Source organism: Podarcis melisellensis (assembly GCF_964234715.1).
Source record: "Podarcis melisellensis genome assembly, chromosome: 7".
NCBI lineage: Eukaryota > Metazoa > Chordata > Lepidosauria > Squamata > Lacertidae > Podarcis > Podarcis melisellensis.
This window is the reverse complement of record NC_138539.1, coordinates 36746082-36890260: the sequence shown is the minus strand read 5'-3', so window position 1 is coordinate 36890260 and position 144179 is coordinate 36746082. Positions and strand designations below refer to the sequence as shown.

Below are 144179 nucleotides of genomic sequence, written 5' to 3'. Positions count from 1 at the left end.
CCATGGAAATGGATGGGATGCCACAATTGTATGTAGCACTAGGACTTCACTTCAAGATCAAGGATGAGGAGATGAGTTTCCAGAGAGCTACATCAGCCACTATATTTTTATACAGCTGTCTGGACAAGGGTTAAATTCAAGGTGGCATGGATGCTTAGGGGTGTACAACACTGGCAAAGGATCTGAAAAAGAAATGATGGGATGAAGCTGGAAATAGATGTCTGAAATGGGTTATTTTACGTGTTACAGGGACCTGGAATATTTGTCAGTGATCCTTATTCTTTGTTAGAACAGACAAAGTAAATGCGTGAATTTAATTAAAGCTACAATCTGAAACCTATTTACCTAGGAATCGTGCATACTGTTACACTACACAAACATTCTCAAGGAACCACTGGGATTATATAAGTGCTTAGGGAAATTTTATCTACAAAAGTGGCTTGTAGAGATGGATAGTTCAGTAGGTAGAGCATAAGACTCTCAATTCTAGGGTTGTGGGTTCAACCCCCACGTTGGGCAAAAAATCCCGCATTGCAGGGGATTGAAATAGGGACCTTGTGGTCCCTTCCAACTCTAAGTTTCTATGATTATATGATTCTAAATGTGTGTTGAGACAAAAACAGGAAGTGACAGGAGAACACTAGGTATTGTTGGAGAGTATAATTGACAAGAACTGGGACTAGAAATGAGTTAATCTGTCCATTTCTGCATCTCCCAATTTTAATTTTTTTTTCTAATCTTGAATTCAGTTCTCTACATTTCCACATCAGTTTGAGGGTGTGTTTTTTCAAGAAAAAGAAAAAGAAAAGAAAGTCCTTGTGGAAATTCATCAGGATTTTAGTGCAAATTTTTCCTAACACACATTTTTGTATGCATTTTGTATATCTAATGCCCACTTTTTGCAAAGCAATTTCTCCTAATATAGTGCAGATTTACAACTCATTTTCACTAATATTCATTATAGTCATCCTTTACCAGAGCACGTGGGTTTTTGTACCACTACCTGGCTGGAGAACTCAATTGCACACTATCAGAGGTGAGTGAATTTCAAAAGGTAGCTGTGTTTTGGTTCAAATTGTTTGGAGAAGTTTGAATTAGGTAAGCTCTCCTTTAAATGAGAACAGAATCACATTTCTCCCTCATCCCTAGTAGCTACCACAATTCCATTCATAACTTCAGCCACCAACCATGCCAATTATGAATCAACTGGAGAATGTGGCTGTTGTGCATGTTGCCATCTAATATGTGGAACTAGCACATTCTCAGTAGCCCCTTCAAGCATTGAGAATCCATGAGTACCAAATGCCTGCACAAGGCTTCTGGTAGATATGTTCCTACTTTGCATGTGTAAATATTCTGCCCTGCAATTTTTCTGGAAACAGCTGCCCTACTTATATTCCCTGATCATCTAGCCTTATATGACAAGGTGAAATAAAGGAACTGGGAGTTGGCAAGATAGAGAGTTGATGGCCACATAATGTGTGCTTTGGCAGACATTCTTTCATGTGATACATTCTTTCACATAGATCTTGGTCTAATTATTACCCAGATTTGTCTAGGATTGTTGAATGAACATATTACATCATTTAGGATTAGCCATTTGAATCAGAAGCTAATCTATCTCTGATTTAAGTGTGTCAGATCTCATTTAATGACTGGATTGCAGAAAGAATACAGTATGTATTGAGGAAACCTTAGAAGTAGAATCTTCTCTTATTGATCTAGAAGCAGATTAATTTTCTGCTGATTCTGCTGCTTCCTTCTCAATTAGGGATAATGGAGGATGAAAGAGACTGTGATGAGAAAGGAAGATAATCTCATCCCATTATCAATTCCCTTGGATATCAGAGTCTCTAAAAACCTTCACCAATGCTCTGCCATGTAGGTAGTGGAGGAAAAGAAGAAGGAACACAAGTGCATCATGACAGCATAAAATGGAGCAATAAAGGAGTCTCTATACAATTACCTGAGAGTTGAGTAATTTATAATTGTGCCCAGGTGAGACGAACAAAATGGATGAGGGCTGATAGTGCAGTGGGTGACAACCAGAGACCCACTCCAGCTAGGAAGCAGGTAGATAGGCTGGCTGCTGTGACTAGTAAGAAGTACAGCATGGGACAGCCTTTCCTAACCTGACAAACAAAAACACTCATCCCTGGAACTGGCCCCGCCAGTGCATTCACACTGCACCAACCTCCCCACCACCTAAACCTCTCCACCCCAAGAAGCAAAAGCAGCCCAGCTGTCAGGAAGTTAGCACAGCTGCTCTGCCCCACTCAGGGAGCTGCTTTTCATAACTTCTGAAAAAGCCAACATGAGCACATACTGAATGTATATGCTGTGTGTATCACCAGGGTCCACATACACATACAGAAACTTCCAGAAGTTGTGCCAGTCCAAACACATGGAGAAGGGAGGAGCTAACGGACACGATCCATTTCCTCCAACAGTATACCCAGTTGTACATCCTAACATTTACATCAAGAAGTGCACATTAACAATGAAGGGTGCAAAAGCACAGATACGATCAAAGCAGCAAGGCCTCCTATTTGGTAATGTTTGAATACAGCAAGGATGCTTAGACTGCAGGAAACTGACACAAGCAACTGCACAGGACTGTAACCTAAGTCACTCTTTCTCTATCTGAAGAAACCAGAGCACCTAACAACTTTAATAATGAATAAGATACAAATCTCTTAGGTTAAAAAGAAAAAGAGCTGCGTCTTAAATTTTGTAGCTTTCAGTCAAAACGAACGTTGCTTAGCAACCACTGTACATGATCCACCTGACTGACCTCATTAAAAGACCTGGGCCAGAGCTGAAGCATGGCAGCATTTGACTGAAAGCAGAAGAGGCTTGGCCAGGAGATAGCAGGAAGGGTGTTCAGCACCACACCAGCAGCTGGGCGCCTGGTGACATCTCCATGCTTAGAGGAAATGACCCATATGCTGCAGAGGCAAACGAACAATCACATTGTCAAGAAAGTTCTGGAACTGCCAGCAATGTTCACCACCACTTCAAAAGTCGGCGAAAACCATCCAGCTTTCAAGCAGCAACTTCATCAGTAAAAACAGTTTTAGCATTTTCTAACAATAGGCATTCTTTTGAAGGGAAGTCCTAATTCTGACAGCTGGTATTTAGGTTTAATTTATTTCTTACAGTTTAAAAAGAACATTATACATGGACAGGATTAATTTCTTTCTTTTTGTTTTATTGCAATCTGTATCTAAATACCCATGGAGTTGAACCCTTCAAGGAGCGTCTGGTCTGCTGCTTGTGTTTACTGAGGAAGAATGGGAGAGGGCAAGAAGCTTGTATCATGCTATTTCAGACCATGGAGCATGGCCTTTTTGGAAAGGAAGCACTCTGTGGTTGTGCTGACCACCCATTACTGCTTGAATGGGGACCTGTGCTCCTCTGAATGTTTTTAGACTCCTACTCCCATCAGTCCCAGCCAGCAGAGCCATGGGAACTGGAGGAGAGCAACAGCTGGGGATGCACAGGTTTCCCATTCCTGCATCACTGCAACAGGTTCTCAGTGTAAAAACAAACTCAGAAGAATACACAGCTTAGTACAGGGTTCAGGGATCTGTGGCTTTCCATGTGGTTTTGGACTGCAACTCTCATCATCCCTGGGAGTTCACATCCATGGCTTTTTAGACCAAAAATTCTAATAGTTTTAACAAATAAATACAAAATAAATGTGTCCTCTGACATTTAACTGATTTCCCCAAGACTATCAGGGTTTTCCCCACCCTGTCTCCTCTCAGTTTCTCCATAACCCAAAAGAGGTAGTTTAATTGGTTCTCTAGACTTACACTTGTATAGTACAGATAAAAATCATATCGTGTAAAAGCTGTGAAAGAGGATGTTTTTTCATCTCCCCCAACTCAAATAAATACCAGCTGAACCAATTTCCTGTACATTTGGAGATAAAGAATTCTCCCTTAGTTAGAAGAACGTGTGTTTAGAAATTGCAGAAGCTTCAGTTCAGTGTGTTGTTATAAGGGCTATTTATAATTGAAAATATACTCTGCAAAAAATGGATAGATCATGGAAGAAAAGATTAATATGGAAAAGACAGAGGGAAAGAATGAAACAAGGACAATTAGGAAGGGTTTTAAATTTCATTTTTTTCCACTGTATTTTCCACTGGTCCCATCACCTCCTGCCAAATAGAAGGGGATTTCTTGGGTTCCATGATCACTGCAGATGGTGACAGCAGCCACAAAATTAAAAGATGCCTGCTTCTTGGGAGAAAAGTGATGACAAACCTAGACAGCATCTTAAAAAGCAGAGACATCACCTTGCCAACAAAGGTCCATATAGTAAAAGCTATGGTTTTCCCAGTAGTGATGTATGGAAGTGAGAACTGGACCATAAAGAAGGCTGATTGCCAAAGAATTCATGCTTTTGAATTATGGTGCTGGAGGAGACTCTTGAGAGTCCCATGGACTGCAAGAAGATCAAACCTATCCATTCTTAACGAAATCAGCCCTGAGTGCTCACTGGAAGGACAGATCCTGAAGCTGAGGCTCCAATGGCCACCTCATGAGAAGAGAAGACTCCCTGGAAAAGACTCTTCTCTCGAAGTGATTGCACAAGGCAGTGGTAGTTTAGGATAAGAACTTTTTGTCTCCTTTCCAGGTTGATGAGCCCCATCTGCCCTTCACTTCCCTCTATAGCAGGTTCAGAAACCACCTTCTTGATTGTTGGACCCACTATTGGTTTCACCCTCTCAATCCACCGGAGCCTGCATGCAGGAGAAATCCCTAACTCACCAAGGGTTTGAGACTCATCAGCCACTGTCATCTGGTTTAGCCAGCCAGTCAAAGCCATTCCTGAGCTGTGCCTGCTGTCACATGGTGACAGCTTCTAGGAGCCACAGGTGATAGGTGAGTGCAGGGTGGGGACCAAAGGTGTACAAATTACCCCAGAAGGAGCATGATGTGTCCTTCACCAGAGGGACTACCCCTCCCCCAACTTACCATAAGCCCTTTTTACCTACTTCCACCAAGAAAAACAAAAGAGCATTTGCACCAATCTTGGGAAAATATCTCTAAGTGCACTGTTTGTCCACAGTACTACCCTTCCATTTGGCTCTCATAAACATGAGACGTGGTTTATTTCAGCCAAATCCTACTAGTGCCCTTTTAAAATCTGTTAAACAAAACCAGGTGGTCTTCAAAGGACAGGAAAAGTAATTGTAGAAGTTCAGGACCCTCTCTAAGTGTCAGCATCCTTGTAAAATGCAGCTGAACATTACATCACATCTATTTTGTAAACATCACAGCACTGGATAAAGGCAACTCTCCAGCGAGCTTGGCAGCCTGCTCTACCTTTCATTTTGTTTAATAGGCCCCGTTGTCTGGTTATGTCCATTTTCCTTCACTGTTCCTTCAAAATGGATTACAGCACAATAAACGTCAGATTGTCAAATGGACTTCTCTGGCCTCAGCTGGTGCCAAATCGCAAGCCATTCAATGCCCCGAAAGAGGGATACTGAGGTAGAAAAGCAAAATTAATTCCTTACAAAAAACATTCTTCTTTCCCTAAAAGACAGGAAGGAAACATGACCCAATGGCCAACTTCTCCCTTTGCCTTCAGTACTCTAAAATGTCTATGCCAGCTACACCCCCAACTCAGCTTGGCTTGCCTTCATATGGTTAGTTGTACAAATAAGAAATCCTGGACAGATTGTGATCAGATTGAGTTACAGCTGGGCACCATCTGAACACTTACCTAGAGATGAAATGGTGGCTCGTTGGCTGACATTAAAACAAGCTTGAAGTTCATGACACACAACACTGTGGTCCCAAAGCACACATTGCTACCACCATAGGCAAAGGCATTTTAAAATTTCTCTGGTGAGTGATATGAGCTTTCGTTTTCCCTTGGTCTCATTCCTCAGCATTCTTGCCTGTCTGTTGAGTTCAGCTGAAATAAAACTGAATTCTAAATTTCCTTAAAAATATCAGTAAGTATATCCTATTAGGGAACAAAAGGTGACAGAAAACTCTCTCTACAAACAAATATTAATGCAAAAGCCCCCAAGAAACCATTCTTTGTATTGAGGCAATTTTTCTACTGCAGCTTTCAAGTGATTTACTCTTATTTTATAATTGTTATAATTGTTTTAAGTTACCCTTGTTGGTCACCTTAAGTTCAACTGAAGAAGGTTGGAGTGTAAACTTTTTTTAATAAATTAAATTGATAAACTAAGAGCAATTTGGTCCAAATGTTTGTAAACTCTAACTATGGAGTTTTGAGGCGGAGGAGGAGGAGCAATACCCTACCATCTGACTGGGTTGCCCCAGCCACTCTTTGTGCCTTCCAATGTATATAAAAGCATAATAAAACATTACACATTAAAAAGCTTTTCTATACATAGGGTTGCCATATTTCAAACAGTGAAAATCCGGACAGAAAAGTTGTTGTCTTCTAAAGGTTATATAGCAGAAGTGGTGCAAGAGCCAGTGTGAAGCTGACTGAATATCAGAGTGTATAATTGTTTCTATCATATGGCAATAAAGGCAGGAAAAAATATCTGTATTGCTGCCTCCATTGCATGCTCAAGAAGCTACTCAGCAGAGCTCTTTTGTGTGGTAAAGAAGGTGCTGTCCCCTGCCCCAGGTAATGGGGTGTTAGAATCATCCAAGGCCTGCTACAAGTCTGCTAGGTACTCTGAGAACAAAATCACTTGACCTCATATGATACTTGAAAGTCTGCAAAAAATAAGCCTTCTGCATATTTTATTCTAACTGCAATAATGTGATCAGCACGGTTCTTTTCTATTGTTTGTCTTGCTTGTACGTTGTTGTTTTTGAAAACTCAATAAACACAAGCAGTCTGCAAATAAATTCTGAACCAAATCTAAGGGGTTATTTGTCCTCAGTTTTCAGAAGTAAAATGTCTGATTCCCAAAAGATCAACATGTTCATATGCACACATACCAAAAGTAAATTATAAAAGCAAAATTATGAGACCTTTAGCACTGTAGGCTATCCAAAGGATTTTAAAGCACAAGTAGCAAAACTTTTAAACTGGTGCTGCCAAATATTTTGTGAACTTTATACAAATGTCTGGTTGTATCCACTGAAAGTTATCCTGTCATAAAAGATCATAGAAAGTTACTGTGATTTTAAAATGGTCTTCTTTGATGATGTTTTCTTATGAATAATGCACTCCTGTGAGGCAGTCAAATTTATATATAACTATGTCCTAAGACCAAAGAAATTTTTAGCTTTTCTGACGTTAGTTTTATATAAATCTGATTGATGGTGGGGGAAAAGAAAAATGCACCATGAAACAGAAACAAGAAAAGGTCAGCATGCAGTAACACTTCCAGAATTGTATAAATTCAGTGTACACTAGTTGCAAAATGAATAAGTTAAGCCACTTGATTTGAATGTGTCTACTCTGAGTTGATCATCACCTCCTGGCAAATAGAAGGGGAAGAAATGGAGGCAGTGAGAGATTTTATTTTCTTGTCAGACACGACTAAATGACTAAACAACACCACCACTCTGAGTTGAACCAATCCAATGGGTAGACAGAGCCTCATGTCTTTAGTGTAGTCAGGAACCATGTTATCATTGCATTGCCTTCTCCTTCTATCAGAGCCAAGAAAACTCCTCCTTCTCTGCTATCATTTCTGGTTTAATATTCCTTCTAGGTCCACTGTGGTGTATGGGTTGTACTCAATACTATGCAAGAAGAGTGCAACTGAACCAACAGATATTTCTCTTCCCCTCCTCTTCCCTGCAACCCCATCTATTCCCTAAAAAATCTCTCTAGATAGTTGAGGGGACCTAGGAGGCATTGTGAGATGTGCCTTACAGGGCTTCAGCGAGGATGAGGAATTATCCAGTGTTGGCAGAGGGTCTTGCACGAGCAGAGCAGAGGATGAGAGCATTTTATCTGCCACCCAGAGTAGAATGGATAAATGGAAGCTTGGAGCCAGATTCAACGAACTGTTCCTGCTAGCAGAAGCCCATGTAAGGACTTTTGCTTTGAGGGGGGGTTCCTCCCTCTTCTTCCCCGTCATGTTATACCCCCCCCCCCATTGGCTCAAAGGAAGAAAGGAAGGAATTTAAAAGAAGGAAGCTAAGGTAATGTCACTGCTATGAGTGGACCCCCCCAAAAAAACAGTTAAAGAATTTCTCCGCTTCCTATGGAAATTCCCCAAATTTCTTTGCCAACAAAGAAGAATTTTGAGAAGCCATTTCTACACAGCTCTATGCGTTATGTTGCCGCTCTTCTTCTTCTTCTTCTTCTTCTTCTTCTTCTTCTTCTTCTTCTTCTTCTTCTTCTTCTTCTTCTTCCATTAGTTGGCTGTGCAGTGAAGATGCAGAGAATCAGTCTCTGATTCACTCTTCTAACCCATCTCAGCGAGTATCATTTTCTTAAAAGAAACAAGACACCAGTGTAGGCAGCAATGACAGCACGACTGTGCCGGCAGAAGATCGGCAATGTTTTGCTTCAACTCTATCCCTGCCCCTTCCTGTCCCTGTCCACTTTCACTACTGAACATGGAACAAACATTTGAAAAGGTTATGGGCGACCCAGGCATTTGTTCTCTTTCCAGGCAGCACGACATTTAAGAGACTCCGGATGTTTGTTGCCACGGTGAATCTGAGAATCTTCTAATTGTCTTCTAGAATAGATGGTGGCAGGATATTAATGTAAGAATTATTAAGACTGGTGATGGAAGTAGTCGGAGCAAGGTCAAAAGTGAACATAGAAAGATCTTAAGAAAATGGGATTCCTCTAGAAGTCACTTTGATTTGTCAGCCTTGCCTCCCACTTTGAATGTGTGGGAATGAATCACCTGTAATAACTGTAAGTGAAATTAATTTTAAAAGGTGATCTTCAGATGTTCTTTTGTTTATTTTATCTCATCCCTGAGTTGTGAGGACAGAAGAGAAACCTGAGGAAGGAAAACGAGAGGAAATTTATGCAGACAGTTTTGTTTTTCTTTTCAAAAAAGTGAAAAATGCATTTTGATTTATACCGCTCTTGAATTCTAATGAATAGCTTCCTGAGAACACATCTGTGCTATGATACTTTCCAGCTGCAGTGAGATTCAGAAGGGAGGTAAAAAGAGAAAGAGTGTTTGTGCATAGCCTTCAGCCAGGTTTCCCTGATAGTTCTTTTTAAACTCTCTAAGCAATGAAGGTCAGTTCCCACATTATTTGTTGACATAGCAAAACCTTCATGCAATGACTTACCACATTATTTTCACATGGTGAGGTATTCTTGAGAATAGCCTCCATGTGTGTGGGGGGGGGGAGGGGATACCACACCAAAGAAAAATACTTAAGAAACCTTTTTTCAAAACACCTCACCATGAAAAAATACAACAGTGTTTCTGCATGAGGCCTTCAAAAGTCACAAGATACAATATAATCTCATGTAAATGGCATTGTGGGCATCTAAAACTAGTATGAGCTATCCACATCCAAATAAATCTGGACTCAACAGACTGTCAAATAATGACACTTCTGCATGTTAAATGTGTTAGTATACACTTTTTAAAGTAGAAAATAAAAATAATTTATCCAAAACGCATGTCTTCAATAGCATTGTGTCACAACTGACATTTGAACATTTCCCTTAAAGTGAATCCACATGTTTGCTCACTTCCACATTTTGTGTTGTGAACTATTCCCCTCACAAAGCTACGCTTCCCAGAGTGGTTTATCAATCATCCCTTCTTTCCATGAAACTCTGGGGATTGTATTTAGTTGAGATTCCTGCATTGCAGAGGGATGGACTAGATGACCCTCCTGTCCCTTCCAGTTCTATGATTCTATGACTCACCTGATCACTGCAGTGTACTGATGCAGCCACAACATCAAGGACTGCTGACCTTCCTTAAGTGGAGCTTGGGCCTTGCACTAGCACCCCTCCTGTGCCTGACAGTTCTGTGGCATGTATTGTGAGAGAAACAATCATAACTTGAGTCCTTTGAAACCTAAATGCAAGATGATGAGCATTGCTCTACCCTTGTGAAGTTATTGGCCTCATTTGCTTCATTTTTATGGCTTATAGAAACTAAAGTCCTTCTTTCAATCCAGCCCACTGTAAGACACTGTAAGAGGCAGGACTTTGTTAAAATACTATGATCCTTGTTCTCAACACAGAATAGTCCAGAGTAGTCCAGAGATAATAGCAATAGCAATAACTTATTATTTATATGCCACCCATCTGGCTAGATTTCCCCAGCCACTATGGGCAGCTTCTAACAGACTATTAAAAGCACGATAAAACATAAAACATTAAAAATTTCCCTAAACAGAGCTGCCTTCAGCTGTCTTCTAAAAGTCAGTTGTTTATTTCCTTGACATCTGATGGGAGGGCCTTCCACAGGGTGGGCACCACAACTGAGAAGGCCCTCTGCCTGGTTCCCTGTAACTTCACATCTCGCAGTGAGGGAACCATCAGAAGGCCCTTGGCGCTGGACCTCAGTGACTGGGCTGAATGATGAGGGTGGAGACACTCCTTCAGGCATACTGGGCCAAGGCCATTTAGGGCTTTAATGGTCAGCACCAACACTTTTGAATTGTGCTCCGAAACGTAAAAAATTGTTCTAATGTTGCTTGGACTACTTTTTTTTTTAGATGATGGATTGTCAGAGTTAGAAAGCTTACAAAATGTTTAAATGCTACGAATCCAATACACTGCACCATCATGTTGCTTACTAGATTAGAAGTTAATATTTAAACCCACTTTTCTATCAAAATAATACTGAAAGCAGATTGTAATGAAAACAGCAGAAATAACAAGACACTACCAACATGACTTCTCTTTTTCTCCCCCTCTTTTTCCAGCACTTTCTGAGATTCTGACTAGGATTGCCCAAAGGATAACTCAAGAATTACTTCCTTTGGTGGCAGCTGTCTTCTTCTGTAAGATAACAGTGGTAAACACAATCTTCCAGGTTATTTCTTTTTAGAAGTCTCTATAGGCAACACACCTGCACCAGTAAAATGAAGGGAGGCTCTCCAAGAACTCATATTCTGATCCCTTGCACTTCTCCCATTCATGTCAATGGAAGTTGTGCAGGGTAGTTTCTTGTTGCATTGTGCTCTTAATCTCAAATGAGCAGAAGGTTGATTTGCAATAGATCAGCAAGTATTTCTGATTCCCAGTTGTTAAATAAAAACAGCAACAAAATGACTGCTTCCCTGGTATTGAATGTTTATGTCATTGAACGTTTTAGCCTAAGGTATACTGCTAGAATTAAAGTAGGATAACCAGCAGTGGGTTTTTCTATGGAAAGACTATGAGCTCTGTTCATTCTAGAACTCAAAACAAATTCCTGGACTAAGAATTCTTTAATTCTATGTGCATACCTTTTGTGCCAGGCTGCGGTTGGTGGATCTTGGGGGTCCTGACAGCAAACATAGCAGATCTCGCAAGCCTGACATCTGCCCACCCACTCCTGCCCTAAAGAGAAAGCATTTCTCGACTCTGAGATGGCTGGTTGTTTTCAGAAGAGCTGACGCACAGGAACGAACTGATTCCTCATCTTGACGTTCTTCTGAACAGTCATGAGGCATAATTATGTATGTCGTCAGGAAAAAGTAATAATTCCCTGCCCACAACGTATTTTCCTTTCCTAAACAAAAGGGAAAGAAAACATCTGACTCACAATGAAAGAGTCCATGCAGCAGGATTATGCTTCTCTAACTAGTCAGCAGCCCACTCTTGCCTGGAGGAACATACTGAAAGCTATCGCTACAGGGCAAGAAACTTTGCTGAACCCTTGGCATGCCTCCCCTTTGAAATGACAAGAGAAATCCTGTTATTGGTAAAACAATAAAGCAAGGCTTGTTGGAATAACCCATTACTATTCTTTAATTCAGGCCACTTCAGTAAGAAAATGACTGCTCTGTCTGTTTTTGGTTTTTGGAAATCAATCCTTCTTTGTTCCACCCTGTCTCTGAGGTTTTTCGGATTAACTCCCAAATAAATTAACAGGCCTCGGCTGAATGGACCCTAGAGAAATAACAACCTTGATACTCCCTCTGCATATCTGGCAGGGACAATGATTTCTGCAGCTTCCATGACGTGTTTCAGATTTCCAAACTCTGCATGAGCAATAGTAAGCTCTTTAAGTAAGAGTTCACTTCTTCAAATGCTACTGCACGCTTCCTAAGTGTTATGAAATGTACTTACAGGAAGCTCTCACCCTGCTAGTGGTGCAAGGATTATGGGTCCATCAAACAGAATGACTCAAGAATTTTGGCACAATGTTGCTGTTTGTTTGTTTGTTTTAAGGAAGCCTTCAAAATTACAAGGAAGATTTGAAGGGAAAATAAGTGTCTGTTTATTTTTATTGGCATTTCTGTTCTGCTGCAGTTTGCCTTCTGCCAAAATTGACTTTATTCATCTCAATGTCCTCTGTGGCAAAATTATGCAACTTGTGTCATTTATGTAATTAATTATATAAATTACATAAATTATGCTGTCATTGTGTTATTCCACCTCATGGGGAAGTATGATCAATTATGCATGGTTTGAAGGTTGAAAGCAACAAAAACAGTGGATGCCAACCATATTTATTGGATTGATTTCTGTTCTGGTCATGGGTTGAAGAAACCAACACAGGCAATTTTTGATCCTGTTTCTGTTTCTGTCACTATGGGGCATTCTTTTTGCTTTGCCAATTTGACACATTATAGTGAAAATGCTTCTAATCATGACAAGCATCTTCGTGGATCCAGAAGTGGGAAAGTGAATCTGTCTCTATTTTCAATATACGCATAGAACAGATGAAATTCATCCATCTAAATTTAAGATTATTTGCCCACAATTAGCAGGCCAATAAATAAGACATTTCAGATACACCATACTTACTGCAAGTCAAGCTATAGGTAGGCATAGTACTTACCTAGGTATACCTCAACCACTGTTGCTTTGTACAAAATGTTGTTGCTCCTCATATAGCCATCTTTTCCTGATCCACTTGAAAGCAAAGCTAGTATATCTTAGATGGGAACTCTTGCAAACTGCAATTCTTTCACCCTTTGCTAGCACAGGACAGACTTCACATTACTGAAAACAAAGTCCCAGGCAATTGTCTTTCATGGAGGCCAAAGACTCTGGGAGCCAAGGATGGATCACAGGTATGTTTGCCCTGAAAGCCAATTTCATTCTAATAAAAATCTCTAGGACACTGTCAGCACATACCTTGTCCCAGTTCCCTTCTGCTTTGGAATCTCAGTTAAGTTTTGTGGAATCAGGCTATTTCCAGAATGTATGGAATGTGACCTTAATACTTTGAGCAGCAAGCTGGATGTTCATAAGACACAGCATTCATCATATCTGCCTTGCCGGTGGCAGAATTTATTTATTTTTAATCTAGAATTACACAGTAATTCTACACAACAAAAGAACAGGAAATGGTTATTGGACTTTTGCACAGTCTCTTTCTGTGTGTATAATATATACAGTGTGAATCTGGCTTCCTGTTTCGTGTGTGTGTGTCTGTGTGTGTGTTTGGTGGGGATAATGGCAGGGTCTCCCGAAGTGTGGGGGGGCTGATGATACAACAGCCCTGCTGCTTATTCCCAAATGCAAGTCTACTTCAAGTAATCCTAAGAGAACTCTTGAGGAAAGGGCAAATAGGATATGTTGAGTCTTAATGCTGTCACATTGTAAAAGCTTGTATGGGGAAGTTGAGTCATTCAGTTTGTCTGCTTTCCAAACCCCAGACCAAGGAAGCAGATCTTCTTCCAAGACATAGGCAACATGGGGAATAGCTCAGCTCCACTGTCCCTTGATGTATTTGTAGAAACAGCTATACAAAGCCCCAATAAGAGCCTCTAAGGGGGTTGACAATGATTAAAAAACACCCGACCCTGGCACGATACCAGTTGATAACAGTCAAACCACAATGAAAACAAGCTTTGAGCTAGAAGGTGTCCTGACAGAGGGGATGGGCCTGAGGACTGCACTCCCCATGAGCCTGCAATTCCCAAATCAAGAGATCCCCATGGGCTTCAAAGAATCTATAGATATTTCTGTCTCAAGGTCAATGCATTTTCCAGGCAGTCAAAGGATATTTTACCTAGAAAAGCACAATACTTCCTTCACATTGTGTACCCATTGCCATTGCGGTACGAAATGCGGTTGCCTGAATGTCACCTATTCTGTAATTAGTGTCCTGTGACAGAATCTCTCCCCTTCAACAATATTACATTAGTAGCTCAAGCATACTGATCTATTTTTAATCCATTTTAAATTATGGGGTTTTTTGTTTTGTTTTTAGACTTTGTCCAGTACAATCCTATGCTTGTTTACCCAGAAGTGTTCCACAGTGTTCACCGAGACATATAGTGTAATGCGATGCTTGTTTATTTTGAAGTCCCTCTGAACTTTTCTCCTGGGTAAATGGGGATAGGATTGCAGTCTTAATTGTTTGGAAACTGTGTGATGTCATGCCATTTTAAAAGCTTTTATGAAAGTTTTTTAGTGCATGCAAGGGAGGTTGGATAGTTTGGATTGTGCTGCCCATTTCATACATGCCACTATTTATTTTTTTTAAGTGGCAAAGATTTGCAAAGTGATCCCACCACCCTCCGCACCCTAATTAAAAATATATATGGGGAGATAGGATAATGCACTGTTTCTAACATATCATCGCTGAAACATTGTTGTGGGGTGTTATACCATAATTATAATGCTGTTTGAGAATATTTTTAGTGATGCTGCAATTAATTGCCCCCCCCCCATTTAAATATCCTGCCTTTCCTTCAAGGAGATAGACATGGTTCTTCCCTAGTTTATCCTCACAGCAACCTTGTGAGGAGGGTTACATTGAGATATAGTGACTGGCCCAATGGCAGGGTGGGGATTCCATCTCTGTCTCTGAGCTTGGGCTCAGGTGGAGGCAGTAGGGCTGCTATGAGGCCTAACAGTCCTTGCTTGGCCTCACTGCTGCTTAACCCCATCTGTTCCTCTTCCCTTCAGGGCTGGAGAGTTGCTGCCAGGCAGAGGAGACACGACTTGACTAGATGCACATAAAGTTTGAGCGGGTATAAACCAGCTTCCTGTGTTTCTATTACAGAGGCATGGATGACCAGGGTACGGCATTTTCACATTTTTCATTCGTAAGTCCAATCCATCCCATTTCTGCATTTAAAATACATCCCCCCTCCCACCTCAAAATACACATCTTAAAAGACATTTGTACTGTATATGTTTTTGACCCAAGAAAGATGTTGGAACATTCCGGAGGTTTGATGTACAATTGTTGTAAACTACTTTGCTTGTATCAGTATTCATTAAAAAAAAATCTATCAATGTTGGTTCATATCAGACTACAAAGAGAATATCCACTCACCTGGAGCTCTGGGTGGGCAGTCCTTGCCATGACTGTGGTGGGTCTGGGGAGGCCGCCATTTTCAGTGCCGCTGGAGCAGTCAGCTGGAGCCAACCACATCTGGCAGCATCAGACAACCAGGTACAGGTAGGATGTGCCCGCAAGACCAATATCAGAATACACAAAGAATGAATTCCTCCAACATCCCTATTCCTAAAGAGAACACAATTCACTCAAATTCAGTAAATTCTGTTAGTTACTTTAAACAATATACTATACAATGGCTCCAGAATAACCAAATCTGCACACACTGATAAAGATTCAAAGAACTAAATTTTCAGATGTAATTATTTTATTCCTAACATCCAGATCAGTCATTTGTTTCAACCATATGCTAGCAGGTGACGTTCGAGGTTATTGTGTTAATTTACAAGGTCTTAAGAACTTGGGTCCAGGATTCCTCAAGGACCACATGATTCCTCAATTCGCTGCCCAAAATAACTGAGGTCTTTCGGGGAATCACTGTTAATCATCTCCTTTGGCTTAGATGCATGGTTTGTATCCTCCAGCATCTAGTACTATGAGCCCCATTTTATGGAAATCCCTTCCAGTTGAGGTTAGATAGGCCTTCTTCCTGCTGAATGTGTGGCACCTACTGAGGACTTTTCATTTCCAGCAGGCATTGAATTCTAATTTTATAGTTTTTTCTGATTTTTATCTTTATTGAACTGGTTACTTGTTCAATACAAAATAGATAAAATAAAATAAATAATAACATATTTTCTTCTTGAACAGGAATTTAGAGCTCAGTAATATTAATAGACAATTTTTCCATGTGAATTTGTTTTCTCTTTTTTATTGTGTCTTCTGCAAAGTATTCTGGGTTTAGTCCTAGCAATGTGGAGTCTTTCTTTGAATGCCCTGTTTTTTAATTGGACACTGCCTTTCTTGTCCAATCCAATAATCCAGCAGAGAGATGGAAGGAGATGAATGCAATCACTTTCTGGACATGTTTTTCACAGAAAAGATTTTCAGGACTGTCTTTCTAGGTCAGTAATTCACAAGACATTTCATAAAAACTCAGTTTCTTTTCCCCTCTTGGCCCATTGGTGATAAATGAAAGAAAGACTGCTTTCAGAAACTTCTCAAATCCCATTACTAGAAACTAAGATCGTCAGAGACTAGCTTTCCTGGGTATCTTTCATGTTTGAGAGTTTGCAGTCAGAGCAGTCTTTTATGTTACAGAAAGAAAAAAACACCCTGGAATGTCCAGGAACACCTCTAAAAGTATTCATTTAGAACATAGCATCTGCTAGCAGTACTGCAAAAATAAGAACATTAAAAAGAACCTGCTTGATCAGACCAAAGGCTCCTCTAGTCCAGCACAGCATAGATGACACCCTTGCACCACCAGCTTGCAGAGGTACTGTAGGTTAGATGGCGCCCTTATATGTGGAGGTAGTAGAGTTTTAGTCACCACATCCTGATTGCCAGGAATCCCAGTTCAAGACACACACATCCTTATGGATCCATGCCCTCATTGGCTTAGCTTCTTACTTTGTATTATGGGAAGGAAGGTATTTATTTTCTGGCAGATTTATTGATTTGTTTTATAATTCTCTTATACTGATACTATCATGTCTATCATGAAGCCTAACTCGGTGGATGTATTTTCATTTTGTTGATGGTGCTCTCCTAGAGTTGATAGTTAGTGAATCTGTCTGTTGTGGTTTGGGCTTGGTTTAAATCAGTTATCTTGACTATTTTTTCTTATTGCCATGGGGCCACTGTAGACTTGGGCTGAATAGAAATAAGGATAACAGAAGAAAATAAAGGAGCCTGCCCTTTCCACTGAGGGCAAGGCTATCACTAATATGATTCCAGGCTTGATGCTATTTCTAGTGTCAAGGACAGGGGTTAACAAATAGGTTTATAGGGGACCAAAGGAGACCCTCTCATTAGGGGATGGGTGGTGTAAATGAGTAACTAGGAAGGCCAGGTTTGACCAGGGGAAGGGGTGTTTTAGCTTGACATGTTCCACCTATTCAACCCAGTATGGCGAGTATGTGAACAAATAGAACACAAATAGAGCACAAATGATATCTTTCATGCCATTAAATAAAGTTAGTCTTCAAAAGTCCAATGTGGAGTGGGTATTTTCTCATCTTTCTGTTCATTTCCATTGGACTTGAAGCTCACGGAGAAAGGAGGCAGAGTCCAGTTAAGAAGTCAGACAAACACAAAGACCAAAGTATATTTTGAAAATGTATTGTCCGTGTTTATTTAGTACATCTGAAATGGCAATGTTGTCCCCTTACCACCAGCTACCCATGGCTCACTCTGGGACAATCTGTTAAGAAGAAAGTGTAGAAGACCCTTAACTGCTATAATCAAACCTGCATGACTGTATCATTTACTTTGTATATGCATGGAAAGATTCTTGTGGGGTGGGAGTGAGATGGGTATTGTTTGTTGTATGTTTTTCATTAAATTGAAAAAGAAATTTTAAGAAAAAAATAAGTCAGATGAGAACAGCACCTTGGACAGCTCTAGGAGGGTCTCTGCTCAGCAACTTTCTTCCCCCCTAAGACAGCTACAGGGGGGGAACCTAGGTCTGCAGGGACCTAGAGCCATCTGAAACTGTCTAGACATGCAGTGTAGGACGCTCCACCTCTCTGGAGGAACTGCCTAAGAGGCTAAAAAGCCCTCACCTTATTTTGCAATCTGGAGCTTCTGCATGGCTGGGGATATAGTGGGGATATTATCCTATGGGTCAGAGGATAGTGGAAGGCTGTGTTTTCAGGCCAGGGGGTGTGACGGGGTGTGCTGGGTGGGTTGGGTCACCAAGTGTTTTCTTTTTCTTTTTCCCTGCCAGCAAACGGTTAATGAAATTCAGCTTCTGATTGGCTGGGGTTCCAGGAGAGGGAGTTGAAAAGGAGAGGTTGGGAGACATGTTGGGAGAGGAGAGAGAGTTGGTTCTGGGTAGAAACATCCACTCTGAGGAGTGTAACAAAAGCTACAGAAAGGAGTCTCTGAGCTTAGTGTGAAGGACAGTGTGTGGTGTCCAGTGAGAGTAATAGGCCAGGAATTAACTGGGAGACTGAGGCTGAGCCAGGAGAAGTAGAAGCTGGAAAGATACAGTCTACTTAGGTCTCATTCCAGTTAGAAGGGGAGAGATTCTGCTACAAAAAGAGAAGACTCCCAAACCAGTTAAGAGGGGTGTGGTGATCCCTTGGGTCTGTTACTTGGAGGACCTCAGGAGTAAGGTTGTCAAAGGGGTGTGTAACTGTAAGAAAATACCACCTTGTTAAGAATCAAAGTATTAAGCGGCAACAGCTGTACAACAACTGAGAAAGAACTGAGATGAAATAACTGGAAATAAGCTGAGCATTTATCCTTTAGTCTATAAACCTGTAACATCTACCTGAAGCCAAGTAACTTAACATAAGCAACTGAAATTTAAAAGAAACTGTGCTTGATTAGAAGTCCATAACAACAGTTAGATTTAGTATAAATATTATTAGGTGAACGGTTACCTGAAATAACATTATAACCTGAAGTGTCCTTTGTTTAATACAATCTTTCTTGTTTATTTGATCAAATCCTACCTGAGACTCCAAATCATTAAGTTTTCCCTCACACAAGTCCCCCACTAGATAATCTGGGGTAATTTGTAGAAATTCACGTAATTGGTATACTGTGCGGTGGTGGCACTATATTTAAATGAGGGCCGGCCCAACGGCACCAGGGTGAAAAAGTGCTGTCGCGCCGTCACAGGGGGCACCAAATGCGGTCCCTATAGTTCTGCACCCAAGGAAATAGCCTGAAAAGCATCCCCTTTAGAGTCCACCACACGCTAGTCTCCAGATCATGGGCCATGACAATTTCTGCATTCTGATTTAATTCAGCACATAGCACTTAATGAATCAATACTTCTTACTTTTTAAAAAAAGTTTATAAGATTTTAGCAAGTTTCATGTGGAATTTTAAGAATGCAACCTTGAAGAATGTACTGGTGGCAAGGAAGACCTCTCTCTCCACCAATACATGGCCTAGGCCTAAAGTTTTAAAAAAAATTGTGCTGGGATTGGTTGATTTAAATGAGAATATCTGGCTCCTGCACTTTCGCCTTATTCCTTCATGCTTCATCTGTCCAATTATCAAATCCTTTGCTGTACTGAGAGATTTCTGGTGTGCTAAGGGATTAACTGAACCCCCAAATATAGAATGTGCACTGCTCTGCATCTTGTAAATTACAATAACATGCACACCAGCCAGTTTTATCAAACACACAATGATACACTCTTACAAACTAGATAAAGGAGAGCTCCCAAAGATCACCAGAAAAGGTATGGCACTATGGATAGATAATACAGCAAAACGCATATGTAAACACTTGACGCATCAGTAGGTACCAAAATTTTCTTACCATTGCAATATGAGCTGGAAAAACCCATCAGGTAAAATGGCTTCCCATTTACTCTGCATAGCCTGGCAACATTAAGTTTTCTCTCTGTGACTGCAGAGGCAGATTATGGGGAGTGCAACCAGCTTGCCCATACTGGGTGCTGAGAGGCACCAGAACAATGATGTAGAACAGAAGGTGAGAGGTGGGGGACTCTGAATTTGGGCGTTGCACAGGGTGTTGCTGAAATTTGAAAGTCCACCACTGCATATTGTTGCTTCAGGCATAAACAGTAGTACTCAGAAGTTCAGAACCTTTAATCAATATCTGCAGAACCAAAGCAATTGACTATATTTTCTTTCTCTGGTACGATCATATTGAAATATCAGTAGCTTTCAAGGACAAGGCCCAAATGACACCCATAACAAATGCCTTCCCCACCTCTCATACTGGAGAACTTGGAACACATAATGCCTCTTTTTTTTAGGATTCAGTTTATTGGCACACAACCAGCAATTACCACCTCCAAGAACCAGTATAGCACCTCAACTGTCTCTCCTGAATGGATACAGGTTAACTGTACTGTCTTCAAAGTTGACATCTTGGGGTTGACTGCATATATTTTGCCTAGGATATTCCTGCATGCCAATTTTTTTTTGGATTCATCCCTACTTCCCAGGCCATTCAGGAAAAAGTGGAAGGAATAACTCATTGGTACCTCAAACACCAGGGGAACTGTGACATCTAGAACAAATACCATCCTGGCCTTTCATAATTCAACACTGTCAGCCTGCAATATGGATTCTCCATCTTAAAGATGAATTGCACCTTAGATTGCTCATGGCAGTTGTGTTTGTAGGCATGAAGCCAATGCACAATGGGTCCATTAAAAATGATGGGGGGGGGATAAATGAAGCTCATTTGAACTAGCTTTATAGACAGATCATTGAAATTTTCTAACCACACAGGATGCACAATTTCAAATTTTTCATTTAAGAACATCACTTTAGAATTAGCACACACATCTTAACTACTTTCATGATGGGTTTCATTTCAGCCCCTTCCTCAAGTAGGAAAAACCACAACATAAAATCACTATTTTATTGATGTTTTTATTGCTGTATTTTTGTAAGTCATTTGGAGACCTTTGCTGTGTAGAAAATAACTAGTAAGTTCAAATAATAATCATTCATAAAGGAAGGAGTGCATTTAAAAAAAGGAACACAGACTGAAAGTATTGCTTCTCCCTACTAAAAGTTTTTTTTTGTTTTGTTTTGTTATGTATTTTGACTAGTAGTGTCAGAGCACACAATAGATCCATTCTTCATTCTGTGAAACCTTCAGTTGTATTTAAAAAGCTGAACCATCAAAACCCATTATCCTCATGAATAAAATCAAATTGGAAATCAGTGCAATACTTATAGAACCAAAATGCCGCTTTCCCTTCCACATTATTCCAAAATATGATAGACATATTGCTTGCTGAAGAGCTTTATTTTAAACTAAATAATAAATAGTAGTAGTAATAATATTAATAAATAAGTGGCATGTGGCATTTATTCCTTCTTGAAAGTAGTTGCATGAGTGATAGGAAGTAACAAGTTTTTCCTTGGAATATATAGCAAGAAGTTGCTTGGCTGAAGAGGAAATAAATAAAAAGGAGACAATATTCACTTTTCATTCTAAGAAAAATACTAAAATACGGTTAAAACACTTAATTTTAAAAAATCTTTGCTGAGGATCATTTGGATGAACTGGAACTCTGATTTGAATGTGACCCCAAATTAGTTTGTTTTGTAAGTGGTCAAATGTGAACTGGAATTATTTTGGACATGTTCTACTAGAACTATTTCCTTTTTAAAATGATCTTTCCACCCTCTGGGGTGGCACCCCTTCCCTATCCCATGTACAGAAGCCAACTGGCCTGACAGTTACATCTTACCTTGGCCATGGTGATGGGATCTGATCCTGCACCAAATCTAAAGCAGTGGGACAGATTGGGGGGCATAACAGTCTGTGTGTCAACAGAAGGGAATGAACCGGGGCTCAGGAAGTACAGCTGCTGCTCTCCAGTATCTGTTGCCTCACTCTGCCTAATAGTATGACTGGCCCTGACTTTCAAGTTTTCAGTCAAGGGTGCTTGCATTTACAAGCACTCTGATCAAATGCTTGCAACACCCATAATCACAGCTGACATAGTTTTTTTTTAAAAAAAAAATAACGTTTAAAGCAGCTGCTACTAATTATATCCAAAAAGATTACAGAGCCAACCAGCACCAGCTACCAATTACTGGCAAAACACCCGGCAGCAAAAGTGTGGCTTTCTCATTCTCCTGAACTCATAAAGGAGTACCGCCAGGTGAACTTCTTTCAGAAGGCACCCCAAAAATGTAGATCAAAGTATCTTGGCCCACACGTCTGCAAAGCTTACTTTTAAGCTGGAATCAGGGCCTCATCTATGGAGACTGGTTAATGGCTGTTGCTGCTTTGACACAGGAATTTGGGCATAAGGTAACAAAGTGCACATGCAAATCCTAGCATAGCTAGGCCTAGCACTGGGAACTCAGTATCTGTAGAAAAGGGGTTACCTATAATTTATTTATTTTATTTGCAGATTTTTCTATGTCATCAATATTAAGCAAAAATACCAAAGTGCATAAAACAGCATAAAATCAACAAAATTAGTCACAAATCAGTAGATCAGCTTAGGACATTCAACATAGCTGGCTTATCCATCAGGGAAACCCTGGGTGAACAAATGAGTTCAAAAATTCAAAAGAAGAAGTTATAAAAATTGCGTAGTTTATCCCAACAAAGTTACATAAAGAAATATGGAAATTTATTCCCTCTCTCCTCTCTTCTTCACTCCAATTAGTAGGTTATGCTCATTATGCGATTATAGCTCTAGGTATAAACCTTGTGTAAGGATGAAGGTATGGCTTGGGGAGTCAGCACAAGAGATCAGTGTTAATAGTACCTGGCAGAATTTCTCTCGAGATGCTCAAAGCTTCAGGTCAAAGAATAAGTACCATATGCTGCACAGCTGGCAAATGCAGAAGGGTTTTAGTCATTTTAAATGGATGACGCCATTTCTGGGCATGAAAAGAATAATTTGCTTACTATGCTAGCATTGATACGTTGGCAGAATGTTTACGACTGTATCTGCTACTGCACCAGTTCCAGTGTGAGACTGAATGCATATTTAGTATGAGGTGTGGACAGAGGGAATGCACAATAAAATTCTAATCTGTTCTAATGGAAGCAAAGTAGCACATCGCGACTACACTATAATGTGAGAGTGGATGTTTCCATTTGTCTCCAGGAGACAGAGAGAACAGGAGGGAGAGTGGGAGGGGACAGGGAGGTCAGTGTGGTGCAAACACATTGACAGAGGTGCCAGATTGGCTCTGTTGATGTGTTTGTGTTGTGCTGCCTCCCGTCTCCTGGTAAGCAGCAGTGTCTCACCTGCTGTGGAGCTGGGGTTGTGACTCTGCTGCATCCCATTAACTGCTTTTGGGAAGTAGGGAAGTGACTGCTTCAGAAGCAACATGGATGGAGCACCCCTCTAAAAATGACTGATGGGTTGAAGGGATCATTGAGTGAGAGTCAAGAAAAGGCACCCCAGGGTGGGAGATTGAGGTGTAGACTGCTTCCAGTGGGGAGGGCAACCCCTGACGTGACTGGAAGAGAAAAAATGTGATACTGTGGAGAAGACTGTAGTTACCAGTATTGACATCAATTGTGGAAATGGTAGTGGTTGAGCTGCTAAATCCTGTATAAGCCTGTGTGTGTGTGTGTGTGTGTGTGTGTGTGTGTGTGTGTGTGTAAAATGATTAAACAGCGTAAAATGCTGTTGCTACTGAGGAAGGGAAAGGCAGAGGGTAAATTATAATGTGTGCTTTTATTTCTGTTATTAGTTGATTATTTGGGATTTATTTTATTGTTCCACTATTAGCTGATGGTTATATTTTTATTGCCTCACTTATTAGTTGAATTGCTGTTGGATTATTAAGTGCTATACACTGAAATCTCAGCTGTCACTTGAGACAGAGTACAATTTTGTGGTTTCAGTTATGTGTTATTTTGTATAATTGTTTATCTATTGGATGTTAGATGCTTTATGCTCCAGATAGGAGAAAAAGTGAGATGTAAGGATCTTCCATGAACGAATAAACAAATCATAACATCTCACCTGTCTTGCCAAAAGGCATAATCACCTATACTACACTGATATTAAATTAATGTATTAAGAAGTAAACAAAACACAATAAAAATGTCAATATTGCTGTTTCAGATCAAAACCAAAGTAAGTAAACATTGTACTCCAAGCATTGTATTTCAGCCCTGCTATGCCCCATTCTATTCCCTGCAACCCCCCATTCTGCCTTCTACCAGGTCCCAAAGCACCCACGTGTTGCCAATCATGTGTCATTTGGATGCGCCTAAAATGATTGCCACCAGTTTTCCCTACAAGTCACTCATTTGCAATGGTAATCCTATACTTAGAATTATGAGGCTTGTAGGTGCATTTAGAATGGCACTCTCAGCACTGTTAGTCCTTTTGTGGCATCTGAATATAGACTGCATTTTTAATCAAGACTTATATTGGCTTATATCTTGATCAGGTTCCTAAATTAAATGGGCTTAGATTTTCAAATGTTTCATGCCAGGCAGAGGAACCTTGGCAATGTTTTCCTCCTGAACAAGGGCCCCCCCCCTGATTTATAGCAGGAAAAACAATTCTCAAAGTCGTTTAAAAAAAGAGGAAATTACAGACTGAGAGCAAGGACACTGATCCTGCATGTTACAGAACATAAAAAAGGCTGAGAAAACACAATTAGGAATGGGCAAATAGTAAAATGATACCATGGGCCTTTCTTAAACTTGAGCCACAGGGTAAAAGGCCAAGAGCAAATGGTTTTGAAAACAACTGGCTGGAGAAGGGGGGGAGTGTAAACAGGGGAAGAGACTTTTTTCTTCACTTTTTATTTTGAGGCTGTAAACTGTTCCTTCCTTTTACTTTGAGGAGATTTATCCTTCTAAAAAGCTATATATGTTATGTATGAAATATGCTGGCTTAAATGTAATTATGCAAAGGATTTAAGAAATGCTAGATTCATAGAGTCATATTGCAATAGGAGACCAGAGGGGCAAATGAGCCTAGCCCCCCTTGCCAGACAGGAGACGCCATCGAACACTTCTGATATATAGTTGTCAGGCATTTGTTTAAAAGACCCTCAAATGAAGGAGATCTTTCAATGATGATTAACTCAAGATCCTTGAAGATAAAAATGTAAGATTAACCATTTGTTTTAGAAGGCAATAGGGCAAGGAGGGCAAGAGGTGAGCTGGTAATTAAGATTCCATGTAAGATATATTATTACTTATTTGTCATTTATATATAGCTCTTTGTCTCCCTTATAAGGACAGGAGGATATGGGTGTATCTTTTTGTGATTAGTTATAGCAATCAGCCAATAGGAAATCCAACCAGGCTGATTGAACAGAGGCAGCCCAAGGAGGAGCAAAGGGGGCTGGATTAAGGGAATATAAGTGCTGGCCAGAATGGCAGGAGGCCAGGCCAGAGCTTGGTAACCATATACCACTGTGCCTCTCATTTATTTGTCTGACAAATAAATTATTATTTTAATTTCTCTGTTGCTGCGTTGAATATTTCATTCCAGCTAAGCGTTAACCACAAGCAGGGTGCTACATTTTATGGTGCCTGCGACTCGGATAAGTGGTCTGCTGGAACGCAGCCCCTTCGCCCTATTGGACAGGGTACAAGAGAGAGGATCTCTAAACTGCTTCCCAGCGCGCACTGGTAAATTTTTCCAGGGGGAACGCAGAAGTCTCGTCTGTCTGATACCCTGCTCACTGGCGGCGACGGACCGGGGGAAACAGGCAACCAGCTAAGGGTAAGTGCACTAAGGGGTTTTGGCCCTCCAATTAATTGGGAGGAAGAGAAGTCCTGATCAAACTTCTGCGTCTCAGTAAAGGGGAACTGAGTACGCTAGGTGGCTGGGTACATCAGATGGTGATCTGGTGTAGGGAAAAGGGAAGATTGGGAGGTAGAGTGTGGTTGAAGTATCTAGCACATTGCATGTGTGAGAAAGTACAATGTGTAGCTGACCTAAGTGTGGAGTGAGTACTACTTCGTTTCCCAGTAAGGCGTGTGTGTGAGTGACTGAGTGGATACTTCACAGGGCCATACAATGGGAGTTGGGGGTTCAAAGGGGGAAATACACCTCTTGAATGTATGTTAAATAATTTTAAGAAAGCCTTCTCAGGGGCATATGGAGTCAAAATGACGCCAGAGCGCTTGAGAACGTTATGTGAATTAGGGTAGCCAAAACAAAGTACTGGATGGCCATCCCAGGGAACCTTTGATATAAATTTAGTAAGCAAACTTTGGTCTAACATCACCAAAGAAACTGGAGGGTGCCCAGAACAATTTTCATATATAGATTCCTGGCTGAGCACATTAAATAAAAAAATCCTCCATGGATAAGGGAATGCAAAGTCCAACGATGCAAATTATTGGCTGTAAAAGCCGAAGCTAGGAAAGGAATCTTGCCAAATAAACTTAAACCCATTTTTGAGGGACCAGAGGAAGAGGTGCTTCCACCTCCCCCCTATGCTCCACATCGAAGGGAGCCTAATTCAAACCCTCCACCAGTTGTAACCCCAAGGCAAGAAAGTGGAACGAATAATGGGGGTGGAGTCACAGAGCTTGATTCCTTGATAGATTATGATAAATATCTTCAGGAGGCATTGGAGTCCTATAATGAAGCCCAAGCAGAAGTGGTTATTCCACCTGTGAGTCCCAGTAGAACTCCATCTACAGTCTCTTTTAGTGGAACAACTGATTGCCTACCCCAAACCCCTGTACATCCAAGTCCTAGAGAATTATTACAGAAGTTACAGGGAGACCTTAATCGGTCAGCAAGCAATACAGCCAGGCGTATAAAGCTGCTAAAAGAACGCCTTGGGACAAATACCATCCCCTATGATTTGAGGCCCCTAGAGCAAAGTGAAGAAAAAGGTCACGTAGTAGCCCCTCTTAGAAGAGTATTTGATGCACTTGAGGAGCCTGTGCTGGTTAATGGGCAACCTGGACCACGGCCACCTCGAACTTCGACCCTGCAATGTATTCCATTCACAACTACAGATCTGATGAATTGGAAAACACCCCATCTTTCGCAGAAAAACCTCAGGCTATGATGGACTTGGTGACCTTAATAGTAATAGTCCTATTTGGACAGATTGTCGCCAGCTCCTGAATACTCTTTTCACCACTGAGGAAAGGAGAGACATAATTGAAAAGGCACAGATATATTTGCGTGAGCAGGCCAGAGTGGGAAATATTTATAATATTGACCATCATCTCCAGGACAACTTTCCCTTGGAAGATCCTAATTGGGATCCAAACAATGCAATTCACCTGGCCAGGCTTACTACCTACCGCCAGACGCTTGTGCAAGGCATCTGCAGGGCATGCCAGAAGCCCACTAATATGTCTAAAGCAGGGGTGTCAAACTCAAATTCATCGGGGGCCGCATCAACAGTTTGGTCACCCTCAAAGGGCCGGTTGTATCTGTAGGACTATGTGTCCACTCTTTATTTGTATGGTGCATGTATGGGGACATATTTATACTACTGCTGGCATTATATCACTCCGTTTCTCCTCTCTTCTACAATGGGAATAACCATGGCCTACCTCCTAGGATTGTTGTGAGATCACATTAAGTGTGTGCAGTCGGGTACTGCTGCTGCAAGGCTGAAAACAAGAAACCAGCTCCCTAAAATACAAGCTGGCAATAGCCCATTATGTGGGTCAGAGGCGGCTCTGGTGCAAGTTCAGCTTTTCTGCGGAGCTCAGAGAGGCATTTGCCACCCTAACCCACCACGCTCCGTTGGCCCCAGTGTCTGTTGCGTGTGCCCCCGGGGGGGGGGATGATTGCCACGAGGCTTCCGGCAGGTGCTTCACCCAGGAGGGAGAGGGCCCAGCCTGCCTCCATCTCTTACGGCCCTGCACCCCAGGGACCAGGCCGGGCTGTGCCAAGCCTGCAAAGGAAAAGCACAGGCTGCTTTAATATCCCCATGTGCTTGCTGACCCATAACACTGTTTCGTGTTCGGTGCGCACCCACAAAAAGACTTAAGTTGTCACCTTTTGAGCTCCTGTATGGGAGGCCGCCCTCCTTTGTTCAGGATATTCCAACTGACCTCAAACAAATAGGAGACCATGTGACACAGGGACAAGTGCAATCTCTCCCGTGTTTTTGTCTCTCTCCCGTGTTTGTTTGTTTTTTTATCTTAACAGGTGGGCCCTCAAGCACACGCCGTGCAGCATTGCCAAGCCGATTCATCAGCTCCAGGCTGGCATAGCATATGGGTGAAAGAGTGGAAACGTGATCCACTTGCACCTAAGTGGCGTGGACCTTACACCGTCCTGCTCTCTATTCTAACAGCGGTGAAGGTAGCTGAGGTGACCCCCTGGATTCATCACTCTCGTTTGAAGAAGTCCGGAGGCAGTTGGACGTGCAAAGGTGACCCCTCTAATCCTTTAAAACTGACTCTCTCCAAAAACCCCTGTATCTAGCCCTACCGGGAACGGGTTAGGTCACGGGCAACATTAGACGACCGGCCTGCTGCAGCCACAACCTGGAAGCTGGCTGACCTGCGCACGCCTGGAGCTTGAGGAGCGTCTAAACCAGCAATTGTGAACGGGAAGATTCTCTTATACAATTGATTGACTGCCCCCTTGTGGAACAATTATCAGAGATATTACACATTGGGGATCCTTGGGATATATGTTTTGGTCTTGGTGGTTCCCCATTTCTGTCACTGGGGGAATTATATTGGGACTAATAATTATTTGCTATCACAATAAGGTAATCTTTTGTGGAAGGAATGCATATGCTAGACATCAACATGATTTTATTATTAATCCTGATCCCTTGGGAAAGGGAAGGGTCCTTGAATCTGACCAAATTTGCTAAATATGGATTCAGCCATGACCACAATATGTGGGTAGGTTTAGCTGAAATGGTAGCCAATGTTGCAAATAGGACCAATTGCCTTGTTTGCTCTCTTGGGCCAGATGATTCAGAGGGAGGTATGCCCTTATTACCAATACCATTAAGTGCCATTGGTATGGTAAGCGAAATGCCACACCAAACAGAAGTACAGAATTTCCCCGGTTGGAACTCAACTAAACCAATACGAGTTATACCTGTGCAAGGGGAAATCTGTGTGCATAAATCATCAGATGCAGCTGATCCTACCATGATAGGCTCTTCTCATTGCCACTATACTTGGGATTATATTAAGAATAGTCAAACCTGGGCAAACGGTACTACGTATCGAACTCGGAATACCTTGCCCTGTGCACCTCCTTTTATTCATGCATGGAAAGTGGTGTGGAACATAACTGTGACAGAAAAAGGCAATCTAACATACTGCACTGTGAACTCTCTACCTCTTTTGATATTTTCGCCTTCTGTACTCCACGTACCAAAAACCTCAGACCCGATGGTTGTGGTGGATATGTGGAGAATGGGCATACAAGAAACTCCCTTCCAAATGGAGTGGGACTTGTTTCCTGGGATGGGTATTACCACCAATGTGGATTATGCCCACTAGTTCAGCTAAGCGAACACGAAGGAATGCTGATATTTCTCGTATAGCAGGAGGAAGTACCCAAAGTTGGAGCGGTACTGATGATTGGCCGCCAGAGCGCATTATAGCCTATTATGATCCTGCCTCCTGGAATCCTGGTGAGCTCATACAAGGGGCACGGGATCCTATTTATAATCTAAACAGAATAATTCGATTGCAAGCAGTAGTGGAACTTGTAACCAATGCAACGGCCCAGAGTTTGAGACTTATTGCATAACAGTTGGATGAAAGTAGAGCCGCCATTTTGCAGCTGAAAATGGGAATGGATTATGTACTTGCCAGGCAGGGAGGCCTATGTGGAGTCTTGAACTTGACAGGGAATGCCTGTTGCTTTAACATTTCTGATAATGGTGAGGCAATCCGTGTGTTGGCTACAAAGATGGAGAATATAGCACATGTCCAAGTACAAACATGGGAAGGATGGGATATGGGATGGCTCACCAATTGGTTACCTAATGTTGCGGGACTCAAAGGGATATTATTGTCTTGCTTGTTTTTCTTGACGGTAGTAATAATGGTTTTATGTATGGTGCCATGTATCATCTCATGTTTTAGAAGTACAATTAGCAAGATGATTTCGAATGAAACTCTACCTCATATCATGGCCCTATACAGAGCTTTACCTCAGGAATATGATGAAGATCAAGCTATCAAGGACGCTTGGTAAGCAAGGTCCTTGAGCTTGAAAGGGGGGAATGTGGCATCTGAATATAGACTGCATTTTTAATCAAGACTTATATTGGCTTATATCTTGATCAGGTTCCTAAATTAAATGGGCTTAGATTTTCAAATGTTTCATGCCAGGCAGAGGAACCTTGGCAATGTTTTCCTCCTGAACAAGGGCCCCCCCCCTGATTTATAGCAGGAAAAACAATTCTCAAAGTCGTTTAAAAAAAGAGGAAATTACAGACTGAGAGCAAGGACACTGATCCTGCATGTTACAGAACATAAAAAAGGCTGAGAAAACACAATTAGGAATGGGCAAATAGTAAAATGATACCATGGGCCTTTCTTAAACTTGAGCCACAGGGTAAAAGGCCAAGAGCAAATGGTTTTGAAAACAACTGGCTGGAGAAGGGGGGGAGTGTAAACAGGGGAAGAGACTTTTTTCTTCACTTTTTATTTTGAGGCTGTAAACTGTTCCTTCCTTTTACTTTGAGGAGATTTATCCTTCTAAAAAGCTATATATGTTATGTATGAAATATGCTGGCTTAAATGTAATTATGCAAAGGATTTAAGAAATGCTAGATTCATAGAGTCATATTGCAATAGGAGACCAGAGGGGCAAATGAGCCTAGCCCCCCTTGCCAGACAGGAGACGCCATCGAACACTTCTGATATATAGTTGTCAGGCATTTGTTTAAAAGACCCTCAAATGAAGGAGATCTTTCAATGATGATTAACTCAAGATCCTTGAAGATAAAAATGTAAGATTAACCATTTGTTTTAGAAGGCAATAGGGCAAGGAGGGCAAGAGGTGAGCTGGTAATTAAGATTCCATGTAAGATATATTATTACTTATTTGTCATTTATATATAGCTCTTTGTCTCCCTTATAAGGACAGGAGGATATGGGTGTATCTTTTTGTGATTAGTTATAGCAATCAGCCAATAGGAAATCCAACCAGGCTGATTGAACAGAGGCAGCCCAAGGAGGAGCAAAGGGGGCTGGATTAAGGGAATATAAGTGCTGGCCAGAATGGCAGGAGGCCAGGCCAGAGCTTGGTAACCATATACCACTGTGCCTCTCATTTATTTGTCTGACAAATAAATTATTATTTTAATTTCTCTGTTGCTGCGTTGAATATTTCATTCCAGCTAAGCGTTAACCACAAGCAGGGTGCTACACTTTTCCTTTCTTGCAAATTGTGTACTATATTTCTGCACATTAGGCAATCTAGCTCCACCTTGTAGGATGTTCAACAATTTTTCTGTTTGATTGTATGCTGTTCATATTTCATATTCAGTAAACCAACCCTGTGTGATAATGTTGTGGCCACAGTGTCATGAGACAAAGATTCCTGAGAGCAGTAGAAGCAGTAAGGCCAACAAAATCATTCAAGCCTAAGCCTGCTAACTGTTAACAGCAAACTGCTAAATCACTGTGACTCATTCTCCCAATAAAAGTAGCCAGTCTCGCTATGGGCCTCCATCAGAGAGCTGTATGGATTGTGTATGGAGTAGTCTGTGGAATGGTGCTGTTGTTGCTGCTGCTGTGTAAAGCTAAGGCAGACAGAGTGGCTCCAGGACTCTAGTAAATCACTAACTAAGACTGTGCCTCTGTGAAGAGGCAGGTAGCAGCTATGAGCACTCTGTGTATGCGCTTTAACTATCCTGTTTATGAACAAGTTTATTTTCTTCAGTAAAGTTTTAATTTGTTTATGAAGAAGACTCTGCATGATTAATTTACTGCTGTGTGACACACTGAAAAGAAATCATTTAGAAGAAAATTATGCCCAGAAGTAACACTCAGTGCACACCTATGTATCCTGTGTATTCTGATTACACAAAGATCTGCATTTTTACATTTATTTATTTTTTAATAAAAGCTTTGCTTGCGAGGCTTCAAATTAAAATTGGGTAACTGAATGAACATAGTACTGTTTGGAATGCAGCTGTATCTCTGTGAAGATAATTTTGCACTAGTCTTCCAGCTCTTTCTTGTAATAAGTGTTGTTGTTTTTCCTTTGTAAATATGGTCTCCAGTTGAGTGGCTTTGCAAAATAAAGACAGATGGCAGTGGATTATCTCTAACACTTCTTTTGCAGCAATGCAGTCATTACAGATCTTTCTAATGCGCTCACTACTGCCTTGTCCAACAGAATTTTTTATAACTCAATCACCAGCATTTAGGGAGTAGCAAACTCTATGCAAATTGTGATTTATGAGTTTTCAAAATGGCAAGGACACCACACGCTTTCCCGCAGAAGTTAGGCTCCTACACTGGTTCCAATGCATATGTAGCCCTCTCCAGGCATCATCTAAATGTGTTAACTGAACATGCAAGGGGGGTAGTTGGGAGGAGCATGCTAGCTCCAGGCCCACATCATTATTCTCATTGCCCTTCACAAGTTGGAGGGCAACAGTCTGAAGTCAGGAGACCCCTGAACTTATGTAGCTAACCAGCACTTTTTAGAACTTTGCCAGGGAAAATGATAATAGTGGGTGCCACACTCATCTCTGCTAACCTCCTTGTGTGCTTAGTTAATACATTTAGAGAACACCTGGAGAGTGCTTAAAGGATATGTTGTTGTTGTTGTTGTTATCAGTTTTATTATTTATACCCTGCTCATCTGGCTGGGTTTCCCCAGCCACTCTGGGTGGCTCCCAACAAAATATTTAAAAGACGATAAAACATCAAACATTAGTCATTGTTGGGCTTTCACTGTTTGACGGAAATTTAGTTGTTGTTTTTTTCCCTAGCTTTTGGTGACTACAGTTAGACTGTGTTTGAACCTTGAGCATCTTTGGTTTTATAGCAATTGTTTTGCATGCATGGTTTTATTATTGCTATTTTAATTGTGTTCTGTGAGTTGTAATGATGTGGTTTATCTTTTTTTTATGTAAACCACTCTGTGGACATTGGGTGATTAGAATCAATATACTAGGAAAGAGGGCACAGGGGCCTCCAACTTCTTTTACTTCATTTGGTGATCTTACCCTAAAGTTGTTTTATTTTTGCTGAAAAGAGTTTCAGGAAATCAAACACATAACTAAGAAGAAAATTTTGCCTGACCCTAAGTCCACTCTCCATTCTCTTTTTGATCCCGTCTTTGAAACGTTGTTCTATAAAGACTTAGCGATATACAGTATCTTATTGTAGCAACTGGTCTGACAATTGCTAAGCACTGGAGAACTGTGGTCGGAGACTTGTTGGAATGAACTACCTAAATATGGACCTGGGCATTAATGGGAAACTTGACTCATGAGAAATGAACATTCAACTGACAAGTTCTATACCAAGCTCTTTCAAGTTTGATGACATATGCTACAGCAAAAGATCATGTATTGCATCCACCGGGGATGCATAGACACATGTGGGAAAGCATTTTGGGATGGGATGGATTACATAATGCTCACTGGTGCAACCAAGGAGAGGGTGAAGAGGGAGAGTTGGGGATTTGTTTTTCCTTTTCTTGTTCTGCACCTATAAAACTAATATTATTAAATAAATAATATTTGCAAGTGCCTGGCGTGCTCTGGTCCATGGGGTCATGAAGAGTTGGACACGACTAAACAACAACAATTTGCAAATGGATGCATGCCCAAAGTGATCTGAAGCCACCCCCATTCTTACTCTCCTCCCTCCTTGTTTCATGCATTTCACCTCCTCCCCAGCCTGGGTTGCTTCCAGTATCAGAACAGTGTTGGGGAGAACGTCCCTTTAATACAGAGTTGCATTTCTCATTCCTCTGTTTCTTCATGGATCTTTTGAACTGTCAGTGTTGGCACATTTCTCCCTATTGCATGCCACTTCTGCTGCCAGGATTCAGTCTTCATAATTGGATATTCTGCTTTCCCTGATTTGAACCTCTTGCTTATTGATTTGATTAATTGCATTTCTATGCCACTTTCCATTCAAAATAAGCCGAAGGGGCCTGCAAGCAATAAACAACAACAACAAACAAAAAACACCATAGTTACAGCATAGCTTATATAATTAGCAGGTCATTAATAAGACAACTATAAATAATTCTAACCTATTTTAAAAATACAGCAACTAAAGAGTGAGCTAAGCATTATTATACTCACCACTACTACCAAGAATAGTCCAATAATTATTCTCTCCACTCACTTCATAAAACTACATGGCCAGCATACAAGAGGACTATGATCCAACAGAAATGCCTACAAAGAGATCTGTAGTGTAACAAGCATCCAAATCATATAGATGTGTGGGCGTGGGCAGCAGCCCTACTCCCAGTCAAGCTGCTGTCCTTTAAACTCAAGCTCTCATCTACACCTCTTCCTCTGGGACTTCACTCTCACTGAAATGAATCATCTTCCAGGCCCCACAAACAGTAGCAATATAAAACAACCAACAAAGTTGGTGATATTCCACAAATGCAATTCTGGTTCTAAATGCAGCATAAGGAGTCTCTATAGTATATTATATTTTAAAATGGGGTTTCAGAGTTTTTAGGGGTTTTTGAATGTTTTATGTAGATTTTCAATTTCATTGTTCTGTATGGGACAATGACAATAAAGATATTGTATATTGATATTCTTATGTGGCCTCGTTGTCCAACAGTTATAGGATAGCTCTATCTAGCTATTTAGAAAATGTCCCAATTGCTTTAGAATCTCAAAGTGATGTACAGAAAATCAAAATCAAATACAATAAACCAGTGTTTCAAGGCATAATACTAAGTAGAGATCTTGTAGCATATGAAAGAACCTCAAAGCCATGGACAAAATATAGATCGAATATGGAATAAACAAAAGCTCAAGTTGATATAGAATATGAAAATCAAAGATAGTATGTATAAAAGAATCTGAAAACTACATGTAAAGTGTTGGTCAAAATACAATACCAAAAAATCAAATAATATACCAAGCAGAACTCAAAGACAATAAATAAATACATCTCAAAACAGAATACAAAAGAAAAATCAAATAGAGTACGAAATATGAATAATCAAATAAACCATTTTTAAACCAGTAATGATTGGAAAATCCTAAACACTCTGTCAAGCAAAGACAGCTGACCAGATAACAACTTATACAGCCTTGGAATTAAAGTAAAGATAAATCAATAATGTCGTCTCCTTGCCTCATCCCCAAAGGCAGCTCTGTGTCGATAAAATTCTTGCCCCAAACATCAGTGAGCAACTTTATCTCACCAATATTCCAGCTGCTCAGGCTCTTTCCCTGAGCTATAAACTCCCACTCCCAACCACCCATCAGACCAACTACTATAACCTTCGTACCTTCCAAAACAAACAGAAAACTGAGCAGGGAAGAAGAGAAGAAAGGAAGAGGAAACTGTGGGAACCCAAAATAGAAAGGGGAAGGAAAGAGAAAGAGAAGGTTAAAATAATAATAATAATCTACTACTGAGAGTTAGGAACTTAGGAAGCGGCCTTATACCAGGTCAGACCATTAGTCCAACTAGCTCAGTACTGTTGGCAGCTCACCAGGATTTCAGAGAGGAGTCTCTCCCAACCCTAACTGGACATGTTAGGGATTGAACCAGGAAACTTCTGCTTGCAAGGCAGACACTCTGCCACTGAGCTATGACCCTTCAAACAGCAGCACCCTTTAAATAAGTCTATGGGCCAGGTCTTTCACATTACACACAGCTGGTTTCAGTTCTCTCCCTCCAAGATCAACCAAGAGAAAGAAATAGCCCAGGTCAGCAGGGTAGCTAAGGAATAGGCAGGCAGATGGATTTAACAGCTTATCTACCATTCCCAAACTCCTACCCCAGTAAAGCACTGAATTCCAGTCAGAATTCTTATCTTCCTAAGACTCTCATGGTCATGATGGCTCTGCTCCAACCGTACATCTTCTTATAATCTATACTAAGTAAGTTAAGGGTAGCCAAATAAAATCTAATACTAAATAATGAGTTGTAGTCCAACAACATCTGGAGGTCACCATGTTAGCAACCAAAGTTGCAGACCTTGTCCTGTTTAAATATTGTTATATTATGTTCCCCTACTGTAGCAATCCCCTCCCTTTGCAAATCATCCTGGAATGCCATACAGAAAGATTTAACACATCTGTTGATAACTAGCATGGAATCTTGAGGAAACACGTCTCATAGAATACTAGTATAGCACATCAGAACTTCATTTTGCCACACATCTAGCTATATGAAATGCTCAGGCGAGAGCTCATTCTCAGAATAACCTCCAAATGTCAGCTCCATCCGTCACCCAACACCTGTGGCTGCATCATCGCCATCATCCTATGCCAATGAGTTAAGTTCCATTTTCACATGCAAGTTTGTCACTTCAGGAGATGTGTCAGTGTATTTATCACACTGCGTAGGCAGAGGGTAACCTTGGCATCCCTCTTTTCAATCACATTCAAAGCCTTGTGAATATTTGCCTGAATCAGTGTGATGGATTCAAAAAGCCGAGTCCTGCTTGTGTGCAGAATGGCATTTCATTTCTATGACGGCAAGTTTCCATTACTGTTATTATATCTGATCCAAGTTGTTTATTAATTCCTGTTGTCTACCCCAAGGTCAGACTCCAATGGCTCTTTTAAACTGATTTCTTTCCCATTCTCTTCAAGTGGCACTAGGTCACAAAAGATGGCTACACATTTGTGCAAAAATTATTATTCACTGTTAATTATAAAAGTGAAGGAGAGTTATCTTTTGCTGTTCTTTTTTTGTGGTTAGATAACCTGCCTCCTTCCAGATATCTGAAGCTGCAGTTTATAATGTGCCAGTCACAAAATACACAAGCATGGTGCCATATATTAAATGGTGACATGATCAAAGTGTATAGAGTTATATATAGTTTAGAGAAAATGGACATGGGATGCTTCTAGACTGTTGCTATTTACTAGTGAGAGTCAATCACAAACCAGCAGGTTGCACAATTATACTTGATTGGAAGGTCTTGTGTAACAGACCTGCTTCTTCAAAGTATTGAACGTTTGGCAAGAAGGAAAGTGACAGGGAACTGCACTGGAAAGGGTGGGCAACACTTGCTTGGATACAACATTATCTAACCTTTCCACTACAGTGGGACCTCAGGTTACATACGCTTCAGGTTACATATGCTTCAGGTTACAGACTCTGCTAACCAAGAAATAGTGCTTCAGGTTAAGAACTTTGCTTCAGGTTGAGAACAGAAATCATGCTCCGGCGGCACAGCAACAGCAGGAGGCCCCATTAGCTAAAGTGGTGCTTCAGGTTAAGAACAGCTTCAGGTTAAGTACGGCCCTCCGGAACGAATTAAGTACTTAACCCGAAGTACCACTGTAACTGGGGAATGGAGGAGAAATTTGATTCATTTAACACTGTTGAACCCACACTTTCCAAAACAACATATGAACCGGAATACACATTGTGACGCAGTTCTCCAACCAATGTTTACAAAGATGCATATATTGTGGGGAAGTATGCATAAAAATAATTATATTCATGAAAGGAACATACAAATATGCATTATATTAGGGGGACTTACACACATTTCTGAAAACTGCATATAAAGTGTGTTTACTAGGAAAAATTTGCACTAAAATGGTAATGAATTTTAATGAGGATTTTTGTTGCAAATTGCTGTAAGATGTGGAGAACTTAATTTGATTTGTAAAAATGAGAAACAAGAGAGAACCTAAACTGGCAGATCCTTTCAACCCTACTCTCAGCAAATCAGAATGTATATTAATTTAACAGACAACATGCATATGAAATGGATGCCTATATGAAAAGTAGCTAGGGCAGTGAGGTCCTAAGACTACTATAAATGCCATTGGGTATTTTTCTTTCCAGACTTGAAGTATAAAAAAACTCAACTTTCACTGTCCATCCATTAATCCCCATACTACAGGAATATAGTTTAAAAGTACATGAAAATCTGTAAATATCAAGGATTTCACCAATACAAAAGTGCTGTAACAAATTAAGACCAAAGGGTAGATATCACTGGAGAAGCTGACGTCATAAGAGGCATTCTCAGCATTACATCTTCCACATCTGTATTATAAATGCTTTCCTATGCAAATGTTGTAGTATGCTCAAAAGACTGCATTTTCCTGCACCAATCTCAGTTTGACGTCTAAAGAAACATTTTGTATAGACTCTATACCAATTTTCCATTGTTTACATTGTATAATACCTTCTAATTCCCTGCTCCACACTTCTCCGCAGAGAGCCAGTGTGGTGTAGTGGTTAAGAGCGGTAGACTCGTAATCTGGGGAACCGGGTTCATGTCTCCGCTCCTCCACGTGCAGCTGCTGGGTGACCTTATAAACTTCTACCTTACCAAAATCCATTTAACATGGCTTAAACATGGGTTTAGTTTTCTGTAAGTACCAAACAGTTTAAAGGTAAAGGTACCCCTGACCATTAGGTCCAGTTGCGGATGACTCTGGGGTTGTGTGCTCATCTCGCTCTATAGGCCGAGGGAGCCAGGGTTGTCTGCAGACAGCTTCCGAGTCATGTGGCCAGCATGACTAAGCCGATTCTGGCAAACCAGAACAGCGCACAGAAACATTGTTTACCTTCCCGCCAGAGTGGTACCTATTTATCTACTTGCACTTGACATGCTTTCAAACTGCTAGGTGGGCAGGAGCAGCGACCGAGCAACGGGAGCTCACGCCTTCGCAGCGATTTGAACTGCCCACCTTCCGATTGGCAAATCTCAGTCTGAGCCTCTCAGCTGGTATAATGTATATATTCCACATTCTAACCATTTCTCCCAAGACTACTTCTCTGTCTTCAGATCTGCATTACCCCATATGTGTTAATTTAATGTGAGCATATGGATTAAATTGTAACTGACAGGCCAATAAATAACATGTCTCTCTAGCTACTAAAATAGGACAATTTTTGAAACTATTTATGGAATAGGAACTTGTCTAGTTTGCCATGGAGTTCAGTTTCTTCAGAAAATGTCCATATTTTAAAATCTGTACATAATCAAATGTGCATGTGTGTACAGCTAGCACACTGCCAAAATAAGTGAAGTCTTAGTGTGATAATAATATGAGTATGGAATCTTAGGCTGAAGGGTGGGTAATAAAATATTACAACAACAACAACAACAACAATTCCTTTTGTGCAGCTTTTTATTAATATACACATGTGCACTTATGCATTAACAAAAATATGGATGCAATCATATAATAATTGCACTGAGAGTGCAGCTTTTTGGCAGTGCTTTAGAAACACACACACACATTTGGTAATACAGAGTGGGGTGGAGAAGAGTCACAAATGAATTGAAGGAATCGATAGCCGTGCATTCACAGTGCTCTGAGCAAAGCTAAAAAATAAAAATCAATCAAATCATGGTGGATTCAAATTCATCAGTTCTACTTCAGAAACAAGACCAAGTAATTTTGACCTGTACAATCCTGGGGAAAATTTGAATGAGGAGAAAGTGGTGAGCTGTTGGAAGATGCCAGCAGGAGCTGCTTCATGCAGGCAGGTTTCCATATAGTGCAGTGTTGCTAACTGAGGTCCATTTGTTGGCAGCTACCACGCTGCATGTTAAACCATATGATATGGACCCTATGTGTACAGAATGCATATGCTAGGATAAAATTTGCATCAAATGCATATCATAGTGAAAATAAGATATAAAAATGAATTTGAAAAATGTGTGTATTAGGTAGAATTGCATACAGAAATATTGGGGAATTTTGCACTAAAATGCTGGTGAGTTTTCATAAGTTAAAGCAAACTGATGTTGAAATGTGGACAACTGAAGACTTGAAAAATGAGAAGCTGCAATTGATGGATTCGCCCATCCCTACTGAATGTGTAATGTAGTTGTTCTCACAAATGAATCCCATTGTGTTCAAGGGGACTTAGTTTATGGCAAGTGAGTGTAAATTTGCTGCTTAGCACACAAGACTGCAATATTTTGCCCACTTATGAGTCTCCTTAAATTCAGTTGGACTGAATTCTAAGTAGTATAGAATTGTGCCACATTGCTATGTTTAAAGTCCAAATCTGGAGCAAAAACAGGCAGGCCAGATAAATATAACAGCTTGGAGTAAAAAACAAACCAAAACCAAAACTGTGCAACTAGGTAAGCTATGTCTTAGGGGAATTTGGTCTCATGTGTCTCAAACAGCTTCTCCTTGTGCCACACGACAAGCCTTTTTTAAATAAATAGATACATACATACATACATACATACACACATAAATAAATAAATAAATAAATAAATAAATAAATAAATAAATAAATAAATAAAAGACTATAAAATCTAAAAAAGGAAACAAGTCACAACATAGCACTGGTCCTGCTAAATCCACTGGGTGCACCAAAAGTGGCACTTCCCCCCTCTTCTTTTAATTGACCTTTTTTGGGTTTTGGACAGAGCAGTGATTTAATGAGCTTGCAGCAGACTTAAGTATAGCAGCAGCAGTTCTAACCTCAATTTCACACATGCTGCCCAACTGCTTCATGGCTGACTGCAAAATTTGGCCTCAAACCAACAGGTCAAATTAAACATGCTTTAACTAAACATTTTATCAAGGCTGTGCTATGTAATCTAATTTTCTATTGCTGCTTTGCGTATAACTGTGTAAACCAATGCCACAGAGCTTTCGTTCAAATGGGTCCGCTGTGGTTCTCTCCTAGAACGTCTTAAATAAACAGGAAATAGATGTAGCCTATTAATTCACACTGTATTAACTCCAATTTCTGATGAAATTACATGTTATGTTACATCATTTAAATTATGAAAAGCTGCATTATATTTAGAGTGGTTGTGGCCACAGATCACAAAGGAAGTGAAGATTGCAAACCTTCATTGTGTGCGAAGGTTTATATTAAGTGTTAATGTATGAGGAGGACAATTTTAAGGCTTAGGAAGACCAGAATCAAATGTGGCTTCCTTGGGGGCATGGTTCCCAGTGCCCACTCAGAGTTAAGAAGAATATGTAGGAGGACTGGCTGTGGCAAGGTGATTATCTATTAATTCTCTTTGTGGAATGGGACCAACTTTCCGTCCCTCCTCAAACTAGCCTTCTGGAAAAAAAGAGCTCAGGGGCAAAGGCTCTAGTTACTGAATATGTGTGTGTCCATGGACATGTTTGTCTGAATGTGTATGGACATTCTCTGAATTAGCAAGTACAGTGTGTGTGTGTGTGTGTGTGTGTGTGTAAAACAGAGGGAGTTTGTGCTGGCCAATTTCAGACCCTCTAAGTGTCCCCAAGTTCTGGATTTTGATTTGATCAAGATCGTCCCAGGTTTTGATTTGATCCTGAAATGTCCCGTTTTTCCTTAGGACATCCCTATTTTCATCAGATAAATGGTGGAGGGTACAGAGTTATGCGACCCCTGAGCCAAGCAGATAATTTACTATACTAGCTTTAGAAGACATCTAAAGACAGATGCTTAATGTTTTATTATGTTTTTTATATATGTTGAAAGCCACCCATAGTGGTTGGGGCAACCCAGTTAGATGTGCGGGGTATAAATAAAAAAATGGTGATGGTGATGGTGGTGATGAAATAGAACGTACCTATTTTCATTAGAGAAATGTTGCAGTGTATGCAATTTTGCCATACTCACCACAGACATGCAGCCCTTAGTGCAGGGGTGGGGAACCTCAGGCCTGCAGGCCAAATGTGTCCTTCCAGGCCTTTCTGGCCCTTGGGACTTTCTCCAGGCCACACCACCTCCTCAGGCCATACCTTCTCCCCTCAGGCCACACCTCTGACCAGCTGTGCTTCATACCATCTTGGAATATTTTTGGTTTTTTTCTGGCTGGAATGTACCCTTGACCTCTGATGCTTCACAGTTGCCTGAATAGAGGATAAAGGGGGTGGTGAATGTGTGTTAGGGACAATTGTACAAAAGTAAAATTTAAATTCATTGTTCCACTCACTTTAGCCTCTGAACTCATCCACAAGTGGCATGTGCCCTATACAGGGCTGCCTAGAAGGTCATATGGCCAAACAAAAAAGGGTTTGGCCACGTCTGCATCTAGCATTTGGTTTTGTGTCAATTTCTTCCATTTGTATTTCTGCTTTTGTAGGTGGGTATTAATTTAGGCATTGGAACATGAGGGGAAAACCTCCTGATACAAGGCTACCTTCAGATGTCTTCTAAAAGTTGTGTAATTCTTTATCTCCTTGACAACTGAAGGGAGTATGTTCCACAGGGAGGGCGCCACTACTGAGAAGGCTCTCTGCCTGGTTCCCTGTAACTTCACTTCTTTCAGTGAGTGAACTAGCAGAAGACCTTCAGAGGAGGAGGACCTCAGTATATCCCACCTTTCTGCCAAGGAGCTCAAGCTGCTATACAAGGACACTGTCTCCAATTCTTCACAACAATCCTGTAGGTTAGGCTGAGAGAAACTATGACTATCTCTGGGTGGGTTTCATGGCATCCAGTGAGTTTCAGGGCTACACTGGGATTTTAACTCTGATCTCCCAGCCTTAGTGTAACACTGCAGCCACTACACGGTACTGACTCTCTGCAGTCCATACCTATCTTATGAACAGATAGGAACTTCTTTGTCCAAGACTTCAACTGGCTTGATCCAGGTTACGCTGGTTTAGATCTTACACAGAGTCCAATTTCAGGGCTGCCTTCACCTGTCACAAGGTAGATCAATACTTTCTTGCAAATGGAATAAAAAAATTCTTTCAGTGATTTACCTTCTTTCAGTAATTAAGCCAATAATTTTGATCCATTCTATAAACACACACACTGCAAAATGTTACTTTTAAGTAGCCAGTTAATGATTTAGCAATGCACGTAATGAATTTCCTGTTGAGATCATTATTTCTCCCCAAATAGTGGAAAGCATTTACACTAATTCACTTCAAAGTTTATAATAAAAATAATGGAATTCCTGTTGAGGTTATGTCTTCCAGAATATAGGAAAGCATTTATACTAATTCACTTAAATGTTCTCCCCACATCTGCTTTGGAAGCTGGTTTTAATGGCATTCCATATGCAAATTGCATGCATTTGGGGAAGGGCTGTAGCTCAGCAGAAAAATAACTTCTACAGTACTTTGCATGCAGAAGGTTATTGGCTCAGTCTCCAGCATCTCCAGGTAAGGCTTGGAATTGTTTCTGTCTGAAATCCTGGAAACCTACTTCCAGTCAGTGCATGGCAATTGTGAGCTAGATGGGCCAATGGTCTTCCTCAGTATAGGGCAGGGGCCTATGTGTTACTCTTGTGTGATTTTTAGAGAGACAGTATAGCCCAGCAGATGTACCCACTGAGGCTAGTTCAGTCAGCAGAGCACGAGACTCTTAAACTTAGGGTCATGGGTTCGAGCCCCACGTTGGGCAAAAGATTCCTGCATGGCAGGGGGTTGGACTAGATGACCGTTAGCACCCCTTCCAGTTCTGCCATTCTATGACTGTATGGTTCTAAGTGGTTCCCAGAAAGTGGTATATGGACTTCCGGGTCATGGAAACAGAACTTTACAAAACTATTGTAAATACTGATCTGTTGCAAATTTATGTTCCAAGCTATAAAGATGCACAAGCAGCTTTTCCAGGGTCGTTACTGGTTTTAATTTTGTCCTAATCTAGCTTAATTTTTTCATTATGAAAAATATATTGACTTTCTTCTACTTTTCAGCTTTTTCATTGTATGGAATGAAATACTTGGGGGGGTACACACTGTGAAGTGTTGTGGACTATAAATGTGACTCACTGTTGTGTGTTTCAGTGCTTTCCCACAGAACCTGTCAAGATGGGGCAGAACTTTCTTGATGCAAATCATAAACAGGCCAGAAACAATGAGTGGCATCTGTGAATGGGTGCTTTGCTTTTTAAAGGACATTTTATAGAGTTCTAACTCGGCTTCTTATTGCAAATGCACAACTGACACATTCTCACAATGCTGCTTAGGAGGTGCCGTTCAGGAAGGTCCAGCATCAGCATGTATCAGCCTTGTGTGGCAACAGCTAGAGAAGGCCATTGCCCACATGCACTGCACCTAGACTTCCCAGAGCATCTGTATAGCCACTGGGGGAACTAGAATAGTCAAGGAAATAAACTTTTGGTCTGATCCAGCAGGGTACTTCTTATATACTGATCCACATGCTTAACTGTGCCATTAAACCATAATCACAATCAAGCAGTCAGTATCCCATAGCCATTGCTCAAGGGACATTTGCAGAGACACTAATGAGCATACAGAACTTTGTGCAAACAAGAGTTTCTTCATTTACTTCAGGGTTGGGGAGTACAGTGGTACCTCGGGTTACAGGTTGCACACTCCACTAAGTCAGAAATAGTGCTTCAGGTTAAGAAGTTTGCTTCAGGATAAGAACAGAAATCGGGCTCCGGCAGCACGGTGGCAGCAGGAGGCCCCATTAGCTAAAGTGGTGCTTCAGATTAAGAACAGTTTCAGGTTAAGAACAGACCTCCGGAATGAATTAAGTACTTAACCCGAGGTACCACTGTATGTGCATTTGTGTTTGGTGTTTGGTATGTGCATTACAACTCAGTAGAGAGGATGAATTTAACAATCTCGTTCAAACCCTGCTGACCTTATGACCACACCACATTATTTGGGGGATTACTCAGAGTTAGCATGTAAACTTAGTCACAAGTCTTCCCAGGAAAGAGACCATGCATAAATTAAGCTATGCAGTCTCCTCTTAACCGGGGTTTACTTCTTTTGCTGCAGCACAAAGGAAGCCCACATGAGACCCTATCAAAACTGTGTGATTTAGAATTTGCACAGACAGTGGCTCTTTATATGCTCACTTTAACACTAATCGATACATTCTCTCTTTAGTTTTGAATTAAGCCGTGAACCCCACAGTAGAAATAAGTACATTATGAACTGTAAGGAAACAGAATCCTTCATCTACTATTTTAAAATACAGTACTGAATGCATAAATATTTGCCGCATTCATATACATTTCCGTTTTGGAAGTTGGAGTGGTGGTGGTTCTGGGGTAAAACATTATAAAATGCTTACAAAATGGTAAATGAAGAGAGGTCAGGTTGATTTGATTTTTTTTACCCTAATAATTTCCAGCTGGTGTATCCATGCAGTTAAATGGTTGATGAGTTCCTGAATTATATGACAATGTATGTATACTTGGAAGCACTTGTTTCAATGTTATGTATCCTTACTCAAATACATCTCACCTAAGTCAGTGGGTTTTGCATTCAAGGAAACAAACAATTGAATGGGTTGTGCATTGCTTAAAAAGAATATGCACACCTTTTGTGAATGAAAGGTTTGTCCATTATTTATTTACTAGGAGAAGTGTAAGATGATGGCATAAAATAAATTTTTTGAAAAATATCAGTTGAAAATAGCACCAGTTAAGAATTAAATATATATTTTTCTGCAAATAAGACACATTCACTAGGGAAAGTTTATTAGTAATAACAATCTTGATTGCCTGAGAGCTTTTGTGGAAACAAAAGGCTATTACATTTGGCATCATGAAAAATTCAACATGTTTTAATTTTCTTTTAATGTTCCAAATGTACTAAGCATTTCCCACAAATTAGAAAGCTAGATGATATTTATATCTATGCTGTGGAGCATGATGTCTATGCAAAAATAACCCCCACTGCGTTCACTGGGTCTTATTTCCAGGTAAATGTGTAATTCCACCTTGTTCATGTTTTAGTGAAGTAGACTGTATGCCCAAAATGAAACATGTCCTAGTGTTTTCCTGTATCAAGCTCATAAACATTGCTTTAAGTGCCTTTACGGTATCAGTGCTAGTTGAACTTGCCATTATTTAACATCTTTGCACCAGAAAATACATAAATCAACTGATCTACTGTCAGCACGGTCCATTATAGGTTCATTTCTGAACTATCTAACAGCAAAGGGCTGCACTGGGGATCCAGAAGAGGCTCACAACCTGTCCTGGCTCAGGCTGGACAAAGGACGATTACCATTTTCTGCCAAAAATGTAATATACCACCAGTCAGTATGGTGATACATAAGCAAGGCAAAGTTCAAAGGTGCAGCAGGTTCAAGGCATGGCTACACAGGCTGTTCTGTTGATCCAACAGTTGACATGCCCCCTGGCTTGCTGTTATATTATTATTTATAACAACAACAACATTTATATTTTGTACCCCACCTATCTGAATGGGTTGCCCCAGCCACTTGGGCAAGCATTAAAAACTTCCCTATAGTAGAGTGCTGCCTTCAGGTGTCTTCTAAAAGTTGTGTAGTTATTTACTTCCTTTACAACTGATGGAGGGTATTCCATAGGGAGGGTGCAACTGCCAAGAAGGCCCTTTGTCTGATTCCCTGTGACTTCAGTTCTCACAGTGAGGGAACTGCCAGAAGGCCCTCAGATCTGGACCTCAGAGGGGCAGGCATGGTTTTACTGCAGGACTTGCTACTGTAGTGATAACCTTAAAACTCTGTATCATCCCCTTCAATCAGGTCATTGCAAAACACATGGAATAGCATCCTCAAATACATCTAGATTTCTTCTTTCCACTCTGATGTACATGTGCTTGTTCCTTTTGTTTGGGGAGCTTTTCAGACAATTGCTTACTCAACTTATGGCAGTGATTCCAAGTCTTCATTTCTATGCCTGTCTTGCAAAGGTGTCCTATGAGGTCAGCAGCTTTTAATAATGACAAAAGCCACAATCCCATGCACGCTGAAAGGTTTGCTATAGGCTCTTCCAGGCAAGGATATGTCAGTATAATGTGGAAGGAATTCTTTTCTTAAAAAATGAGAGAGCAATATTCTAAAAAAAATCTTCAAGGCTTGCATTAAGACAAGCTAATCTTAGCCATTTTCTTTAGAATGCATTATTTATTCATTCAGATCATTTTTACCTGCACTGTTAAGCCAAAGAGACTCTCGGAGGAGCTTACATATAACCCATAGAAACAAAAACAGTCTCTGCCTACGGGCAGATACAAAACAAAAGGAAGAAAGTATAGTGAGTGAAGAGGAGAGCAAACAGAAGGAGGCACCAATTATTAAAGGTAAAAGCTCTTATAATAGCTAGAGTGGGAAAAGTTGAGGGATGGAGCTGGCCTTTCACCAGAGCTGATGGAGTGAGCCTGCTTCCCAATTTTCCTATGGCTACAACAGTAGACATTCCTCTATAGAAGAGATGTCAGATCTAAACATCCTTTGATTGTTAAGTCTTTTCTTATTTGTGTGGTGTAGTGGTTAAGAGCAGTGGACTCGTAATCGGGGGAACCGGGCTCGCGTCTCCGCTCCTCCACATGCAGCTGCTGGGTGACCTTGGGCCAGTCACACTTCTTTGAACTCTCTCAGCCCCACTCACCTCACAGAGTGTTTGTTGTGGGGGAGGAAGGGAAAGGAGAATGTTAGCCGCTTTGAGACTCCTTAAAGGGAGTGAAAGGTGGGATATTAAATCCAAACTACTCCTCCTCCTCCTCTTCTTCTTCTTTTTCTAATACTACTATTACTACTACTACTACTGGTTTTAGGTAGTTTCATTACACTAAAATGAGCAAATTCTGTTCCATCAAGTGAGACTTAATAACAAAGGGAAAATACAAATATTAAAATTCATGCTGCTAAAATATATTCATCTAATCAGGAGCTTTCACTGATGAATATATTATAAATTAAAGAGATTTCTGTTTTGCAGATTTTAAGAAGTGATCTCAGAAGTACAGTGAATTGCCACCAAGATTATCTCATTGGCTTATTAGCAGCTTACATTTCAAGTAGTGCCTGAAGTTATGGGTTCTAATATGAATGCTTTTCTTCAACCTGTGCTATGAAATAGTTTGAAATATGAAAACCAGTGAACTGTCAATTCACTCTTCGTGACCCCATTGACCAGAGCACGCCAGGCACTCCTGTCTTCCACTGCCTCCCGCAGTTTGGTCAAACTCATTTTATATGCCTGTTGTCTTTGTCCATGGAGTTTTTCTTGGCAGGGATACTGGAGTGGCTTGCCGGTTCCTGCTCCAGGTGGATCATGTTTGGTCAAAACTCTCCACTATGACCTGTCCATCTTAGATGCCCTGCTCGGCACAGTTCATAGCTTCTCTGAGTTATTCAAGCGCCTTCGCCATGGCAAGGCAATGATCCATGAAGGGGATTATCAGATGGCAAAAGTGTTGCTAGAATATACTAAGGGAACTGATGTTTGGATTTAATGGTTATGACAGCTAAAAGCATAACTACTTATAGCCAACTTTATCGTGAATGGATCCCATTTGCACTACAGTGCAGAAATGGACAGCTTTTACCTCTGAGGGAATGTAGTAACAAGAACAAGGCATTCCAAGCCCCCCTTCTCTGTCTCCTTCCAGAAGAAAACACTAACTCAATAGGTACTGTCCCCCTGTAAAAGTGTATAATATTGAGTTTGCATTTTTAAAAATGGGCAGAGTTGGAGTTTCATGGCTCAGCAGGAAGTAATGTGCAGGAGATGCAATACAGAATAATTTCCTAAATATCTAAACTCCCCATTATACTTTCACAGGTAGACAGTACCTATTTAGTGTTTTCTTCTGGAAATAGACAGAAACCTAGCTAATACATGCCATGCACTGTATAGAGGATGCACTCAATTTTCATGAGTCTCTATCCTTTTGGATCTGTTCTTGGGATAGGGGCCTTAGGTCAATCCCTTTTCCTCCAGCTCCTCTCACTTTGTCATCCATGCCACAACCCAGTTGGGTGAGCCTCTGCTGGCCAGCAGTAGGGCACTGTGCTTTTCACCTGTTCTAGCTGTCCTACCTGCGTCAGCATACACAACTTGGGAGAAGCCAAGTTAGGACCAGAAATGGAAAGAGCAATAAAATCAACAGACAACAACAAGCATGCCATTAGACTATCTTCCATAGTCAGCCCCACATTCATCTCAAAGGGACATGTGGAGGAGAGTTAGCCAATCCCACCACCCTAATCTGGAAGCAATTCACTAGATTTGTTTTTCTGCTGGAATGGAAGCATGGTTTTGGTACCAAAGCAGGTTATGGATTCATCATGGGCTCTTGAATCCACCTATAGATTCTAAAACTGTTTGGCTCCCGAAGCTTGTAAATCTATTATAATACAGAAATCCAGTGACTAAATCCTGCAAGATAAATCATACATTAAAAATGGAGTAAAAGTTTATATATATAGTAAGGCTAAGCCACAGCATTTAAATTTTATAGTGTTTATCCTAATCTCGAGGTCCTGAGATTTGCAAAATGAAACATGATAAGATGTGGCAAGAAGCACAGCCACATTGTGTCATAGTGTGTATTTGAACAAAACAGTGAAGATTTATCATAGAGTTAGGAGGATTAGCAATAAAGCTTTGCCATGTTCTTCAAAATCAGTCATATTAACAGCAGCTTTGCGAGACATCTGTGCAGTACGCTGTAGATGAAATCCAAATAAATACACATAAAGAAAGCGATTATCACTTCTATAAGAATCCCAACCTAATGCTTTATACCCACAACAGCCCTAATTAGATAATTAATGGTCTCATTTTATGGACAGGAAAATGAGGCTTAGCCAGTGACTTGTCTAGACCAGCTTTCCCCCTCCCCTACTGGTTCTGCAGGCTAGGGATGATGGGAGTTATAGTCCAACAACATCTGGAGAGAGGACCCAAGGTTGGGAAAGTCTAGAGAGCCATAGAAGCAGACTAGAAAATGAACAGAGTGTCCCTACTCCACACAGAGCTCCTTCACTACAAACATATCTATAGGTGCCACCTGCGGAACGCTGAACAGCATAGGGTGGGATGGTCAAGGCTTCCCTTTATGGGAAGATGGTTTGGCTTCCTACAGGATAACTTGCATGAGGGAGTTGTTCTGAGGTGGTTTGGCCTTTAGCAGCAGGCACAGGTTATACTTTCCTGCACTTCCGCTTGGTTTGGTGCAAGCTGCCCTTGCTATATTTTAATCAATATAAGCTTTAAACATATTCCTATGTCAAGTCTTCATTCCAGGTGCACCAACAAGCCCCCTTCCCTAAAAAAAGGGGAGGAACGCAGCAAAATGGTTTCTGCTCTTTCTCAATATAATCTTATTTCATGTGATATGGGGGGGGGAATTAAAAGTGCAACACTTCTACCTTCAAAACAATAAGACTGCTGCATGCAGCCAAGGTTTTCATTGAGCTGGGAAGACTTCCGAGGAACTATATTTTTATTATTACGCTTAATTGTCACTTGTCACCCAAAGGGTCTTCCAGCAATTCTCATTTTAAAAATATACACATATATATATAGAACTATGTGCTATACATAGAAAGGATGGGAATAATGTAACACATTAATATTCTATACAACATAGTGGAAAATCAAAAACAATTTAGGTAGATTGACCTTTGCTGCAGCCTGATAGACTAATTTGTATCCCCTTCCATCCAAAGCCCCAACCATGACTTGAAGCACTGACTACACTACAGGACTGTCATAACTGACACCTTCAACCATGGTCTCCCATCCTGAAATAGCAGGCTAAGAGATTGCATTTTTACTGGAATTGCATTGGCAGGGCCTTTTCATACATTTTTTTTTATAAGGAGGGGGCGGAACCAAAATGAAGCATGGTAGTAACGAGTCAGTATATACAGTGGTACCTCTGGTTAAGAACTTAATTCGTTCTGGAGGTCCGTTCTTAACCTGAAACTGTTCTTAACCTGAAGCACCACTTTAGCTAATGGGGCATCCCGCTGCTGCCGTGCCGCCAGAACACGATTTCTGTTCTCATCCTGAAGCAAAGTTCTTAACCCGAGGTACTATTTCTGAGTTAGCGGAGTCTGTAACCTGAAGCATCTGTAACCTGAAGCATCTGTAACCCGAGGTACCACTGTAATTATGATGGGACTTAGGTTGCAATCCTACTTCCATTTACCAGGGAGTAAGTCCTATTAAATTCAATAGTGTCTGCTTGCAAGAAGACCTGTTTTAAGACTGCAGTCTATGTACACTGTAAGTATATCTGACCCCAATTACATATGCCTTGCAGGGAAACATTTGGCCATTGGCTCATTATTTACAAATCACGGATACCATCCATCCATAGTGTGTGTGAAGAATTCCGTTTCCTAGCGCCAGCTTTAAACTGACAGTATACTACACTGAGTTTCAAATTGGCATCCTAGCCTCTGTTTTCTGAGAGGGGGGGGGGAGAAGTTTAAGTAACACCAGGCCAAACTAAGAACTGGTTCAGGCCACACAAAACCAGTGTGAGAAAACACCCTCTTTCTCAAGCTTTAATCCTATACTCTTTTTTTTTTTAACCTGAGAGTAAACTTTAACTGAACCGATGTTACTTCGGAGGAAAAGCGCAGAGGCTTTTAGGCTGCTAGTTCTCAGGGGAGGGCGAGGGCTTGCGCGCAAATCACTTTGCGCAGCTTCGCACATGCTGCTAAAACAACAAAGCCGAATGCGGAAGAATAGATCGTCACAGTTCTCGCAATCCAAATTATGACTGGTTTAAAGGGGGGAAGGGGGGGACCTTTCCCTGGCTTACTATTCATTTATTTGGACGCCTGCATTGGCTGGCTGCCTTCTCTCTCTTCCTCCCCTCACACGTCTTGGTCCAAACCCAGAGCATTGCCTTTAAAAAGAAAGAAAAGGGAGGGGATGGCGAGAGCGCCGCTTTCTCGGCAGCGTCTGCTCCGTTACACGGAGGGGGCCGATTCAAGCCTATTGTGTGCGGGCAGCAGCATCCCCCGCCCCGCCCCCTTCCCCATTTCAGCCTGGACCAAACCATCCCGAAGTCGAGGGGGCCCCAGAGGCAGCGGGGAAAGGAGCATGCCAGCCCCTTGGCCCAGCCGCGCTCTCCCCAGAGCTCAAGGCCGGAGCTCGAACCGGGGCTTCTGGCTGCTTTTTGGCTAGACCCTGCGAGGCCGCCCATGGAGAAAAGGCAGCCCCGGAGCAAGGCAGCTTCTATCCCTCGACTCCCCCTCCGCGTTGGCGAGGCAGTGGGAAGGACGGAGCTCGGCGCCGCCGCCGCAGCCAGCGGCTCTAGCTGTGGCAGCAGCAGCAGCAGCAGCTCGGTCGTGGGAGAGTTTCATTCAGCGCGTGGAGGGAGCCCCGCGCGCGCCGGCAGGACGCCTTAGCGGGCTGCGCTGCTCCCGCGCCCCCTCAGCGGTTCGCCGCCTCGTCTCCCCTTTCCACGGGAGCTGGCGTCGCCTGGCGCGGGGCTTGGTATCTCTGAGGAGAGGCGCGGCAGGTAAGGGTGCTTCTGAGAGAAACGGAGAGGGAATCCGGGCGCCTCGGGACCGGTGGCGGCGGCGGAAGAATACCGGAGGGGTGTGTGGAGAAGGGTGGCTGGCTGGCTGTCTGTCGCGCTCGTTGTCTGGCGCAGCTACAGCTCCGTCTCGTCTGCCCTCCCCAACCCCCTCACATCTCGGCTGCTCTGACTGGAGCGCCTGTGCCTTGTTTTGTTGCAATGGCTATAAGCACAGGCAAGCAAGCCAGCAAGCAACGCTGCTGCCCGTTGAAATAGCAGCAGCTGAGACCTTTGGGAAAGGGGGGGGGGGCTTGCTTGCTTTGTGCATGCGCCAACCACCTGGACTGAGCCCCCCCCCAAAAGGGCATTGTTCTTCCAGTCTATCGGAGATATTTGGGTTAGAAGCAGGAAGTGGGGGCAGGTTTTGGGGGGAGGTTGCTCGTGTAAACCGGGTTTGTACTGCAGAGAGGAGGGTGGGTTATCTGCGTGTGCGTAGAGAGAGGCAGGCTTGTTGCCTTGCAGATCTCCAGAGATGGAAGTAATTCCAGGAGAATAGCAAAAGGTTGGATACCCAGAGCTGCCAAGAGGATTCTGTTGACTCTGCCTGGGAAGCGGAAGAGCTGTTGGTTGCTGAGATCCAGGTGCAGCAGCTTCTGGTTCCAAAGTCTTGCTAGTATCGCTGTTGCATCCCGAGGCTGGGATCACGTGCATACTTACTGGGGATGCCTGAACTTGGGCTGAAGACAGCCAAAGTTGGGGGGGAGCTGCTTTGAACGAACATCCTCCCCGCCCCAAATAATTGCTACAGTTTGCTTGAGAGCACCAGCACCACACTTGTGATGATCAGTCTCTCTTCACCTTAGGTGAGATTATTTTTGAGTAAGCATGCACAGGAATAGGCTGTATGGCTCCTGAGAATATGTATGTTGTGAATAGTTTGCTTTTGGCATTGTGCATGGCAATCCTCAGAAGCCATACTCATTGGAGTTTACTCCCTGGTAAGTATTTTTAGGGTTTCAGCTTTAATGTCATTCTCTCTCTCTCTCTCTCTCTCTCTCTCTCTCTCTCATAGTTCAGCAGTGTTTTTGGTTGCAGTCCTAGGAACATTTACTTGGGGCGTAAGTGGAACTAAGCACAGTGGGACTTGCTTCCAAGTAAACATCCATAGGGCTGCATTATTGGAGGACAACTGTGTTTTCACATTTGAGGTGCACCTGTTGGGTGGGAACTGGAGTTACAGTTGCAACTGAATAAATTGTGTTAAGGCAGTATCCTAGACTTCTAGTAATGGCACGGATCCAGAGGAGGACTTTTCACACAGGCTTTCCTTACCTAAAACATCCATGATACTTGCCTGCCAAACTTCTTTCATCAGTGTCATTTCATTTTAGTGCAGGTCCTTGTAATGGCAATATTATGATCTCAGTCTCATCCATAGATGTGGTATAGTGGCTAGGAGTATAAGTTGTGATGTGGGAAGATTCTACTTAAAATCTCATCTAAATTGGGGGGGGGGACTTTCTCCCTCCCCTTTTAGAATCATGTAATTGTAGAGTTGGAAGGGACTCTAAGGGTCACCTAGTTCATAGGCAGGTGGCCCGTATGGGGCTCAAACTCATGACCTTGGCATTATCAACACCATTCTCTAACCACCTGAGCTAACTGAGCCCATTTGTAGTGTGAGGATAAGAATACAGTAATGGCCTACTGCATAGGGCTGTTATAGTAACTTTTAAGAAAACATGAAATATTCAACCAGTTAGACAACAGGTTATGTACTAGAACTGCTTAGATATGAATGGGCCTCATGAAGAGGCTATGTAAAATTCTTGCTTGTGGTGGCATTCTATACAGTAGGCTTAAAGCTATTTACTCCATGCCACCTCCCCAGTCATAGTTTTAAAACCCTTCTAGGGAATCCTGGTTCTTTTTGGAGAACTTATCAGTGCATTCTTTAGTGAGAAGACCTATGATGTTAGACAAAGTTCATTACATTTAGTCCTCCATTATTGATCTTTCTTTCCTGAACAGTTTTGCCAGAAGATGTTGGGTGCATTTAAGGCACGCTTATGGGTGCACATAGGATAACAGTGGAGCTCAAAATGTATGGCCAGTGCCTGATGATTGCAGTGCATGATCTCCTACAACAGAGATGGGGAACCTGTGTCTGTCCAAATATTGCTGAACTACAACTCCCATCATTCCTGACCATTGGTCATAACTGACTAGAACTGATGGAAGTTTTAGGTCAGCAGTATTTGGAGGGTCACAGGTTCCTCAACCTTGCCCTACAGTATACAAGGACTTTTTGGTCATGTGCTAATGTTCTGTAGCAAGTATGTAGTTGTATGTATTCCTGGCAGATAAGTTGATGCAGAAGAGGTTTCCTGAAGACAGAGAGTTCTAAAACCACTGGTATAAGAGACTCTTCATGGCCATTCCACGTGCAGCCTTGTTTGTAGAGCATCTCTTGCCCTCTGCAAAAGCATTTTTCATCGCTATCCTCGTGGGCTGCAATATTTGAATGGACCTTTTAGTAGCTTTGTGAAAATGGAAGCAAAAAATTTTTACATTCAAAAAAAAATCTCACTGGTATCAAGAGAAATTGCATTAATAAGCATTTGACTTCAGGATATGTTATGAACAGCAAACTCAGTGGAAAAACTATTGAGCCAGTGCAAATATAAATCCAGGTTAGTTCTTCCTTACATCAAGAATTTGTCTTGGGCCTGTTGTATGTCTGAAATACTTTTTTTGATTTAATTCATTGAGCAATTTTGCTTCACTTAAATGGTCCTGAGTAAGCTGCTCCTTACAGGATCATTGAAAAGCTGTTAATAAAATTTAAAACTATAACAACACTGGCCTAGAAAGATTACATATTTATGACTTGATCTTGGGGTTGTCCAATGTGCTTTAATTCTTTTATGATGAATGAATAAACACAAGGTTCCTTCCTCTAACCCAGACCTCTGTCCTGTTCCAAATCTGGTACACATCTGTCACAACACTACATTAAATTAGGCTCCTGTGAGGGTAACGTTTTTAAATAAAAGGTTGGTAACTGGTCAGATTTCAAAGGGATGCTCTTTCTTTTCAGAGAGGTGAACCTAGTGCGGCAAAAATGCTAAAAAGATACATAGAGACTATACTTCCTTATATATTCTCTAGCTCTTTAGAGGTTATTTTGTTAGTCAGTCAACTGAGCACTGGTTTCACAGTAGTCAGATATATGTCATGTATCCTTTTAATGGAAATGGCGATGTACCTTTTTTATCTCAATCATGATGTCTCCTGATAGGAAATACAAGGAGCTCCTTGCTGCACCCTGCCACAGTCAGCTTCAGGAATGCCAGGGTCCTAAGTCTTAACCATTTGTAAAACGATCAGACAATTGTGATGGAGGTAGCAAATAATGAAATGGGGGCGGGGAAATCTCTTGGTTGCTACAACAATGTGATGTGAAATTCCAGCGGATCAATCAAGGCAGCTTGCTCCTTCATGATAGTGGAAAGGGTGGAGCCTTCCTTATGGATCAGCCATAGTGGTAGAAATTATTGTGTTGCTGCTAGTGCGGAATGGAATTGGTCAGCTTGCAGAATCAACTTTCCAAGAGCCAGAAATCAGTTTCAAGCCTTCCATTGTCGTAAGACTGATATCCGCATATCTCAGTTTTAAGTTGTGAAGAATGCCTGATTAAGACTTGTGTCAGTGAGCAGGAGTATACAAGAGGAGGGTGGGGGATACTGATGAGAAAGGTGATGACACTGAAGCATCTGAGTTGGATAATATGAAGCAAAAATGCTTGTGTTGGCCTGATGTCTTAGTGTAACCTTCACCACATTTAAAATCTGGCTTTTGCTGTGCATTCAACATGTGTGTTTCATATGTACTCTGTATTTTATTTGTTTAACTTCATTTTTAAAAATATCTCTTTGGGCTCTTCCTGAGATTCCATGATGAAAACTAAGAACTCTTTATTCTCTTCAGTATTATGTACCTTTGTATTTACAGAACATTCTTGGTAATTTCCCTTAAAATAGTTAACCATTTTATTTCATCATGTCATAATAACAGTTGATGGACTTGGTTCTGTTTTGTAAGTGATGTCAGTGTCTCATGCGCACTTCTCTTAAGTTGATGATTTAAATACTTGTCTACTCTTTGATAATATTTGACTGGTCAATTGAGCAATATTCCTTTACCAATGAGTTGCCTGAAATCTTGTATTTCATTTCATAATGTTAATGTTCTCAGAAGCATGATAATGATTTGCCCTATGTTGAGGTGGAGAAGTAATTGATAAATCATAGTGTTGATTATAAGATACAGCCATTACAATTTCATTTCAAGTAAAACTGTATTATTACCAGAGCAGACAGGTAACCCATTATTTTGTAGCTGGTCAAATGGAATCAAATATCTGTAAAAGCCTATTGAAAGAGAGATGTATTTCAGCTGACACGGAAAAGTAAACTGTTGATGCTTGGAGAGCATTCCATAGTTGGGCTGCCGCTACAGAGAAAACTGTATCCTGTTCACTACACAATGTTACTTATGTGGTAATGGGATTGAGAAGCCACCCCGCTTAAGCTTCTTTGGCAAAAAAGCAGGAGAAAAGTGCAGTAAAATAAATAAATGTATAGATTGCAAGACAACAAGTTGCAGTCATATATATATATATATATATATATATATATCCATTTATGTTTTTAGAGCATTGTGATGTATTCAAGATCCCAGATTAAGAAAGTCTGTGCTGAGGTGTTTGCCATGCAGTGTCAGTACTCCAAGATCATGGCAGCAAAGGATTTTCTTCAGTCTTGAATCGTCAAACTTCAAAAAATCATGTAAAACCTTTAGGATGACTTTCGTGGAACAAGGTTGATTTTCACTCTCATATCTGAATGCTGGCTTTTGTACTTCTATGCAGATTCAGAAGTAAGCTTTGCATAGATGAGTAGAACATGAGATTAGGACTCTATGGAAATACTTGATGTGAAAATTAATGACCATGGTTATTGCTTTGAATCTAACCTTCAAAACCCCTATTTGCAACTCAGCTGGATGGGCAAATTCATTTTGCATTAGTTTCTGTTGGTTTCTTTGTTACACAGATCTCTTCTTGTTGTTTTCTGGGCTAGTTTTGCTCTCTAGAGTAGCAACTCCCAAACTGTGTTCCACAGGCAACTACAGTGGTACCCCTGGTTAAGAACTTAATTCATTCTGGAGGTCCGTTCTTAACCTGAAACTGTTCTTAACCTGAGGTACCACTTTAGCTAATGGGGCCTCCTGCTGCGGCCGCCGCACAATTTCTGTTCTCATCCTGAAGCAAAGTTCTTAACCCGAGGTACTATTTCTGGGTTAGTGGAGTCTGTAACCTGAAGTGTCTGTGACCTGAAGCGTCTGTAACCTGAGGTACCACTGTAGTTGTCCACAAGCTTCATTTAGGTCGTCCACAGCATATCTGTGAAGAACAGTTACAATTTGAATTCCATAAAATTTGATGGCATTCAAATTCTGTTACAATAAAATGCATTACAGTGGTACCTCGGTTTAACAACAGCCCTGTTTATGAACTATTCCGGTTTAAGAACGCCGCAAAACTGGAAATAGTATCCTGGTTTGCGAACTTTACCTCAGTCTAAGAACGGAAGCCGAACAGTGGAAGGGCACCGGCGGCAGGAGGCCTCATTAGGGAAAGCACGTCTCGGTTTAAGAACAGTTTCAGTTTAAGAACAGACTTCCGGAATAGATTAAGTTCGTAAACTGAGGTACCACTGTATAAGAAAATAAGAAGCAATAAAAATACAACTAAAGATCATATAGCATCTAGCAAAGTGCATTACAGTTGCTACAACAGGCAGAAAACAAGGTTCTGCCAGGAACCTTAGCTCTTTTCAAGTGGTTCATGGCGAAAGGAAGTTTGGGAACCACTGCTCTGCAGGAGCCAACTAAAGCATGCCTGGTTTCTTCTGGCTACAGCCCATTATGTAGAAAGGATTTTCCATGTGGACATCTATGCAGCTTTGTGGTCTGTTCTGTCAACGGAAATAATGTACATTCAGTTAGAAGGAAATATAATAAGCACGCAACGTATGCACATTTAACTTGTGCACATTCCGCTTTATCTGCTTGGCAAAAGACAAACAAATAAGGGGTGGAAAGGTGTCAGTGTCTGGGGGGAAAAGACTTTGGCAATCCCACCTGCCATTGAACCCATGACCAATTTTGGCTTTAGGCATGGTCCCCAGAACTATAGTGAATGTTGAGAAATCTGTGTAGTTACAAATAATGCCCCGCCCTTATCAATATTCATATTGTATTTCCATTGGTATTCCAGGTGACAACAGTTGCATACTTTCATCTGTATAGACACACTTGTGTTTACTCTTGATGCTGCATGACATTTTGATCCTAAACAGTCTTACCTCTTGTTTGCTTACAATCAAATCAACTGTGTGAGATATTAAAGATTTATATTGCAGCAAAATTAAGCATTTGTAAAAGCCTCAAAGTAATACTGATTTAAGGTAGTCTTTTAATGTCTATTCATGGCTGTTTATAGCCATAAGACTGCAAATCTATTGTTGCCTCCTTTTATTTAATTTAATTATAAGACAAGTAGATACCATTTCTTTCTCTTCCTGCCCACAGCAAAACTATACTACTACAACAGAACTGTCTTTGTTTTTATGAATCTATGAAATTGTGTAACTCCAAGAGCAATCCTTCCTTTCAGGAAGAGACTGTTCCGTTTAGGTCAAAAGTGACAAAATTAATAACTGGTGACACAGCATTTGCTAACTCTGTAATCCCACTGTTAGTAAAATAAAATACACCCCCCCTCAAGTTCCATGAATTAAAACATAAGCTTCGTAGAAATGAGATAAAACAAAGCTCCCCCTCCTCACTTTTAATCAATGTAAAATTTAGCATGAAATTGGAGAAGATAAAAGGCTTACGTTTAAGGAGTCACCCCTTTGAGTTTAGAAGTATAGCTGAACTGCTAGCTTGACAACTTTCTACATTTTCCCTCACCGTAATGTGGTTTGGCGCTACATAATGGAAATGTTATTTATATATGCCTGGTTGCAGCCTTGCAAGTGCAAATAGTAAAGAAATCCATTTGATCCATGCCTTGCACTTGCCATATTTTTCTGTGTATAACATGCCCCCATGTATAAGATGCCCCCTATTTTGGGGGACTAAAATTAAAGAAAATGGGGGAAGATTGCCGAAAATCACTCACCCAACTGACGAATGCTAACAATCGCGACACCTGCCAAATTGCCAAAGCCAATCCAAAGCAGCCCTTGCCGCATCCGCTAATAACCCACCCATTTGACAAAGCAGCAGCCAATCCAAAGCAACCCTTGCAGCAGACTCCATTCACCCACCCAATCGCAAGGTCCTGCTTGCGGCTGCAACCAATCACCTGTTGTCGTCCCCCCTCTGCACTACCCATGTATAAGATCCCCCCAATTTAAAACTTTATTTTTGGGTGAAAAATCCTTTGTCTTATACACGGAAAAGTATAGTATATTGAGCAAATTTTAAAAGTGGGCATGCCATTGGGTTGCAACCCTGCGCCTTGTTCCACTTGCAAGAAATCCTGCTGATTATTTTTTTTTTAATGGCCACCTCCTACCATGATACTCACTGCTTGAACTGATGACAAGCTGCTGGCAATATGGAGAGAGGCAGTCATGTGAGGAGCACCATTGTGTACAGATGTGTTTGCAGCTGCTTGATAAATATCACTGGGCACCGAGTTCTTAGTATACTGAGAAGAATGTTCATGTATGTATATTTGTAGTAATAAAAAAAGTGCCATTAATTTAGCGTGGTTCCTTCATCCCTTTGATGTCCGTGTTTTTGGCATGTGTTTTTAGGAAAGAGACTTGTTCGATGAATCATAAAGGATTTCCTATCACTAATATGGTAATTTACAAGACCAGATAGGATATTTATTTGTCTGGAGCCAATGAATGTTCCTTACTCTCTTTTCACCCCGCTCCAAAAAAAAAAAGATTGTCTAATTCTGACTTCTTTTATTTTTCATTGAGAAACCAGTGAAACCAAATCCTTAATATATGGGACTGGTGTTTAAGGCTGCAGTCCTACAAACACATTGCGAGTTATATAATTGAACTAGTTTTTAAGATATTTTCATTGTTTTATTGTTTGTTTGCTTCCTTGGGCTCCTTTAGGAGGGAGGACAGGGTATAAACTTAATAACTAAATAAACTAGTGGCTTTACTTTTGAGTAAGTTGCATAGAATCAATTGCTGTGCTAGCTAAATATTTTTCTGCTATGGAAATGCATCTGGGTTTGTTTTTATCTCTTGGAATTTAGTGTACTCTTACTAGTCTTTTGGTAGCTCTGATTAGGATGGTTTCAGTTTTATGTCATTATGAAGCTAATATGTTACTTCCTTAGAGTAAAAACTACTTTAGTTTGGGAGATCTATGGATTCCCAAGGACAATGAGTTGGATAACTTCCATGTGCTGCCTTACCTGCCACACCCTCTGGGCTCGTGGAGCCTTCCCACAGAGTCCCTTTGACATGCAATCTATTACAAATTATCCATGAACTACAGTAATTCTTTTATAATACTTATCCTAGTGACTGGAATAGCAAAATTTGTTAACTGTGCAGAGAAGGACTTGCTGGTTAATATCTATTAATTTTAACATGCTTTTGTGCGAAAAGAGTTTGCTCTATCAAATGAACCTTAGAAACATCTTACAATCCATCAATATATCATATAAAAGGTAAAGGTAAAGGTACCCCTGCCCGTACGGGCCAGTCTTGACAGACTCTGGGGTTGTGCGCCCATCTCACTTAAGAGGCCAGGGGCCAGCGCTGTCCGGAGACACTTCCGGGTCACGTGGCCAGCGTGACATCGCTGCTCTGGCGAGCCAGAGCTGCACACGGAAACGCCGTTTACCTTTCCGCTAGTAAGCAGTCCCTATTTATCTACTTGCACCCGGGGGTGCTTTCGAACTGCTAGGTTGGCAGGCGCTGGGACCGAGCAACGGGAGCGCACCCCGCCGCGGGGATTCGAACCGCCGACCTTTCGATCGGCAAGCCCTAGGTGCTGAGGCTTTAACCCACAGCGCCACCCGCGTCCCTTAATATATCATATATACCTGCCTAAATGATAAGTGACAGTCTCTGAACATTACTGTTCTCTGCACCCCCAGGGCCCCGCACAAGCAAGCTGTAGTTGTAGTGGTAGAGCACATGCAAAGCAGAAAGTCCCAGGTTGAGTCCCATTATCTAAAAATCTCCAGATAGTCCTTGCTTCCAAGTCCATGTAAATGCTGAGCTAAATACACCAGTAATGTCACTTAGCCTAAGGCAGCTTCCTAAACTATGGGAGGTAATTGCAAAAAGGGGAAAAAAGGAGGGGGATATAAGAACGCAAGTATGTGAGGACATGCTAAAGTAAAGTATCAACTATATTTGTGTAGTTTTGCTGCTGCTCAACGTGCTGTGTGTTATGTGTTTGCTCTTTTCATTTAACCCCATTCTCTTTTCCAATAATCTGATAACTCCGGTACAAACTTTCTACCAGTGGGTTTCCATAAGAAGTGAGGTGGGTGGCAGCCTGGGTTCTCATGGCTGAGCAACTGGGTGAATATTTTGCCATGGACTCACTTTTCCAGCTTTAAACATGAAACTTATCAAACCAGTTCAATTAAAATGTAATCCTCATAAGGGGAAAAGGAACCGCATAGACATAACTCGTTCCAGATGTGCTTACCAATAGGCTCTTTCTTTCTCTGGCTTGGGATTTAGCCAGGTTCATCCGCTCTGTGCCGGTTTTTGGTCAGTTCCTGGGAAATCGGGAAGAGCAGCTATTGTGGGAAAAGGCAAATGCTGATAAAATTTTGTATTTGCGAAGTGTCAGGAAAGTGGACAACAGAGATGAGAAGCATTAATGAAAGTCTCTTATAGTAGCTATGACAGGATAGCACTCCAAATTGCTATATTGTGTTCTTGTGTTAAGATACTGTATCTTCACTGCTAGGGTCGGGAACCTTGGGTCCAGAGGCCAAATGGGCCTTTCTCTCTGGCCTTGGAACTCTCCTCAGGCAACACCTACTCACCAACTCTGCTTCCCACCCTTGTTGAGTGCTCTTGTCTGGTTGGAATGTGTCCTAGAACTGCAATAACAACTCTTTCTTATCTGGATAGAAAATAGAGGTGGATGTGTGTAGAAATTAGCCTACTGTCACTAAATGTTTCTTCCCTTGTTCCAGCCACCTTTTTCCTTTGGTCCCACCCACCACTTGCATATGGGGGCTTGGAAACAGCTTCCCCACTTTTGCTTTACTTGGAGGTCTTGGAAGTGTTGGTCCAGCTGTAGTATTGTTCAACTGGCAAAGGGAACAGAGATAGAGTTGGGAGGGCTGAAGCTGATTTTCAGTTTTGGAGCCTTAGATTGTGTGCCTAGATAGCTCAGTTGGCTAGAGCATGGTGCTGATGACACCAAGGTTTCAAGTTCAATCCCCATATGGGACAGCTGCATTACAGAAGGTTGGGATAGATGATCCCCAGGCTTCTTTCCAACTCTATAATTCTATGATACTAGTGAAATACCGGTACTTTTAATTGTGTGCTTCCCTCGTAAGTATACAGTGTGTGTGTGTGACATTAATGTTTGCACTCTCTTGTGAGTTGTATTTTTAAAACCATAATTCTAAATAGTGATGCTCAGGGTTCAACAATGTTGCTCACCCCAGGGGCTGAGTATGCTCAAAGCTTTCTCTGAAACTTGGAGCCGCAGAGGTGAAAGAATAAAGCCTGTTGCCTCCCCAACCTCAAATTTCCACTGAAGCTTGTGATTTGTTTTGGTCCTACACTTGCCTAGTGTGTTCTATGTCCCCTGGATTGAGGACTCCTAGCTCAGAGTCTGCATTAGGTAGAACGTGAGTTTTCATGCTGTGTTTCAGAGGTGTGTCATGAGGAAAGGGGTTAAGGTAGTGTGGTCATAGCAACAACTAATTATTGGTTCAAGCATCTAGAGAAAAAGCTGCCTTCAGGTCAGTTCTAGTAGCTTGACGTATTGGAGTGTTCTCAGCAAGCCTTAGGAGACAACTTTTTTGTTGGATCGTTCTTCCTGGCTTGTAGTGTTATTCCATGCATACTGATGGTGCCTAATACATATTTCTATCACATTGTAGTGTAGTTTGGGTTGATACTCCCAAGTATTATTGTTATTATGGAGAGTACAGATGCTGCAACAGAATCTCAGATGCAACAGCTGTTCAGAATCTCTCCAGCTGTTGTCCATGCAGCACAATATTGCCTTGCAATTTTACATGCTTATTATTTATTTATTTATTGAATTTAGTTATTGGATATAGTTTTGTTGCAATCTGTGAGAGTTCACTTGATAATAAGGAGTTAACATATAAAGAATCAATGCCCATTTCCCCCAAAAAGCAGCTCACTTTCATCACCTGGCTGACTATGGACTTTGCGTGCACAGCGTCTCAATTTAGGTTCCAATCCACATAATAAGTTCAGGAGGAAATTGTTGTTGATTAATCATACAGCCAAATGTATATGGTTCTGTATACTAAAAAAGGAAATTAGGAACTTTGGATACACTGTTAATTCAAAAGTGCATTCCAGTATAGATCTGTTTCTCTGATGCTGATGAATTTGGCTTTCAAAATATGTTTCAGAATAACATATTAGGATTTATTATATGATCATTTAAGGTTTTTTGAGGGAGAGCCACAGGTTCAACATCTCCCTTAGAAGGCCTTTTCAATTTAGATTCTATTACTTTGGGGTGGTTTTTTAAAAAAACCCTGAATTTTTGTGTTAGCTTTGTTTCTGGGTTTGTTTGTTTTTTAATCATTATAAAAATAAATGAGATTATGAGAATGCAAACTATTTTTGATAGCCTAACATTTAATCTGTTGCACAGATAATATATATTAATATCAAAGCTGTTATAAATAAAACAAAAATCCAGCAAGCATCTCTCTTGGAAGTTAAATCTAGATATACTACTGTGCTGGGGATGCCTACATGTAAACATTTAATTAAACAGTAAGAGAACGAAGAAATCAAATAAGTTTGAAAATAAATCTTTAACCCTAGTCCAAATAAACCGGATTTTGACCCAAAGTACAAGCACTCTTTCAATTATATGCAATCCAGCAGAGTGTAGATATTCTTTTAGTTTTACTTGTTCATATCTGTCTAATATAATTCAGTATGTGGTATAATATGTTGCTTTTTCTTCTTTTTAAAATGCAGTCTCTTTCCTTCTTGTAGCTAGGGAAAAAAATCTAGGTCAAAGAGATGCTGTCTTATTAATAACTTAGGGCTCCGTTCAACAGAAATTATCTTCAGTGGCTTCCTAGCTTCTCTGTTCCATATCCATTGTTCTGAGACCCTTGCTTCTGACCTTTTCCTCCTCTACAGCCTTCTAAGTTTCATACAGCCAAAGGTTGTGTGACTGTGCGTGCTTATGATTGATTTCTTTGGATTTTTTTCAGCTTTTGTTTCTGCATTTACATTGCTGTTCCTCCAACAGAAATACTTGCTAGAATGACTCAGTGGCTAAACATATTTTACTCAGAAGCAAGTCCTTTTCATTTAAGTGAGAATAAGGTCTACTTCACACGCACATTACTATATGTTGGCACTGTGACTATTCCACTGTGGGGTGCCACGGGGTACCATTCTGTCTCTGAAGTGGTTTAACAGTGCTTAGGGGATTTGGCGTACTGTATCATCAAGATGCAAGTGACACACAGCTCTGTCACAACTGAATAATGTGCAGATGTGCAAGTTCTGAGCCCAGTGCCTGGATACATTGGTGGTCTGCATGAGGGCCACAAGCTGAAGCTGAATGCTGACAAAGCTGAGACCCTGGCTGTGAGTGGTGGTCCCCAGTTCTGGGAGTTAGTCTCCCTGTTTTGGACTGAGGTGGCTCTCCCAATTAGGGAGCAGGTGTGTGCCCTGGGGGAACTCACCTTTAACACTGGAGCCCCAAGTGCCTGGCTAGGAACATTTTTTACAGCTTCATTTGGTGTGCCATCTACTTTTGTATCTGGACAAGGATAGGTTGGCAACAGTGATCCATGCACAGGTAACCTCATGATTAGACTACTGCAGTGTGCTCTCTGTGGCACTGCCCTTGACATTGGTCTAGAATTGTATGGTTGGAAGGGAACCTGAGGGTCATCTTGTCCAATGCCCCGTAATGCAGGAATCCTGCCCACAACCATCCCTGGGTGGGCTTGAACCATTAACCTTGTTAACAGCCATATGCACCAACCCTTTATGCCACAAGGCTTCTGCAGCGGTGCAAAATGCAGTGGTAATGCTGCTAGCTGGAGCAACCTACTATTGCTGAAAGAGCAGCAATGGCTGCCAGTTTGCTACCAGGTCAGGTTTAAGGTTTTGTTGTCTTACAAAGCCTTAAGCAGTTTGGAACCTGAAGGAATGTGTTCACCCATATAGACTGGCTATTGAGATAGTAGGATATGGCCCGTTCGGTTGTTCACAACATGCAGAAGAGCATTTGGCAGGAATCAGGGTGAGGGCTTTTTTACCCCTCTTGTGGCACCTGGTTCCATGGAAATAAGATGGACACCAATTCTGTTGAGTTTTTGGCACCTCCTGAAAACACAACAGAATTGCTGTCCATCTTATTTCCATGGACCAGGTGCCACAAGAGGGGGGGGAACCCTCACCCTGATTCCTGCCAAATGCTCTTCTGCATGTTGTGAACAACTGAACGGGCCATATCCTTTGATGGATCACTGGTGCAAGGCATTAACTGGTAATGATGAATTTAGTGTGTTTGTTTATTGTGATTTTACTTTGTTTTCCTGTATTGTGTTGCTAAGTTGTATTTTACTGTTGTAAACTACTTTGGGATTTGTATGAAGGCTGGTATAAAATATATATTAAATAAATTGTTCTCATGTTCTCACTCTATATATGTCCTTACAGCTGTAGCTTTCCAAATTAGCTGCTAGTTCAGAATGGGAGGCATGTGTTTGAAGGGTACTATATTTCCCAGTAATAATGCCTAGGGTTGGAACCCTGAACTTCTTGTTGGGAAGTATACTTTATCTATTGTTTTTGGTCAGCATTTAGGAAGGCTGTCCCAGGAGAAGTTTTCTGCAATGATGAGGGTTAATATGTTGAGATTATTTCTGGATGAGGGGAAGGTTTTAGAGAAAACTCATAAAAGCCCATCACTACATCTTAGATGGAGGGAAATCCTTATACATTTAACTAATATTTTGTAAGAGGTCAAGGGGCATTTGCAGAAATTGGCTACACAAAAAAGTTGCATCTTTTCATGATGTAAATGCTTGAGTTTGCATGAGCCTGAGATGTGAAAGGAAGAAGTTCATCTAGAGGAATTACTCCCGGCACATCTACTTCCAAGGTGAACCAAAATCTTACTAGGTGGCTCACCTGCAGCATCAATTGTTGGTACCCAGACAGTAATACAAGGTTCTCCACAGGAGGACCATCATCATAATAGGGGAAGGCCTGTTTTCCAGGTCTAAGAAAGCTCTCTTCTGTGATTGTATCTGGGGCAAGAGGTGCCTTTCACTCACAACCCAATATGGCTTCTTGCTTCTACAAGTAGATGACCATATAAGGAGTTAAATGCAAAACTCGTATATCAACATTTATTAGATTGTTTAGATTATGTACAATAAGTTAAATGAAAACAGCTTTAAAATGTAACAATGAAAAAAATTCATACTGAAAGTCAAACCAGCACTAAATAACAAAACAATGTCAAACACAATTCATTTTATACACCAGAAATCTAAAATTAAATTGAAATGTAAAAAAGGCCCACCCACATCAAACAGCATAGACAATACTAAATTAAGAAATGATACTGGTATTTGGCCCACTGTGTGAACTACTGCAGTTAATTTTGCCCCAAAATTCATCCCCCTTTGAAATGAGGTCTTCTTGTATTAATGTCTTTTCCTGGTTTTGATTTGTAGCATTGCCTTGTTGAGTTGCAAACTCTCTCATAGTGACTAGTTGGACTGCAGGCTTTAATATGATGTTCTTTTAAGTTGCTAAATAAATAATCAGTTTGGAGGTGCTAAGTACAAAGAATTGGTGCACTGTTATAACATTCAGTATTTTGTTTACTAAAACAGCTGAGCCCACACCTTGTTAATAAATCATTTCCAAAAATAAAACATTTGTTGCATTTTATGATAGAGTCAAACTTAAAAGAGGTGTGTGAATTTTGAGGGAAAGCAGGTTAATAAGCAGAGGCAGAACGTGTACTTTCTAAATCGTGTTTGCATGTTAAAACAACTAAAGGTGCAATCTAACAGGGAGGGAAGAAACAAAGGTGGATGAACGGCCTAATCCAGGGGTCAGCAAACGTTTTCAGCAGGGGACCGATCCACTGTCCCCTCAGACCTTGGGGGGCGGACTATATTCTTGGGGGGGGGATGAACAAATTCCTATGCCCCACAAATAACCCAGAGATGCATTTTAAATAAAAGGACACATTCTACTCATGTAAAAACACGCTGATTCCCGGACCGTCCGCGGGCCAGATTTAGAAGGCGATTGGGCCGGATCCTGGGCCTTAGTTTGCCTACCCATGGCCTAATCCAATGCCCTGTTGGGCTTGTGCCATCAGAGGAAAGTGTGGGTGGAGTAGTGTGTCAGGGAATGGGAGGTGTCTCCCAGAATGACCATGGAGAACCACCTGATGTATCCTCCTTGTTGAAGAAGAACCAATAATTGACTTTCCCACATCCTTACAGAAGGGACTTGCAACATGGTATATTTCTCTGCAATGGTGGACTTTTCTCTCTGCCACCAGGGAGGGAGATTTGACACATCCAATGGCCCCTGGAATAGGGGGCCCTCTCCCCCAGTACTGTAGGGTTGTTAACTTTCAAAGTTAACACATTTATTTATTAGACATGGTGCATCTGTATGACCTGAATATAATCTTACCTAGTCACCCAAATTCTGTCTCTTCCTGTATGTTGGATTGACCCCCCCCCCAGCTCCCCTGCTTGCACCTGTAAATGCCTGCCTTGCCTTACTGCAGGAAGTATTTCTAAATAGTTATGGACAATTCTGTTTCTGCTTCCATCCACTTTCAAGTGTGTTCTATCCCTTTTCTGCATTAATCGGCGAATTTTGAAAACCAAGCGGGATTAAAATTTCCATTTAAATATGTTTTTAAATAGGCATTTCCAAATGCATTTTCTATCAAAATAAGGATTTTAGAATATGTAGTTTGATTCTGCACCCCCCCCCAAAAAAATCACTATGTCACAGTGTGAATTCCAGTGGATGGCTTCATTCCAACCTGTGCATTAATCTAGGAGATGCAGAATAATTCAGTTTGTATTGGAAACTGTAAAAAACTCCACATTCCCCCGGTATCCTCATCTATTGCTAATAAACTGGTGTTTGCCAGAGTGTCAGGTCCCTGGCATTGGTATCAAATGCCATTTTCTTTCCGTTTGTTTGCTTGTTTAAAAAAACACCTTTGCTTGTTGCCTACAGAACCTATTTAGATGTATCTGAAATAACAGAATTCTTTTCCATGAACATCATTTTTGCTTGCATGAGTGTCCTTTAAATTATGCATTTCCCTGGACATAAGCTGAATATCTTGAACGTCCTTAAAGTCACTAGCATATCAGAGGCATTACCATAAAACAAAAAATAAATACATTTTCTGTCATTCTGTTTATTCTAGCTTCTGATTTCACCACATCTTCTGCATAAAGCATGGAAAGCACTGGGATCAAAAGGGAAAATTAGGGCACCAAGAAACCTAAAATCTAACTTACTTATGAATATTGCATTGTGTGTCCTTCTCTAACCCACACAAAAAGAACTAATATCTCTGTCTTTTATCCAATTGCATATTTTTTGCAGTGCTGTAGAACATAGATGTGGGCAGGGAGGGAAATGAAGAAACCCTTTGTTTAAAATATCATTTTAATTAGCAGCTAGTTGCAGCAAGCCTTTAAAAAGTTGAGAAAACTGTCTCCTTGCCTAGGACTGTGTTCCATTTAAAATATTTTTGGATGACTTCATATGTTTCAAAACTTTGGTTTCTACTCCCTCCCTCATTTGGCATACTGTTTGAATTCTCATATTGCATACATTTCTTTCCAGAGTTCTCAGTTGTATTTCTGTGTGTTTGAATGGTCATACATTGCTGTCTTAATTCAGTTCTATTTTGTTACATTTGGGGATTTTCATGGAGTTTTGCACTATGTCTCGCCATGGTCTCAGATATCCATGGGAAGTCTACAAAGTGTCTTGGATATCCTTGCTTTTCCAAGCAATTCTTCCAGTGTTCTGCCCTCCCTCTGAAAGAGCAGTTGCACAAACTGATGCACATTTATAGTGGCAGTCGAGATGTATTTATCTTAGCTGGTTTGGGATGGGGATTTGCATTTGAATGTTCATCCCTGCTGCAATCCTTTGTCCATTTTACTCTGTACCAAAGGGTTTTGTTCAGTTAACTTTTACTCAGAGTAGACCCATTGAGATTAATGTCCATGACTTATTTAGGCCTAGTCATTTCAATTGGTCTGCTCTGAGTAAAGGTTAGTTGACTACCACCCAAGACTTTGCACATCCAACAGCCAACTCTTCCCTCTCAGACAAGAAAATAAATTGGATAGAACTGGTCATAAATTTCAGTCACCATCAGAACAACAAATATTTGCATTGGAAATAGAACATCACCAGTTACTTACCATGATAGTCCATTTATGGCTAGGGAAGGAGAAATTAAAGGCTTTGGTGTTAGACGCCTCTCTAAAGACGTGTAAAATGTTATTAAATAGTTAATAATAATATTTTCATTAAAAGTAATCAGGGTAGTGAGTTTCACTGGAGCCTAGGTCTATAAGGGAACTTGTGTTCTTTATTTTCATTCACAGCTTCTGCTATGAATACTAATACTCCCCCCCTCCTTTGCTTATGATGGAACTCTTTCATTTGTACTGGTTAATAGTGTGCACCACATGAGTACTGTCTGTGTTCACACATCGCCCCTCTACTTTCTCAATGCTTCTCTTTGCCACATTTGTATTGTTGTTGTTGTTGTTTAGTCGTTTAGTCGTGTCCGACTCTTCGTGACCCCATGGACCAGAGAACGCCAGGCACCTCTGTCCTCTACTGCCTCCCGCAGTTTGGTCAAACTCATGCTGGTAGCCTCGAAAACACTATCCAACCATCTCGTCCTCTGTCGCCCCCTTCTCCTTGTGCCCTCCATCTTTCCCAACATCAGGGTCTTCTCCAGGGAGTCTTCTCTTCTCATGAGGTGGCCAAAGTACTGGAGCCTCAGCTTCACAATCTGTCCTTCCAGTGAGCACTCAGGGTTGATTTCCTTCAGTATGGAGAGGTTTGATCTTCTTGCAGTCCATGGGACTCTCAAGAGTCTCCTCCAGCACCATAATTCAAAAGCATCAATTCTTCGGCGATCAGCCTTCTTTATGGTCCAGCTCTCACTTCCATACATCACTACTGGGAAAACCATAGCTTTAACTATACGAACCTTTGTTGGCAAGGTGATGTCTCTACTTCTCAAGATGCTGTCTAGGCCTGTCATTGCCCTTCTCCCAAGAAGCAGGCGTCTTTTAATTTCGTGGCTGCTGTCACCATCTGCAGTGATCATTGAGCCCAAGAAAGTAAAATCTCTCACTACCTCCATTTCTTCCCCTTCTATTTGCCAGGAGGTGATGGGACCAGTGGCCATGATCTTCGTTTTTTTGATGTTGAGCTTCAGACCATATTTTGCGCTCTCCTCTTTCACCCTCATTAAAAGGTTCTTTAATTCCTCCTCACTTTCTGCCATCAAGGTTGTGTCATCTGCATATCTGAGGTTGTTGATATTTCTTCCGGCAATCTTAATTCCGGCTAGGGATTCATCCAGCCCAGCCTTTCGCATGATGAATTCTGCATATAAGTTAAATAAGCATGGAGACAAAATACAGCCTTGTCGTACTCCTTTCCCAATTTTGAACCAATCAGTTGTTCCATATCCAGTTCTAACTGTAGCTTCTTGTCCCACATAGAGATTTCTCAGGAGACAGATGAGGTGATCTGGCACTCCCATTTCTTTAAGAACTTGCCATAGTTTGCCGTGGTCGACACAGTCAAAGGCTTTTGCATAGTCAATGAAGCAGAAGTAGATGTCTTTCTGGAACTCTCTAGCTTTCTCCATAATCCAGCGCATGTTTGCAATTTGGTCTCTGGTTCCTCTGCCTCTTCTAAATCCAGCTTGCACTTCTGGGAGTTCTCGGTCCACATACTGCTTGAGCCTTCCTTGTAGAATTTTAAGCATAACCTTGCCAGCGTGTGAAATGAGTGCAATTGTACGGTAGTTGGAGCATTCTTTGGCACTGCCCTTCTTTGGGATTGGGATGTAGACTGATCTTCTCCAATCTTCTGGCCACTGCTGAGTTTTCCAAACTTGCTGGCATATTGAGTGTAGCACCTTAACAGCATCATCTTTTAAAATTTTAAATAGTTCAGCTGGAATACCGTCACTTCCACTGGCCTTGTTATTTGCAGTGCTTTCTAAGGCCCATTTGACTTCACTCTCCAGGATGTCTGGCTCAAGGTCAGCAACCACACTACCTGGGGTATACGGGACATCCATTTCTTTCTGGTATAATTCCTCTGTGTATTCTTGCCACCTCTTCTTGATGTCTTCTGCTTCTGTTAGGTCCTTTCCACTTTTGTCCTTTATTATGGAAATCTTTGTACGAAATGTTCCTTTCATATCTCCAATTTTCTTGAACAGATTTGTATAGTAGCACCAAATAGCTTCCTTGGAGTTTCTGTGTTATATGGAAGAATGATGGGAAAACTTTCTCCATCTGCTGTTTCAGAACTTCTCGTATAAAATCTGTTTCCTATTAAGTGAAACTGTAGAAGACACAAGCTTTCCAAGAGGGCTGGATGTCAAATGCACTCTCATAAGTAAGAGGTACAAAAATACTAAACATAGAATAATGGCTACAAGGTGACTAAACATGTGATGTGTACTTCTTTTGTATACATGTCATTTCCTTCTGTTCTAATATTTCAAGGTTGTCAGAAGGCTACTGAAGGGTGATAGGGGTGAGCTGAAATGCCAAAGCAATTGGGCTGATATTCTTGGTGTGCTGATATAACAACTTGTAGCTGTTTAGTTTCAGTATAACATGGATAGGGATGTGCTTTCATTCAGTAATCCAGTATGGAATGGTGGATTGACATATTTATTTGGCTGTATGGTTGTCCATCCATAGTATATTGCTTTAAATGGGATGTGCATTGGAATGTGCATTCCCCCATTCATGTTCTGCAATTCGTCACTCTTAACTAAGTGAAACTAGAGCTTTCTCAGGGCAAAAGCCTTGCTACACCATGCTGCCATGCAATGAAACTGAGCCTCAGCAACATGAACACATTCCTTCCTCTCCAAATAAGCCCTAAAATGGTGTCGAAGCAGCAGTAATTGAGGACTACAACTTGCAGCAAAAAATAAAACTTTTCCAAGAGGGTTGTTGTTTTTCTTTCTGCATCTCTTGAAAGCCCACTTTGTCCCTTGGAAATGCTTGAGTGAACATTTTGACACAGAATTTCTTTTCAGCAGAAAGCTACAGAAAGGTGAACTCAAAAAGCTAGGTGCCCATCAGGATTTCTGTTGCATTAGGGGAATAATAGTGCTGAATAATGAAGGCAGAGGGCAAGGTACCAATAATTAAATCCCACTGTACTGCAGCCCATTTTCATTTTGGGGTTTGTCACAAACTTCTTGGCTTCCAGAATGAGGATATGGCAGTCCGCACAAAGAGACCATGGTGTTGTGGTTTCCACTTTGGAGGGGGGGAAAAGGATTGGGCATTGGATATTCTAGGAGATGCTTGTTCTAACTCTGAGTATATATTTTGCTTGATTTAGTGAGCATCTATTCAATCCTGCTCATATATGCCAACACGAAAAATATTGCAGGCACACAGATTCATGGAAACTATGAGATGTTGAATGACAAAGGACTTTCAGTTGCGCAACAGAACTTCACCACTTCCCCCATGTGTACTCCTGAAATATGCTCTGGGTTTTCCCCTGACTCCCCAGAACAGATTTGAGGAGAGTGCAGGGCATGCATACAGAGAGGAGAAGGGAAGTTGCACTACACAAGCAAAAATCATTGTGCTGGCAGAAACAGTTGGATATTGTCCAGGGTCTGCACCATACATAAACATAGATTTCTCATTAGTGTAAGGTTGGATCATGTTCAGACATTTATTTGAAAGTGTGTAGGGAGAGGGGAGCAAGATTGTGTGTGCTGACTCTATACCTGCCCTACATGTATTCAGTGTGATATCAGAAAGATATTTGTATTGCATGCCTATGCAAACTCTCTGCACTTAGGCTCTGTCTTTGCAATCAGATCTCGTAAATAAGTAGCAGTTGAATATTAAGTGGTAAAGAAAGACAGTAGTACCTTGGTTGTCGAATGTAATCCGTTCCGGAAGACAGTTCGACTTCCAAAACATTCAACAACCAAGGCACGGGGGGGGGGGGAGTTTGAAGAAAACGCAGAAGCCGTTCGACTTCTGAGGAACATTTGAAAATGGAAGCAATTACTTCTGGGTGTTTGGTGTTTAGGTTCTAAAATGTTCAGCTTCCGAGATGCTCGAAAACCGAGGTACAGTGGTACCTCAGGTTAAGAATTTAATTCGTTCTGGAGGTCCGTTCTTAACCTGAAACTGTTCTTAATCTGAGGTAGCACTTTAGGCTAATGGAGCCTCCCACTGCTGCCGTGCCGCCGGAGCACAATTTCTGTTCTCGTCCTGAAGCAAAGTTCTTAAACTGAGGTACCATTTCTGGGTTAGCAGAGTCTGTAACCTGAAGTGTCTGTAACCTGAAGCGTATGTAACCCGAAGTACCACTGTACTTGAAATAAACTGTACGAGTAATGACTCTTGTGTTGGTGTACATTAAAAGCTTATATATAAGATGTCATAAGGTATTTTAATTTTAAAATATTTCATAGGGGCTCCTCAGGCCTTAGCCTTGTTGTAGTCCAGCAATGCTTAGGGGCCCACAGGTTCCCCAGCACTGTGCTGAAGAGGTCTATTAAGGCACATGTTATGGACAAACTATAAACAGATGTGATACATAATTCATTTTATGTAGTATGGGTGACTTGAGTCGCTGTGGAACATGTTGCATAGTTTGTCTTCTGCATTTTTCATTTCTGAATTTTATCATTGATTTTATGCAGGTGGCTTGATGTGGGAGTGGCAAAAGTGTTTGTTTGGTGTCTTAATGCCACTGTGGAACTTGTTTGATTCTATTTAGTTCCTTAAACAGAAATGCACTTCTCAGATTATATGGAGTGCGATAACTTTTTAAGGTTTCCTGTTGCAACCTCATTTGGGCTTCTGTTATTCCTGTAAAGTGTGTGTGTGTGTGTGTGTGTGTGTGTGTGTGTGTTTAAAAATAGTGACTCAGCCTGCCTGTCTCCTTGAATTGAGAGTATGCTTTTTACAGACTGATTCTCTTTGTCATAATGTCCACTGGCAAAGATCTTCTGTTTCCAATTAGATGCAAGACCAGGATCTCCCACACCTTTTCTGTTTTGTCAAATCACTTCTCTTGTTCCAAGAATAGAACTATCTTTCCTAGTTCAGTTGCAGAGCAGAAGGTGCTCTTATGGAAGAGACTGTCATGCTTCAACTGAATAGTTACAGAACCCTGTAGCTGTCTAGTCAGTTAAAATTGGCATAATTCTTTCTCTTTCATTAGTATCTTAATTCTGTTTATAGTGTTAAAGTGCTATATCAGTAGCTTCTGTATGTTCCTGTTAAGTATCAAAATTGGCATTGCTTATCATCTTTAAGACTGAGCAATGGATTAAAACATCTTTTCGTAGATTTGAATACATGTAGTGGCTCTTCAGGGAATGTTAGTCAACCCAGCTTCATAAATTTGTCCCAAACTAACCTTGGCTTGTTTTGAGAACATAGTACTGTATACTTTCACAGGCACTGGAATGTAATCAACAAGAGTAAAGAGAGGTCAGGCGATGTCAGATGAGCAAACTGTATCTAATATAAACAGAACTGATATCCTAAAATGACAAGATTAGGGCAATAGGCTCAACAGTTGTGGATTATTGAATTTCCAGACTGAAACATGGGGCAGATTAGCATACTCAGAATAAATCAGAGTTTTTGTGTTAGAAGCAAAAAAGAAGAGACTGTAACATTTAATAGGCATGTAAAGAGGATCTTGCAGAGTTCTGTGGTATCAATTTGATTTACCTCTGGCAGGACTCAAGGTGGCATACAGATAAACATAAGAACTGCTAAAATTCAACCTAAAAGTATGGATCTGCACATTCTTGCTGAAAAATATGTATGTTTGTATGTGTGGAAGATCTCGCCCTGATAATCCCAGGTAGAAAAGGTCCATATATATTCTGAGCCCAGGATTGCAGCGTACCTGGCATAGCCAAACAGGCTTTAGTCTGCCCTGTGCTGCATAGATTCCCAGGATAGTGACACACATAGTATGTTTGGGGAGTGTTCGTTTGTGGTAGTATGTGGCTTACCCACACTTTATTTTAGGGAGCAGTGAGCCTAATCTGAAACCCAGAGAGACACAGCGTGCCCTGGATGTGACAGATCTGGCAGTTCTCACATCATTGTACATAGTGCAGTACATTTTGTCGTTTTGTTTGCTGAAATTCTAAAATACCAGTATTGTATTGAGAATAACGCTAACCATCTTCAGCTTTAGACAGAGTTCAAAGTGGTTTGCAAACCACAGTTAACACTAACTCTTATGAGTTTGAGTTTAAACATATTTTCTGCAAATAACTTTTTAAATTGCGGGTGTGGGTGTGTGTTTCATACAGAGATGGCACCTGGAAGGGACAGAACAGCACCCATGTGTTTATTTCACCCAGGGTCTTAACAGGAGATCAGAAAATGTTACATCTGCCTTGGGCCTCATAAGGAAGATCTCACTTTTTAGGTGTAGTAGTAGTTGTTGTAATTGTAGTGGTTGTTGTTGTGTGTTATTGCTGAAGCATGCACTAGATTATCATTTGTCTTCAGTTTGAAATGCCAGGTCTTCAGAGGTTATATGGGAGTAAAAGGACAAGTGAATTGCTCTGCTTACTTTCACTTGCACATTTATATTGTACCTTTCCTCCAAGGAGCTCAGGGTGGCATTCTTCCCCTCCTCATTTAATCCCCACAACTATGTTGAGAGTAGATTAGGTTAGGAATAGGTTGGGTTAAGAGACCGTGACTGGTCCAAGGTGACCCAGTAAACTTTGTGGTTCAGTGGGGATTTAAACCCTTCTCTCCCAGGTTCTAGTCCAGCACTCTAACCACCATGGCACATTGATTCTTGAAATTACTTCACAAGGAGAGTTCAAATTCTTCACTATAAACAACTCCATATTCTGAGAATGAGTCCCAATCATCCCTCACCACTGGTCCTGGCTAGGGATGATGGAAGTAGTCGTCTAAAAACAGCTGCAGACCCAAGTTTGAGAAACTCTGATTTATGCCCTCTCTACTGACAATGACCATCAACCAGAGTGGCCAAAGTAGTTTTGGTTCCATATCTGAGCCTGAAATCAGATTGAAATGGGTTTAGATAATCCACTTCTTCCAAGCATGTTTGCAGGTGGGCTGTGAGTATTGAAGTAAGGTGCATGCTCTCTTTCAAGTGTGCAGAGAAGTTTCTAACGCCATTTATCTTTATGTAAGTGGTGAGATGCTGTTGCTTATTCTGTTTTAGCTGAACAGAATATTGTATGGCCTGTAAGCACTTATCATTGTGAATGTGACTTGGTTTTCTGACAGTCTGTAGAGGTGCAATCCTTAGGGCTAGAGCTGTTCGTTTAAAAGAGAGCTTAGTTTTGACTGCAAATATTACCAAACCACAATTTTGAAAAAAGCTATTCTAGCTTGAAATTGCTGTGGTTCATGTATCTTAGTAACTTCCCTCACGCAGCAGCTGCATTCTGCATTTTGTGGTAAAGGCACATATCCATCAATAGCTCCTTTCTCTTGGCACAAGGCTGTAGGAAGTTGTCAATAGCTTATTCAGCACTTGTTCCCTTGCTTGTGAAAAGAGATACTTTAGTAGTTCTTGAGACAAACAACTTGATTGCATTTTTAGCTAAATATTATCTGCTTGTATACAAGACAGTTGTTGATGCGTCTGCTTTACACTTCCATTTAATCAGTTGGACTTAAAGGGATATAATACTGGGTAGGTTGTTCTTTCTATTGAATAGGTATCATTCTTCTGGATATTTATTTATTTAGCATTATAGTCCCGTCCGTCCCCCCTTCTTTTGAAAATGATAACCCAGTTACCCTGATAAACTAGGTCTTCGTGTCTGATATTTGTATGATATTATAAAAATGAATCAATATATGTTTATTCAGCCCACTTAAAAAAAAGCCTATTCACAGTGAGTTGTGAATTTTTAGAAACTAAATTAAATAATCAGCATCAGTGTCCTTAGTCTTCCACTCAGAGGTAATATTTACTATTGAAAATCAGTCCAAAGAATTTCCTAACACCTCAAGTTGTAATCATTAATTTGTAAGGCATTTAACATATATTTTCTTGTCAATGCAAGTTGTTTTGACAGCTACTTTGACAAGTGCTTGGATGAATGTTATGCCTTTACAAAAATGTGGCTTCCGAGACTGTGGACCCACCAACCTGACTATCTTCTGCTGTTACTTGCTCTAGGGGCTGCAAAAAATATCCTGAAAGTGCTTGTAGAGGAGTTTGGCCTTGGAGAGCTACTAACACCCCCCCAAAAAAAAAAAAAATTCAAATCTGAAACAACACCTTACATCAAGGTCCAGACGAGCATAACAAAAAATCTGAAAACACACTAGCTGGTGAGATACTTTTTATACATTTCTTCTGACAAAATGATTGGTAGAGTGCAGCATTCAGTTCTTTCCTTGGTATGGAATTTCTGTGTACCATCTCTTTGCTTGCTTCAGCTATCTTAATTTTTCATCCTAATATGGTATGGGTTTATTTACCTTGGAAGGACTTTCAAAATATGTGGAGAATCTTGGCTGATTAAACTGCATTCAGCTCATAGGACCAGTTAAAGGTGAAGGCTGGAAGGAACAGGACTGGTTTTGTGTGATTTTTTTTTCTGCTCCTCCTCCCAGACTTTAGTACTTATATGGGGGGAGCGGAGTTCATCATTCCCTTGAAGTAGCGTTTTTCACGTTGGGGTTTCCTGAAGCTTACTAATTTTCCCCAAGAACAGAAAGCTACTGCAAAAGTTGATTCTCATTGCCTTAAAGTTTATTACAGCCAAAGGCTTCAAGCTGGCTTTATAGTTCTCTGAAATACAGTGGTACCTCTGGTTACAAACTTAATTCATTCCAGAGGTTTGTTCTTAACCTGAAACCATTCTTAACCTGAGGTACCACTTTAGCTAATGGGGTCTCCCACTGCCACTGTGCCACCGGCGCTATTTCAGTTCTCATCCTGAGGTAAAGTTCTTAACCCCAGGTACTACTTCCAGGTTAGCGGAGTCTGTAACCCGAAGTATTTGTAACCTGAGGTGTTTGTAACCCGAGGTACCACTGTAGTGAAATAGGCAGTAAAAGCAACTGCTCTGTGCATTTGTGTATCGTTTCTGCTTTGTCTTGAGAATGTAGAAAACGTGGATGGGAACCTGTCTACCTGTGTGCTTTCACAGCTTTTAATGCTCAACTCATCCTTCGTCGTGAAGTCATTCACTCTGGTGTAACCTAACTGGGAGCTCTTGGTGGTAGAAGAGTCTTAAACAGCTGTTCAGTTCATTCAGCTACATATTGGTCCACTGACTGACTTGGTCTACCAGCAACATACAGAGAGGAAGCGCTTGTATCAAAGCCAATTTTGTAACACTTTGGCTTGCAGCCTGACACATTTATTTGACTGGCACTAGGAACAATTGGAGTGACCCACAGTAACACAGTTCATCAAAGTTAAATGCAGGCTATTTTAAAAGGCTGTTGCCAACTTAGCACTTAGAAAATGAATAATTGAATAAATAAGTTTCACTCTTCTGAATAGAGCTCTTTCAAAAGAAGCGTCATCAATTAAAAATATCCTTTGAATAGCGAAAGGCAGCTTTGTGCTTAGCTGTTCTTAAAACTGTGGGGTGTTTATCATTCAGACAGTAGGTAATCAGGGCTACTGAGAAATGTGAGTAATATTAGACACTTCTCTTGATCAAAAGAATAAAAAGCAGCTTTGGAAGTGTGCTGAAGGCCTTCATCATCTTTTCCCAGTGTTCTTTAGTTTTTACCCTGCCAGCCGTCTTTAGAAGTTTGCATTGAGATTTTGTTGGTTTCTGCTAAACACTCTTGAACAAGGCACAAGAAAAGGTGCGAACCATCAGCAGATTGGTGGAGCTATTTTAATAACTGCATCACTGGAAGGGCATAGCAGAAACAATGTCCACAATACATGATTACACTAAGTAAATTTCCTCTGGCACCAGGAAGCTGGAGGAATGTTACCTTGGATTCTCTTTTTAATTGTACTGATATCTAAATAGAGCCTAAAATAAAATAAGAATGGAATGATTTTGTCAAACTTGGTAGAAAATGGAAAGTACGTTTTCCTTATGAAAAATTAAAATTATGTAATATCCAACACAATTTGCATCTCAACTCAGAAATTAATTCCATTGATTTCAGTGAACTAAACTCTTTAGTCAATGTACTTAAGATGGTGCTTTAGGCTGCTATGAGAGTAGAAAATTTAATGGCAGCTCAATGTGAGACAGAGCCTTTTCTGTAGCAGCACCCATGTTGTGGAATTCCCTGCTAGGAAGTGGTGAGACAAGCCATGTCCATGATTGTATTTAGGGAGGCAGTGAATATATACTTATTCTCTTTGGTTCTTAATACATGGTTGAAGATTTAGCTTTATTTTTTGTTGATTAAGTAGCAAAAATTAAAACTAAATCTCAGTGCTAGTCAACACATTTTGGAAGTTAGGTTTTGTTTTTCTAGATATATTGGTTTGCAGGGCTGAAAAACAATATAAATGTGTGTGTGTGTATGGGGAATAGTAGGAGATACAGGATGGAGCACTTGTCTTGGACACCCTTGTTCTTTGCAGTACATTGGTGTGTTGCTTCTCCTTCCCCTAAAATGTGGGTGGAATGAAGGTACTAATAGGAAATATTTGAAATACTACCATTGCAATATGTTCAAGGAAAATGGAAGGTTCTCTTTAAAGTTGTCAAGGTGATGTTTGTCCTACTTTATTTCTCCTCACTGAAGCAAGTTTAACTGTTGCAGATTGTATGAATAATTGAACAAGGATACCTCACTCGTTACCCAAAGTAATATTCTGCTCACTTGCTGCTCAGAGCTGTGCTTCACTCTTTATTATGGCACAGAGCTTCTTAGATGTTTGTGATGTTTCATTCCCCAGTGTGAGTGCTGACTTTTGCTTCAATTCCCTCCATGATTTAAATAAAACGTTCAGAAATCAACATTAGTATTGAAACAAACATCTGCCTGCCCCCCTTTCCTCCCTCCTCCGAAAAAAATAATCACAGACCTAGAAGAGATGTTTCCTCACAAGTCTGGATTTGCTGTCTTTATGGATATTAAACATGAGGGGTTTGCCACATAGTATTTTGTAAGGGGAGACTCCAAAAGAAATGAAAACAGAGCTCTGTGTATCTGTTTTGCTGTTTCTAGCGGAAGACATTTAATTTGCCTTCTAAAGCCAACCTCGAAAATGATGCAATTCAGCTGAAGTAGATTTATGGTGCCTTTTCCTCTGGAAATCAATACAGCTTGGAGGGGCTGTCATGGGAACTGGCTGACTGAGATGCAGCTGTGTTCAAATATAAACTTCTGTACCGCAAACCCAAAGTAATGACTCTTGGTTTTTGTTTTTTAGTCAGCACTTTAGCTCTGAGACATTATGGGGTAAGCTTTAATTGACTGCTTTGTTTCCATTAGGAAGTTATTGAAACTTTGCTATAGCAAATTCAGCAAGTTGATGTGATGTTCTAAAAGCCATTGCTATTCTTACTTGCCCTTGTGTATTTTGTGGTTTGTAAGGACCTGGAAATGTGTTGTGGGGCAAGGTAGCATTTGTATACTGCAAGAGATGGAACCACTTCTCTCTCTAGTTTTATAAGCTTTGTAGTTGTTTGGCCTGTAAACAAGGGCTCAGAGCAATTTCTTCTTACTGATTGTAGGGACCAGCCTTCTTCATACTGAGTACATCAGCGACATGTTTGCTGATGTCATCAGCAAGTTCTATTTTATGCTGCTGGAAACTGGATTTTTCAAATCATATTTGTCGCAATACTGCGATCTTTCAATTTTTAAAATATAATTGATAGTACCATTGCCTTTAGAAGCTCAGGGTGATGATGATGATTTGGGAGAGGGGATTCTCTTCCCTGAGTTGCACTTGGCACCTTCATCATATGCTGAAGAAATACCTTTTTACTCTGACCTCTGACACTTGGAATGAGTCCTTTTAGGGCTTGTCCTATTTTTGTGACCATAATTTGTTTGAAACTATTTTTCTTTTGTTTTAAAATTATGTGACCCACCCTGGGACCTTAGGGTAAAGAGCATATAATAAATCAAATATATTGTTATGGTTGCTATTATTAACAGCAACAATGGTGATGTTTACACCACAGATAAGATACAAATTCCATCTAGACTTAAAGGGATAACCAGCAGCAACCACCTTCACTCCTCATTTCACAGATGCTCCAAAGCCAGTCATAGAAAGAGCCATCCAAGAAATGTCGTCTTAAGACAGGTTTAGTCAGCTATTGTTGGACTACAACTCTCATCAGCTCCAGCCAGTATGGGTTTGTTGGTATTTGGAGTTCAGCAACATCTGGAGAGCACCATGTTAGCTATCCCTGAGAAAACTGAAGAGCTGGAACACAATTTGTACAGGCCTGGGAAAGCATCCATGACATAAGAAAGTGCATCAGCTTTAGTATACCAAAAAGTACAACAATAACCTGAAGCAAATCTTCTTTTGAAAACAGTGTTTCTCAGAACTTGGCAAGCCTGCTTTTTCCCTATTTGAATGGAATATAGAAGTATACCATGTCATGGACTGCCGTTAAAATCAATATTCTGTTTTGATTTAAAACTTATAAAATGTTGGGTTGTAGCCGAAGGTTCTGTTCCTCCCAAAAGAAGGAGTCGTCCTCCCATGGAAGAATGGGCTCTTTGGATCCAGCCCATTAAAAGCTGGATTTGGGTACGTAATAAACAGGGAATTGGCCACATCATGTCATAATATTGTATTTGGAACAACAAGCTGGATATAATTGCTTCAGAATCAGATCTCATAATTTAAAAGCTTAAAATCTGATTTAAACATATGGTATTAAAGGAGAAAAAAACTTTATAAAAATGAAATCTGAATTCAGTACCAACCACCATCTACATTTAGGGTGTGGTATTCTGTTGCTTTCTCACTCTTCTTATAAAGAAAAACAACAATGCAGTTTTAAAGTCGAGAAATGCCCAGCAGTTTGCTGGTTTTGGGGAGGAAGCAGCATCATGGGCAATTTTATGTAATGCTGAAAGATTTGCAGAATTTTTTCTGATGTGAAAATAACAAGCTTAGTATTTGTGACCTAGATTACTATTTCTTTGTTGCAGTTATGAGCGAATGTACTTATGAGTGGGTGTGTGTTTGTTTGTTTGTTTTGTTTTTAAAGCAGCTCATTGGCAAATGTAGCCACAGGCTGCAAAGGGTTCAGTCAAGAAATCAATGCTCTTTTTCCATCTGACTGCCTTGAAGACTATGTAAATTAAATGTACTTAACCATAAAACCTGTCTACATTGCTAGAGGTACAGTTGGCAGTTACAAACTACCACCAACTCCATTTTGGGAAATGGATCGATTTATATATTTGAAAACAGTCATAGCTAGGGTTCCTTGGAATTTCTCATAGTGACTTTCTAATAAATATGTAACTTGAACTAATAAGTTTTTATTCCTTATGACATAAATCAGAGGGCCAATTATCTTCCCATTTTGCATCTTTGTTAGGCTGGCATTCTAAAGTATGAGAGCAAATACCTTAACATGCATATGACCATATTTATCATAAATTTAAATAGCAAGAAAAATGCTCCGGGTTTCAGCTACTTAGATTTCCAGATGATTGAGGACTTGACTGAAAGGCACATAAGGGCTGCTTTCCAGAACTGTATGGAGTGCATTTCAATAATGATGGTGATGTTATTATTATGTGCATGAGTTTGAAAAGAACTAAATAGGTTGCATTGTTTAAATGGGCTAATTGGATTTAAGGGAAATAGGATGAACTGAGATGTTTACTGCTTATAATAAAATACTTAAACCAGTACATTTTGTTTGCTCAGTCCCAGTTTGTATTCAGGTAGCTCCAGATTGCTAGCCTGCTGCATGTTCCTCCAAATAGTTTCAGACAATTCACATGTCTAAAGGTACCATGCTGCGACTGTACTGATTTGCAAGAATGGATGGAGCATATTTTAAACTATTGCAGGTAGCAGGATATGACTATCCTCCATATTGCCCAGGAACTTGTATGATAGTCTGGAGCAATTGCCACTGTGCGGTGAAATTCAGCATGCATATGAGCGTAACATTGCCCCAAAAGTCTTTCATTGTCCAACACACTTTCAAAAAGGGAAACTTGTTAAACATGAAGAAAAAAGGTAAAATGAAGTAGAATTAAGGGTTTGGGTATGGAGAGATTAACTTAGTCGGTGGACTGCAGCTGAGAAATAAATCTGACACATGCCTATTACTGGTAGCCACAGCTACTGCGGCAGGCGAGGCTGGTTTTGTTCCATTGGCATAATCCCAGAGAGACCCAAAGGGAACCCTTGTCTGAGTAGCTCTACCAGGTTGTGTTTCTTTGTAGTGTGTGGCAAAAGAGACAAAACATGCAAGTGAATTCCATGGCCTTCTAACAAGTATATTCTAACCGTATATATGAGTGTCTTATGAGAAAGGAAGGAGATTATTTGAAAGTGGCATTCTGTTCCCTTACCTTCACTACAGGCTTATGGGAGTGCTGCTCTTGCTTCTACTTCCTGGAAGCTTTCACCCCTCTATTTATTGTGATGTAGGTGTGTCAGAACCAAGAGCTCATTCTGCACTAGGAATACTCATCCTAGCTTGACTTCCTATGGCAAAGCAATCCAAATATGTGCCTGAGGTAGAAATTGCAAAAGTTGCTGAAGAGAGCGCTAAGAAGATTCCAAAATGCCCTTGTGGCATATGTTTAGATATCTTAGAAAGGGGTCAGGATGCTATTTAACATAAGGGATAAAATTCAGAAGTAGTTCTCTCTTAATGCAAAGTAGCGTTCTGAAATCCAGAAGAGCTTAATGGTTACTGTTCTAGTTGTGCAGCACTGATATTCTAAATAAAGCAGGGGAGGCTGGTTCCTTGGGTAACTGGGGTACTTACTGATGATGACCAACCTCTGTCATTTTCAGTCAATCTGCAGTCTTCCAAGCAATTGTGGGTGGCCCTGCATGTCATTGTCTCTGGCACCGCCTGCTCCTCTCCTCCTTGCCTTCCACCCTAGCAGTCCCAATGAACAGCCACCACCACAGCACATAATATAACTTCAGCAGTTAATCCCACTTGTTTATTTTTTGTTTGCAAGCAAGCCCTTAATATCTCGTCCACGTTTCTTATGCAGCTTCCTGCTTGCCTGAGAGATAGAAGGGGACTGCAAATGCTCTTCTCAGTTTTTTTTTAGGAAGTGAAACTCTCTTAGGCTGCAATCCTATGGATGTTTAGTTGGGAGTCAGCTTTGCTGAACTTATTGGCTCTTACCTCTGAGTACGGTAAATCTTTGTAGGAACAGTCAGGGAATCTTAAATTCTGGAAGAGTAATTGTATTAATCTGTGCTAGAAAAAGGAACAAAAGCTTGCAGCACCTTAGTTTTAAGATATTACTAGCCATTTTTTAGTCTAGAAAAATACAATAAGAGTTTTCATTAATTTATAGAATGGGGAATAAATTTATGAATGGAAACTAGATATGTTGGCTGTGTTTTCATTACTGGCATTTTCTCAAGGCAATCAAGATGCACATTTTTGCTCTCCTTTCATTTTAAACTTGTTAAAGTTTTCTGCAAAATGTGAACGTGGGCAGTGAGACATTCCATCCTTTTACATTCCAATTAAATTCCTAGCCATGCTCGGTTTGGGAGATTTGTTTATTGAATTTGAATGTTTGAGCAGCATGTCAGCCTTGCATGTTAAATTTTCTTCTTCTTCACCAGTAAAATAATTTGCAGATATGTCAATAACACTTTTTATCAACTAATTTGGATTAATGTTGGAAAAGCTTTAATTATGTTGGTTATTGCACAGGAATTGCAAGCTTAATTTTGCTGCCATGGTATGTCTGATGCAACAGAAAGATAAAAGTCATAATCCAATACAGAAGGAAAGTACCTCATAACTTGCATTATTAATAATAAGAAATCAGGGGGGGGAAATATGCAGTACAGTCCCACAGATGTCTTTTGACAAGTATACTCATTTGAGTTTAGTGGAATTTACTCCCACGGTAAGTGTCCATAGGTGTTAAACTTGACATGAATTTCAGGTTGACATGAATTTAGCACACATAACATCTGGATGTTAAATTCATGGCTAGTTATTAAATAAATCTGGGCCATTATGCTAAAACCTCAGAGCGGGATAAAGGGTCTTTCCTCAATTCATATAATGTGCAAAGACGGATGTACATGTTGATGGCAAGATACTAGAGTTTGACAAATAGTGGCTTGTCAGTGAATGACCTGTAATTTAACTTTACTCAATTTATTGCCATATTCAAGGAATTCAGAAATGTTTTTGTGTAAAAACAAAAGTCCACAAAGGCCTGTTTTCACCCTAACAATTACTGGTGGTTTCCACTGATTATGTATACAAAAAGATTTGTTGGGAAGGGCTTGATCATGTTTCATTTACAGAAGGAAAGACAAGCCTAAATAGCATAGATTTTGTGAATCTCCAGATGAAGCATCTTCATAATTTGAGAATCATTAGAGAATGTGGGTGTCAAATAAAATACAGTTATGGACCTAACAAGTTCAATCTGGTTTTTGTTCTTTTTTTAAGTGTGCTTAAGTAGTACTGGAGTAAATTGGGACAGATATGGTTGATGTCTATGTTTCATTCAGTGAGTTTAAGCACATGCATTTTTAGCAAAGTTTAAAAATACTTTGCAACATATAATATATAGCTGCATAAACAGTTTAAAGTTTTTATTCCTGGGTTGAATTAGTGTATTCATTATTTAGATGGTAATTTTTACTACCGACCAGATTGGGTCAAAGAGAAGGAAAGAAAATGAGAACTGGGAGGCTAGCTTCAAGCCCTGCCTCTAGCATTGATTTGTTTTGTTGGCTTTCCCTTAATTGTAGGTTGTTGAAATAAGCATTATTACTTTGCCCTGTTTTAGCTATTTGACCACCCTAAATCAGGATTCCATAAATTTTATCTTGGCTAGTCATTATTTGTGCTCGCCATCATAGCCACTGCCCACTTTACTCTATAGGTTGCTTGGCATATGCAATTACTGTAGAGGATGGGGCAGATAATTCATCTCATTTCACATTGTTGTAATGGGGTGTGACTTGTCTTGTCATGCTCCCCAAATCAAGTAACCTAAACCCCAGCCACATACCTGCCTTCCAGGCTAACTACCCCACTCCTTTCTCACTACATGACACTACCTGAATGGAAGCGGGAACAAGCCTGGTGTGGAGGCCTAGATCCACTGCCAACTTTCCTAGTTCTCCTGGCTGCTGAGACTTGATATTGTTGCACATCTTACACTTGTTCCTCTCAATATGCCATCAAGAAAATGATTAGTGGGCATCCTCTGCCGATCCTAATATCCTGTACATACCTGCTGCACACAAAATAAGGTTCTTTGCATGCAACAAAAAACTTGGAAGATGACAGAGCTGGTCTGTTGTGCCCAACACAGAATGCTTCTTTTTTCCAGAGGTCCCTGCCAAGTGCAGATAATGCATGGAAAGGAATCTTTGTACTGGGCAGGGATGCTCACTGATAGAGAAGAACATTTGCTTCTGGGGAACTAGTGAGGGTATGTAGACCCCTGAATTGTTTTTGGAAACACAGATATAGAGTCACAATTCAGCAAAATACTCAAGCATATTCTTTACAAGTTTCAGCAGCTCCACTATAACTTTGCTTTGAGAAGCCATGTATGTGCCAAACGTTTATATGCATCCTCATTACACTAGCACAATAAACCAGAATTGGAATTACTCATCCTTCTCTACTGCCAGTCTGTGATATGTCAAGGAAAATGATCGTATTTCATACAAATGCAACAATTTTGCATATAAAAAATTAAACACTATATTGTAGCATAACCTATGAAGGAAACTGGCTTTGAAATTGATGAATGCTGCTTCGTGGTTTCAGATCTCATGAGGGAGTATTGAAATAAGCTGAATGTGTGAATTTGATTTTTTGCAATTAAAGAAATAGCACATGTACACACACACTCATACACATACAATTAGACATTCCTAGAATACCTGCCTTGGGGGGGGGTGTTTTATTTTCTTGATCATGTGCCGTTTTTCATAGTACTGTGCTAGCAAACTGCTATAATTAGATTAACAGCCTGCTAAACAGCAGTGACAGTATCCAAGTCTCAGAGAGCATGTGCTAGATTCTGCATGCGCCTTTCTCCGATTGGCTGCTGGCGTTTGCTGCTTGCCAATTTGATAGGTTTCCACAGTAATCTTTATGCTGCATTAGAGACATAGATACAGAGGTACAGTGTTCATGCAACGGTGGAGGAAGTCTGCCTCTTCTGTGTAGAATAAAAGAAAAGCCTACAGACGATAGAGGCATTGCTCTTTGTTATAAACCCATCAGCATTTAACAACTGCTGGCTGCAAGCAGAGGTCAGTGAAGGAGTTTCAGTTAATGGTAATTACTTTCAGGTCTTTATCTCCCCCCCCATAAAACACATCCATGCATGAAATGAATACAGTTAATCATGTCATCTGTTTAATTTGATCTTGCTTTCATTAATATTGTGTGTACTCCAGCGAGATGGTCATCACATTATAAAACACATCATTATACTAAGAATTTAGCAGAGAAGTATAATGTGTACTGCATGAAGAAATAGCTCTCATATGAAATCTGGAGCGTGGCATGTACCTTTTTTGTTATTCTAAGAGCAGTGTTGGTGTTTATTTGAAGGGGGTGGCTGAACATTTGAATTAGAGCATATATGATTTTGCCTTTCATGGAGACGGAAATATTTCTAAGCAACGAGCAGGTAACAGGGAATAATGTCAGGATGTATGCTTTAATGTGATTGGTGCAATAACTGCCTGCCGATTTATGCATAGGGAAAGGAATTCGGATTAATATGCCCCATTGTCTGTCTGTCACCTTACGTTGTTTGGGTGAATTCTTTGTTTGATCCTTTGAATTTTTTAAGCAGCCTTTCAAAAACAGCCACTATAGTGCAGTGAATCCATCTCTGCACACTCATTGTTCCCAAAGGCCAAACAGTGAGATCAAGCTTGTGTGTGTGTGTGTTTAGGGACCTTGCCCTGAATGTAGTTAAAGAGGTATATATTGCTGCAGTGATATATCTGACAAGCTTGGGTGGGTTTTTTGGTTTTTGTTTTTTTGGTGGGACGGGGGGGGGGGGCTGTTCAGGAAAAAAACATTTCCGAAATTTGATTCATCTTGTATTGTCCTGTTTTTTCATTTGGGATTTGTGTGGTGACCGATCCAAAGTTATTCAAAACTATGCTGATTGCGAGGGTTTATTAAAAGAGGAGCCAAAGAAAGCTCTATCTCCATGTAGTCTCAGAGTGCGCTGTGACTTACTGTGTTCAAATCCCATTCAAATGCATGGGACCTTGCACATGATGGCGATGGTTTCAGTGGGTTTCTGCAGGAGAGGTTCTTTGAGGATGTTCCCTTGGTTTGTTTTGACTGCTGATAGCCCATAAATGTGCATTAGGTCACCAGTTGTCCAGCTGGCACTTCGCCACCATGCGTCTGGGTAACAGGAGATTTGCCTCAAGTGAGCACAAGCTATGGACTTTCACTACTTTGCTTTCACTTCTTATCTCTCCCACTAATCTCTGGCTCCCTCCCCCCCCCCTCAGTGAAGTTTTGCACTGCATTGCAAAGCAAAACTAGGTGAGTCATAGCTATCGGTCTTTTGCCCATAAAAGCAGGGTTTTTTTGTCATTTGTTGTCAGCTTTGTGCATTTTACATTTGAACACAGAGAGGATGGAAAGCAAACACAAGAAAGTAGTCGTTCATCAAATATTTTACTGAGTTTAACCTTCAGCCTAGATTGTTTTAATATGGTGCATAATGTTGATAGTTTGTTTTGTTCTATTTGTAGAACAAGAGTTAAAGTAGTGGTTATCACTGACATCCCAAATTTGGTTCATCACACTTTTGAATCTGAGCCCAGCTATGAACTGGTTGGTGGCTTTTGGCAACCCTCTCAACCTCAACCTTCCTCTCCCAGCTTTAAAATATTAATAATACTCATCATATTACAGGATTAAATTGATAATATATGCAAAGAACTTTGAACATGAATGTGGGGGTGGAACTGTAGATTTTTATTTTTATTTAATTTACTTGTTTATAGCCTTAAAGAAACTTCAGTACCAGTGTTTTCTGAACTCTGTATTCCCAGAAATTATAGAATAGCCCTTTTGCATAGCAACACTTAAGTCTAGGACAGTGATGAATAGAGAGAGTGGGTGTGCACATACAACCTGTGTGTTACTGTCTGCTAGCCCCTCTCTGTGCTATATTGCCAATTATAATTGTCCTGTGTTTTCTTTTTCAAAAGAGACCTACTGCCTCCTGTAATTATCTATGTGGGTGGAAAATAAAATGTTGCAGTCTTTTTATGGCATGGCACGATGCTGCCAGTGCCTTGCAGATGTTGACAGCAGCTCATGTGACAGTTCTAGACAGTTTTAATTCAAAATGAGAAGTACCTTTCTTTTCTGTGCCAGCAACTACCGGTATATAGGACAAGCTCTAGTTTTCTGAAAACATGGATGTAACTCCTTAATTTGTGGCAGGTTTTATATACATCTCTTAATAACCATTTCATGCATGTGGTATCTTCCATACTGAAAGCTGTTTCTGACACAGTAACCCTGTCAGCCTTTCCCAACCTGGTGCCCTCCAGAAGATATTATTGGACTACACTTCCCATCGGTTTCAGACAGTATGGGAAATGGTCATAAAATGATGGGCGGTGTAATCCAACAATATCTGGAAGACATCAGGTTGGAGAAAACTGATCTAGTCCCTTATCAGTACTGTGCTAGCAAGATGACATGAAAGCTTGTGGTTTCTAACAATGTTAAATAATGGAAGGAAGAAGGTGTTCCTACAATACATCCTCATTTTGTTGTGATAATAGAATTGTAGAGTTTGAAGTTTGCATTCATTGTAGATCCCACGGAATGCTTTCTTCCAATGGATTGTGCCAACAATCTGCCCTCAGATGTTTGGGACCACTCTTAAGAGACTGCATGTTTCTATCTTAACCAGGTTCCTCGGAAACTTCTTGGTGAGATAACCGATGAATAGTTAAATACCAAACAAAAGAACAGTTTCATGATTAATGTAGCAGTATAGTTTTATAAAAGGAAGAACTCTGGATTCTGGCCAACCAACACTACCACAAAAATAAACAACCACATAACATATTAGGAGAATGTCAGATATAGCTGTGTTCATAGATTACGTGGACTCTTGGTCCTAGACTCTCTGCTTTATCACAGTATTTTAAAAGTTCACAAATCATGGTCACTCTGTGCATGAGGATGTTACACACAGTGAATTATGTACTGGGGGCTTTTTCTATATCCAGCAGTTAGATAACATTTCCACCCCCACTCATGTTCCTCAGTCATTTGTATCAATGTACAAATAGAACTTCAATTGCCAGCAATCTATATGGGATGGCCGCCTTTCCTGGAATGAAAAAAAGGAACTATGGTTATTACAAATGGAGGACCTCCAGTTAGGCCCAGTAATAAGAGCCATTAGGCTGACAAGCATCAGAGACAGGGCCTTTTCAGTAGTGGCCCCACATTTTTAGGGGAATCCCTCCCCAAGGGCGTCACTGTTGCTATTCTCCTGGTTTGGTTGTCTTAGGGGATTTTAACATCCACGCTGACACGACCTTACAAGGGGCTGTTCGGGACTTTGTGGAAAGCATAAAGCATGGCCTCCATGGGGCTGTCCCTGAATAAGTCTGGCCCAACTCATAGCCGCGGACATGTTCACCTCTATGGATGTTGGTGATTTGACACTAAGTAAAAGCAAAACTAAAGAAGTGCCATGGTCAGATCACTTCCTGGTGCAACTGGACTTCTCTGCAACCCTTCCCCTCTGCAGGGAGGTGGGACCGATTCGGATGGTCCGCCCCACCACTTAATGGATCCTAATGGTTTCCAGAGAGTGGTAGGGGATGTTTTATCCCATGTTGATGACCTTTCAGCTGATTCCCGGGTGGCCCGCTGGAATGTGGAGTTAACCAGGGCCACTGACTGTTTGGCTCTGAAGTGCCCTCTCTGATTGCATGGAGCCCAGACAGCCCCGTGGTTTTCCTTGGATCTGAGGGCAATGAAACAATTGCTGAGACGGCTAGAGCACCGGTGGCGGATAACTCATTCTGCATCTGACTGGACAAGGGTTAGAGCTCAATGTCGAGCCTACCAAGTGGCGATAGCAACGGCGAAGAAGACCTTCTTCACCTGTATTGCATCTGTGGAAAACAGCAGCAGGAGACTCTTTCAGGTGGCTCACAATTTAGCGGAACAACCTGCTGCATCGGGGCCTAGTACAGGCCACATGATCTCCTGCAATGATTTTGCAAAGTTTTTTGCAGATAAAGTCGCTCAGATTCAGGAAGAGGTGGACTCCACCGTGGGAGCAGGGCTGGAGCGGGAGAGTGCTAGAGTCCTGTCTAGTCAAGTTGCGTGGGATTAATTCCAATCTGTTACCTCCTAGGATGTGGGCAGGCTGCTTGGACGAGTGAAACCAACCCCCTGTCTCCTTGATTCTTGCCCATCCTGGCTTATAAAAGCTAGCCAGGAAGGGCTTGGCGATGGGCTTCACGGGGTGGTGAATGCTTCTCTTTGTGAGGGGGCCTTCCCAGACTCACTGAAAGAGGCGGTTATCAAACCACTTCTTTAAAAACCATCTTTAGATGCGGCCAGTATGGCCAACTATCACCCAATCTTAAATCTTCCATTCTGGGGCAAGGTGATTGAGCAAGTGGTTGCTGAACAACTCCAGGCACGCCTGGAAGAAGAGGACCATTTGGATCCCTTCCAGTCGGGATTCAGGCCTCATCATGAGACTGAAACTGCCTTGGTCACACTGGTTGATGATCTCCAGCGGGCTAGGGACAAAGGTGAGAGCTGTTTCCTAGTTCTGCAGGATCTCTCAGCAGCGTTTGACCATAACATCCTTCTGGATGGTCTAGAGGGACTGGGGGCACTGTTATACACTGGTTCCGCTCCTTCCTCCTGGGCCGTGTTCAGAAAGTAGGGGGGGGATGAGTGTCCAGACCCCTGGGCTCTCACTTGTGGGGTGCCTCAAGGTTCTGTCCTCTCCCCCATGTTTTTCAACATCTACATGCAGCCGCTGGAAGAGATCATCAGGGGGGTTGGGCTGGGTGTCCATCAATATGCGGATGATAGGCAGCTCTACCTCTCTTTCAAATCAGAACCCGTGAAGGTCCTGTGTGAGTGTCTGGAGGCAGTTAGAGGATGGATGGAGGCTAACAGATAGAGGTTTAATCCTGACAAGACAGAAGTACTGTTTTGGGGGGACAGGAGGTGGGTGGGTGTGGAGGACTCCCTGGTCCTGAAGGACCAGGTGTGCAGCCTGGGAGTCAGTTTGGACTCGCAGCTGTCTATGGAGGCGCAGGTCAATTCTGTGTCCAGGGCAGCTGCTTACCAGCTCCATCTGGTACACAGGCTGAGACCCTATCTGCCCATATACTGCCTCGCCAGAGTGGTGCATGCTCTGGTTATCTCTCGCTTGGACTACTGCAATGCGCTCTATGTGGGGCTACCTTTGAGGGTGACCCAAAAACTACAACTAATCCAGAATGCGGCAGCTAGACTGGTGCCTGGGAGCGGCTGCCAAGACCACATAACACCGGTCTTGAAAGACCTACATTGGCTCCCAGTACGTTTCTGAGCAGAATTCTTTTTTTAAAAAAAAAATTTGTAATATTTATTTATACAACAAGAAAAAAGTATTTTTATATTATTATTTTTTTCCTGAGCAGAATTCAAAGTGTTGGTGCTGACCTTTAAAGCCCTAAACGGCCTCAGTCCAGTATATCTGAAGGAGCGTCTCCACCCCCATCGTTCTACCCAGACCCTGAGGTCCAGCGCTGAGGGCCTTCTGGCAGTTCCCTCACTGTGAGAAGCCAAGTTACAGGGAACCAGGCAGAGGGCCTTCTCGGTAGTGGCACCCACCCTGTGGAATGCCATCCAACCAGATGCCAAAGAGATAAAGAACTACCAGACTTTTAGAAGACATCTGAAGGCAGTCCTGTTTAGGGAAGCTTTCAATGTTTGATGCATTACTGTATTTTTATATTTTGTTATAACCCACCCAGAGTGAAACAGATGGGCAGGATATAAATATATTATTATTATTATTATTATTATTATTATTATTATTATTATTATTATTATATTAATTAACTTTGGAATATCTTTTTTTATTTATTTCCAGGCTGTTTAACTAATTTTGGAAATTTTAACTGCTGCTGGCTTTTAATTTTAACATTGTACTTCTTGTAGCTTGGTGTAAAATATATGTTTACATATGTTAAAATGTTTTGGCAAGCCACCTTGGGAGGGCAGTGTGTATGCTTTAAATAAGTAAATACAGCAAGGTGAAACAATATTTTGACCAAGAGTTATAAAGAAGTATTTTTTTTTCTTTTACCTGGTTAAACATCAGTTTTCCCAGCTGATAGAAATGCACTTCAACTTTATAATACACTCTCATAAAAAATTCATAACTCCTACTTTGTCAGAGAAATCTGATTTTCCTTGGATACATAAATATTGCCTTTGACAAGAGAATGTCCTCCTGACAGGCAGCGAAAATGTGCTGTAAAACTTTAATATTTCAAGGCAGGCAATCAAACCAGTTGCAAAGAGGCTACAGTAAAAACTTCTACACATGGCTAGTTTCACTCAGGAAAAAGTTGGATTTTTAAGGGAATGCATGATATGAAAAAATTTGCTCACACTTTGTTTTAGCAGACAAAACATTCACCCATAGCTAAAACTGCTTGATTTTGCTCTGTTTCACCAATTGACAAGCCACCTATTAAGCTATTAATCCAGCAGATATGAGAAAATGCAGCATTCAACTCTTATTTTCCAACTATCTTGGTCTGCCTGTTACAGCTCCGTTAATTTTTGTTGTTGAAATGGTGCTTGTATCATTATCTCTCAATATGAAAATATGATACACTAGCCAACAGTATTATTATCTCATAAAAGTGCAGGGACATGTTATCTTTCAAAGACATTAATTTGCATTTAAAATGGTTCTGATATATTGTCATTCTCACTGAAAGCAAAGTTGTTTACACTGTGTCCGCTTGCCATAAACCCAAGTTCTCTGACACATCAAGGATATGTCCATGGTTGGGGTTCTCTCCCCCGCTTCTTTTGGGGAGTGGGGTGGGCTAGTGACATCTCCAGTGTCTTAACTACCAGCATCCATTTTCAATGTCACCACCTCCTCAGTCCCCTTTCTGTGTGCATGCACACTACTTCAAGCAATGGAAAAGGGGTGAAATGACAGTAAAGAGGAATGGGATAGACTACAGCTGATTCTTTCTTTGGCTCCTTTTGGACCTTCTAGCCTGATCTTCTTTGAAGCAAGTTCAGTGCTGGTGGGATTTTATTTGCTCCACTGGAGAATGGGAAGTCATTCCGGAGCCCCTGCATCATCCACAGCAATAGCGGATTTAGTAGAACATGACACTCTTTCATGCTGTTTTCCCCTGCCAGCGCCAGCCTTCTGCTTCAAATCTGTTTCCTTTTCCTTAGCATCTCTGATTGGGACTTTGCCAGTTGGTGATACTGAACTTGGGTGCATAGTACATAGCTACAGAGGCAACAAATTGCTTGTAAGCTCTTCTTTGAAATCCTGAAGCTTTTGTTTCTGGTTCTTTTCCCTCCCTTTTTATTACAGCAGGAAAATGTCGTATAGTGGCATGGTAATGTGAAAGGTTTAGAAGATGTGTAAAAAGAAAAGGAGTGAAAGTGGTCTGTTTTCCAAGTGCTATAGTTTTGATTAGTGATGTGAAGTGAATATTCTCCACATCTATATTTTTCTGAAGAAAACTTTCCATTTCTAAACATTGGTTTACCAACATTAATTAGGAACAGAATGAGGACATGGGTAACTTAGCAAGGCATATACCCTACATTCTTTTCTTCTGGGCTTTCAATGAATAAGTTTGTTTTGAAGGTATGTGCTGTAAAGAGAGATTTCTGTTGGGAAGAGATGACTGGAGTAGCATTTTTCATTGATTGTGGGAGTAGTTTTTCTATAGCCAGATTCTAAAAAGGAAGACCTTTAAAGACCTTTATCTTTCAAAAACAATGCAAGCTATTCAGATTTTTTTCTTTTCTTTTCTTTTTAATCAAATAGGTGCCCTGTAAAACACATTTTCAGATGTCTTGGCAGAAATGAAACCTTTTCTATCAGGTGGTTTAATTATTCTATATTATCTTAGAGTAATAAACTTCTAGTGCTGTCTGCACACTGGCAAAGTTTGTGATGTGAGATAACTACATGAAAAAAATAGGGCGAACATGTTTTTAGCATCTGATGTTATTTGTACCGGTAATTTTCATGTGTATTTTACATAAACCACCTAGAATTTTTGATGCTTAAGCAATATATTAATCCAGTTAAATCAACAATTTATCAAATCAAATAATCAAATAAAAATTAACATAAATGTGCTGTTATTATCCATGACGCATTGTGCCAAGTCATTTATAGGGTGAAAATTCACTGGTCTGCTGATGGCACACTGCCCCATTTCTCCTTTTCATAACAGTGTGCTATTGTGATGCCTTCCCTGAATGATCTGCCTGAGTTCAAGCATAGACTAGATGATAATGAAAAAGCTTAAATTGAACTGAGACAAGAGAAGATGAGATGGTAACAGTTTGGTTCAGTTAAAGACGGCATTCTGTGTGCCTCTTTCTCCTGATTTCAACAGTAATGTTTCATTCAAAAACAATTTTTTTCAAAATGCCTCTTTCACTCAAAATAATGTTTGCTACCTGCAAATAGCAGTAATTTCAAACCAAGTGAAAATCACAAATGAACTTCTGCTGCCTATGGCAGTTGCTCTTGCAGAACTGTTACCCACCTGATTTTATCGTAGTGATACAGAAATTATCTATAAGTTGCTAGGTTTGCTTCCTTTGCAAATGTGTGAAATAATTGTTCTTTGTTAACAAATATGTTACCATGGAAACCCTCCAGGCTTCTTTACAAATATTATTGCTATGCATGTATACAAATAAGATATTATAGATCCAGTGTCTTAAATAACTGTTAAATGTTTGACTACAGAAATATGTACACATCAAAGTTCACCATAAAAACTTTATGGCTAAAAAGTGTGCTTGAGTAGATGCAGGATGGTTCTTTTAGGATTTTTTTTGGGGGGGGGTGAATTTTGGGAGATCCTCCATGCTCTTGAATTTTTGCTGGAGACAACGCCAGCAAAGTCCTACTTGCACCTGCTGCAAAATATATCTTCTAAGGGCAAGTACACTCCCTCCCTGAGTTCCCTGAAAAAAAGCAAGTATTTTGGGAGGAAAGGGTGAGTAGCAACACAAGCAATGGTTTTGCCTAATAAGGCAAGCTGAGATTTGTTGTTGACAACTTGATTACACTAGGACAGAGTTGCTTGAATTGAGCACTAAAGTTTAACATGATTAGTAGACCTTGGGCAGGGAGCTCAGTTTGCTGGACTTGCAAATAAGCATACTGATGATGGTACAAGAAGTAAGGCAGTGGAGCCTGGCAGCAGGGCTGTAGCTAGCGGGTGATGAGGTGGGCCCCTGCCAGTGGCGCAGGAAAGGGGGGGGCTAAAAATATGTCCATAAATATGTCTATATATAAAAATACAGTGGTACCTAGGGTTAAGAACTTAATTCATTCTGGGGGTCTGTTCTTAACCTGAAACTGTTCTTAACCTGAGGTACCACTTTAGCTAATGGGGCCTCCCGCTGCCGCCGCACCGCGATTTCTGTTATCATCCTGAAGCAAAGTTCTTAACCCGAGGTACTATTTCTGGGTTAGCGGAGTCTGTAACCTGAAGCGTATGTAACCTGAAATGTCTGTAACCCGAGGTACCACTGTATTGATTATTGCCTCATAATAGAAGGTTTTAAATAGAGGGTGAATTGAATCGGGGGGTGTTGGAGGAGAGGTGGAAAAAAGAACTAATTTGTCAGTGGCTAGGGGATGCGATCTGAACAATTCTGCCAGGGGCACAAGATCACCTGGTTACGGCTCTGCCTGGCAGCCAGTATATACTGCAACTAACAGGTAACTCACATAAAGCCAATATTGTGTATTGTCAAGGCAGCCATCCAAGTTTTTAAGCCATCCAAGTTCTTGCAAGGGCTTCCCAGAGCCTGCTAAGCAAGGTGGAGAGTTTAAAAGTTTTTTCCAAGGCGGAAAGAGCTTTTAACCTCTCCTCCTCGTGCACGTTTAATTTGTGCGATTTGAGCTGGTTGGCCGACAAGCATGTGAAGCTGAAACCATGCAAGTTAAATGTGTGTAAGTTGTGAGTTACCTGTACTTTGCCCTATACGACTAAACCTCTTCTTAGTATATTTCTTTCACATAGCCTACAAGTTTTTGAGCTGGTGTGCGGGATGAATACAGCAGGGCTTACCAACTTTTGATGACAGTAGGGAATTTAAAGGCCAGCTAATGAGTAATCAAGTGTATTAAGAGACATTGAGCAGGCTTATCAGATCAGCATCAGGTTCATATTCTGTAATGCTGATTTCTCCAACTATTGTCTACTGCCTAACTTATAGTTGTTTTCTTCATGCTGTAGGTCAAATCCTACACACGTTGCTTAAGTCTTGGACAAATCCACTTTTTAAAAAAAATCAAATCTGATAATTCAAGGTTGTTTTCTCAGGGATTCTGTCATCATGCTTCTATTTGCAACATCATGTAGCTCCCTGGTATGAAACCATCCACTTTTTTCTTTTTCTTTTTTCTTCTTTTTTTGGTTCTCTATATTCCAGTTTCAAAAAACATATTTTAGGAATGGACTACTCTTCAGCCTGCTGCAATATCCATAGCATATACAATAGACTTATTGTTAGAGTAGGCTGATGCGGATATGACTTTGCTACCAATGGTGATAATGGCAAAATCACGATGTGTCCTTATTTTCAAAGAAACTCTTCTCCATTAAACTAATGTTTCAAAATCTGCCATGATGACTGTATATCCCTACATCACAAGAGATGTACCTTTTGAAATATCCCAACAGTTTTTCACATTGAGATGTCAGAAAACTCCAATCTGTTGTGGGTTTTGAAAAAATCGATACACTTGAATCACAACAGCTGATGTATTTTAAGGCCACAGTCAGACAGCAATTTTGTCCTTTTGTCCTGACATTTATGTAGCTGATAATTTTCACATTTTATGTAACCTTTCACATATGAAAGCCACTTCTGGATATTGACCATAATCAGGTTGGAAGCTTAGGCATATCTGCGATAGCTCAGCCAGGAGAACATGAGACTCTTAGTCTCAGGGTTGTGGGTTTAAGCCCCACATTGGGCAAGATTCCTGCATTGCAGGAGGTTGTACTAGATGACCCTTGGGGTCCCTTCCAACTCTACAATTCTAGGCTTCTAGGCTTCCTTGATAATTGCATCAAGAAATGAACTCCTTTGCAGCCCCATTAGAAAACCTGAATTTTTCTTGTGGTTTTCATGGATAACACCATCTCTGCTCACATGACAAACTGTGGGGCAGTTCTTTCCCACCATTTTCATGGGTGAATAATGAGGAAACAGAAGCACACATGAACATAAAGGGTGATGACATGTCCAGTGACATCCAGTGTTGTGCTACACAGTGTCCACTAGCATGAATCAAATTGAGCATGACATGGCAGTATATCAATCAAAAAGCCACAATTCCATAATGCAACAACTAATGCAGTGTAAAATGAATATGAGAAATCAAGACAGAAGCACTAGCATAATGACCAGAAAAACTAGAGCAGTAATCTCCATGTCTGAATGCACCTGGAATGTGCATCTGGAAACTTTTACCAGATCAGTCGTGTTCCTGTTCTCCACGCCTAATTGGTCATATTGTTCAGCATTCTTATAATTTTCCTTATATTGAAAAATAGTAATAGGTTCCATGATCTTTATTGTCCTTTAAGTACCAGGTAAGAATCAACAGATCTAGAATTTTGGGAGGTGGGGAAGGGGTTTCCAACTACCAAGATTCATCAGGTTCTTGAAATGCTGACAAGTATTTGTCTAAAGCAAATCACCACTGAAGAATCTGCTAGAGGTGTTGCTACACTGTTCATTTTACCTACATAAGCTGATTCTATTTTATTAGATTTTCTGAGGAGGGAATTGTTGCTATTTCTATCTTAGTTTTTCATTTCTTGAAACAAGTGAAGTGTAAATGAAAGAGTTGTTTTAACCTCTTTTCTTCTCCAGATGCTATATTTACTTAAAATCTAATAACTAAAGTGTTTGCAGGTCATAAGTTTATTTAACACTGAAGGTAGTATGCACAGTCAATATGTGCAATATGCTGTGTTCAAAATTTTCAATTATATCATGGATCCATTATATAAGCAACAGGAATTCAACTTGGTTAGAAGTTTATGCATCTTGGCATTGGTGTACAAATTAATTTATTTTTCATATTATATACTAACTGAACTTGTTCTGCAATATACTAACTTGATGTTAATCCATATGATCATACTGTTTGTTATTTGTGTACAATTTTGGTTTAAGTATCCATGATTTGAATTAGGTAGCCAGACTGTTTGCATGTTGAAGGTATATAAAACAGCCTACACCTCCCATTGTATACACTAAATTACTTTTGTAAAGCACAAAAGGGAGCCTTCTATCTTCTGTTATCTTGTTCAGCTGGCTATATCTCAAGCTGGCTGACCAGCTATCACTTGCCCATTCATGGGCTTTTGAAACTTTTAACTATTTATCTACATTTTCCAAAAAGTTTATCCATATTTTCGCTTTCAACTTTTTGCCACCTACATTTTTTAAGCATAGCACTGTTCAGTACAAGACTGCTTGGAAGCATCAACCCACACAAAAATAATTACGTTTGGTGGCAGGAAAGTTTAAGCAGAGTGAGTCATAGATAATATTTTGGTGAATATGGTTGTAGACTCTGCTGTGTAGCCTTATTTTTTATTTCTATTTCCTATAAATCTGCTGAGACACAGGTCACCTTTCTGTAGATGTTATTTCTTATGCAGCCAACCCCCTGCTGACACACACATGCTCACATATATTTTTTACCTTCTCACATTAAAACAAATATTGTGATTCTGAAGGCTTATTAGAAACAATGCTATCCCAAACAGAGATAAATTAGCCAAAAGAAAATTATGTATGATCAGCAAGAGCTTTGGAGGCTGTGAGTGAAGGAATGGTTTGGTGGTGGTGCTATGGTATGGCATAGGAGGTATTCTACTGATGCACCCCAAATTTAACTATTTCTTTGTGTCTTGTGTTCTGTGACTCTATAATAAGTGAGGCTCAGCCAGAATAGGGCAAGTTTTGGAAGGAGTCTGTTACTGGCTTGAAAATGTTTGCCTGTGCAAAGACACAAAAAAAAATGGCGCTTGCATTGAATGGTCACATGATATCACTTTGTAGATTACTCGGGCTAAAATGTTTAATGCCATCATCACACTTACTACATGATGCCCGAGTGATTAGGATAATGTTCTTATTGTTGTAAAAGGATGCAGTTTCTTATCAGGCACTTAGCAGCCTTTGAAGAGCAGAGAAAGGTATTAGCAGACAGGTGGGGGGGCAGTTTTGTCCATTGAAAATGCTACCTTTTGTGCAAAAAAAATGCATGTGAATATTTGTATAACCAATGGCTGACATATGAATTGCTTGATGTGCCTATTCAGTTAACTCTGTAGACCCCCTGTAGTGTCCCCAAGATAGAACCCTGGCCATCTTAAGCATGATGTCTATGGCATACAAAAGGAATAAGCAACACTTGAGATTTATAGCAGCTGATATTCTGACTTGGTTCTGTGCTCTTCTTCCCTCTGCACTTCATAAAAGTTTTATTCTAAAAGAATTTGAAGAGCTCTTTAGACTGGAGTTTCAAGCCTCATTGTCCCAAACAGCAGATAAGGTGGTATACCTGTGTCTGGGTATCACTCCAAACTGCCATGGTTTGCATGAATGAATTCTGTATAGGAATACATAATCAAATGTCATTTTTCTAGCCAAGTTTCTCCCATGCCCCCAACTTACTAATTTTCCGAGTGGAGGAATATTCTTTTCCTTCCCTCATACAAGTTCACACCTCAAAACTAAATCAAGGCACAGATTTATTACCTCAAACTGCTTTTTTTGGGGGGGGGGTGGTAACTTGGCTTGGCTCTTCTGACCTTTTTTGGGAATTCATATCTCTTCTTCCAGGAGAACTAAAAATGTAGTCTAGCACGACAGTTTGCTGGTTTATTGAAGCAATTATTTCTACATAATAATGCATATGCAACGGTGTTGCTTTCAAATCTGTGTTACTTTATCTTTTAGGTGTAAATTCCAAGAGATACATTGTATTGTTAGGTAGTCGTTTGCAGGTAGATGTGCTGGCCCATAAGAAAAATGGCAAAATCTGCATTAGGGGATTACCTTCATTAGGCCAACCACATTTTATGCTGAATATAGGATGCAGCTACAGCAGGCGTCAGCTGCATCCAACATACAGTCCAGAGAGTGCATATCAACCCCACTCCCTTCATGATACACATGTGTACTGTTGTGTGCTAGTGCTGCACTTGTGATGACAAATGAAAGTTAGATGGCACCTCATAATATCAGTTTAAACTTTTTCAGAGTTTTCATATTTAGCCTGTGGAATGCTAATGATGCTGTTCTTCAAGAGTAATCACAGAATATAACTGGCCTCTTGTCTGATAACTATTCAGTCACTTGAAAAATGTGTTGATTTATTTCTACTCTCTTAGAGTATTTCTTTTCTTTTTTTGGTAGGACTGAAATTACTGCAACACTGACTTGTAATAAAAGGTTATCTGTGCCAAGAACAAATACCACTTACACTTCTGCAACACAAAAATAATGTGCTGCAGAAGAAGAAATAGAAATGGTTTAATTTAAGCACAAGCTTAGCAAGTTCCTTATTTACTGAACTAACATTTTGTTGGAAACAATATTTCCCCCCCCCCCAACATTGTTTTTAATTTTAATGTGCTATATAAACAGCAGCTTGTTTGGGAAGAGGCTGCATGATAGAATTTGAAGTACTTCAACTGGGTTTAATTTCCACTGCATTGAAGCTAGTGACTAAGCTTCCATTGAAATTGAACAAAAGAGATAAATAGAGTCAAGAATGTGCAAGGATGAACATTGGGGGGTGATATTTATTTTTATTTGTTCTCGTCTTGTTTATTTATTTTCTTTGATTTATCTCTCTCCTGATCCAGATGTTAATGGAGAAGTATAGCTTCAGGTCACCAGCATACTGATGCCACTATGTTCCAAAACTCCCAATAACTTCATATATTATTATTATTAGTAGTAGTATTAGTATTAGTATTAGTATTAGTATTAGTATTAGTATTTATTTATTGAATATCTACAGCACCTTCACCCAAAGATCACAAGGATTACAATATAAAAACACAAAGATGCATAACAAACTAAAACAATAACCACACATACACATTGTTTAAAAGGCCATAGATTGTTTAATTAGCCAAAGCCATAGCATATAGATGTTAAAGAGCATTGGAAAGAAATGGGAACCCCATAGCACAGGTGCCAAGTAGTCTTAAGAGCACTCCCCCAATGCTACTCTTTGGACTTGATGATGTAGGTAGGAATAGAACCCCTATTGTACAGTGCCTCTTATATCCACCATACACAGCCAGTTTAGAAGGATACCATTGTCAATAGTATCAAAAGCTGCTGAGATATCAAGTAGTAGCAACAGGATTGAACTTCCCAACCCTCTCCCATTACAGATGACTGTCCCCCAAAGATCCTATGCAGAAGAAATACATAGAAGATTCACTTTCAAGTGTGCCCTATACTAACATATAGCAGAATGTTAAAGGTGGTATTGTGCCTATTTCTCAGTTTTAAGCAAAAACTCTTAAGGTACAATAAGTCTTGTCCCCTCCACGGATTGTGTCATAGACTGGCTGGATGCCAAGGAGTGATGGGAGGCGCCAGCTGAATAACCCCCAAGGGAATAAGACTCAGGGCCTGAGATTTGCTTTTGGGATGATGATGATGATGATGAGTGGTCAGAGGGAGAAGACTGGGAGGAGGAGGTGTTGGAAGCTGAAGAGGTAACAGGGTTTGGTGAGCAGGAAGAGAGCAGTCCAGAAGCAGAGGCCAAAGAGGAGGGGGATCAAGAAGCAGGGATATGAGTCAATCTGGTGATGAAGCCAGGGTGTCTTCCCCTCCTGCTGTGACCAGTTCCCCTCCCATTCTGGTCTCCTAGAGGAGGTATGAAGATGGAGGAGCAAAGACAGGCACGGTGATGGAGTCTCCGATTGCTTGGGAAGGGCCCAAGGGAAGACTTAGGACAACTGTAGAGAGTTGGGGTCCTTCAGTCCCCACAACTGCCTCATAGGAGCAGGATCTACCAGGATGAGTTGCTGTGCTCAGTAGGCCTGGCCTCCTGAGCCGACATTTCCCCCTAGAATAAAAAGTTAACTGCAGTGATGCTATGTGATTGATTGCTGACCTACTCCTGAAATCCGCTCCTGAAAGATTGTTTTCTGCTGCAAGTTTCTTGAAGATGAAATATATGACGTGGTTGCAGAAGCACTTTGTCTAACCCTAACTATTGGAGGGGATCACTGTTTCCTTTAAGAGGTTTTACAGATGAGCTGTACAGGCCGGTGCCTTTACTTCATTTTCCTCCTCCAAACTTACTACTTTAGAGCATAGGTAGGAATTCAGTGGTCCTCCAGATGTTGCTGGACTGCAACTCCCATCATCCTTGACCATTGACCATGCTGGCTAGGGCTGGTTGTAATTGGTGCCCAACAACATCTGGAGAATCACAGATTTCCTCTCCATATATCTTCCTTGTTCCTTCCTAAATACCTTCTGACATTTAACAGCTATTTGTTATTTTTTAATTATACCATTGCCCCTTTTAAAATAACTTTGAATTATTTGTGGTTCATGCATATATTTTCCACTTGCATCTAATAAGTTTTAATGTTCAAACATTTTTTCATTAACTTTCTTTACTGCTGCTTGTGCCATAAAGCGTTTCATCTGTCTTTTGAAGAAAATCGGGTTTGATTGCAAATATATCACCATTGCACACAGCTTGCTCTCTGTGTATATCTTTTAGCTTGTGTTGGGACTATTGGAATATTCAGTCTTTCCACCCATAAGCCATAAAATTATCCATATGTGTACATCTACACTTGGAGAGGTTTAATGATATCATATTAAATATTCCCAGGCTTTCTTGTCATGTTTTCAGTCCTGTATTATTGGAGGGAGAAGATGGAATGAGAGAGAGGTTTGGTCTGAAAACCATTGTCCATTTTAGTGCATGTTCAGCATATATTCTACAAGTAAGGTTTGCATAGTTTAAAGTTTGCTCAGAATGTCAAGATTTTTTAAAATGATATATATTGAATTTTGTTATTTCTTTAAAAGCAAACAAATCCTCCCTCCTTCTACTATTACCGGTACATACTTCCTTATTTAAAAAATGTATTGGCTACTTCCACTTACTTTGATCTTTCTTTCTTTCTTTCTTTCTTTCTTTCTTTCTTTCTTTCTTCCTTTCGTTAAATAAATTTTTATTGTTTTCCACAATTTAATTCCACATTAACACCACTAAAAAAAGAACATTTTTACACACACACCCAATCCCCATGTGTAGCAATATCTTTTCAAAACCTTTTCTTTGAGATTCCAAGAATCTCTGGACTTCCTTCCATCCCCTCTTCTGGTTCTTTATATAAACAAAATTCTCTTATATTTCCATATCCATTTACCCAATTTTCTAATAATTACACATAGTTAATCAAAACTTCGTAACACTTCAAATCATTTACCATTATTTAACACATACGCCATTTAAGCGTCTAGAATATCATTTAACACAACTTTATGCATTCCACATCTGTACTTAACTATTATTTTTTCTTCTAATTTTATCCCCATCTCTATTAATTGCAAGCATTTAATCAGAGCCTGCTCACTTACTTTGATTTTGTTGTGTCTCTGTAATAAATCAAACCAACAAGCACATCTATGATGATCTGGGTTTCAAATTCATTTTTGTTTGTAAGCCAAGTGGACACAGAGAGGGTGGGTGTCAAGATAATTGGTATTCCCACAATTGTTGGACAGATTTTATAACAAGAATAGTGTCTGTCTTAAGAACAGGAATGTTGTCACATCAGCCAGGCAACTGGAAAGAAAGCAATTGAATGGAAGTAAGGAATTGTATTAATGGATTGGATTTGTGAGGAGCAATGACAAGTTTTGCACTCTCTTCTGTCTAAACTGTTCGGTGGGTCACTGAAATGGTGACATCTCACTAGTCAAAATGGCATGAATTAGGGTAGTCATATATATGTTTCTCTGGTATAGTGAATTATTTGTATTGGGGCTCTGAAATGATTCACAGATCTGTTTTACTATAGTGCTACATTGTTGAACTAGGTCTCAGAGAACATTCAGCTCTGATTCACTGGGTGACCTTGGGCCAGTCACCATCACTCAGCCTAACCTACCTCACAAGGTTGTATGGAAGACAAAATGGGGAGGACAAAACAATGCACTGTATATCACATTGAGCTCCTTGGAGAAAAGTTGAGATATAATTGCAGTGCTTTGGGAGGACCCAGGGTGTGTGTGTAAAAAATGAAGTGCCAGTGCTCATATCTTGATAAAACTGCCTTGGGTGCCAACACAGAGTAGCTGCCATAAGCAACAAAACAAGATGGTGGTACTCTATAAACTGTACAGGTCTAGTTAAATAAATGTGTTGGCCTTGGAGTACTTTCTCTGCAACATTGGTAGATATCTCTGGCAGATAGGTTGCCTCTGTGTGTGATGTCCAAGATAATTCAGGGAAAGGATCTCTGCCCCCAGCCTCAGGGATCCAGGGCTGTTCTACTGCTGTAGAAGTGCCTGGATCCAGTTCATTGCAAAAAATGAAGTAGCAAGGGTTACACCAGCAATTATCAAACAAGCTGTATAGATAAGACAGTTGAATTCAATTGTGAGTTAGCACTGTGTATTCTAATTGGCTCTATTACATTTTGATTGATTGGTCTATGCTTCTGTATCCTATACATCTCTAGTACTAAAACTGAGCTTATAAACTATGATTGCATTTGACAGAGGTTATGCAGTTTGCTACTTGCTCAGTGTTTTCAATCACAAGGAATGAGATAAAAGTTTGAAAGAGCAATTCAGCTGAGGATTGGGCATTTAGTATCACTAGCTGTGCTGTGCCAAATTTACTCAGATCAGGAGAACAAGCTATTGTGATTGTTATTCTCCATATAAAAGCATGATGGAGCATCTAAATATACCCAGCATACTCTTCCCAGAATACAATTACTGATATATATTTATTGCATAGGCCTTGTAAATATTTTTGTGCAAATTTGTCTTGGAATATCTAAGGCAAAAAATAAAAATGAGGGGATGTTTCAAAGTATTATCTTAAGTGTTTCCAGCATTTGATGCTGTAATCCACTTCACCTTAAAACATAATTATTGTAACTTAGATATCAGTTTACTAATTTAATTGTTTTCCTGATGATTCTTTCTCCATCAGTCTACATCTAAATATAAAGTTTAATAACTTGTACTTGAGGTCATTTTACTTTATTTATTGGAAATTCACCGAAGAAACAGAAACATTAGTGAAATCCAGGTTTGGACTTTGAGTTTCCTTAAGGATAATTGTGATAAAATTTGTTGAACAGTGCATAGCATTTTGTTTTCTTTTTAAAAAGCAAATATCAATGTTTATCAATTATGCTTGGCTTTAGCTCCCCATTGCAACCCATTGTTTCAGGTAGCATGCACCCCTCCTCTTGTCACCACCTCTCTCTCCCCCACCTGTCCAGGCACAAACACCTACCCATCGCCTGACATCAGTGAAGTGCATGCAGCTGTGAAAAAACTTAATGTGCTGATGATTATGTGAGGCTTAATACGTTGTGAGCTAGAATTGCTGGAGAGGGTGGAACTCTTTGTTCACCTTCAGCAGAAAGGATTTGCATTTCATCTGCATTTGACTAAGAGCTACACATTAGTTTACACTTAATCACTGTTGTAATATATTCAGAATCACTCCCTGTAAATTGTAAACACTACCGTGCATGAAAGCAGTTTTCTTGGAATGTGCCTGGATCTGAGTCATGCCAAACACTGAATTTGTGTCCATAGAGAGGAAACAAATTGCCCCATGGAAAGCAGTTTATTGAAACCAATTAAAAAACAAACAAACCCAAAGATGACTGCTTGAGCTACTACAGATGGATTTTTGATAAATTCAGAGTTTTGCAAGTAAATTTGATACTCCCTTGCTGCTGTTCTGCCAGATTTGCTCTCAAAGACTGACTGAATGCTAAAATATATAAGTGCTTAGAAGTTACTACTTTGCTTTGCAAAAATATATTATTCTTCAGGAGTTGTGCTACAGGACTTCAAATATTGTTATTTGAGACACTTGATTTTCTCTTCTCATGGACACCTTGAAAAACTATTTTGCCTTGCAGAGTTAATCAAGGGAATTCCCACAACTCAAAGTGTCCCTATTTGAAATGCAGTACAGATCCCTCGGCTTGTAAAGCGAGATGAGCACTGCAACCCCAGAGTCGCCTGCAAATGGACTTATCTGTCAGGGATCCTTTATCTTTACCTTTACCTTTACCTTTACATATCCATGCACCAGATATATCCTGCTGTGGGTTTCTTTTTTTAAATCAAAGCAGAAGAGAAAATGTCTCTCCAGACTTGTGTTCATTGCAAATATGTAAAAAGTAGTCCATGCATTTTGCAGTTGCATACATGCAGTTTTGCAGGATGCAATTGTATTTGGAGGTTTGAGTCTTTAGATAGGTGCAAGGCAGGGCTTTCTGTTGTGCATTCACCTTATTTGTAGCCTGCTGTGATTACTGAGTTCTTTTTGCACAGTTAGACAAATAAAGGTTGTTGGTGAGCATTTTTTGTTTGTTTGTTTGTTTGTTTGTTTACAAGTGTTGTGAATAAAGTTTGTAGAGAAAATGGTAGGTGAAATGAGTGGAATTACTGAGAATTGCTGTTTCCTTAGGGAATAGCTATGTTCATGAGACAGATTGAGGGAAGGTTGTGTGACTGTGTGGGAGTCTCGCCCCACCCACTACTCCTGGAATGTGCTCCCTGACATATTATCTTCTTCTTTGGCGATCACTCGTAGCCGAGTAAGATTGTCTTCCATAAACACAGGGGGATTTTGGAAGACGCCTGTGTGTGAATTTGTTTTACGTGTGTAGATCAGTGCACGCTGACCAACACAGTCTTCACAGTAAGGCTCTGTTCCGATGGCATGAGTAGTCACAACGACCAGTAGATTCTTATCTGCTGCAGCCTTCATCTGCCTTCACAGCTGTTGTAACATACCGCTTGTCATCATCAGCCTGTTCTGCTGTAGAGGACTTCTTGGAACATTCTTTGTCTAGTTCCTTCCCTTTGACCATACTGCCTTGGGTGACCCTGACAGCTTTGCTCACAAGAGTCATAGGAACGTGCAAGCCCACTCACCATGACAAGGTGATGATCTAGCGAGTGAGGACATATTAAAGGGGTCATGTGGCTCTCATCTCCAAAAGCTTTTCCCACCCCCGCTATAGAGAGGGTTCTTATGGGGAAGAGGCAGTGCAGGGGCATGTATTTGGAGGAAGAACAGAATTGGAGATGCCTCTCCTCTTAACAACAACAACAACAACAACAACACACCCTGAATATCTTGTTTGTATTGTGTTAATTTTGTAGGTATGTCCTTAATAGAAAGAGAATGGGAAGTTTGCTTTTATTGAAATTCAGTAGCAGACATCTATGCTAAGTTGGGTGATGGAAGTTATGGAGGGATACCAAATTTGACAATAAAATGTTAAACATGGACCTGCAGCAAAATCTTGCTGTGTACAGTACTCTTGTTCAGTGTGCCAGCCAGCCATGTCTTCTTTCAGGCCACCACAATCAGTTTTCTCATGCCCAATTTATACTTACCATATTGTGGTGACTGAGCATGTTTGGTCATCATTGAACTGTTTGGTAGGTGCACAGTTGCTCCCTTGGATTTTTTTCCTAAATGGTGGTTTGTACAGGCAATCTGCACTTTGTGCACATTCAAAGAATGTCCAACCATGCACGCACGGGCCATTTTTGGACCCAAAGAAGATGGAGTGGTGTAGGGTTGTAATGGACTTATGCATTCTCCACCGACTTGTGCAATAACCTGGAACGCAGCCCTCATGCCAATTGGGGCTTACCTAAACTTCTGAAAAGGGGCTCCCTGAAACATGCTGATATCTTGCTCAATACCTTTGTTTTGCCTGCCTAGTCTTCCTAACTTGATACCTGAATCTGTTGCTGGATTTCATTAATATTTTAGTCCCTACTCTCACTCTAAAACTCATCTTCAGGTTTCTCCTAAAATGCCATTGATTCTACCTGCAATCAATCAATCAATCCATCCATCCATCCATCCATCCATCCATCCATCCATCAATCAATCAATGTAATTATCAATGAAAGGAACAGCTAAGTAAACCACAGTACTTTAACAGACACTGCCTAAGCTGTACTAATCCATAACTCCCCTATCCCATTTGTTTTCCTTTATTTCATAGTTGCCTCTGTTATTCGAACAAATCACAAATCTGTTTTCTGGCATGTTTTTCTCCATATCCGAAGCTGCTGTCTTGATCTAGAGCACTAAAAAGATCAATATTGGATCCAAATTATCTAAATTTCTCTTATTATCTTAAAGTGAGGTTGTCCTTCATCTCAGCACTGTAGCTGATTCCAGACTCTGCACAGACCATGAAAATTTTGCAATATTCCAAGAACACTTGGAATTCCAAGCCATATAGTTGGAATCTACACACACATTAAAAAACTCTGTGAAAATGCTTTTATAGGAAATGCTTTGAAAAATACATTGAATTTTGCATAGCTCACTGGCTCCATCTAGTGTCACATCTGTATATTGCACATCTAAAACATTTTATTTGTAGCTATGTAGCTGAGTCTATATTAGGAACGTGGGTGGTGCTGTGGTCTATGCCGACCGGAGGGTCGGCGATTCGAATCCCTGCAATGGGATGAGCTCCCATTGCTCAGTCCCAGCTCCTGCCAACCTAGCACTTCGAAAGCACGTTAAAGTGCAAGTAGATAAATAGGTACCATTCCAGCAGGAAGGTAAAAGCGTTTCCGTGCACTGCTCTGGTTTCACCTGAAGTGGCTTAGCCATGCTGGCCACATGACCTGGAAAAACTGTCTGCGGACAAATGTTGGCTCCCTCGAGATGAGCGCCGCAACCCCAGTCGTTCATGACTGGACTTAACTGTCAGGGGTCCTTTACCTTTACCTTTTATCTGAGTCCATAGTCAGCTTGCAAGAAATCTGGCTCACTGCCCTAATCTGCTTCTAAAAGACCTCTCTCTCCCCAACCCCCCTTTGCATGAGCCATGGTGTCTATTTGGGAAGATATCTGATGTTTTCTTCTTAAGAGTTAAATGACCAATTTCCTCAGAACACTTTCACTTTGACTTTTCTGGCATCCAGCTTATCACACTTCACAAATGCTAGCATAGAAGCCATTCTTCCCCACTGACATGCTCCCCAACACAGAGAAGGAAAAAGCTGTGCCCACAGTTTTCCACCTTTGCTTCCGCTGTACGTATAATTCACACCAATATGACTCAGCATTCAACCTTAGATATAAGACTGGATTTTAAACACAAAATCAGACCACTAAGTTTCAGTCCAGCAGCACCCTGTAGGATGACAGGGTAGCCACGATGGCTATGTTGCAGCTGCACTGTCAGAGGCAGTATGCTGGGGATTACAGGTGACAGGGTCTTGTTGCACTCATGTCTTCCTTCAGGTTTCCCACAGGCATCTGGTTGGCCACTGTGAAAACAGGATACTTTCCTAGATGGGCCATTGGCCTGATCCACCCGGCTCTTCTTACGTTCTTATTTAACCAATTGCTTTTCAACTAGGGTCACTGGAGCCTCATTTTCAGAGAGATAACCCCTCCATCACCACCTTTGCCTACATCCAGTGCAACTGTACCATAGAAAACAACATTTTGTACCTGCTTCATTTTTTTCTGTTTCACAGCTACTAAGGCAGTGGAAAATTAGTTAACTTCCTTTAACTAATACCTGACTATCAGAGACTTAAGTGTGTCTTTGCTTTGATGGCTCATATACCAAAGGTTCATCTAATCCAACATTTTGTTCTTCATAGCCAGGCAGATACTTGAGAAGCTCAGAAGCAGGACATGAGTTCAACAGTATACTCAGCACTCATGTAACCCAGCCACTGGCATTCAGAGGCATACTGGTGACCTTGGAAGGTAGAGCATAGCCATCATGCCTAGTAGCCAGTTTGCCTAATCCCTTTTCTTGTTGGACAAGCAAAATCCTACCCGATGGTTCTTGAACTCTCATCTCTTAAGATTTCAGGTATTCACCACAGGACAGTCATTAAATCTCAGCCAGCCTTTCTTTATTTGAGGCTGCATACACAACATATATTTAAAGCTCTCTTAAAGCACACCTGGACCAAGAATCCTGGGAACTGTAGCTTTTACCCCACCATCAAACTACATTTCCCAGCACCTTTTACAAACTACAGTTCCCTGGCTTCTTGTGAGTGGGGACTGATTCACAGACTGATTCTCTCTCACATCCAGTACTACGACTGCTTGTTTTATGGGCTTTTAAAAATATCCAAAATCTGCCATTTTTTCCTTGTCAGGCCTGAGCAAAAGGGCAAGGAAGAAAACAAAGAAATAAGCTAGTTTCTAAGCACACATTTTATATGTAGCACTAGGTTTTTGTTTGCTCTGTTCGTATTTGCTAGTAATGTCGAAATAGGCTGTGGACACTCTCTGTTTTGCTCTTTATCCAATGTTCTCCCATGGCTGATTCGGAAAGCCATGTACACAAGAGGTTAACCACAATCTACACCTATCCTGTCATTTCTTAAGAAATACTGCATTTTGATCCATTTCCCCCACAAACCTGCTTCGATCCGAATTGAGAAAAAGAATGACCTAGCTGTGATTAAGCCAGTAATGTGCGCACTGCCTTAGATTGCAACAAGAGTAATCATGGTTATTTTCCAGGGTGCTTTGAAAGCTAGTATAGTAGCCCTAAGATAAAAGGCTAATAGCAGAACACAAAGGGATCGCTTAAATAGAGAGTTCCAAAGAGTTTCCATTATTAATGATGTATAAGAGAGGGGAAGGATGGAAGCCAATAAATAGTAACCTTTACAGTGCCGTTATTGCAGAGAAGGCTGTTTTTAAGTAGCAGTCAAAAGGTAATAGGGTATAGTGCTATAAAGTTTTATGAATCACTATCCAGAAAACAAGATGATGGTTCAGCAGGGTATTCTGAACCCTTAACTGATTTGTTAACATTAGAGACTATATGAAGTCAGATTTTGAAGTGCATATTTTAGCTCTACTTTCTAGAGATATTCAATTCAACATCTACATGCCATTGAAGAGATCTTTTTTTTTATGGCCAGCATGTGTGCAGCACAACAATGGTCTGATTTAAGTTTGCTTTCTAAAATTAAGTTTTGAGTCATGTCTCTCCTTGAAATACAGTGGTACCTCAGGTTACATACGCTTCAGGTTACAGACTCCGCTAACCCAGAAATAGTGCTTCAGGTTAAGAACTTTGCTTCAGGGTGAGAACAGAAATCGTGCTCCGGCGGCGCGGCGGCAGCAGGAGGAGGCCACATTAGCTAAAGTGGTGCTTCAGGTTAAGAACAGTTTCAGGTTAAGAACAGACCTCCGGAATGAATTAAGTACTTAACCAGAGGTACCACTGTAAACAAATCTCCCTTTCCACAAGACATAGCTAAGGGATAAAATTTGGCACACAGTGTTGCTTAAAAACTTACAACTCCCTTTTGAAGGACACTTCCACCTAGTGAGAAACCAGTAAGTCTATTCATAATCCAGATGCAAGGCTTTTTGTGTTTGGCAACCTTTTAAAGAGAATAATTTGCATTTGAGAGCATATGAGTTACACGTGTGCCAGGTTTTAACCCAGGTTTTTTTTTACATGCTACTGAATTTACATTTTAGAAACTGAATTTAGATCCTCATTTACTGAAATAACACTGCAGTTCTGCAGTATAGAGAGAGATATAGAGATGCAAGGCATGCCATATCACAGCTGATATGTTTATGTTGTCAGTGTATCAGGACAGTGATTGTCAATTGCAGCAGCTTCCAGGAACTGATTAGCACCTTGTGCAAGAAACTTAGAATTCACTGCAGATTTAGTATGGAGTCACAAAAGCAATAAAAGGGGCAAGAATATAGTAACAGGAATCAGGACATTCCTTGGTGCTTGTTTTATTACTAGTATCTGCTGATTATATGGAACAATAAAGAACAATAACAACAACAACAAACTTTGAGTCAAGGGTGGGGGGAATCTAACTTAAAATATGAAACTAACAGCTTTTGTGATGGGAACATCTATTGTGAAAGCGGAGCTTGAGCTTTGATCGATAAATGGCATCCATTGACATTGAGCTTAGACTTCTGATACAGAAAGGGCACAGGTTTGTCCTGCATTGTCTGTGCTGTAAATAAATGCAACAACAGTTTACTTGCTATGCTGTTCTTCCTTTTCCCTTCCACCACCACCACCTCAGACTTTTGGGAGATATGTGTGTGACAGGGCGCTATATGGAGGACAGGGGGCTATAGGGAAATAGGGAGAGAGAAATTTCCCCTCTTTCACAAGTGGATACCTTGCATCAATGGAGGGGGCAGTGGAGGCTAATTACCAGCCAGTGTTTGTATGGCTGGAACACTTGCTTACCACACTCTTTAAACATCTTAGGTTTTGCAGTATTGCATATACTTTCTGGTTGGATATTCAATATAGCTTTGTTGCATAATTTGCTGCCTTTTTTGTAGCCTTAGTGTTCCATAGTTTGCCTGGTAATGCCTATTAAAGAACTCGTTCCATATTCTTAATGTCACTAAATGATGTATAATTCTGTCTTTATTACTATGTTTATTTCAGCAGTTACTGAGGAAGTATAACAAACCTTTCCTGCTCTATGAAGCTTTAAAGAACTTTTATTGAGTTGGATACTAATAAGTAGATTAAGAGATCTTAAGAATTAATAATATATGTGGATTACTGGTGTCATAATTTCATAGCAAGAAATAATAATAAATATTTTTATACCCGTGTAACATCTCTGAAAAAGAAAGAAGATAATGTTCTGTTTGGAGTGCATTAATAAAATGTTACCAAATTGTGCTTTTATTTAATGCCCATGCTGGTAACGTAATTTGCTTGTTAAAAGGAAGACATATAAAAACGCTTTTGGATCCCCCACTCAGTCCCAGTGCAAGGGCGTGGAGAGCATTTTCACACCCCTGGCGCAGAGCTACCCTCTATTCATTTGATTTATGTCCACTTCAAAATGAGATGTTTTCATACAAGCTGCCATATTGGATTAAACTAGTTTTCTGTCTAACTCATTATTTTGCCTGCTGACTGTGACCAGTCAGATACTATTGTGTGATTCTCGTGCAAGGCATGATGGTCATATCTTGGTCTGTTGCTCCCCAGCATTAGATAATCACAGGTATAGGTATAGGAATGGTGCTTCATGGCTTGTAGGCACTAAGTACCCTCTGATGGTAGATTAATTTGCTTGCAATTCAATTAGGTCGTTATGGTTTTCACCCTGCATTATCAGCCATGCAATTCATCATTTACCACCAGTAAGTTGCAGCTGTGTTGATGGCAGATTCATTAATTCATTCTCTGCCCACCAGGTGCTGCCACTACATTCTGTTTCCTTCCCCTTTTGTTGCTGGTGCTTCTACTTGAAGAAATACCATAACATCAGCAGTAGTAACTATAACAGAGGAAAGGCAATAAGCATAGTTGAAGAGAAAGAGTATTAGGTAAAGAAGTAGTGAGTGAGCAAGAGTAACAACAATAGGGTGGAAGGACTGGGGCGTGAGTAGGCAGAGCAAGTAGAGGAGACAGGAGTCCCCCTTTGAGAGGTAAGGTTTGCAAGACTGATTTATTTTGTAACTGATTTTGGCGTGTGATCATATGAGATCAAAAGGGTTCTGTACACAGCATTTGAAACACGTTGCTTCCCTCAAAGAATTCTGGGCACTCTAGTTTATCCCTCACAGGGTTTCAATTCCATCACTCCGGAACAAACTGCAGCACCCAGAATTCTTTAAGAAGAAAAATGTGCTCTGAATGTGCTTTAAAGGTATAGCGAGTACGGGGCCAATGATGAAGTAAGCCTAAGATCAGAAGGAGATGTTTGTCTTAGACATTTGTAGCATTTGTCTTAAACATTCCAGAGGGAGAGCCATGATAGTCTGTTGCAGAAGCAACAAACATTAAGAGAGAAGGGAGCTATTGCTGTTTTTAACTCTGCATAAACTGTTCAGTATAAAATACATGAATTAAGATCTTCTAGGCAAAACGCCAACAGCTGCGGTTCTGGTTTTCTTTTGTGACAATAGATATAGCAGGAGGGATTATTAAATTTTCCCTCCCGGTTGGTCCTTTTCATTCAGCCTCTTTACCATGTTTCAAATGACAGGCAGAAATATAGGGACAGCCTTGAAAATTCAAGAGACCACATAAAATATCTAAGCAAGAATATGATTTACCGTATAAGCCTGCAGCTTTGTCGCTGTAACTTATTTTTAAAAACAACAACATTTGAACCCCGGGCTTAGATTACAAATAACTAACATCTTTAAAAGATGCATGAATATACCTACATAGAAGTGCATTAATCCCAGTTTGTTAATCCTATATTAATAAGGCGCATGCCATTAGTCGAAAGTATGATGGAATGTTTTAGCTTGAACAGTCCACAGCTGTAGCTCAGCCAACAAATGAAGGGGTGTGGAGAGAGATCTCTGTTGCTATAGCTGTGATATCATACACTGTTACTAACATGTGGTTGGTTATTTTGCGTTTCAGATCACTGCTTGTAGTGGAGCACAAAGGAACCGCAGAGACTTCCACGTCCTTCATTGAGAAGAAAGAAGCCAGCAGAGCAGGATTAATACAGGCTTGTTTCTGGTGGTCTTCTTATACAAAGGCTGCCTTCCAGGGCGGGGGAAGAAGGAAGAAAGAAACACCGTGCTTATTTAATGAGCTGTGAAATGAAGCGCTGCTGCTGCTGCTGCTGCTACTGCTGCTGCTAACCTCCCAATTCCTAGATTCATCTGCTATTCATTGTGCTTAATATACATGTTTCTGCACTGTGCATTTAGAAGATCCCAGAAAGGAATTCAAAACGGCTGCCGGGGAAAGACCACCAAACATGCCTACAGAAACACTACAGACAGGTAGCATGGTGAAACCTGTTAGCCCCGCCATCACTTTCACTTCAGCCGTTCCACTCCGCATTCTAAACAAAGGACCTGACTATTTTCGCAGGCAAGCAGAGCCTAACCCAAAAAGACTTAGTGCCGTGGAGAGGCTGGAAGCTGACAAGGCAAAATACGTTAAGAGCCAAGAGGTCATCAACGCCAAACAAGAGCCTGTGAAACCAGCAGTGCTTCCCAAGCCGCCAGTGTGTCCTGCAGCCAAGCGGGCTTTGGGCAGCCCTACCTTGAAAGTGTTTAGCAACAATGCAAAGACTGAGAGTGGTGTCCAAAGGGAGAATCTGAAGCTAGAGATTTTGAAAAACATAATCAATAGCTCAGAGGGCTCTAGTTCAGGTTCGGGTCACAAACATAGTTCACGAAACTGGCCTCCCCACAAATCCGATTCAGGAGACCTTAACCGGCATTCGTTTGCAGAATCCTTAAAGGTTTACCCCACCCAAGGCCGTAGCAGTCCTCAAGAAAGCAACTCCAATGTGGGTAGAAGGCTATTGGGACAGTCGCCAGAGTCGTTCTTGCACGTTTCCCATAGCTCATCAGACATTAGGAAAGTATCTAGTGGCAAAACCTTAAAAGCAATACCGTGCAGTAGTTCAGCTCCACCTCTCCCTCCCAAACCCAAAATTGCTGCCATCACCACGCTGAAATCGCCAGAGATGGACACAGTAGAATCCAGCTGTGGAGTCAGTAGACGACCTTCTCTACAGCGATCGAAGTCAGACTTAAGTGACAGATACTTTCGAGTTGATGCAGATGTTGAAAGATTCTTTAACTACTGTGGACTGGATCCTGAAGAACTTGAAAATCTTGGGATGGAAAATTTTGCAAGGGCTAACTCTGATATTATCTCTCTCAATTTTCGCAGTGCAAGTATGATCAGTTCAGACTGTGAACAGTCTCAGGACAGCAACAGTGACCTTAGAAACGATGATAGTGCCAATGACCGCGTGCCATATGGCATTTCTGCAATCGAAAGAAATGCCAGAATCATCAAGTGGTTATACAGCATCAAGCAAGCTAGAGAGTCACAGAAAGTGTCCCATGTGTGAGTTGGATCCGCAGGGGGCAAAGAGGGACTGTATCTTTGTGAATATTGTGAAGGGTTGTGAAGTCTACTTGAAGTCTTAATACACTTCTCAGATCTCTTTTTGTGTTGCTTGTTGTGCAATGTTTTCAAGTTGCATGCCTGTCAACATGTGAACTGACCTGGCTTCCACTTGAACAATAACTAGCTACAGAGCCTGGCTAAGCATACACACATTATCTGCCAAAAGTTTAAGACCAGAATCTAAATAGGGCTTTGTTTATGAACAAATTGTTTACATTAAATGGTTATATGGCTTCTTTTTTCTAGATCTGTAGGTCCCTTGTGGTGGTTTTTGGGGTTTTGTTTTGTTTTGTACATTTTTGTGTGTGTCTTGAGCACAGGTATAGTTAAGACGCAGGACAGAAATTGCCAACCTAAGATTGTTATAGCACCGTGCATTAGAACAGCATAGTAGTCTGTGTAATGAATGGGTCAGATTACCTGTAATAATAATAATAATAATAATAATTAATAATAATAATTTATACCCCGCCCATCTGGCTGGGTTTCCCCAGCTACTCTGAGCAGCTTCCAGCACATATAAAAACATAATAAAATGTCAAACATTACAAACTTCCGTATACAGGGCTGCCTTCAGATGTCTTCATCTGTGAATAGCAGTAAAAGGCAGTGGTATAGGGCTGAGGTTGCAGGGAGGGCGGGGGCTGGCCTGTCCATGAACTACATTGTATAATGCAATTATTTTTCTTTCTTTCTTTCTTTTTAAAAAGGTTGTTTACCTTTCAAAGAAAGGATACACAGGTTTTCTGTCGTAATCTTCTAACTGAATCCCCCCTCCACACCCACCCACACGCCTGGTCCCCCCATATACAGCCTTTTTACAAGCGGTGGTCTGGAAAGCTATAAACTATTTTTTTGATGTAGCAAGAATGGTAATGGTTTGGTTTGACCAATCAAGGGGTATTTTGAAAAGAGGCTGGGAAAATGAAAAGGATGGGTGACATTTTAAAGGAAACTTCCTTGTCTTAAACTTTTGGCAGGAATGGTTAGATCCTGTTTGCTGATCTTTGAATGCCTTTAAACTAGACAAAGCACATCATGATTACAAGCTCCTGCTGCTGACTACTTTTTTTGTAGACCTGTTTGAGCAGTTCATGAACAGAAAATGGAAGTACACAGCCATATCAGTATAATAAGAGCCTCTTACCCAGAAGTTTAAACACACTCAATATAGCTGAACTATATCTGAGAAATTGTGATTATGTTGTCTTAAATATGTTATATCTTAAGGCTGTGGAAGTTTGTTACAGCTCTAGGAAACTGTAGAAACATGACAGTATGTAGCTTCTTCTTTTTTGTACCCTTCTCTTCCTCCTTGCACCGTACGATGTTTAGTGCTGCACGTCAATCTGTTACACTTTTTTTTCTTTTGACAATCTTGTGTCTTCCCAATGGTTTAACTGTCATGTCAAAGTGGCAGTTGTGGTGCATAGCAGAGAGTTGAAAGTGCAGTGGTCTGCTTCATTATTATTATTATTATTATTATTATCATTATTATTATTATTCATGCTTTGAAGTACTTTGCAGCACTCCTATACTTCATCAGCTAATAGGAAACTTTTTCTTGTGTAAATGCTGTAAGACTTTGTACATATTTCAGTTCTTACGAGATCTTTAAAAAAAAGTGTTATGCTAATAAATAGCTCTTGGTGCAGCTACTGGTCATGACTTTCTCTGTTTGTACTCATTATGCTAAAGTGGGCACAGGAAAAAGATTGAATGTAATGAGTGTGAAAGCAACTCCTGGTTAAATGTATAATGGAAACAGTCCCCATCCCCTACCTCAACCCTTTTACTGCTAGACTAGGCATAATCAGGGTTGCTGTTATTGTTAAAATTTGTAGTCTTAGCCTTCAACCCCAAGGTTCCCAGGGCAGTGCATAACAATACGTTTGTTCATCAATTCAATAAGTTTATTGTGCTAGCCAAAGGCCATAACAGTTCATAACAAAATCAACACAAACGTCATAAAGCAAATATCAAACCAATATATCAAGAAATCAGAATCAGACAACCCAGCAGCAATCTATCTGTTACATCAGCCCAGATCATATTCTTTTGTTTTTGTATAATTATGTATTTTGTACTCTTATTCGGTATTTTTCTGTTGTGAACCACCCTGGGATCTTCAGATGAAGGGCAGTATACAAATTTGAAAATAATAATAATAATAATAATAATAATAATAATAATAATATGCCTGTAGAAATTAATGCATCTGAATCTGACACCTAAAAACAGTGTAGGCGACAGGTGGATCTTGATGGGGAGAGAATTCCACAACCAGAATGCTACAACAAAGATCCTAATCCACATCATTACATCACGAGATATAAACAGAACTAAGAACAAGGCTTCTCTTGGAAATCTTAAGGCACGGGATACCAGGTAATAGGGGAGGCATTGTTTTAAATACTTTTGCTTAGGCTATATAGATGCCATAGGCCAAAGTCAGTATCATAAATTGGGCCCAGTAGAAAACAGGCAGCCATTAGATACCCTTAAGGCTAGGTGTTACAAATGTAGGGAGCTGTGTTATACCAGAGTCAGACTGTTGGTTCAACTACCACACCATTGTCTATTTTGACTGGCAGTGGCTATCCCAGCCCCACCTGGAGATGTAAACTTGCCTTCTAAGGCTAAAAGAAGAGGGGGTGATTTTCATGAGGGCCACATCTGGGCGGAAGGATTAAAACTCCTCACACACTGTCTCCTCTTTAGAGGCCATTCCTGGAAAAAAATGGTTCAGGTATAAGTATGTGTCCACAAGAGCAGAGATGAAAGGAGGTGAAGAAGGTAACTTTTATCAATTAGTACCAGAATTTTAACAGATCACTGGGGCTCAGAGGCATGTGCTCAAGAGTTTTTAAATAATGCAGATATAAATTTGTTATACCTTTATGCAACTTGTCACCAAAATCCATCCTGAAAAACAGCCAATGCAAATACCAGTTCTTAAAAAGGGATCTAAGGGAGAGTCACAACAATTAGCTAGTTACTCTTTGTCCTAGGTAAATTGGTAGAATTATTAAAGCTAGAATTATTATTTGTATTTTATTTTACTGGAGTACAAGTACATATATTGCCACACAGAAAAACACAAATGTGAATAAGGGCATATAACAAATATGAATGAAGTCGTAGCCCAAAGGACCAATAAGTTAGATTACAACATGATAACCATAATGTCAAATAAGTGAATCTTTCAAAAAGGATAAATTAGGCAGGGGATGAATACTTGACACCCCTTTGTTGATGTGATGAAGGGAAATCACATTTCAAAGAAGTCTTATTTAGCTGCATCACTTGCCAGTCTACTTTGACATGTTATCTTTCAGGCACTGCCCAAAAAACATAATTCTGGACCAATTTTGAACGGAATATCTAGAGAAGCATTTACAGTTATATCTGCCTCCATTCTAGCTGCTATAAGGAAGAATACGATGAGGTTCTTCTGGAGAAGCTGTTATTGATGCTCTTCATATACGCACACATACATGCAAAATGGTAACTTGGGGCAATGCAGTATGTTTAGACATACAGTGTCTGATATGTCCTTAAACCCTGTTCCCAGAATGTCTTAACCACTTGACCAGCCCACCCCATGCAGATCATACACCCCCCTTTCCTTGCATCCAGCACATGTGAGAGACATTGTTCCATTGATGTTGCAAAAATGGTTTGGGGTAAGATGGCACCTATGCATGAGTTTCAAGGAAACCATACATACTGAAGCTGAGGTGGACTTTGCGGAACACTTTAGTCCGCGTGAATGACAAGCAAAGTTCCAGAATAAAGGTTCCTTCATCCATTCTTCATAGAGTTCTTAAAACCTCATTGTTATCAGAAGACTGAAAATGAATACATTGCAAATGGTGGATGCTACATGTTCAGGAACTGAGGTAACACGTGCCTTTTCAAACTGTAAGAGCGTTGCCTGCTGAATATTTAGAAGCTTAGATGCAAATGAGCTTATTTGATGGTGTAGCAGCCAGTTAAACTGATACCTTGAAGCTTTTCAGCAAGTTGTGCTTTGCTTTGCCATCTACCCTTAATAAAGAAGTCTGGTATTCTGTTCAGTCTGCATTTTCCACAACCAATGCATTGCTTACTGTATTTTTTGCTCCATAAGACGCACCTGACCATAAGGTGCACCTAGTTTTTAAAGGTGGAATGCAATAAAACAAATATTATTTAAAGGGAGCGCTGAGCAGAGTCTGTATGCATCCCAGGCTCTGCTCAGCGCTCCCTTTTACAAGCTACACGGAGTGTGCGTGCAGCGCTTGCAGGCTTTTCCCCAAGGAGGGAGAAAAGTCTCCCTCCCGCAAAAGCCAGGGATAGCAGTGCGAAGCCTCCACAGGGCAGCGGGATGAAGGCTCCCCGCTACCCTCCAGAGGCTTCGCGCTGCTAAGGCAGAAGCTAGAACTGCTAGAAGGAGCACTGCACAGCGCTCTCTCTAGCTGTTCTGGCTTCTGGGGTAGCCCGCGAAGCCTCTGCAGGGCAGTGAGGAGCCTTCATCCCGCTGCCCTGCAGAGGCTTCACGGGCTACCCCAGAGCTGCTCAGGAGCATGGGGCATCTGCGTGCAGCCTGCCCGCTGCTCCCAGGGCTGGCGGACGAAGCCCGGGTCCCCCAGCCCCAGGGACCACACATTTGCTACATAAGACACACAGACATTTCCCCTTAGTTTTTAAGAGGAAAAAAGTGTGTCTTATGGAGCGAAAAATACGGTATATATCCCCATGTCTGTGAAATAGGGGTGGTCCAATAATAAAACATATATATATAATGTTAGCATTTTAGCCCAGGATTTCCACATTGCCCTTAAAAATATACTGTGTGTTTCTATCATGGTTAAGAGAGGACTGCCCTTAACGATGGCGAATGAAGCAGAAGTTCTTAGGGAAGACTCATTCTCGATAACATGGATCAGTTGTTTGAATTTAAATGGGTCATAATATATTTTTAGAGTTGGAAAGCCAAATGCTCCTGCAGTGGTCTGTCCTTTATGTACCCTAGCTACAATAAAACATGTAGCTCCTGTATTGGTCTCTACCCCCACCACAGGCATTGTAACTCTCCAAAGGAGTTAGCTACAGTGCTTGGATTGTGTATCTGCTTTGGAGAGAGCCAAGGCTGAACTCCTGTGGACTTAGTTGGATGTATTTGGCCCACCTCCAAAGCAAAGCAAATATTATCTGAAGCAAAGCTGTCCCCTATTGGAAGCACTGAAGCAGGTTCCAGAATGAATTCTTTTTCTCTGCACACTCCTGTTAGCAACTATAGTACAAGCATTTGCTACTTCTTCGTTGTTAATACAAACAGGAGTTGCATGCCTGTGTACTCCCATTAGCAGGAATTCAGATTTGTCATAAAGCATTGTACTTTCAAGGGTATGTATGTGTCATTCTCAACTCTGTTTCAAAAATGTGGAACAATGAATTAATAACTTCCTGGATATGCCCAAAAGGGAGAGTCACGAGAAAGTTAAAATGCAGCTGTTCTGCTACTACTTCATATTTTGCAATTACATTCTGGTAGGAAAATAGGGACAAATGATGATGAAAAGTTTCAGATAGAAATTATGCATTTCAGTCTTGTGCTATAGAATGCTGTGTTTGTGTGCAAAAGAAATCTAACATCTGATGATCAAGGGCTTTTGAAGGGCAAACACAGAAGGAATAATGTGTTTGGCAGGAATTCAACAGTCAAAAGACACATTTAGAAAATGCAGCCAATCAGCATTGCTGACTTTCTCTTTCTTTTTTTCTGCTGCAGCTTCATCCATCCATGGAGGCTACACATATTTGATTCAAGTCTCTCTGCTCATTCAGTGAGAAACAAAGTGCTTAATGGAGCTCTGGGAAAGGGAGTTGAATAAACTCCCTGCAGAAGTCTATCACCCGGAAAGTGCCAAATATCAGCAGCTGGAGCAGACTTTTCCCTTGCCTGCATGTAATGCTATAATTCTTGGCTTCAGACAAAATAACTTATTTATTTTCTTTCTATTTCTTTCAGGTTTGCAGGTAGCCCAAACGTCAACAGGAAAGAGATTAAAAGGGGACGATGCTTCAATAAATGGGATTGATCAGTGACAGAGGCTTTGACGATTATAGCTCAGGAGCCTATACTGCAGTTTATTAGAGGGTTTTCTCAGGGGCAATGAATCCACTGAGAGTGAGGCATCTTGGAGTTTTCATGAACATTCCAACTTCTCAAGAATGAAATGGTGAACTAGAGAGTCTCAATCACTGGTTGGGCTTCTCCCTCTTCTGCCTTCCCTCGTGGCCTGCGACTTGCCTCAGAGAATGTGGGTAAAGAGGTGTCTCAACAGTTCTCTTAATCCCTTTCAGGAGTAGTTCATAACTGACCATGGCATCTTCTATAATCAGTTGAGCTGATTTAATATGAAAGGTCAATGGGAGGGAAACGGGCCAAGAAATAGAATGAAGCAGGGAGGGAAAATAAGAGGCCAAGCACACATTACACACAAACACATGAAACAACACCAATGCTACTTAAAAAATAATAAAAGATATACCAGGACCACGGGGGAGAAGGTGGTTTAACCATTTACACATGAGTGATTCCAATCAATATTAGTGGGACTTAGTTTCAGTTAGAGATGTTGGAGAATTCCAATGAAAATAGGAACAGCTGTGGAAATTACCAGTGTTCACATTAATCCAGTGTCCAAACAGAAAACAATCCAGTAAATATGATCAGTATTTGCTGTTGATTTCAAATGATACATAGTTGATTACATCCCCCCCTTGCATTGTGTTTGCTTTGCTTTGCATTAGTGGGGTGGTGGTGGAACAACGTAATGGCAATGTAATTTATGCAATTAATAGTGTAAGTTACGCAATTTCATCTCAACAGATAATAATGTGATTTTTGGAAGAAGATGAACTGCAGCAGAACACTAACACTGCTGCATGCAAGAAATACAGAACACAATGGAAAACAAGGCTTCTTAATCCCTCCTCTCAGGTAGGAGGCACAGAATTGAAACTGAGCACCATTTTCAGGGTGTATAACAGGGTTCAGCAAACTTTTTCAGCAGGGGGCCAGTCCACTGTCCCTCAGACCTTGTGGGGGGCCAAACTGTATATTTGGGGGAGGGGGTGAACAAATTCCTATGCCCCACAAATAACCCAGAAATGCATTTTAAATAAAAGCACACATTCTACACACGTAAAAACACCAGGCAGGCCCCACATAACCCAGAGATGCATTTTCAATAAAAGCACACATTCTACTCATGTAAAAACATGTTGATTCCCAGACTGTCCGCGGGCCGAATTTAGAAGGCAATTGGGCCGGATCTGGCCCCCGAGCCTTAGTTTGCCTACCCATGGTGTATAAGAAGAGTTACAGGGCTGTTATTACACTACACCAAGGGTGGAGAACTTGTAGTTCTCTGGATGCTATTAGACTACAGTTCTCATCAGCTCAAAACAGAATAGCCAATGATTAGGGATTATGGGAGTTATAGTCAATAACATGGGGGGGGCACAGGTTCCACACCCCTGATCCACACCTGGGAGTAAGCCCCATTAAACTAACATCTGAGAATACATAGGATACATCTAGGATAGCACTGCTAGTGAACCAAAACAAAATGGATTCAGCTGCCTTAAAAAATGATTTAGCCTGATTAGAAGCTGGCACTCTTCTTGTGGGTACATGTTCTGGTCTGTTATTGAGAAAGTAATGGCCAATTGCCTCTAGTGTGTGAAAGACCAGTTTTGACTGTTGACACATCTACTCTGTCAGCGGTGAGCAGGTAAAGTCATTAAGAAAGTGTTAACAGCTCCTAAAAGATTCAGAAGCAGGAAAAAAAACGACAGTTCCTGATACTTCCCAGTGGCTTTATGCTAACAGGATAACTAGCATCTTAAAATGAACAAAATTTTGGCATGAGAGCAGAAAAGATTGTATGAGGGCATTTTGGGTAATTCCAAATCATGACAGGAGGAAAATCGGGATGGGGGAAGGAATTGCTTATATAAATATAGGTTAGAAGAGAATAGCTTGTGCTTTTAAAAGTGTGCTAAAATGTGTGACCTGCTTTTCAAGCATATTATTATTTTATAGAGTTAATCTTGCTTTTGTGAGGCGATTGAATAGTGCTAGGGTTTCTCTCTCCCTCTCTCTCTCTCTCGCATCTGCAGATAATATTCCGGAGTACAAAAGAGAGTTTTCCTCCTCCACCCCCCCCCCCATTTTAAATTATGGGATATAACACTGCTTTATCTGCAGTGTTTCAGTGTAGACCAATTTCCACATATCTTCTCCATTAACTCTGACCTGCAAATGACTTGGGAATGTGTGCTTTGCTAATGTGCCTCGCTGCATGAAAATTATAGTATTAAATCTCAATAAATGCTTAATTTGCTCTATCCATGTTATGCATATCGGCAAGCAGATCAGCTTACCATTATCTGGCACAAAATGAACTTCTCCTGAAAACCCTTCCTGTGAGCTTATGGATTTGGACTCCCATCTGCTGATGTGTCTGTTGTATAAAGCATTTGTGAAGAAAGAAAGCAGTCACAACACTCCCAGGTTTCCCAAGGTTCTCATTTTTTGCGCTTTCTCCAGCTGTTAAACACTAAATGGCAATTCAGATGAATTGTCTGTGTCCTATATGTTAACATGTGCATATTCTGGAGAATATGGCAAGCAAGTAAATAAAAAAAAACCAAAAAAGCACTCTTATCTAAATTGTACGATTCCTAGCATGCAGTGATATACAAGCAGAATGGAGTTATACAGGCATGCCTGATGAGTTTATAACCTTCATGCGTTGGGAAGAGATTGGAATACCTCTCTCTAATTTTCATTACTGTATTAAATGTACTTTTGGCAAAATCTGGCGCTTTGTTTTTGATGTCAGCTAAGATCAGCCTTAGTTAAAGCATTCTTGCTCAGGTAGATCCTCTGCTGTATGCTGAGAATGGGCTTCGGCAGTGGAACAGTGGTTGAAGATTCTCCTTCCTCTTGGAGGTTTTTAAGCAGAGGTTGGATGGCCATCGGTCATGGATCCTTTAGTTGAGATTCCTGCACTGCCAGGGGTTAGACTCGGTGACCCTCAGGTGTCCCTTCCAACTCTATGATTCTGACCAAACATTTTTCCGATTTCCTGGCACTTGGAAGGGTCTTTTTCCCAGATGGGCTGTTATATGCTATATGAGGAAAGATGAAACACAGAAGACTTTGCCACACACAAGGCACAGATACTTGGTTCAGCAGATCATTCCAGCTTAACAGATATCACCTGTGAGTTATAGAGGACTGATGAGGTTCAATGAGGTTCTCACATTGTATAGTAAGTAGTTGGTACTTTTAAAAACAAATTTGACTTTTTAAAACAATTTTTCCAAGAGAACCTTCCAAAGTTGAAACTGTGATAAAGTAAAGCAGAAACATTAAAGCTGCAATCATAAACTTGCTTAGGCAGCAGCAGGACATAAAGCAGCTGAGTCACCATTGCATTGCATTATAGAGCCAGGGAGGAAGAACTGGGAGAGGAGGAAGAGAAATGCTTTGTATATTTGCCATGCCAGCTCCCAGGCTGGTGCAAGAAACAGTTGTGGCTTAGTATGCAGTATTGTTTGGCACACTAGTGAACAGTGTATGAACTTGAAAGGTGCCGTATTGCATCCTCTATCACATTGTGAGAAAGTCTGGGAGGCACATCTCAGATCCTGGGATGCAAAAACAAGTGAGGTGAAGGCCATACAATTTTTGCATTGCTAATAAAAACTCATGGCATAAAGTCATCCTGCTATTGGGCTGGTCTGTGATTGATTTTCTGTTTTGAAAATACCAGATAATCCATAAAAATAATCCGTAGAAACTGCAAGCCACAACTCCTACTTGCATTTCTTTTTCTTTTTTAAAGGAACCCAGTTTGCTGGGGGAGAGGGGGCTAAATCCATTCCTCCATCAGATCTAGTGGAATAGCTTAGAAGCATGTCTGTGATCAAAGCACCATACCTTGGCAGAGGTTTGTCAAAAGCACTAAAGCTATATTAACCTAGACTAAAAGAATATCATTTCCAAATACAACTTCTAATGGGAAGCTAAGGTTTATACCCCTCAAAAAAAACTGAAGAGGAAATAGCAATGGCTGTGCAATGCAAAGAAGAAAGCTCCAATCAACTCTGATAAGTAGAGTCATGAATTTTCCTAAAACACATTTCTATTTATCTCCTATGTTCCATATCTAGAATAAACATGTAGAAACTGACAGAGCTGTGTCTCCCTATTTTTTGTTGTGTTTCTGCAAATAGAACATTATGATGTTCAGTACTGACCAAACCTGCTTAATGAACAACACATCCTCGGTGGAACATAGGTCTGCATGACAAGATAGAAAGGGTGATGGCCTACAATTTGGGAAGGTATTGGAGATGGTTGGCACAGAACACCTTAATCATAAAATGGTTGTGTTTGTCTGACTTGCAGGTAAGCCCTTAATTGACTAAATTAACTGAATTTCTGCAATACAACCACCTTACTGATCTCTGCCCACAGTGGTTTCCTGTATATACTAATATATCAGTACTTAGTCATGAAAACATCCATTAATGAGTGAGACTTATTCTGTAATGTATTTGGTTCCCCACCTCATCTCAAAAGTTTTAAGATTTGTATATTGCTCTAGTGGTTTGGGGTTTTTTGTTTTATAGAAAAAAGTACAGAGTATTTCACAGTGATCATCTCAGCCATAAGAAGAGCCTGCTGCAAATGGGGTCAGCTGCATTAAACTCTGCAGGCTTCAATTTGGGAGGCCAAACATTGAGAAAAATGTATGCCTAAGACTTTTACAGGAACATATTCCAGATTCTAGTAGACTCTTTTTTTCCATCTTCTATAAAAGAGACTATTTATGACAAGCTTATTATATGCAGAGACGAGTAGAGTATAACTTCATAAAATGAGAACATTAGGGCCTTTAGATGTTCTAATGTTAAGTGTTCCCAGTAAGTCAGAAAAATTCTCTGCTCACAAAGGTGATTTACTATTCTCCATTCCCCAGGGTAGATTGCCCCTTTAAGCAGGTAAGAGCATAATTTAAGGCTGAGGGCAGATAACAGGGCTTTCCCCCTCCCCCTTGAGAACCGAGGGGAGCTTGAACATATGTTTAGGGGGGTGTAGTTTGAGTGGTTAATGTGCATAATAACTGGCCATTGTGCACATTCACCAGGCCTCATAGAGAATGTGCACATAATCCTTTCATGAAGAGGGAATTGTACAATGCACCCTATGTGGGGCTGCTCTTGGGTCTGGTTCAGAAGCCCCAGCTGGTGCAGAATGCAACAGCCAGACTGCTGATGGGGGCATCTGGCCAGGAACACATTGTTAAAACAGCTGCACTGGCTGCCCATGTACTACTGAGCCAGGTTTAAGGTCCTTGTATTAATTTGCAATGCTTAGAACAACTTAGGTACCTTTGGGATTGCCTGAATCCTTATATCCTAGCTCAGTCGCTCAGATCTTCTGCAAGAGCTTCATTCATTGAGTTTCAGAAGCTCATTTGACAACAACAAATGCAGTCTTTAGTGTCTTTGGTCCAGTATTGTGGAATACTTAGCTGGTGCCTTCTGTTTCAACTGACTCAGTATAAGGCAACTTCCTATGTTTCTTACACTTGTAGAGTCCATTTTTTTACTTAAAGCATATGTTTGAAAGTTGATACAGTTCTTTGTTGACACCTTTTTGGTCAATAAATATGAAGCAAACATGCAAAGGAATTAAATTTGTGTAAATATCTTCCACATCCCAACTCTCAAAATGAAATAGGTTTGTTTTTTTTAAAAAAAGTTAGTGTTTGCTTTGGGCTGGTGTTGTGGCACCATGTTACTGCTAGCGATAGTAACGTAAGCAACCAAATTAAAATGGAACTGATTGACAGAACTGTCAGGTTACTTATTCTGCTGAGCTGCGAGCTTGTCATACCACTTAGATTAAGAAGCCATGCCTAGTTAGTATTTGAATGGGAAGACATTTGGGATCCAGCAAAGGAATGGCGCTGATGATAAATCCACTCCTTTCTGCCATGTTGATCAACAATACTCTTTCAAGAAACCATTTGAGTGCTCCACTATTTAAATTTGCTTGCTGATTGGGTTATCCTCTCCTGTACAATCATTATTTCTTTTTTTGAAATCATTTCTTCTCTGTTCCTTTACCTGTGCTGTTCCTCACTTGAGCTGCATTCACATGGCAATTCTGTTTTCACGACTCTCCCCTAACTTAAATTCCGAATTATATTTGTGTTTTCATGTGACTTAAAAGCTACTTCTGGAAACATAGTGGAATATAGTGAAAGTTTAGCACTCATTCCCATTTTATTTGCTTCTGGGGGAAAAACCATATGCAAATAATATGAAAATGAGCATTAAACTTGCATTATATTCCAATATAGTTCCACTATATTCAATTCAGTTCATATTGAAAGGTATACCCACCTAATTCATGTTTTGTGAAACAATACATGAATTGAAACTTAACCATCTTTCAAAAATCACAGTTTCCCGAATTTTGTAATGCTGTTCTCTAGACACTTTAGTATATTAGTTTTGTGTCACCATCAATTCTTGCCATTGTGAAGGGTCCCTGTGCTTGTTTTTCATACATCCAGCTTCTCAGCCCATCTCCTTTCCCCCATTCTGTTGTATCCTTTGCCTCTGTAGAAGTTGATGCCTAACAGCAAGGGAAGATTGCTTCCATTTTTAAGTGTGCATAAAAGAGCGTATATTAGTGCAAATAACATACAACTGCAGTATATTAGGGTAAAGTCCTTTGCAAATATGTGTATATAGGGAGAAATTTGTACTAACATGCAGATGCAATTTTATGTGGACGTCTAACATTTTTTAACAGAATCACAAATGGATGTGGAAATATGATGAAATGACCTTAAAGACTGGGAAAATAAAAAAATGAGAGGAGTCAAAATCCCTAGCTGCAATATTCTTAAGAGGGCAAATGCTACTCCTACAAAAGCCCATAGCAGAAATAAAACTCCACAATATTAACCTTCAAATAATACTTGTATTTGACTAAGTAATGTGCTGAGATCAAAATACAATGCACCTTAGTAAGCAAATGTAAATGTAAGCAAATGTAAACAAAGTCTCCCATATTTTAACAATTCAATGCAGTTTTCAAATGGTTGCATGGGATATTTCCAAATATGTGCTTTGCGCAACTTTGCTACTGTATACAGTTGCTTAAGAAAGTCTTCATGCAGGACTGACGTTAATGGATGCACTGTCTAGTTTTCATAGCTGTTTTTGGGGTGCAAACCAGTGAACAATAGAGGCCTGAGTTTGCTTTGTGTGAGACTACAAGGACCACTCTAAAAGTTTATTGTGTGTTACTAGCAGTACTGTACATCATTAGACATGGGATAAATTGTTGCCAGTTTGCAACACCGCACTGGGGCTTCTTTTAATGTACCATGTAAACTTTAGCGCAGTCTTTTGCTTCTGTATTTATGATGCTCTCTTCCCAATAAGTGTTCCAGCACAGTAATTGCTAGTCTTTCAGACAATCCTTATTACAAGCAAATTAAGTTGTTTCAAGCCATGGTGCACCTAACATTACATGGGTTGATATAAATCACATTTAATGAGTTTCCTCATTATTCAGAGTTTGCAGCCAGTGTGAACAGGAAGCAAACAGCCAGGCAGTAATCAATGTTAGAATATATTCCCTGTCTATTAATAGCAGCTCTGCTTTGGTCTCGTAAGACTGGACTTGGAGTGTACAGTGTTACCTCGGGTTACAGATGCTTCAGGTTACAGACTCCTCTAACCCAGAAATAGTACCTTGGGTTAAAAACTTTGCTTCAGGATGAGAACAGAAATCACACGGCGGCACAGCAGCAGTGGGAGGCTCCATTACCTAAAGTGGTACCTCAGGTTAAGAACAGTTTCAGGTTAAGAATGGACCTCCAGAACGAATTAAGTTCTTAACCCGAGGTACCACTGTACTTCTGCAGTAGTAGGTTTAACTACCAACGCTTGGTATCTTATAGATTTTGTATCTTCAGGGGCATTTCTTGAATAACTTTCCCACATGCTAGACCACCAAGAGATTTCAACAGTAGCGTATGATGTAATGTAGATGGTGGATACATGGGACACAGCCTTCTTGGCTGTGGCCCACACATTCAGATTTGGCTCACACATAATGCCAAACCATGAATAATCAGACTATGGTTTATGAAACCATAGTCAAGCATTATATGTGTCATGGAATGCTACTCAGTACTGATCCAGAGTAGATTCCAATGTATAGTTAGCAGAGTAAAAATTTAAACACGTTGCAGGATTCTCAAAAAATTGACCAGTGGCAATTGTATTTCATCCAGCAGACCTTTACTGATACTGAAGGCAAATGAGCATAATGGTTACAAATCCAATACATTCAGGATTGGCACTGTCCATAAGAAATCCAGTTGCAGCAGACTTAACTTAAACTTACAAGAACTTATAAGTCTAAATCTTAACACTAAGCATGCTATGTACAGAACACCAGACCAGAAGGAAGAGAGATAGAAAGAGAAAGTGAAACCTTCCAGCCTTACTTTGTAGTCAGCATGACCTTGACAGAAAAGATAATAGAACCAGTTTAAGCCAATTGTACTCAGCTTCTCTGAAGGAATAACCCAAACATCATGAACCTTCTGCTTGTTTCTTTCACACAGAGAAGCTTCCAGAAGCTTCCAGAACCCTCTTGAATTAATTAGAATAGGAAATATCTACACATTATATAAATACTTTATGCACTAAGAAATGCAAACTGACAATATGTGAAAGCAGCCCTGCAGCTTAACTATTGTTTGCTTTCTGCCAATAAACCATTATCTGAAGCCATGGTTTGTTGTTGGCTTAAGAACTTCAGTTTGTTTTAACTACAGCTTGGTGTTACATATGAACCCAACACCCTACCACCCTAGGTTCTCACCAAGCTATAAAGGCCTGAGGCAAGAGCAGCTGGAAAATGAAACAAGCTTTGGAGAAACAAACCACAGTTTGTTTGATCAGCTGCGGGGGACGACTTGGGGTTAACCTGAAATTGGTTAAATGCACCATGACCTAAACAAAGCATGGCTTAACACTGTGTGTGAACCAGGTCTCAGACTCCTTACCTCAGATAACTCATCTTGCTCTGTCTCTTTCAACTGTTTATAGGTTAAAATCATAGAGTTGCTGAGTTGAAAAGTGTCTTGGAAAGCATCTAATCCACCCCGCCCTCCCGCTCAATGCAGGATTTGCAATGCAAGGTGCAACAGCATCTTCCTTATGCACAGATCTTTTTCCTGCATCTTTTTCAGGTGCTGCCAACAGGAATGAAAAGGAAGAGTCAAAGGAGTCCAGGCCTCTTTTAAATGCCAGGGGATTACTCCAGCTGCTTTGTATGACAATCCCCATATAACAGTTAGCACTCCCTTACACAGACCAAAAAACGTTTTTCAAAAGATAAAGGTTGGGCATGAGCCATTAATCATGGGACTTGCAGTTATCTTTCACCAGTGAGAAAGAAAGGAATTGGTTGCTCAAGGAGAAAATAGGGAACTCTTGCTGGGAGGGGAAAAAAGTTTTTTAAAAATCGGAAATAAAATAGGACACTCCGAGCTCTTTGTTGTGCTTCCAAAAATCTTATCAGAGCAGATGCAGAATAAAATTTTGGCTGTGCTATAAATAATAAAAGTTATCTTCGCATTATGAGGGCCGCAGCACAGTAAGGAATCCACGCCCCAGGGTGTTACAAAATATATAGTCTGGACAAGATGTTTTCATTCCTGGGTTTTTATTTTTAGCTTTTTATATAGACGTGTTGGTTAGTAAACAAAAAAAAAGTTGATTGTTACATATAACAGCAACTCAGTTTCTTAAATCTGGCATCAGGGGCATTACAAATGACGTTCTTTTCCTTTCAAAATAAGAGGCCTGACAAATGCTTCTTATTTCAAAACAAAATGTATAGACACTTTGTTTCTCATTGTAGGAAAGGAACTGCAGCACATAGAGTGGTACCTCGGGTTAAGTACTTAATTCGTTCTGGAGGTTCATTCTTAACCTGAAACTGTTCTTAACCTAAAGCACCACCTTAGCTAATGGGGCCTCCCGCTGCTGCCACACCACAGCACGATTTCTGTTCTCATCCTGAAGCAAAGTTCTTAACCCGAGTTAGCGGGTTAGCAGAGTCTGTAACCTGAAGTGTATGTAACCTGAAGCGTATGTAACCCGAGGTACCACTGTACATAGTTTCTGGGTATCTCTGGTTCATGGTTTGAATATAGCTGGAATGTCGCAATGTATTCAGTAGTTGACAAACAGGGAACAGAGAGGTTTGGCTCCCTGAGAAGAGACTGACCAAGGAAAAGGTAAGAAAAAGAAAACTGGCATGACTTAACTATTGCTGGCCCTATTGGTCAACCAAATTTTACCACAGAATCATTGCTGTAAGGCTAAATAGGATGACCTGCATTGAATGTGCTAGAAGAAGAGTGGGGTACAAAATATAGGGGAAAGTGCAGCATGATGCTATAGCAACCATTCCAGCAGCTCAAGCTTTTCGGGCTTGTCGGGCAGAAAGATCTTTCCCCTTTTTCTCCCACACACTGTTTTGTGGTTCTCCTGACCTACCCAAGTCACTTTCAGAGTGCATGGTGGGAGGAGAAGCCCTCTTGCTCTAGTGGAAGTCCTTGCATAGGCTTCTGCTGGCAGGACTAGTTAGCTGAATCCTGCCCAAAATAATGACACTGAGAAAGTAATTTTCTTAAAGTTTGCTTTTTTAAAAATAAATTAATTTTAATAATTAAAATAATGGGATGGTATTCAGCTAAGTTTTGCATGACTAAGTTAGGTCCATTCATTTCAGGAGGTCTGCTCTGAATAAAACTTAGTTGAATACTACCCAGTGGAAGTATACTTTCCCCCTTCTAACGTTTGCTTTTATTAAAAACAGAAGTCATTGCTTTAAATTCATTATTATTCTCAGGCTATATAAGATATCTCCAGCAAGCAGAAGTGTCTGAAATTGTCTCTTAATTGTCTCTAGTAAAAGTCCCATCTAGTTAACCTTTCCCAAATGGACTGCAGACTTGGAGCATAATTGCAGACGCCAAAAGAGTTTGCCAGGTATTAGAGATATGATTAAAATTTCCTGTCTCCAAAGAGGAGTCTGTCAGGTTTTTCTCTCCCACCCACCCCCCTTGCTGTCCCCTGGACTCAGCTTTGGTATCAACATATGGGACATGACATGCAATTCATTTAAAGATGGAAAACTTAAGGAAGCAATAGATTCAAGCCCCATGTTGGTCTGGTGCCCAGATGAGGGGGGCAGAATCAGGGAAAGATAGAGGGCCAGGTACTTGGGGTTTCTTTCTCTCTATCTCTTTTCCCTTTTTTGAATTTGCTTAACTGCATTGGCTTCAAATGAATGAAAGCAACATGCGCCAGCTGAGTGCTGGCTCCTTGCACTCAGATAACCAGCTGTTTGGGTCTCCTGCAAAGACTGCAGAGCTTCAAGCGCTGTCATCTCCACAGTTAAATCTGATTCCCAGACTTAAATTAAAACCACATTGCTTTCTCGCTCCCACAGACCAACCTTTTTTTCTCTCTCTTTTAACAGATCTTATCTTCTCATTTTTCACGGACAGGCCCACATCCTCTGCATTTTCACCATGGCCCCTGAATCCCACTATAATAATTTATGAAGATGTTGAAAGAGGCTTGGATGCCACACCCACCCCTCGTGTTTTCCTCTGGAAAGGGATCGGGAGCAGTGGCAGGGGGAGATAGCTTCAACATTTGAAGGTTAAGAATAGAAGAAGATCGAGGGATAAGCTTACTTTTAAAACTGGTAAAGCCAAATGGGCAGTTGTTTGTGTTGCCCCTGAAGCAGAAGGTAGATTGAAAAATGTGGGATCATTTTTAAGGCATGCTCTCAAATGTTACCAAAATGCTGCATCCTTCTTTTTTAAAAAAGGAAAGAAAAGAAAGAAAGAACACTTTTTTAATGGTGAGAAGATGACATGTTCCATCTTGATGCGCCGGATTTATAATGTTGTGGCATTTATATTCTACTGATAATGAAGCTTTGATCTTTCTAGAAATGTATGGAGATAAAAAGAGAGATTGATTCACTCTGAATTCTTACCCCCTTAGGGAACGGAGAGGCAGGGAGCAAGCTTGATGAGGGTTACACAAACACAGACCAGAGTACAATACTGCCAAGAGGGACTGTTTATACTGAGTGTGTGTGTGTGCATTGACTTCATGGGAAAGAACTGTGTTAAAAAATTCTCAGTCACAACTGCAGTAGTATATCCACAATAGAAGTATGCTCCAGCCAGTGCAAGCAAATTCTGAATGGGTTCTTGTGTCAAGAATGGTAAGAGCAACATCCTGGAGTTGGGTTTCTCTCCTTTTTATTTGCATTAGTTCTTAAGAGAGGGCAAATTGTCCGTGGCTTTTATTCCTTTAGTGTATGCAGAAGGGTGGAAAGTTTGGAAAAGAGGAGAGAGGGAGCAAGTTGGTATAGAAGAATAATGTATCCATTCACAAGGGATTGGAGTGGGGATGTTTAGAACTAATAGGATGTGGTTTGGCCTACATTGTTAGATCAGTCTCAAGCCTGTGCTAACCTGCCGTAAACTGTATAAGAAGAGCCCTGTTTGATCATATCAGAGACTCATCTAGACCGTCATCCTGCTCTGAGTGGTCACCAAACTGTTTATGGCAACTAGCTAAGATACCAAATTGTCTGGAAGCACAAGATGGCTAACATATAAAGGACAGTAGTTAGCCAAGCTTTGCACAGTGAAATTAATCAGCCTAAATAGTTAAGTTCCTTAATTTAAATAGGTCTGCTATCAGTAAAACTTAGTTGAATGCTGCCCAATGGTACCAGTGTTGACTCAGAAAAAAAATGTGGAAGAGATATGCCACGAGCCCAGGTTTAGATGCCGCAGTAAGGGTGTGTTCACATTACTGCCTTAGAGCACAGTTAAGTTGTTGGGTTTCATGCCTTTCCCCACTCTCAGCTGTTCACATTAGCAGAGCTTCATTAGTGTAAGACCAGGAGTTGTTGACAGGGCGGGGGTATCTGTATCCTATGCAAATGTGTTCAAACCTTATTAAAGGAGAATTAGGATGTGACACTGGCTTAAGAAACACTGCATCAAATACTAGTAGAGGATACATATACATATTGGATAACATTGTGTGAACACAAAAACCCAGTAATGGAAACTCAGCGAGTACCTAGTAGGAGTATGAACACAGCCATAGGCAAACCACAGCTTAGCTAACAGCAGTGCAACTCCAGCAGGAAAAGCACAGTGGCCACAACCTCCTCTCTAAGAATCATTGGTAAGGTTGGCCTCCACCAAGGGCACAGGCCCAGGAGTGTGTGAAAATTGCACCACTAGTGAGAGAGTGCAGGAAAAGGAGAAGCCGCTTGTCTCCTGCTTGCTTGCTTGCTTGCTTGCTTGCTTGCTTGCTTGCATTTATATCCCACCTTTTTCCTCATGGTGGCTTACATAGTTCTCTGCTCCTCATCTAATCCCCACAACATCTCCATGAGGCAGGTGTGTCTGAGAGGTAGTGACTGGCCCAAGGTCAGCCAGTGAGCTTCCTGGGCAAGTGGAGAACTGAACCCTGGTTTCCCAGGCCCCAGTCCAACACTCTCACCACTGATGAGGGAAACAGTCCCTTTCCCTCTTGCCTTTATTTTCTATCTGTGGTGGCGATGGTTCCTACTTAACAGAGAACAGTCTATTTGAAAGCTCTCCAGTTCAAGTCTGATTTAAACATAAGGAACACTTAAGAAGGGAGAGCAGGAGCCTTGAAACTTACCATCCATAGTTAACAGCATCTGGGCGGCAGATCAAGCCAACACATAAGTCACCTAGTGTCTCTTCACTCCTTACTTCATTTCTATATACATCTATATAATTAAATACTTCTGTTCAAATTATTGTACTTTTTCTAAATTTGCAGCTCTGCAGACAAATTGCCATATGCAAATGTTGTACAAATTGGAGCTCTCTTTGGTTCTCTTTTTTACCTGCTGAGGCAAATCCTCTTTTTTAGCAATGCATAACTGGTCACTCTATTCCCAATGTTTAAACTTTTATATGGAGCATGGTGGAAATAAAATTGAACATCTACACACAAAGGAACAGAAGCAGGAACATTTTGTCTGTTCGTGAGGGCTGGATTGCCTACATGACAAGAAAAATTAAAGTGGGATTTGGAGACTCTTTATCTTTTCCACTATCTCCCCCCTCCCCCCAAACTCCTTGTAGAATGAAAAGCATTTAGTGTTTTTCTTTAATTACCTTCTTGTTCAACCTTTTATTTGTTGTCTAAAACCTTCAACGAGGACTTTTGTCTTCCTTTTTCTCCTGCCAGAAATCTCTTGAGTAAAATTGCTCCTTTCAGAATAGACTAGGAGACAATAGCAAGAAATTATTGAGGAAAAAGTTCACATAGTGGTGAACAGGGTGGAAGGAAGAGAAAAGAAAACAAGGAGAGCATGTCAGGGAACATGTCTTCCTAAACTTTATCTCTTATCTAAAACTGGGGTCACCAATATGGCACCTGTGAGGACTTTCCCTGGTGCCCATGAAACCTCTGAGTACCAACCCCTGCCCCATACCCTTTTTTGTCATGAGGTAGGGAGTTGCTTTTTGCTCCTTGAAAGCGACACAGAGGTGAAGGAGAATACTGGAAGAATGAGGCAGTACCACAACAAATGAAATATATTAAAACAGTAAAAATATCAATTGAAACTTAATCAAAAACACCAGTACAACATGAGTAAGTACTGGCTGATGAAAAACAGAAATTCATATTGTGAAGATCTGCCTAAACAATACAGTTTCTAAAAGAAGGGATGGTTCCTGCTTGGTGATTCCAATGTTCTCATTTTTTTTCACAGGTTGCCTCATAGAATTTTATATCCTGCTATTTCCCCCCAAAAAGAAACTCAAAAGCAGCTTACAACAATCAAATATACAAATGTTAAGACTGAAATCACAAATTATATTAAACCAAAACAACCAAAAAATAATAACATATTGAAGACAAAAACAACTCATACAATCAAGCAAGCACAGCAAGGAAAACATCATTAACATAATGAGAAAATAAAAGTTCTTTAGCTGAAGACCTTAATAAACAACCTGGTTTGAGCTAAAACCGTAACAAGTGGCATTCAATATGTAGGCCTATTGAAATTGATGGACCAAACTTAGTCATGCCCAATAATTTCAGTGGGTTTATTCAGACTAAAATTTAACTGAATGGCTTCCAAAGTGTCAGGGATTGGTAGATCTCCTCTGGGAAGGCATTTCACAGAGAGAGCATTACTATCGAAAATGCCCTTTCCATGCTGGTACCTGCAAGCCTCATACAGCCAAGAAATCTGGAGCAGGGCCTCAGATAGTAAACTGAATTTCTGAGAAGGAACATATGAAAGAAGGCTATCCTTAAGATGATATTTTTGCTCACTTTCAGCCAGTTACGAACTGTGTCTGTTCCTGGCATTGTTAGACTTGGCCACAATCATACAGGTAACTTTGATGACTATTAAGCAGTTCTTTAATAGTTCAAATTCCACATGCCATTGTTCCACTAATGTTAGAAACAGAAAGGGAAAGCCACTGGCTGCAATATAAAATATGATTGAGTACCAGGCCTTCTGGAGTTCATTACAACTTCGTTCTGGATCACTACTTGACTTCTTTCTGTTTGTTCATTCTCTAGCCTTCTGGTGTGTCAAATCACATCATCACCATAGTAAATATTTTGCATTGTAATACAACATGTTCTGCTTCTTGTATGTTAATTCATTTCTAATAATGACCTTGTGGGAGATGTGTGTATTTTACACACCAAAAAAAATAAAACAATCAATACGGTGTAATGACGACACACTAGAAGTGTTTTAGCACAAGGAAGTTAAGTTGAGAGAGTAAATATTTGAAATCTGGTTTTGTGTTCCAGAAGCTTTGCCCCCACTGTCACCTGCCAGCTCTTTGGAAGCAGTGAAACTATGCTCCCTAATATGCCATAATAGGAGTACGTGGAAGTTCCTTCAGAAGGAATTCTAAACAGCCTCATCAAGGGCTCTATGAAAGCCTTCCCCAACATTGTCCTCTCCAGATGTTGCTCAATTCTAGCTCCCATCAGTCCCAGCCAACATGGCCAATGGACTGAGATGATGGGAGATGTTGTTCAGTGACAAACAGAAGAGAAGCAGTTGGGAAAGGCTAGTCTTGGATCTCTAAGCCACCCCCTCTTGTTCCTGTTTGCAGAGCTCCTTGAGAAGTAGGGATGGTTATTGAGGATGCAGTCCTATACACGCTTGCTTCTATGTAAGTCCCATTGGATTCAGTTTTACTTTCTTCTGAGTAGACATGTTTAGGATTGTGCTTTAATTCAGTTTTAACTTGTTCGTGTAGGTATGCCCAGAAAAAAATAGGTCCTGGTTATAGCAATCTGTTACATTTGCCTGGTGGGATTTGTCTCATTCCAGAAACTATTGCCTGAAGGAAGAGGCTGGAGTCAAACCAATGTTTTAATCAAGTATGGAAAATCCAGTATTTAAAGTATAAACACGGCAATTGCTTCTCTCCCCACCACCACCCCACCCGTCTTATTACTGAACATTCTTCAGTGAGGAAAAACATGCCTTATCTGCATGGTTGTATGAGATCAACCTGGTCCACTGCCAAAAGGGAAGGATTCTCACACAGAAAAGTCACTTCCCGTTGCTGGTTCTGAAATCTGTCTTTAAAAAAATGAAATGAACAACTGTTTTGTGCCTTCCATCTTGAGATGCTTTAGGAGGGTTGACAGAAACCAAGCAGCTGGAGTAACTCCCCCCCCCCCTCAATCTTGAACAGCCGCTTATTCAGTGGGAAAGAGGAGAGGAAACTGACACAAATCTGTGCATCTAATGATGAAGCAGCCAAGTGTATTTATGTCTAAGCTTTAAGGAAATTGCAGAAACCCTGATTCAGCCCCCCTAAGAAGATTCCCGCTGTAAGGCTGCCAAGGTCACTGAATGCCTAAATCTGATGAGAAAGCAGCCCGTGAAAGAAAGTGGCAATTCTTTTGAGCTGCTCAGCATTCAGTTGGCCAGATGCATTTATTTATTTTTTTGCCATGTCCAAACTGTGACATTCCTGTGAAAAGAAGGGATTTAATTCTAGCTGCCATTTCAAGGTTTTACCAATAGGATAGGAAAGCTTCTTTAATTTGTACTGCAGTGGTGGCTCTCCACATGAAAGCCAAGTTAAGGCCTGGCATTTCCTTGCCTGTCAACCTGAGGTATCCTGGTATTTGATGCCTCTAGGAGGAATTCCGTGTAGCAACAAGTCATTCTATTCTGCTCACCCTTCATTTTTCTAAGTTCATTTTTCTATATATCTTGCCACTATATCCTACTAATGAAAAAGCAACATCACATAGAATCATAAGTTGGAGGGGAGCCTTGTAGGCAGTCTATTCTGATTTGGAGCAGTTCCCCCATGAGGAAAGATTACAACATTTGGTATGCTGTTGTGTGTTGTTTTTTAGGGGAGAAAACAAGCATGGTAGAGACATGGTAGAGGTGAATCAGATTGCACATTTTGAGGTAAAAGCAGAAAGAGCATATTTTTTCTCCCTCTCTCATATTTCCAGCTAAATGGCAGAAGACTCAGGGAAAAAATAAGCATTTTTTTCACACAGCACATAATTGAACTATGGCATTTGCTCTCACGGGATGTTGTGATGGCCACTAACTTGGATGGCTTTACAAGGGAGTCCGACAAATTGATGAAGCATACAGCTACTAGCCACGATAGTTCTGTGCTACCTCTGCTGCTAGAGGCCTCTGAAAACCAGTTCCCAGAAATCACACATTCATGTCCTGCTTCTAGGCTTCCCGCAGGCTTCTGGCTGACCAACTGCTGAGCTTCTGTCAAAGAGGAGCTACCTGCAAAGCTTACATCCCTTTCTAACAACAGCCTCGGTGTTGCCATTCTTGGGACTGCTGTACAGAATTCTGCAGATGAATGGCTGGAGGTAAAGTACTCATTCCTTTGAAAAGAAGGGCATCAAAAGCATCCATGTTTTATCTTACTTTCATTGGAGAGAAAAAGAGGAGAATGAAGGGGAGGTTCCATTTCATTGGAACTGGAACTTGTCGACACTGTTTAAAGTGATGTAGACAAAGTTGTTTGAAAAGGCCTTACTACTGTTTTCAGATTAGTATGGCTAAATTAAAGGGATTGGCTTTGATTTATTTTCCCGATTGCTCAGCATCAACAGAAGCACTTTCGGAGCATGTCAAGCATCTCCAGTGAGCAGATCAGCTGAGTTGCTGCTTTCTGCTAAGAGCTCATGCACAGCAAAAAATAGATAAATCAATAACAATGTGAAGCTTAGGAAGGGTAAAAGTGGTCTCTCATCTTGCAGGAGAAATGCAACTCAAAGTGAAGCTATATTTAGAATTGGCAGCTCCCTGTATTATCGTGCAGGGGCAAAAGGAAGTGAGGTGCGCCCATGGGTGCAATCCTGAATACATTTCCTTGTAAGTAATCCCATTTCAATCTGAATGGAGTTTATCTCCAAGGACATCGGTTTAGAATCAGGCTGCACACACATGGTTTCAGCACCACAACCCCAACAGAATAACAGGAATAACCTTCCACAAAGCACCCTTATAGCATTATTCCCTTGGTGTCCATTATTGCTAGCTTGATTGCTGGGCAAACTTAACAAGGTGGAGTCTGACTGCAAAGGAAAAGTGAGGCACTTACAGCCTGTTGCTATTTTTAATCACAGCCTACCAAATTCAGGTTAGGCAATTAAAGTTGATTTGGCGCTGTTGTGCAACAAACAGGTTATCTGCCTCCTTTTTATTGCTCCCTAATGCCATCATTGCAGCCACACCAGTTTTTAAACATCCTGGATTTTTCTTCTGCATTTTTCTTCTAGTATCCTTATTATTTGAAGGCATTTCAGGCAGACAAAACAATGAAATCTGAAACCGTGACGCTGCTGTTCTTTGTATTATCCCTAGAATTCCAATAGAAGTGACAAGGGTGTGTGTCGTTATGTGTTTGTTGTTATTTTTGGAAATTGTAGTCTAATTGAAGAGAAGTATGAAAATACTTGTAATAAATAAATAATAAAGGGTGGGATCCAGTGGTCACTATCTGCTGATGGAGAGGAATCCATCAGCAGATAAGGGAGAGAGGTCATTTTGGAGTCTCCCAATCCTCTGGAGCAGATTTATGGGGGTCACTGCAAGGAGGAGAGGAAGTCATGAAAATAGTCTTGCGCTCTGTTCTGCTGACTGATCCCCTTCTATCAGTGAACAGTCACTAATGTATTTAACTCAACAGAGTGGTGCATGCTCTGGTTATCTCCCGCTTGGACTACTGCAATGCACTCTACATGGGGCTACCTTTGAAGGTGACCTGGAAACTGCAATTAATCCAGAATGCGGCAGCTAGACTGGTGACTGGGAGTGGCTACCGGGACCACATAACACCGGTCCTGAGAGATCTGCATTGGCTCCCAGTATGTTTCCAAGCACAATTCAAAGTATTGGTGCTGACCTTTAAAGCTCTAAACAGCCTCGGTCCTGTATACCGT

The 144179-nt window shown here is 40.6% G+C and overlaps 1 protein-coding gene across 4 annotated transcripts; it reads left to right on the top strand.

Moving 5' to 3' along the window:
• Positions 1-51521: 51521 nt before the first annotated feature.
• FAM110B (family with sequence similarity 110 member B) lies at positions 51522-120147 on the top strand. Of its 4 annotated transcripts, none has more exons than XM_081919536.1 (2): positions 51522-52203; positions 116976-120147. In XM_081919536.1, exon 2 carries the CDS (start codon positions 117322-117324, stop codon positions 118432-118434), a length of 1113 nt encoding a protein of 370 aa, XP_081775662.1. In that variant the 5' UTR covers positions 51522-52203; positions 116976-117321; the 3' UTR covers positions 118435-120147. The 4 variants fall into 4 exon arrangements, with proteins under 4 accessions (XP_081775662.1, XP_081775665.1, XP_081775664.1 ...); XM_081919539.1 differs by lacking the exon at positions 51522-52203 and adding an exon at positions 78096-78163; XM_081919538.1 differs by lacking the exon at positions 51522-52203 and adding an exon at positions 88126-88256.
• Positions 120148-144179: the final 24032 nt, after the last annotated feature.

Excerpts from the sequence above, each read along its gene's own strand:
- FAM110B (XM_081919536.1), top strand. The coding sequence starts at position 117,322 with ATGCCTACAGAAACACTACAGACAGGTAGCATGGTGAAACCTGTTAGC.